Source organism: Esox lucius, chromosome 10 (genome assembly GCF_011004845.1).
Source record: "Esox lucius isolate fEsoLuc1 chromosome 10, fEsoLuc1.pri, whole genome shotgun sequence".
Lineage (NCBI taxonomy): Eukaryota > Metazoa > Chordata > Actinopteri > Esociformes > Esocidae > Esox > Esox lucius.
In genome coordinates, this window is record NC_047578.1 from 7,792,206 (window position 1) to 7,936,384 (window position 144,179).

At 43.2% G+C, this 144,179-nt stretch overlaps 1 protein-coding gene and 1 long non-coding RNA gene across 9 annotated transcripts; both read right to left on the reverse strand.

Moving 5' to 3' along the window:
• Window positions 1-11,382: 11,382 nt before the first annotated feature.
• phf14 (PHD finger protein 14) lies at window positions 11,383-106,398 on the reverse strand. Of its 6 annotated transcripts, XM_029122682.2 has the most exons (21): window positions 106,321-106,398; window positions 105,341-105,457; window positions 100,053-100,394; window positions 99,531-99,955; window positions 98,595-98,742; window positions 81,122-81,281; window positions 78,919-79,030; window positions 77,541-77,678; window positions 75,716-75,862; window positions 75,017-75,192; window positions 74,693-74,799; window positions 74,144-74,250; window positions 70,396-70,491; window positions 65,549-65,655; window positions 65,176-65,307; window positions 62,208-62,370; window positions 56,795-56,857; window positions 56,486-56,610; window positions 30,544-30,661; window positions 15,215-15,313; window positions 11,383-13,065 (listed from the first exon to the last, which is right to left on the reverse strand). In XM_029122682.2, coding segments are annotated over exons 1-21 (2,991 nt in total). In that variant the 5' UTR covers window positions 106,322-106,398; the 3' UTR covers window positions 11,383-12,957. The 6 variants fall into 6 exon arrangements, with proteins under 6 accessions (XP_028978515.1, XP_010871483.3, XP_028978514.2 ...); XM_010873181.5 differs by lacking the exon at window positions 15,215-15,313; XM_029122681.2 differs by lacking the exon at window positions 11,383-13,065 and having other exon boundaries at window positions 14,373-15,313; window positions 75,017-75,180.
• Window positions 106,399-113,989: 7,591 nt separating this feature from the next.
• Window positions 113,990-117,894, reverse strand: LOC109616191. 3 transcript variants are annotated; one of them, XR_002197291.1, is made up of 3 exons: window positions 117,743-117,894; window positions 116,427-116,558; window positions 113,990-114,130 (listed from the first exon to the last, which is right to left on the reverse strand). It is a non-coding gene; the product is annotated as an uncharacterized LOC109616191 (long non-coding RNA). The 3 variants fall into 3 exon arrangements; XR_002197290.1 differs by having other exon boundaries at window positions 117,735-117,894; XR_002197289.2 differs by lacking the exon at window positions 117,743-117,894 and adding an exon at window positions 116,746-117,439.
• Window positions 117,895-144,179: the final 26,285 nt, after the last annotated feature.

Genomic DNA, 144,179 nt, shown 5'->3' on the forward strand with positions numbered 1-144,179 from the left:
AATACAAAACTCTAGCACTTAGTGGCCAGATAGTGGCGCTATAACAAGCCATTACAAATGGAATGATAAATTGGGATTAGGAAAGGATAAATTGGGATTATCTTTCACTCTCATCACCTACACTGAAGCTCTACTACCCAAATATTTCTGTTCAAATATATATATATTTTTATAGTTTCAGTAACTGACACCTAATTTCTAGGAGGTTATAAGGTAGGTTCAATATTTTCGAAAATTGCAAGAATGTACAGGGCCATAGAAAAGGCAACCGTAAACAGAAAAATGGACAAGTTTACATGAGAGATGATGGACCAGCCTGATTAAAGGTACTTCCTGCATCTCTAAAATCTCTACACCTCCAAAGTATTCTTGGGGGAAAAGAAAAGCTGTAGACTTCTTTCAGGTACTATAATCATAAAGATATAATGTTCAGAGGTATTCTGAACTGGTATTCAGAGGTATTCAGGACTGTGTTGTCCTAGATTCAAGGTGAGGCTAGTTCCACCATTAGAGTACATGGATGGAGAGAGGTTTTGACCGGGTTTAGTTACAGCTTTCCTTTATGTAGTGGGACAACCAAGAGAACCGAAGGAGCCTCTTGAAAGAAAAGCTTGGGTAGGTTTGTCATAAAAAAAATGATTTATTCATGAATTCTACAAACATATAGGGGAGTTGAGAATTACTTGTTTAGTATTGGGCTGATTAGAAAGGTATCGGACCGGTTTATAGACAAGTAGGTAGAATGCAAGATGTGTTAATGGTGTCATAATTAGGAGAGGGGGCAAGACACGGGTGGACAGTTGAAGTCAAGAGGTATTGGTAAAATGCAGGTTGGGCGAAACCGAGGGGGGGAGTGAAACTGATACGAGGAATAAGACTAACTAATTTACATCAGACAAACATGTACTGATGAAATGTCAGTTATTTTGTGAGATCTCGTCACATATTCTTACCTATACAAAAAGTAGGTTTTCTGAACTGTACCTCAGACAGACTTTCACTGATCTTGCGTCAGTATCTCTCTGTCCCTATTTGCAAATATAATAATATAACTGTTATTGTGCTTAAGAGCATTTCTATCTGTCTTACCTGCCTTAGAATGAGTTCTAAGGAATGAGTCCTCACAGGAATGAGTCCCTGCTTTAATGCTTGCGGAGAACGACAGTGCATTGCCCTCTGGGAAGGGGACACTGTAGCGTAGATGGATGAAACACGAAGAGGGAGGGAGGAGAGAGGGGGGACCTCAGGACTCCACCTTCCCCAAAAGTACTTTGTAGAATTCAGCTGCGGAAAAAAATAAAAGACCACAGCACCTTTTTTCTTTCCTTTCCAAAAAAGTCGAAAAGGAAGGTTTTGAGTGAGGAACAGAAGGGTTAAAATAAAGAGAACGCTGCAAATTGAACACTTCTGTTCCTCTGTCAAAACGTCCCTTTTCAACTTTTTTGGAAAGGAAAGAAAAAGGTGCAGTGGTCTCTTAACTTGTTCTGGAGCTGTATATCCCCAGAATTAAGTCCAATCACAGCACTGGGTTGTGCACATCCCTGCTTCGAAATGTACCAAAAAAACGATCCTTTGAAGTCCATAAAGAAATCCCAGCTTCAGCAACAGTACATCGATGCAGAAAGAGATAACATCCCGGCTGTGTTTCAGCTCACATTTGGGAACCATCACACTACTTCAACCCTAAAAGAGAGTTAGACTCTCCCGGACATCCCATTTCTACAGGCTTTGATGAGAGGATCAAATGAGGCCTGATTCAAGGAATCAACTGAATTGTATTATCTCAGATCAGATCAGATACTCACTTCAGCAAAAAGCACAATGGGGTTTATCAATGCTAAAATAAATGTGGTAGAAATGTAATGTTTGTGTAGTCTGTTTGTCTGATACTGTGTCATTTTGAGATCCAATCGAAAATCTGGTCTGTTAAACGATTGGTTGATCTGAGCTTTAACCAAAAACTTTCCTTGATTTGCATAAGGACTGTTTGTATCTCATCAAATTAAATTCTGCTTAGATGAACACTTTTTATTAATCGTATGTGTGCATCCAAAGCCTTCCCCACAAACAGATTGGAGTGCATATAAAAGAGCTGAGAAAGTGCACTCTACAAACACTTCTGGCGCTGCTCCCATGACTGTTTAAATGAACAGTCAATGTAATTGATAAGGAACATTTCTAACGCGACGTTAAGATCGACGAGACAAGTGACACTGACGCCGTGGGACTCAGAAGAGGACATGTAGACAGGTGAGTGAGGGGTTAGACAGAAAACACCCGCTTTGGAACAATGGGTCGGCCCTACGCCTCCTCCAGATTATCTCAGACTGGAAGAAAACACAGTCAGATTGGGGAAGGTACAGCGGGAGTCAAGGGCATTTCCCAACCCAGCTGGAGACAACAGCCCAAATGGGTTGTGCAAGCAAAGGACACAAGATTAGACCGACTGCAGCCCCGGGTGAGAGTTCGTAGAAACTACAAGGAGATTTGTGAAAAAGGGGACTCAAACGACAGTTGACAAAGCTAGAAAATTGCTAAATTAGATCAGGATTAAAAAATGTTAAACAAAATTCAACAGTAAGCAAAGGTAAGATACTCAAGTTTTTACGTCCTCGAAAATCTCAGCAGAAACATCTCGGTTTTCAAGACAAGTGTTCATTTTCAAACATTTTATAATTCGGTTAGTCGCAGCTCTTAGAGGAGCAATTATGTTTGCCCAAGCGCACTGCGAAAGACTATTCGGGAATTCAAAGTCCTCCTACAGTCTTGATAGCACGTATAATGGTTCCGCCAGCCAGCTCCCACCATAGACGCTGGCATGGCGTGATAACAGTGCCTAACTCTAGCAAGAGTTAGCTACCCAGGTAAGGGATGACATGACAGTCTTCGCTAATCAGTTAATATGGTACTAGTTTGTGATTCCAGTCCTACCTGGATCACTGATTGTCAGCCCTGCAGCAGGGCTTTGCGGCGGGCTGTCACGCTCCCACTAATTCAGTGATGAATCGGAGCAATTGTGTATTTTACGACCAATGGAATGAGCTCTGGTGGCGCAGCCGGGAGCGGAGCGAGGTGGCAGGAACGCTACAGCAGCGGAATAGGGACCTGCCGGGAGCAGCGCCGGGGAACAAACGACTCATAAACAAGCCCTTCTTGACAGATCAGCCAATTCATGGAAATGTAGGAACGACCATTACCTTCACTTGTAAAACCAGATATAACCTTTAAATATGTGCAGAGAGCCGAGTTGGAGTGGAGATATGGGCTCTGGCTAGAAGGAGATTATTATAAATTCCTTCAGCTTTTTTTCAAGGGAACTAGCTGTTATCTGCATTACAACACCGTGGTTGAAAAGTTCTTCTGCACTTTGGAGGGCACCGATGTATCCATCTTTTCAGGACTTGTCCAAAATGCGGGCCTAGGGTAAACGTAGGGACAAACATTTGAGATGAGCACGACTTAAACTCTCCATACACATCAAATCACAACCAAGCTGGGTTTTTTTTCCCTTTAAGAGTAATTAAAAAAAAAAAAAAATCACAACCAAACTTTTTTTTATTTTAAAGTTGAATAATTTCTCTCTAAATAAAATGAATATGGCAAGTCTTGGCAACAGGTTCTGCTCCCTCGCTGCCATAGCAAGGCTCTAACAAAGATGTCAGTTGCTGTGTATGGTTTCCCTTGTATACATGCCTCACTTAATTTACAGCACAAGTCAAGTCGTAGCTGTGGTGGTGGCTTAGTGTGTACCTGTGTGACAGCTGACCTCTCTCTGGTCCTTGTGGATCCTCCGATGTCTTAAAGAGGATTTATCTTGGCCACCAGCTGGCTCTATCTGTCTGGAGTTTGGGCCTGGGGACAGGGTTAATAGACCCTCTACCACAAAGTTTAAACATTGTCTCTAATTAGTCTGGGAATACATGCCTTAGGGACTGGCTAAATAACACCTCAATGCACTCTACTCATACCTTATACTGCAGCCAACCTCTTGAACCTTGAAAAGCACTGCTTGTCCACTTCTCGGTCCAACCCCTCACTTTAGCACCTAAATAATGAAAGCCACACCTTACCAGTTACAGCATGATGAAGCACTACTGTAAATCTGCCAGGAGCCAATTATGTAGAAATATGGAATCTGCTCAGTGTATCTGTCTGAACAGTGTTCATTTCATCAAGAGAAATTGTGACCAACTAAAACATTTGTCAATGGCCAATGTTTCAATGTCAATGGAAAAACACAATTATGAACTAAAACCAGAATTATTTTTCATATTAATTGAAATAAAATTAAATGAGGTTGAGAAATATTTGTGGCAAAAGGCTGACAATGTGTCCGATATGAGAGACATTCTGAATGAGAAAGTTGTCACCCCCCCCCCCCCCCCGTCTTATACACACACACACACACACACCATCTTGATTAGATCTGCACCAAAATGAGTCTAATGACTAGTGTTTGGGCAGGGAAGAAGGTGGAGACGTCCATGCGCCACAAAGCCTGAGTGATTGAATTATGTACGAGCGTTGTAGGGCCGAGGTATGATGTGGACCGCCTCTCCCAGAGTCAATCAGACGGACGATTTTTAGACCACGTGAGCAGGCGCTGCGTTACACCATGGCAGATGGTATTTGAGTGTGTGTGTGTGTGTGTGGGGTGGGGGCAATTTACTGTAAACAGATCCCTTATCCCAGACAGGTCATGTGGAGAAGGTAGAATGCCACGTCGCCTTGGCGATATAACAACAGCGTGCTCAGGCAAACGCCTGGCAGGAGAAGAATAACTGACTTGGCCCTTAGTCTGTGGTGATGAGGCTCTGCGGTCGTCACAGACACACTGGCTAGTACAACTGCAATACGGCAACCACAGACCTTCACAGTCCTTCAGATCAGCCACTGACTAGTCACCGATTTGGACAGATTGGGAAACAATAAGACAGTGTTTGTGCAAGACGCACAAACACAAGAATCGCACCCTGCAAAACAGACTCTCAAACAGGTTTTATGTGGGAAAAAAACGGTGAATTTGGCTAGTTTGTGATGAAACAGGCAAAGAGCTGCGTAACCTGGGAATTGAAATGTGTTTTTGCCCGGGGAGGAACAAATGTCTGTAATTGCAATCTATCTTTGTGTGAAATGGCTTTTATCACGCTAAAGTGACTGAGAGAGTTCTAATGCACTATGCATCTACATCTGCACTGCAACTGCAAAATATGATTTCTATCAGTGGATTGATACTCTAGTCTCTCCGCTCTTCTTATCATTCTCTACATTTCATGCTCTCTGTTTTCCCCCTGACTCTCCTCAATATTTATTCGCCATATCCTCTCAATAACCAGCGACATCCTTCATAGGCCACAATTTATAGTTCGTCAGAACCAACAATCAGTCTGCTTCAAAAACATTAGCTCAACCTGTATCTAAATTTACAACCAATTTGTTTCTGGTTTCACTATATCCCAAACCCCACCACTTACTTCAGCCAATTGGAATTAATGCTTAAAATGTTACAGTCAAAACTCTGTTTGGCCATAAAATGTAAGATTCAAAAGGACACTGTGATATCTTAACAACTCTAATGCTTTTTCTGAGTACAATTTTACAATACACAAACAATCAGGTATTCACATGCAAATGACATCGTGAAAATGACCCTCAGACAGTAAAAATAGGGCAGGGTCTGTTTTCAGGGATCCATTGCTGCTTTCTTGCTGAGGGAAGCTAAAGCTTTCGGCCAGAGGAGAAGACAGGGGAGTAATGACCTGTAATGATGCCGTCCTTGGTGGAGAGAGAAGGATGGAGGCTGGTGGTTTGGTGTGCCGTTCCAGCTCCTTTCTGAGGTGGCAGGACAACCGCACACTCGTGGCAGCCAGCTTTTATCAGTCAGCTTCCTGAAGGCCATCTGCTTATTTTGTTTTGGTGTGTGTGTGTGTGTGTGAATGTACGTATGTGTGTAAATATAGACTTAGATCACAGAAATAAACACACACATTTTCTGTTTTTGTTTTAGCAGGTCAGAAGCTGCTTCACTTCACTTCTTTTCATTCTTTCCTCCATTAAACACATCTCTCATTACCTTCTTCATCTGGATTTAGAGGCCACCACCAGGCAGCGCAGCGACATAGCCTTCACATACACACAGAGACGCACACATGAGTGCGCATGTGCACACGGAACACAGAGACACACACGGAGAGAGAGATACATGCACCCGTACGTGCGTGTAGCCTGGTTGTGAATTACACCAGCCATAAAGCTCTAATAGGAAGACTATCAGCAGTGGATACGTGGACGGCCTTCTCCCTCACTGTGTTTACCTTTTTATGCGGGGCGTAAATTTGACAGGTGGAACCAAGGACAAATCCTGTTTCCTGGTGTCGCTCTTTTAGTGCCTTAACCCTGGGCTGCGTCGTGGAAAATAATATTATATAAAAATCAGAGCATCTATTTTATGGCACAACCAATCTTTTGTGAGTATCAGGCACAACTCTAAACACAGAGAACATAACTAAAATAGATAAAATTGTACAGTTTGCTTTTTATTTTACAGGAAATAAATGTTAAACTGATGTTCCTCTCAGAAACTGGATCTTACTATTACACAACCTACGAACCGCTTTCCTATCTTTGATGTGGATTCTAATAACTTCTTTATCTCTGTCTTGATCCAACAGACTCATGGTTTGAGTTGTTACAAGCAGCAGTCAATGACAGACTCATGGTTTGAGTTGTTACAAGCACCAGTCAAGGACAGACTCACGGTTTGAGTTGTTACAAGCACCAGTCAAGGACAGACTCATGGTTTGAGTTGTTACAAGCACCAGTCAAGGACAGACTCATGGTTTGAGCTGTTACAAGCAGCAGTCAATGACAGACTCATGGTTTGAGTTGTTACAAGCACCAGTCAAGGACAGACTCATGTTTTGAGCTGTTACAAGCACCAGTCAATGACAGACTCATGGTTTGAGTTGTTACAAGCACCAGTCAAGGACAGACTCATGGTTTGAGTTGTTACAAGCACCAGTCAAGGACAGACTGAGCCAGTGTGTTCCTGTAGACCAGCTGTGTCGCCGTAAAACAGTCCTCCCAAACACAGTAACCTGTGGCAAATCATGAAAAGTAAGAACATGTTGTTGGTCCTCACTATTAAAAATTGGAGTTTGGGCTTGGGATAAGGTTGTGGTTTGGTTTAGGATTAAAAATTTGTTTTTTAATGGGAATATGTTTTGGTCCCTAAAAGTCTCCCACAAATATATTTCCAATGTTTTTGTGGGCATCTGTGTGTTGTGGTGATATTTATAGGTGTTGAGAGAAAGTTCAGCTCCACTTCAGTCTTCAGCGCAACAGAGGTGGGTCCCTGACATTTCCAACCAACTGTAGACTGTCACTTTCATTTCAATGTATACTGACTTAGGTGTGTGTGTGTGTGTGTGTTTGTGAGTCATTAATGTGGCCGTGTGAAGAGGGAGGCAATCGTGTCAGGAACTTTTCAGGAGCTACAGTTGCAATGAGTGTCTTCATTCTGGGGCTTTGAGGCGAGAGGAAGAGATTAGATCCCCAAAGAAGATGTACAAACACACACAAACACACACAGCAATAAAGAGGGAGAAAGACTGTCATAACATAGTAAGCCTGGAAAAGGTCATCCAGGCATCTCCTTCCATTCTGCCATGTTATCTTAGGAATTATCCTCAGCAATTAAAACGGAGAGAGAGAAAGAGGAGGGACGGAGATGGGTGAGGGAAATCTTCAAATCTCTTCGTAAATGTCGCAAAGCCACTTTAATAATTCTTTACTGTTACCGTATATCTCCAGAGCAAACACTCTGAGTATTAAACCTACTGCTGTGGTGGGATGTGTGTGTGTCTGTGTGTGTGGCTCAAGAGGTCAATGCTGTCAGAACAGAGATCCGCCCGATTAAGGTCTGATGCGTCATAAATCTGAAAATGTACTTGACCAAGCGGTGTTAGTGAAGAGAACTGTTGAATTGCCCAAGTTCCTCCATGTTGCCTCAAAGCTAAGAAACCCAGTGGTTTCTACGAGACGTGTGCAAACCTATAAGAACAGGATAAATACAGTATATAAAATGAAACACTACTATCAACACTAACATCTATCCAGAATGGAGGGATATGGGAAGAAATGCCAATTATAAATGTCCCTGTGTATCACAGCAGACATCCTTGCATACAGAGGACATACAGTACAGTACATAAAAATAACACACATTCCCCCAGTACAGAGGACAAACTGAGATATACAAACATCGAAAACATGAATCTTTCTATTGTTCTGCTCTGTATAGCTGGTTGCTGAGTACATCTCCATCTGTCTATGTTTAGGTACCATTAAGACCTGTTTAATATGCTGCGCTGTAGATAGGAGTGTTGAGATAGGCCCAGGTACACAAACACGCTCACACACACACACACACACATTTTGACACACTCTGACACACACACACAGACTGACAGAGATTGGCGGGGCATGGGGCGACGGAGCGAGCCACTCTGTTGTTAACGCGCCCGTCGCTGTTATTACAGGCCTAATGACATCCCTCTCAGACGGCATGCCGGGAAAATGACGACGGGAGGCCCAGCTCTGTCGTTTGCGGGCAACAGTCGTCAGCACCCCCTCCCATCAATGACCATAAATTCTAAAAACGTGTCTGTTTCTTTTCCTGAACAAGGGACACAGACGCGCGCCGCCGCCCCCCCCGCCCCACAAAAGAGCGCCACACAGGCCCTCCAGATAATGTCTTTCACGGTTCAATGGTGGTACAGGGGTTCCCTCCTGCCTCTGTCGGCCTTGAAATGGGCAAATTAATAGTTCCTCTTTGAAACAAATTGGAATTACACCCCTGGATGCATTAATGTGTGGATGCTGCTGCTGTCTTGACGTGGGGGAGGAGACGAAGGAGGGGACCGGGGGGTTTGTGAGGCGATGAAATATAAAGATCTATCTGACAGCGTTTCATTTTTCAGCCCTGCTGTATATGAATGTATGTGAGAGCGAGAGAGAACGAAAGGAAGATAAAAGGGGGAGAAAAGAGAGGGAGGAGTGTGGGAGGAAGTGTGTGTGTGTGTGTGTGTGTGATGGGTATGAATGTGAGACAGACAAAACAAGATAAAGAGGTTGAGTAGTCTGTGTGTGTGTGTGTGTGTGTGTGTGGAGGATTGTGAAGATACGCACAAGTGTGTGTTGGTCCAGCCTCCCTACTAGCTATGGGCGTTGCCCATGACTGCAGTTTAAATGGGGCTTTGAGTCCTTTGTGTGGATGAATAGCAAAGAGCACAGAAAAGGATACACCATGATGTCTGTGTTGCAACTCAACACTCCACTTCTATAGATTCAGGGCACCATGTTGTCTGTGACCAAAACCAACCTCACACGCCTGTTCGTATAAGCCTAGGACACGTATGCAAAGGGTGTTTGTGCTGACGATGGTAGAGATTTTAAAACAGCAAGGCGACATACTAACTGCACATGGCATTGTACTGTAGGCTGGCCTATGTCCAAGAGCATTATGAGGCGCATCCGTGTAATGATCACGCCGTATAATCGGTTTCTTGACACGCCAAACCTGTCAGGCACAGGATAAATGTTTACTAACAGCGATATTAACACGTTTGTGAAAACCATCTGAAAGAAATACACACTTGTGCGCATGGAAAACATGGCACTACTACTTCACAATTAGTTTATATATTGTTGTTCACCAGAGAGGACTGCTCACTTGTTCTAGTGATCGTGGTTTTATCACACAGAATCCCACAGATATCTGATGTTTTCAGGGACTCTGCAATGGGCATGTTGACAGCAGGAATATCCACCAGAGCTGTTGGCAGATAATTGAATGTTAATTTCTCTACCATAAGCTGCCACCAACATAGTTTTACAGAATTTGTCAGTCCTTTTAACTGCAGAGCTTGTGTGAACGCACCAGCCCATAGACTCCACATCTAGTTCCTTCACCATGTGGGATAGTCTGAGACAAGCCACCCGGACAGCTTTTGAAACTACGGCTTTTCAGAGTCAAAGGAAGTCCGCGCAAACCTTGTCGTCTTCCAAGTGTCTTGACCTGGCTGCCGTATGTAATTGTAGCCAACCCTTGTTGCGCGGGACGTGTGCTCTTCATGAACGAATCCCGACTTCCTCATTGTGGGAAAGCAATATGCTGATGTTAGCGTTGGTATCAGAGTGACACATGGTGGCTGTGTTGATGAGGTATGGGCAGGCGCAAGACACTGACAACAAGCATCAATTGCATTTCATTGATGGCAATTTGAACGCAGTAATACTGTGATGAGATACTTGGGACCACTTAGGTGCCATTCACTGGGCACCATCCCATCACGTTTCGTCAGGAAAATGCACAGCCCCCGTGTCGCAAAGATCTGTACACAACTCCTGGAAGCAGAAAACGGCCCAGTTGTTTCACGGCCAGCATACTCACCAGAAGTGTCCAGACATGAGCATGTTTGGGATGTTCCGGATCAATGCGTACGACAGCGTGTTCCAGATTTCCTGCAAACATCCAAACGTTGCACAACCGTTGAAGAGCAGTGGGACAACATTCCACCGGTGCTCGATCAACAGACGCCAAGGAGGTGTTGCGTATTGCTTGACGCAGAGGGCTCAAACCAGATGGATATTGGGTGAAACTGATCATTTAAAGGGGCAACGCTGACAACACAAACTGTCAAATATTAGACGTCCGGTGTTGAACCAGCCCACCCGGAATTAAAAGTGCTAAATGGTGTGGCCCTCACTGCTTTTGAAGCTGGGTCTCCCACATGAGTGGCTGTGTCTTTAACCATCATACCAGGTTTGAATATTTCTCTAGACACCATTAGGCATTGTGTTAAACTGACTAACTTTTCTTATTAAGTTTACCTCCACCACAAATAGCATCTATGAAATGTATGGTTTTGCCACTGGCCGTTTTAACAGCTTATTATCCAGTAAGTTGTATTAGCGTTTGATCTAGCCTATATTACCCCCAAAATAATGAACGGATGCATACTTCGAAAATCCACCAGAAACAGTTTTATTTTAGGCTTACTATAACGTAGCTACTGAAGGTTGTAGCCAGCAAAGTTGTTGTCTATCCTGACCCAAAAAGCATGCATGGATGCACACTTGGAAAATCCACTAGAAATTGTCGCAATATAACCGTGAACAGTTTTATTTTAGGCTTACTATAACGCAGCTACTGAAGGTTGTAGCCAGCAAAGTCAGACACTCCCTCAGTGAGTAAGAGACATTCGCTCTTTTTGTCTGGCTCCGCTTACACGGTCTGGCAGAAATCATGAGACTCCAAAAAGTCAATAACATTCAGTGAACATAGGGGCAAGAGCTATAATATTATCTTTTTTTGTATGTATGTTTATTGGCACTTTAACATTTACAAAGTATCTAAATTATATACTTTTAGTAAATGCACATACCCCCAAAACAATGGTAATAGAAGGCTTTCGCTGTAATGTCATATCTAACATAAAATAACACATTGGATGTCAACAGTGAAATGGAAGATAATATGTTGACTTGGACTGTAGTTTCTGAACACCCTGTGTTAAAAGAAAACGTTTGAGATGACCGAATAAACAAAATAATGTTGTTGTTTGGTTTGCCAAAGATAATAGCTCACTTGTGATGGAGGTGCAATGGAACACACCCATTAACTCACATGAATGTATAGTTGACATGTAGAGTTGTGCTTTTAACAGAACACGTCTCCCAACTTATATGTACAACATCACATGACAATGTGAACATAAATTGGAAAAAAAAGAAGATTGTAAACATGGAAGTGGTGATGAACGCCAAAAGAGTGAGAAGACCTTGTAGAAAAATCAGTTTTTAAAAATGTGTGACAAGAGCCGTGTCCCCTTGCTGTACAGAAAATAGTGTTCATATTATTTATCTACGAAATACTTGACCACACTGAAATACGTAACACACATTATCGTGTCTGCAAACAGGGCATTAGAGATATAGCTTGGTTCCGGACTGCTTTGGTCACTGTGAAAGCACAAAGAGATGTGACACCAGGCTGATGAGGACACTGTTTGTCACCTTAGTGCTGATTAGTGTATGAAAATAGATCTGAGGGAAACTGTTTAGCTGGCCAGGTTCACAAATACATTAAGCAGGTACATAGATTTTAACAGTCTGACTGTTCTGGTCCAACCAGACACTTTCCCTGGGTTTTAATTCATTTGATTTAATCTCTGTTGCAAAAAAGAATGCCACTGACCAGTGACATTAACGTACAAATCTAACATGGGGCTCTTCAGAATGAAAAATCTCGCAACCAGAAAAAACAGATGTGCAATTTCATGAAGATGTTTTACCATAGAAATACTAATCTAGAATGTATAATAGATACTAGACTATATTTTTATGATATAAATGACATCTCATTGACATCAGCTCAAGTTAATTACTATAGCGAGCATAAGGTCTTCAGCCTTTTCCCTTTTGAAAATACATACTATGACTTGAATTCCCTCTAAAAGGTACCACTGTACATTCTTTAACAAATACATTCTCTTTTCTAAAATATACTGTTCCTCTGGCTACAAAACTAATGTGAGAGAGTTCGGTCCAATATTTGACTGAGGGGAAATAAATAGCTAGCCTGGTTCTAGGTCCGTTTGTGCTGTATTGCTTTTTTGTATTCTTAACTTGCAAGTCAGTCCAAACATCTGGGACAGGAATAGAGATTAGCTAGCCTAGGTATTTAGTCTCTTAAGCTTTTATTCCACTCTCTGCACTTCATGTCATGTGCCTAAGACTGGAGCTTTAGCCACACACACACAGGTAACCAGGCCGGAGATGAGCAGTGATGTCTGTAAAACTGAGATGCTACAGACTGCAGTTATCTACAGACCTTTGAAGTGGAACTGATAGCACTGTGAGTGACCACTGACAACTAACATCTGATCATTGTTCTCAAGATAAGGTCACATCAATAGTTTTTTCTTCAGTTGGGATTTCATGCTCCGTTGTTTCCTCTTTCACAGAACCATCCTCTTCCTCATCCAACTCCTGCTCCTCCTCCTGAAACACAAAAAAAAGTATGGTGAGCGCAGAATATTTTGACAAATAGTTTAAGGGAAAAACCTTTAGTCCACAGTTGGACAAAAAACTAAATATCTCACAAACACAAATAAAGCAATCCAAACAGGAATGACTAGTTAGTGTGGATAAGTTAGTGTTGAGATGCTGCTGCTGTTAGCCCTGACTTCAGGGCCTGCTAACAGCAATGGTCAGCAGCCATTTCCTCTTAGAACAAAGAGCTGCGGGCAGAATTGGCTCGGAAAGGCAGGTCTTAACAGCCAGCTGATTCAGCAGGGGAGGCGAAGTGAAGGAAACAGTGGTGACAGGAGATACGGTGACTAAACGACTCTGACAGATGCAATTATCTCCTCCTCTAGTGGTTAATATACACATCTACCCACAAGGTAAAACCGCATCTACACACAGTTATAACCACATCTACACACAGTTAGAACCACGTCTACACACAGTTAGAACCACGTCTACACACAGTTAGAACCACATCTACACATTGTTATAACCACATCTACACATTGTTATAACCACATCTACACATTGTTATAACCACATCTACACATTGTTATAACCACGTCTACACAGAGTTAGAACCACATCTACACAGAGTTATAACCACGTCTACACAGAGTTATAACCACGTCTACACAGAGTTATAACCACGTCTACACACAGTTAGAACCACGTCTACACACAGTTAGAACCACATCTACACACAGTTAGAACCACATCTACACATTGTTATAACCACATCTACACATTGTTATAACCACATCTACACATTGTTATAACCACGTCTACACAGAGTTAGAACCACATCTACACAGAGTTATAACCACGTCTACACAGAGTTATAACCACGTCTACACAGAGTTATAACCACGTCTACACACAGTTAGAACCACGTCTACACACAGTTAGAACCACATCTACACACAGTTAGAACCACATCTACACACAGTTAGAACCACATCTACACACAGTTAGAACCACATCTACACATTGTTATAACCACATCTACACACAGTTATAACCACATCTACACACAGTTAGAACCACATCTACACACAGTTAGAACCACATCTACACAGAGTTATAACCACATCTACACACAGTTAGAACCACATCTACACACAGTTAGAACCACATCTACACAGGATTTAAAACCAGACAATCTGAGGCCCTATGGGTTGTGGGTATAGATTGTGCACTTTGTATGCATTGGGGAACAGGCAGACATTTTGGACAAGCCTAACTTTATAGCAGAGTGGATCTCCCAGGCTTGTTAACTGTTAGACGGTAGTTATAGCAGAGTGGATCTCCCAGGCTTGTTAACTGTTAGACAGTAGTTATAGCAGAGTGGATCTCCCAGGCTTGTTAACTGTTAGACAGTAGTTATAGCAGAGTGGATCTCCCAGGCTTGTTAACTGTTAGACAGTAGTTATAGCAGAGTGGATCTCCCAGGCTTGTTAACTGTTAGACAGTAGTTATAGCAGAGTGGATCTCCCAGGCTTGTTAACTGTTAGACAGTAGTTATAGCAGAGTGGCTCTCCCAGGCTTGTTAACTGCCAGAGAGTAGCTGTAGCTGTGTCATAAACCAACCAGAGGCGTATTAGTTCTGGGTCATATATCACCCTGTAAATCACACAAGCCTTGCCTCTGTCTCCTCCTCTCTGGAAGCACTTTTGATATGCAGCCTCCACTGGAGAAAAATGCCATACTTTTTCCTGAACTCCTGGATGTTTCTACCCCTCCCCTCCACCGTCTCCCGCCAGCCCCCGTGGGCCGATATGAATTTATTGTTACCAGGGACGACATGTCGGGCACCCCAGCTGCCGTACTATCGGCCCGTGCCATCCACCAAATCTCTTTGACAAGCCTGCCAATTTTCCAATTACCTGTGGCGCCATCCGTTATCACAGCCCCCGGGCAGGCAGATCTTAAATGGGGAAACAAGAGGAGGGGAGGGGCCAGGGCTGAGCCAAGCCGGCCGAGCATCGCATGCTAACAATCTCAAACAGCCAGGGTTGGGGTTAAGCAAAGCGGCCAGTCTCCCTCTCTTTCTCCTTCCTTGATTAAGTGTCAGCCCCCAGAGAGAGGGGTGAGGAGAGACGGGTAAAGAGAGGGGTGATACCACTACTCCCGGCCTCTTGGTGACTGATTCGCGGGGCCCTGGTGGAGATCTCGTCATCTCGTCATCCCCATCTCGCTCCATCCCCCTCAGTGCTTCTGCCTGAGGAAAAAGGAGACGATTCATCTCTCTCTGCCTACTCCTTAAGGACTCACACTACACACTGGCTGACTGCTTTTACAGTGGACTACTAGATTACTGGCAGGCTGCATTCAATGGCTGACTGTTTTTACGGTGGACTACTAGATTACTGGCAGGCTGCATTCACTGACTGACAGTTTTTATGGTGGACTACAAGATTACTGGCAGGCTGCATTCACTGGCTGACTCTTTTTACAGTGGACTACTAGATTACAGGCAGGCTGCATTCACTGGCTGACTGTTTTTACGGTGGACTACTAGATTACAGGCAGGCTGCATTCACTGGCTGACAGTTTTAATGGTGGACTACAAGATTACTGGCAAGCTGCATTCACTGGCTGACTCTTTTTACAGTGGACTACTAGATTACAGGCAGGCTGCATTCACTGGCTGACTGTTTTTACGGTGGACTACAAGATTACTAACCGGCTGGATTCACTGGCTGACTGTTTTTATGGTGGACTACTAGATTACTGGCAGGCTGCATTCACTGGGTGACTGTTTTTATGGTGGACTACTAGATTACTGGCAGGCTGCATTCAATGGCTTCTCCATGTTTCCAGTTAGAACCTCCAGCAAATATTTAAAGACCCCACTTTTTCAGTAAAAAAAGGGTGAGGACATTGGAGGATATGAACAATGACAAATAACTGACCACAACTCTGGTGCTTTTCACACTGACCATACTAGGAGTGATGTGGCACCAGGTTAGGGGAAACGCTGAGCTGGTTTGAACAGAGACAGAAGTGAGCTAGTGATGTAGTGGGGCCAGCCTGGATCTGGGATCCTTGGGTGATATTGTGCCCTGCGAGGAGAGGAATGGAGAGGCAGAGAGCAACAGAAAGATCTCTCTCCTCTCAGGGCCTGGAGAAAAAAAACCACAAGGGGCGGATGAAGAGGGAATGAGAGGTAGGGAGGCAAACTGCCTAACCGCATTCTGGGATATCTCAATCACTCCCCCTTGGGGGTGGAGGTAGGGGAAGAGGGAGACGGAGGGGAAGAGAGAGAAACAGAAGGGGACAGACAGCTCCAGCCACTCTTCTTCTCCGTCTCTCCATGGGTCTTCAGCCCTCTGGCCCCGGCAGCAGATACACGCATGGTAATGAAATGCCACATATTTTATTCTAATTGAATTGGGTGTTCTTAAAGGGCATGCAGCGCCCGCCGTCTCCTGCTCTCCTGCCTTCCCATACTGATGTTGCCGCCGCTCTCAACATGTGACGCTGGAAGGACAGGAGGAGGAGGCGGAAGGAGGAGCGAACGGAGAGAAAGAGAAGGGGAAGAGGAGAGATAAAGACGACTTCCATTACACAGGGGTGTGGGTGTGTGTGTGGCGGGGTTTGGGGAGGTGGTGGCGGTGGAGTGAACCCTAGGTGGCAACCAAGGCCCGTCAAGCCGCTAATGTGTTTGAGGCTAAGACCCCGAGTGCCTGGTGGAAAGAACGCAATCGCTCCCAAAGACGAGTGAAACAGCCCCCTCCGTCCTCCGTCTTCCGCCGCCCACACACACCCCATGCCGGCAACTTCGTAAAGCGGGATTAAAAAGAAGGCTGTAAAAAGAACATTTAAATGTACAACGCTGCATGTCTCGTTCTTTAATGAGCTTTAGCATCCTTCCTTTATCGAGCCGGCACAGTCCTCAAAAGAATTAGCAGCTAATTAGTATGACTTATTTTCCTTATCGTGTTTTCTGCTTTTGTTGTCTTTACTTGTGTGTGTGTGTGTGTGTGTATGTGTCTGCCGTGCCCTGTGAGCAGTGGAGGACGCTGGGTTATTGTGTCAGCTGCTTTGATAGGTGCTGCTGGGGGGGTTCAGATGGCTTTGATGCAACTTCTAGACCTTCTAGACTCCCACCCCCCAACACACACACACACACACAAAACCCGAACAGTACAGCACACAGATGATTAAAACTAAATAACCTGAAATGTACACATGATTTAGGAATAATAAAAATGCAAAGAAAATGACCCAAACCAATACTGGTGCAAGCAAACACCAACGCTGGCTCTGAGGTGGCCCTGTGTGTATCCACACTGTCATGAAACACAATAGCAGAGTTCTGTTGCAAAGCACAGATGATTAAGAAAATGAAGAATCTACACTGGTGTTTGAGAAAGAATGCACGTACGTGAGCGGGTGTGTGTGCGCCAGTGTGTTAGCACGTACGTGTGCATGAGTTTGGGAGTTTGAGCTTGAATGTGTGTGTGTGTGTGTGTGCACTGGTCTGATTTAAAGTCTCTGTTGCCATTAAGGAGAGGCCACAGTAGCGTCTGTTGGGTCATAAACAGCCGCTTCATTAAGCCCCTTCTGACTGAGCGTTACACGTTACATTTAACCACCTCTCACCCATACACACACACTGACTCCTCCTCCTCCTCACCCTCCCCTCTTCCTCCTCCACCTTTCTTCTTCCTCATCCACCTCTCCTCTTCCTCCTCCACCTCTCCTCTTCCTCCTCCACCTCGCCCTTCACCATCTCCTCTTCGCCCTTCTTCTCTCCTCCTCCATCTCACTCTTCACCTCCCCTCTATCTCCTCAACCTCACCCGTCACCTCTCCTCTTCCTCCTCCACCTCACACATCACCTCTACTCCTCGTCCTCCACCTCGCCCTTTTCCTCCCCTTATCCTCCCCCACCTCGCCCTTCTCCTCTCCTTTTTCCTCTTCCAACTCGCCCTTCTCCTCTCCTTTTTCCTCCTCCACATCGCTCCTTTCTCCTCCACCTCCTCTACCATCTTCCTTCCCACTCCTGTTCCTCTCCTCTCTTTCCCTTCAGTCCTCTCGCCCTCGTCTGGTCCCCCTCACCGTCCACACCCCACCTCCTAGCCAAAAGCAGTCACCAGAAAGTAGCACAATTAAATTTCATGACTGGGCATATTTGCGATTCCCATTTAGTTTATTACAAAGGGCATTCATTAATCTCCCTTCTTTTCCGAGCAGCGGATTTCCATTTTAGTGAGGCGTGACAGATACTGAGGTGAGCCTACCAGGCCAGGCCTAATTTAATCAGAGGTAAAATGCACAAGCGGGAGGTTTTTATCCTCTGTGTGATAAGAACTGATGCTCATAGGGAAAATATATGGTGGTGGAGGCTGTGTGTGTATGTGTGAGTGAATGAGTGTGATGGAGTGTGAGGGGAAGACGAGTACTTTCTCTCCGTGTTCAATTTGAACCATTGAGAATGTGGCACTAAATCCTAAATAAAGGCTAGTTGGACTATGTGGGCTAAAGTGGCCCAAGTGCCCCCTTCATTATCTGTGACTAGAGGAAAGGAGACAAACAAATCAGGAGCAAATAAAACCAGCAGAAACTAGTAGCTCATAATACACTGACATATACATAGAGTTCTTCTTTATTTACTTACATGTTAGTTCGTCGTTATTGTTTTTTGCATATAAATGTTTTAAATATTTACTTGTACAGCACCTTAAAATGCATTTTAATTTGATAGGAGGGACCAGGGGACTCAGTGGGAAGCCAGGCTGGTTAACTGATTGCTTAATGTGACTGTGGGGAGCTGGAAGAACTGAGCTGCATCCCAATAATATGTTCTTTCTCCCTAACTCTGCACTTGTTCATTTTCCCCCATGGATTTGACAGGAAGGACATGCATAAGAGTGCAAAACAGATTATTGGGACATGCCAATAATGTCATAGAGATAGGTGAATATACTGCAGGAGACCAGACTAACCTGAAGCACTGGTGACTGGTCATCTAACATGGTGGAAGACGGGTGCTCGTCCTAAATGGTTCCCCTCATGGTGGAAAAAGGGTTCACATCCTAAATGGTTCCCCTCATGGTGAGAGACAGGTGCTCATCGTCAACAATTCCTCTCATGGTGAAAGACAGGTTTCTCATCCTAAATAGGTCCCCTCAAGGTGGAAGACGGGTGGTCATCCTAAATGGTTCCCCTTATGGTGGAAGACGAGTGCTTATCCTAAATGGTTCCCCTCAGGGTGGAGGACGGGTGCTCATCCTAAATGGTTCCCCTCATGGTGGAAGGCAGGTGCTTATCCTAAATGGTTCCCCTCAGGGTGGAAGACGGGTGCTCATCCTAAATCGTTCCCCTTATGGTGGAAGACGGGTTTTCATCAAGGTTTCAGAAGAATGGAGACCTCTGGAAGTCACAGACAGTCTCAGTGAAGCCTCTACACTGAAGACTCTGATCCTTAAAGCCCTTTTGCACAATTAACATTCATACACTCCATCACAAACAACAACCCTGAAAGGTAACCTTTGAGGAGACTTTGGTCGCTATACGTACACCTAGAACTGGACAACCGTCAGCGGACGCACACACACGTGCACGCACACACACACACACACACACACACAAACTTCCTTGCATTCAGTCAGATACAGAGTTTAGCTGCTCCAGCAACAACATATTATTACAATATTACAAAATATTACAATTACATTATATTACTATCAGAAAGGAGCTGTCTCTCTCATTAAGACCAGAAAGGAGAGGTCTCTCATTCTGACCAGAAAGGAGCGGTCTCTCATTAAGACCAGAAAGGAGCGGTCTCTCATTAAGACCAGAAAGGAGCGGTCTCTCATTAAGACCAGAAAGGAGAGGTCTCTCATTAAGACCAGAAATGAGAGGTCTCTCATTAAGACCAGAAATGAGAGGTCTCTCATTAAGACCAGAAAGGAGAGGTCTCTCATTATGACCAGAAACGAGAGGTCTCTCATTATGACCAGAAAGGAGAGGTCTCTATCATTATAAAAACTATAATATGCATAGCAAGTTACTCTCTCTCTCTCTCTCTCTCTCTATGAAGACCATACTAACATAGTAGAGTGGTTCTACGTCTTTGAAGACTATAATATAAACATGAGGCTACAGGAGGCCCCCTCTCTCCCCTGATCCCCATTAGTGTGATTTATGGCATCGATGAGACACACATCTCCACCCAAGCCTTTGTTAAATGTGTTGTGTGGATGCTGGCACTAGCTGCCACTGCAGTGCTTCCTCCAGTGCATATAAAAGGTACTTCACCTCCCAGTCTTCTCAGCCAATCGTCACCATACTGGACAAACAGACCCAATAAAAGTCATTTTAAGGCAGAAAATGGAATACACAAGAGGCCAAAGGATCTTAACACCAATATCTCAATTAGCTGGTGTACTGTGTTTGTGTGTACACAGAGAACCCCGCCCCCCCCCACCATTCTCAATGTCACCTTTAAGTTGTTCTCCATTAATGATGCATTCTGTCTGGGAGGGAGGGGGAAGGTGGAGACCGGGAGAAATAGCGCAGGAGGGAGATGCTGCAAACGGGACCGTAGAGAAGGGAGAGACCCTAGATCTCCCCCTGTAAGTCTCCCTGTCACCTGGGGGAGGGGTTGACGTAACTTTTATTCCAAACCAATTTCGCCACACTCTGCCTTTGAAATGTATTACAGTATGTTAGCCTCACAAGTAGGTCGTGAACACTGCGAGCCTCCGTTTGCACGGTCGGTTTGCGTCCTGCACTGACCGAGGCAACTGTTCAAGCGGATGAGTTGTGTTACATTCTTTCACTTGCCGTCGCTAACACGTACAATTCATTTTTAAAAAGGAAATGAAATGATTAGCTTGTTACACGAGTAAGTAAACGAGACCCGTGAGACCAGTACTTCACTCTCACTACAATGAACCGATGCTTGAGTGAAATGAATGAAACAAAACACCACACCAGAAGAAACACGTCAGACAGGATGAATTGCGGGTTTCTGTAAATGCTGTATCAGCAGCTTTTTGACAGCGGCCTCCGGAGTCATATCTTTACACAGTTTGGCCAATACACTTCCTGTCTGTTGCTGAATGATAATTAAAGGTTATTTCTGATACTTCCGAAAAACTAAAGATTAGGTGAAATTGGTGGAAACACAGTACAGACTTGAATACACATGTACCGAATGGTAAAGAGTCTGTTTGGTTGTAATTTCTTTTAACTGCCATGTGTTTCCCCTCCCCATTTTTGGTAGGGTATATCCAAATATGCCCACAATGTCAGCTAGTGGCAGAGTCAAGGAGTGTGGTGCCAAAAACTGTGGTGGACAGCTTGGCGCTATGAAAGAGGGAAACCGCAGAGCCTCCCGTTTTGTCCAATTCTCTTGTTCAAAGCAGACACTCCCAGGGCAAACTGTTGTCCACCGACGTTTCTAACAAGGCGCGAGCATGGCGTGTGAAGCTAGCAACGTTTGAGTAAACAACTATAATAATAATAATACATGACATTTATATAGCGCTTTTCAAAGACCCAAAGACAATTTACAATACATACAGTCAAATAGAAAAAATTAGGACACCCTATGTTTTTTAACATATTTAGACATATGGATATTTAATATCAATTTTAACAATACTGAGGGATTCAAGTAATATAACTAAAGAAGTAAAACTGAAGAAAAAACTTTCTGTAAAATGTAATAAAATAAACATGCAATTTCTGGTGAGGAATAAATTAGGACACCCCCACATTTTGTCACACTTAAAATGGCTGAAATCACACACAGGTGTATCACATCAGGTGCACATGATTAGAACATTGTTACTCAGCATTTTGAAGGAGGCTTGCCCTATTTAAACCTCAGACATTCAGTTTGGGGTGCTCCTGACTGTTGACGTGAGAGTGAACACCATGGTGAGATCGAAAGACCTGAGGCCTTCAGAAAGAAGATTGTTGTGGCTTATGAGTCTGGTAAGAGATTAAAAAATATCTCAAAAGACTTTGAAATCAGCCATTCCACTGTCCGGAAAATAGTGTACAAGTGGAGGACATTCAAAACAACTGCCAACATGCCCAGGTCTGGCCGTCCAAGCAAGTTCACCCCGAGAGCAGACCGCAAGATGCTAAAAGAAGTCTCCAAAACCCCTAAAATGTCATCACGGGACCTACAGCAGGCTCTGGCGACTGTTGATGTGAAAGTGCATGCCTCTACAATCAGAAAGAGACTGCACAAGTTTCATCTTCACGGGAGGTCTGCATGGAGGAAACCTTTACTCTCCAAGAGAAACACTAAGGCCAGACTGAAGTTTGCCAGAGAGAACATAGACAAAGAACAGGACTTCTGGAATAATGTTCTTTGGACAGATGTCTAAAAGTCTAAAATTGAATTATTTGGACACCAGAACAGAGGACATGTTTGGCGCACACCAAATACAGTGTTCCAGGAAAATAACCTCATACCAAATGTGAAGCATGGAGGTGGAAGTCTCATGGTTTGGGGATGCTTTGCTGCAGCAGGACCTGGCCAGCTCACCATCATAGAATCCATTATGAATTATACAGTGTATCAGAGGGTGCTTGAGCAACATGTGAGACCATCTGTAAGAAAATTAAAGCTAAAGCGGAACTGGACCCTGCAACATGACAATAACCCTAAACATACCAGTAAATCCACCAAGGGCTGGCTGAAAACTAAGAAATGGAGAGTCCTGGCATGGCCCAGTCAAAGCCCAGATCTTAATCCCATTGAGATGCTGTGGGGAGACTTGAAACGAGCTGTACATGCAAACTTTCCTCAGACCGATGTCAGACTGGTAGAGGGTTACAAGAAGCTTCTCACTGAAGTTATTTCAGCCAAAGGGGGTAACACTAGGTATTAGGGGGTAGAGTGTCCTAACTTTTTCTTCAGTTAGAATATGCATTTATGTTTGTCTTTTGTTTAATGAGTAAAACAATGTTATTTTTTGCTGTTTACCTGCAATTAGATCACTTTCTTTTCCAGAGATGAATAAAACAAGACTAGACATCGTTGTGTGAACATTTCTTAATGAATAACTGAATATTTAATGGGGGTCCTGATTTTTTCACATGACAGATAGAGCACGGCTGATTTGTGGAAGTGCATTCCAAAGTCTTGGAGCAGCCCGTGCAAAAACCCTGTCTCCAAAGTTCTGCAGCTTGAGGGCACCAACCATCAGCAGAGACAAGAAGGTCATTAACAGCTTTGAGAAGGGCAGTTTCAGTACGGTGAAGTGGTCAGAAGCCAGATTGAAAAGGCTCAAACAGACAGTTATTGAGGAGGTGACATTAAAGTTGGGTGGCAACAGTCCTTGCCAGGGTTTTCGCAAGGAAGGAGGTTGGAGATGGGGCAGAAGTTATTGAAATTGGTAGTGTCCAGGCCAGGTCTCTTAAGGATGGGTGTGACAACAGCATGTTTAAAGCTGGTGGGGACGATGCCATGGTAGAGAGAAAGATTAGGCCAATATCAGCTTACCCTGGAGAGTGCGGGTTAGCCCGGTTTCCACTGATTGTCACGGACACGGCACGGTCTCTTCCTTTACGGCCATGGAGCGGGTACTCCACCGTAACGGGTCCCGCTATTCAAGTGGTGAAGGGCCGGCACGTAACAGGGTTATTAAAAAGGACTTGGCTCCTGAGTGATGGTCTTCTACCGGAGGTCACTGGGGACCCTGGCAGAACAGCAATCACAGATCACACAACGCTCTTTACTCTCTGCAAATTGGCCCCGGAGAGGGGGCGGCCGGAGGGGCCCGTGGGGGCTGTGGCCGACCTAGTTAAAGTGATGGAAGTGCCTTCTGCTCATTGATTTTCCCTCTGTCTTCGGTTTAGCCTCTATCCCCGGCCTGCCTGGCCAACACTGGGCCGTAGACCGCCAATGTGGTCCCAGCGGTCGAGTTTAGCGGCTCCTTCTCGTCTTTAAATCACATTAAACTGTGGTTAAACTTAGGCCCTCAGTGATATACGACCCCCATTTATGACTTCATCATGCTTTCACCACTTGGCTGGATTGAAAATTAGGTGCATGTTAAGGAGCCGATTGATCCCAGTCATTCTTTATGACATACAGGCACGAGAATTGAAGGAACAGGGAGGGAATATAGATTAGAAGTGGAGTCGGGATCATTCACTGGAGGCTACCTGTCTTCACCTGCGCTGGACCAAACTGAGAGGATTACCAGTTCTAAGATCAATACAATACTAAACAGTTTGATTTGATATTTTTCTCAGATAAAAACATAACTCAGGTTGGTGAGGAATTGTCAACTGTTCCCCACAACCCCCCCCCCCCATCTCTGAGACCAGACGTGTGCGATATGTCATTCCATCCAGATGAGTAATGATCCCTATTTTTCCTTCAATTTCCTTTCCTCCTAGTAAAGCCGACAGAGTGTGACACGTCATTAAGTTAATTAGGCTAACTTAATTAGCTACTTTCACAGGTCAAGCCGTGAAGCCTCCTGATTGATGGCGCTGCGTGTAAAAGGTAATGGTCCTCTGAAAGTGGTAAAACATCAAAACAACATCCAAATACCGTCAACTGCAACCAGGTAAACAAAACAAATACATGAGCCTGGGTCCCAAATAGCTCCCCATTCAATATGCAGTAGGACGCAGCTTCAGACCGGACTCTGCATCGCGCTTTGGGCAAAAGTAGGGTGCCATCTTGAGAACACGGTGCCAATTTGAACGTATGCCTATACTCCGTCTGACCGATGAACAGAATCAAAACATACATCAAGCGAAAACCCTGAGAATGACGGAAACCCTTGTCCAGGCTCCGACTCGTTCCACCGCTCACATCATCGACAACACAGTAACACGCGCGCCCACCAACTCAGGCAGTGGAAAACCTCAGGGCCACACTAGGGGCCTCACACATTAGGCCAATTTGCACAAGGCCTTGAAGGAACAGAGATGGGGGGAAAAACATCACCCTTTCCAGGACGGTAATTCCAAAAGTTAGACGTCTTTTGATGACCAGGGGAGTACAAAGTGAATCCAAAGGAGCTCTGCCCACACGCAAACCCCCCGTCCAACCGCTGCGGAGCATTTTAAAGCCCCCAACCTCCTCGCCACGCCGCGTCTCCGGGCCCTATACATGACGGAGGAGTCTAGCGAGAGAACTGGAGGGGAAAGAGCGGCAGCCAAGAAACGGGGGTGTAAATAAAGCTTTAAACAAGCCCCGCTTCTGCACCGCGGTCGCTGATTAACGCGCTCCGGAATTAAAGGCCATGGTTTTATTATGGCTTGACTGTCACTTTATTAGTGGGAGCCACGGGGCCAGGGCCCAGGGTGACAGGGGAGGGCAGGGAAGGAGGAATGGAGGTGGCCTTGGTCAGGCCACTGGTTTATCTACGCCAGGCAGGCAGGGAGAATCAGAGCTTCCTAAGTGAACTCCCGGCTATGTAATAAAGACTTTCATTACCCCGGCATAGCCACTTACACACACGCACACGCACACAGTTACTTACAACAACGAGTGATCCAACTGAGACCCCCCCCGTCCCCCCCACTCCTCCCTCCACTCATAATTTCAAGATGCAGGGAGAGAGTTAATATAAACCATTTAATATTACAGACCAATAATTCCGGGAGAGACATCTGAGTATTAATCAAGAGCTCCCAGGCAGAGCCGCCTTCACTGAGACCTTTGAATGGACAGGAGATTGGATAAAGGTTGGAGAGGATGTTGACTATGTGCCGGATCATGTTATTATAGACAAAAATCATCCATGGAAATCTGGCTACTACTTCTAGCCTATGTTTTGGATGTAGTCTAACAGTTCACAGATGACTGTGAAGACAAATGGAGAGTTATCTTGGTGCTTCACTGAAAATCCAGTGAAGACATGAGCCAGGACATCAGGGATGTAGAAGCTGAACAATCCACTGGGGTATAGCGATTAGACAAAAAGCAGACACAGAGGAAAACATTTTCAGACTACTGATGGATGGCATTTACATGCAGCTTAAAGGAAGGCCTTATTACATTTAAATAAATAAAATGTACCTCAGGTCACCCCCGCAAAAAAAGTGACATAAATGTTCCTCTATTTTAGGTCCCACATAGAATATGTTACCTCAACTTATCAATTTACATCAAAATTACTTTGACTCAATGGCTAGCTCGTTTATCCCTACTCCCAGCTAAAGCTGCCGTTTCTCCGCCAGATCCATTTGTTCCTTCCTAAACTTCCTTCCACTCAGCTAACAGTCAGTCAGGCCTTGGGGGGATAACAAATCACCTGCCACTTCAGCAGGACTTCCCCATTGTCTAGCTAGAGCTGATTCTTCTCCTCTCACTGTCAGACAGACAGGCTGACAGAGGTCTCAGGGCCAGACCGACCCAGACACCCCTAACCAGGTCCTTTCCTCTGCTCTCCTGGTGCAGGTAAATCACAGTCCAAACGTTTGGTCAGGTAGGATTCAGCAGCACTTAAAGTTGGCATTTAAAGCAACATTCCTTGCCCACAGGCACAAGCAGTTCGCAGCACGGCAGCAATGGCTTGGCATTTACAAGCTGAAGATTATAGAAGAACTTTCCTTAAATACTGCTCTCATCTCCCAGAGTGCAGAGTCAAGGCAATTATCTCCAACACTTACTTCCACCCATTACCAACTTAATACCTTAACCCTATCAATCCCAAAGAGGCGCTAGCACATCAAAACCTATTTAACACACTGTGAGCTTCCGCTACAGTCTTCTGAATGTACCATTGGACGTGTATAATTCTCTCTCCGTTGTAGATGATTGGCTCGATAAACGGGTCTGAGTTAGAGGGGCTTTTGTGAAACAAGGGCATATCCTCCTGGCTCTATAGACAAAAGATATCTCCGGGGTCTGAACGGTTCGAGCTGAAGACCTGTTTAGCTCTGTGATCCTTACAAACCACAAAGCTTCTAGCTGCAAAAGATTATAGGAAATCCCAGGACATAAAGTTTTTATAATACTGTAACAAGCAACATAGTTGCTGTCACAAATTCCAAACCATGAAGCTGTCACTGGTTAGTCTAATATTAATTTCAGACTGTGCAAACTGGGTTGTCCCGACAAGAAAATAGTGAAACACTTCAAGGTGAGGCAAAATATGTGGACAAAGAAAGACAACAATTGAAAGTGTAAAACAGTGAATTTTTGGGGAACACAGGGGCTGTAATTGGCAGGGTAAAAACAAAAAAGTGTTCCACAGCCTGGGAAGAGCAAATCAAGAAGAGCATATTGTGGCATTCATACAACAAGCTGATGCTTTGACAAACACTTCATACACGCACGGTGTCTTTGACTTGGATTCTCATTCATGAAAAGGGGAAACATGATAAAGACACACACAGTGTTGCGTGCTACAGAAGTAGTGGCGGTCTGTTTTCGTAACATGAATCCACCACATCAGACTCTACAGCAATCAACATTGCTAGGATAAAACGGTAGTTCCCCTTTGTTATCTCAGGAGAGCTGAGCCGACAGAGGTCCTTCACATCACTAGGAGAAGAATGGAGTTAGTCAAGTAAATCCCTGTGAGCCAGTTCAGCAGCTGGACCCAGAGAAACCCAGACACCTGCTGACAGCTGCAAGCGCTACAGAGACAGACTCCGCTGAAGAGAGGCGAAGTCCCCTCCAATAACTACCCCAGACCTCAACCCAGTCGACACACTCTCCCGACGGCACGGGCCGCCGTCTGCTCTGGGGCCCAGGGAGGGAGGCGCGCGGCTTCGGCTCACACAGGGATAGGGGGAGGTGGCAGGGAGGAGGTGAGCGTCTACACAGGAAACCTTTTTTGAAAAGCGCATGCCGAGTTACACACCCTTATTCGTTCCAAACAGTCAGTGTGTTTTTTTGGAGTTTCGGTGTGTTTACATTTGTCCGTGTGCGCGGTGTGCGTGTTGCACGGGGGTGATTAAAGAGGATTGGGACTGTTTCGGGGGGGGGGGGGGGGGGGCGAGACTCTCTGTCAGCAGGATGCCAGAAGCAGCACATTTAAAAAGCAAAGACTTTGTTAATCCCTATGCCCCCTTCATTTACCAGTAGATCCGCTTCTTTTTCCCCTTCAAACACTGAAAGCTACGTTCCTGTGTATGAGTGTGTGTTTCTCCCAGTGCATGTGTGTTTTTGTGCCCTCCTACAACAATCTACCCATTCAGTAACAGCAGGATGGTGTTCAGAGCCTTTCTTAATAACAGCCCTATTTACACAGAGGGGGATTACAGGTTTATTATGGTCTGTAAAGGTCTCAATGTGTCTCTTCATAATCAGGGCTCAGATCCATGTATGGAAGGCTCCTTCATATTTAGCCCTGCTTCGGTTCGAAGGCTTGGTTAAAACCATGCGGCCACATTCATGTGTAGTTTGGCTTTGAGAAACAGCATGGCTGAACTAAACCCGCTCTGAGGAGAATAGAAATGTGCAAAACAAAGGACTCTAACACCAGGTAGACAAAACAACAGCAGACAACAGATATGGTCCAACGTTCAAAGACCCGGAGTTGCACAAATCCTAGTTGTTGAATATTCACACCGAAGCACGTTCCCAAAGGGCTATAGAAGCACAACCTTACAATGACTACAAATCCCCAGCCCACTTTCTTACATTTTAACCCTCCACGGGCAAGTTACCAATTTAACTGAGCTTTAAACTTCACAATTTTGCCTGCAATTCCTGTCATGTAGCATTTTCGGCGTGGCATAGGCTTTTTGTTTCTCTTCCTCTTCTCTAACATCAATTAACCCCCATTTTCTACGCAGATAGAGTCTATTGGACAGGCTGCCCTTTCCTGGAGAAATGGAAATGCGCTTTACATTTATCAACTTAATTAAGTTCTCAAGCTGCTGCGCGCTCCCCTTGATTACACTGTAATTCAATAAGAAAAACATTATTTCAAATGCTAACGAAGAAAAAGGTAGAAAAAATAAAAATTTAAAATAAAGTGCTTCTGGTGGGAATTGCCATTTTCAGTTAGACATTTCAAATGGGAAATAAATGAAAATAGAGCGCTGCCTCTTCAAGAGGTAAGAGAGGAGCTAGGGAGGGCGGCCATGTTGGCTCATTGCCAGGCCTCTTGATTTCAAGTTAAAAATACACAGGGAACGCATGCTAGTTGTGCTGCTGCTTAAAACCGTCATGTAATACTACACCCGGCCGTCACAGATATACCCCAGTCCCACTCTGAAATCCAACGGTACCAGAAGCAGCTTGGGGAAATCTCATATGCGCGAGTGTATGTATGTGGGAGAGAGAAAACTAACAGAAATATCCGTCTGTTTGGTTGAGTTAGTTCAGAGATGCTGGAAGGGGAGGGTTAGTAAGAACTGAGTGATTTAACATGCCTGTCTGCGTGTGTGTGTGTTTGTGTGTGTGGTTCTTTGTGTGCGTGAGTGTGTGGGCGGCCCGGCTGTGTGTGTTGGCTACCAGACATACCTGTGCCAAACCTAAACACGGATGACGTGATGGTTAAGGAGCCGGGCCAGAGCCTCCCTTTACCTGGAGCTGAGAAAGAGAAAGCTCCCACTCGCCGCGGACACCGAGGACAACTACCAGGGCATCTGGCGGAAGGCTGCTGGACAATGATGCCACAGACCGGTCAGACCTCAATGGAAGCCGACTGAGTGAAGCCCGGATGCGGACAGACTGGGCCAGTGGCTGCCTTGTGGCAGATCCCTGGATATCCGTCAAGGCCTTTGTCACCCATGATGTCACATCGGGTCCTATCATCTGGTCCAGTCATCTGGTCCAGTCATCTGGTCCAATCACCTGGTCCTATCATCTGCCATTGGTGAGGACCGACCCATCTGGGACAGGTTCTACCACAGCACGATCTATTACTCTGGCACCCCACAAAACCGTGACCCGCTCGGCGTTTCACAACCCCAGTTAAACGTAACAGAGACCCCCGTCCAGCTTGTTAATTAAGGGTTGCCATTTCTATAAGGGCTCGGACATTGCTGGACCCATCTGCCTTAGACCTGGCACAGTATCAAGTGAGGTAAGAAGCCAACAGCACACATTTACAAACAACTTGCTTTCAGGGGAGCCCCGGTCTGATGATAGTGGGTTTTTTGGTGTACCAGACGAGGCAGACAGGCTTGTTATGGGGCAGGCCAGGGAGGAGGTGTTCTTTTAACCACTACATGGAGCAGATCTCAACTTACATTGTCCTAAATACAGCCCCACACACTGTCCCACCAGGACAGCCTTGGGTTTTGCTGTAGACTGACAATTCACATGGCTTGTTGTGAGCCTGGGTGACAATGTGTGGCTTCCAGATCGTAAACCAAGGAACTGCTCCGGATCGGAGGATGGAGGACGGACTTCCGGTACCCATGTCTGTCTAGATATTTATTACCTTCAAATAATAATGGATTTCCGGGTAAGACTGACTGTATGCTTACGAACAGTCCATGGACACCACACACACACACAGAGACAAACACGGAGAAAGATGGAGTGACTCACCTTGGAGGAGGAGGTGTCACACTCCTGGCAGATCCAGCCGTATCCTGTCTGCTTTGGGGACTTCTTCAGGGGAGGGTCCAGACAGCCAAAGTGGTAGCAAAGACAGCACTCATCACATCTGTAGGACGGAGAAAGGGTGCGACAAGTGTTAACAATGCAGATAGTACAGAGAAATGAACACACGAACGAACACACACGCACGCACGCACACGCACTCACCCCATTTTTTTCCCTTAGCATTCTTCATTTAACGATGCAGGAGATGTGCGCACGCACGCACGCACGCACACACACGCACACGCACACGCACACGCACACGCACACACGCACACACACACACACACACACACACACACACACACACACGCACACGCACACACACACGCACACACACTTAGCATGATAGATGAGGACAGGGCAGTAAATAAGTGCCAGGGAGCAGAAGGTTATAGATCAAAGCCCACCATATCTAGTCCATATCCTGACTCCACACAGGTGTCAAACTAGGATCATATATATAGTGTATAGTATGGCCGTTGTATATACTATGGGTGTCAGATAACAGGAATATGCCTTGATGCAAGCATCAGTATGGCCTTTAGGTCATAAGAGCACAGAGAATCACACGTCGACCTGTGGCGATGCATTCATGCAGGAATGCATAGGTTCCCGAGAGCGTCTTTCCAGGTTCCAAACAGAACGAGCCTACTAGAACTCCATTAATCATTCGTGAGACGCCATTGGCTGACGCTGAATGTCCTTCAGGTTTAGCCCTTCATCCATCCCTCATCGGCGCTCCCCCTGCTCTCCCTCGGCCCCTCCCTCCCTCTCTCCTCTCCTACTAGTCCATGATTAACTTATTATGTCCTAATCAATGTGGAAGACTCAAGATTTTTCTATGGAAATGTGCTCAACCAGATAACAGCCCAGGCAGGTCATCTGTTCTCTTGCTCTACCGGTATCTACTACAGGAGGGAGAAGACAGAGGGTGATGGAAGGGGACTTTGGGAAGGAGAACCACATATTCTCTTATTCCAGCCCAATAAACACAATCATAATATAAAATGTTCATTTTTAATACTTTGTTGAGAACCCTTTGCAGGCAATGACTGCTTGAAGTCTGGAACGCATGGACATCACCAAACGCTGGGTTTCCTTGGCTGGATGTTATGAAGGGGGTTTTCTTTACCATGGAAAGGATCCTACGATCATTCGTCACTGCTGTCTTCCGTGAACATCCAGGACGTTTATGTGTTGCAGGGCCCACCAGTGCATTATTGTTTTCTCAGAATGTACCAAACTGTTGTTTTGGCCACTCCTAATGTTCTTGTTATCTCTCTAATGTATGTTTTTTTTTTTGCAGCCAAAGAATGGCCTGTTTAACTTGCATGAACTTTAACCTCATGTTGTGGGTTACCCTCAAATTAAAGCTGAGAGACTTCACTTACCATAGTCACTATTTAACTTTAACTTGAATATATTTTGGTAAACGGCCAAAACAACAAAATATGGGTCAGTGTCCAATTATTTCTGGACCTAGCTGTATGTTTTGTACATTTTAGGGTGACAAAAGTATTTGGACAGATTAACATTATGTATAATAAACTAGTTATGTTTCTATTTGGTTGAATACTATTCATATAAAATTACTGCCTGAATCAGACACTTCTTTGATCCTCATGTTGACAGACAACGGCAACAGACTCCAAATGCAAGAGCAAAGCAGACTACACACTGACAGCACTCCTGCACTTACGCTGCAAATGCACATAAGTGCACATCTAATAATAAACAGCTGTGAAGTCAGTTGTCCAAATACTTTTGCAACCCATAATTTGCGGGAATATGTACAAAACCTGCGTTCATTTATAATGCAATATGAATGAAAAAATACCCTAAAAATTTAAGTTGATAATTTTAACTTTTACCACATGGCCATTGTATCATTTCATTCAGGTGCTGGAATACAGGGCCAAAACAACAAAAACCTTTACTGCACATAGTCAGAATGATGTGTACAAGTCCAGAGAAGCTATAATGAAGACTGTTGAAGTTACAAGTTGAACCCTGCACCTCCTGTCAGAGGAGCCCTTTTTACCGACAATACTACCAGGAACCAGAGATCCTAATTATATTGTAGTGGCGGGTTTTGGAAGGTAAGGGCAGAGACAGCGGCCCTGGCCTATGCCAAACTGGTGAGATTATTTCATCTCAGTGAGACTGCTCACAAAACCTTTTACACAGAGAGCGGACTGGACATCTTCATGGAATCTGCGATCCCTTATAGTGTTCAGGCAGAATAAACTGGTAGCAATTTAATAAATGTATTTTATGTTTTTTAGCGGCGTATTTGCTTTTGATGAGCTGTGACATTTGGTATGTGTAATTGTAATTTGTGTTAGAGATTTATGTTCACAGGAATAATTTGATATTCTGTTTGCTGGTTGGCAGACAGACCGAGACAGATGTGAACTATCGTTTAAATACTGCAGCGATGTGCTGATAACATTTCGGAATGTTCGTTATGTTTTACGACTACTGCTGTTCTTTCATTGGGCAAAATTCAAAGAAATGCTGCCCTTTGGTTTATAGTGCCTTCTACGTGCAAATTGACTCTTTGCTTAAAATAGAAAAACATAGTGATGTATTTTATAGCCTATACTTTACTCAAGGGATTTTTTTTAAATAGTCTCTTTCAGTAAGATGAAAAAATAGCCTTCTCTTTTAGATTTCTTATTGTGAAGTATCCACGTCACCTGCTATGTGTACGTTAATCATTAAGCCTTCTCTTTGGTTTATATAGTAATATTGTTAAATCATACACTGTAAAGTACAAATAGCATATTATTTTCTGTTCCAACTGCAGGTCTAGAGCTGAGATTGACCATAAATTGCTGCAACATAAATCACTGCAATAGCTAATCGGTCTCTGAAACTTCTTGACAATTAAACGAGGAATCCAACGTTGTGTGTAGTTATGTTTATTCCACGGGAAATATACTGTGAACGTCTTTGAACGACTGCATCCATGCATGCCAGGAGCTCTGATCCAAGGTCTATTAAAACAACCGATTATTGAAAAGCCTTAGTCCGCATCACGAACTCCGAGGTCGTTTCCCCATCATTTGGAGCATAGCCTATCGATCTTGTTCCACGAGAACGCATTGACCGTAAGACCACGTTTCACCACAGCGAAGCCACTGTGTTTTTAGGACACTTCTGCACGTGCAATAGCCGGTGGCTGCGCCAGACAGACCAGGCTTTGTTACCCATTCCTAAGGGATCAACCACCACCAGGGATCATCATAAACTAAGCCTCCCCAGCCTTATCCATCCGTTCCACATCCATGTCAATACACCGTGCGGGGTTAATGGTGAAATCTAAAGGTTATCACTTACCACTCCAACAAAATGAAATATTCCTTAACTACTCACAAAAGAACAGATAAGGATATCTTGCTATATTTGCAAGAATATCCCCAACATTAACACACATTTAGTAGTAAAAGCCTTTACATCCCTTTGTGTTGTAACACATTTTTATTTTTTACTTTTTTGAACATGGAGTCAGGCTGTCAAACACACTCCTTAAACTCAGCCCCTCCACATGGTTGGTAGTCACACACAGGGTTGGGTAGGTTACTTTTTAAATGTAATCGGTTACAGTTACAAGTTACCTGTCCACATTTGTAATCAGTAATGTAACCTTTTGTTTACTCAAACACAGTAACATAATCTGATTACTTTGAATTACTTTCATATTAAGAGGCATTGGAAAATAAATAGGAATAGCCTATAACCAACTGAACACCTTTAGTTTACATAGGTGGCCAAAAACGGAATTCACATTTTACCTTATGGGTTGTGTAAGCTACAGTGCCTTTGGAAATGGGTTTCAAAAAATTGCTTTTTACTTCAATATGATTGGGCTACATCTCTACATTACAGGCTAAAGGTCTGTCAGATATTCAGTCATTCCAATTAATCCAATAAACCTTGATCTTCCAGAATCTGACTTTATCTGAACATAACCCAAAATCTAATGATGCTCAAACCTGTTCTGTTATTTGTGTTTTATTCATGTTTTTAATTACTTCAAAACACTGTTGAAAAATAAATGGCAATTACTTGAAAAGGGTATTGACATTATTGTATATAAAAATTCAGATATCCGTAGCTTTTCACGCATAAACTAAATCTGCAGTAGTCTGATGATTTGCTCCACAACCAACATTGTCAAAATGTTGCAGAAACCCCCGGCACGTGAATGCACGTTTGCAATCCTGAACACCCGCATAGAAATAAGATTTACCCGCGCAAACGTAACCTGCGATTATTATGGCCACCAGTGATGGATTTTCAAAACGCAAATGAAAGAAATAAACTGTGATTATAAACCTGCACTCTTAGCTTCATGTAAATGACGTCAGCAGCCGATGATAACCATTGAACACAACTTTCAGAGATGCAAAGCAAGCAGAATCACATGATCTACCTGTATGGACGGAGTTGATGTGGCCGCGTAATAAACATCCTTTGGCAGAGTGCTTCCCAGCACACCTTTTCTCCTCAAATGACATGGTAAATTCCATATGTTTCATCTTGAAGGCGCCATGTTACAGCTATCTAACAAAAAGTTGCCTAATCTATTAAACAATTCCTGTAAAAGTTTTTCGGTGCAACTCGTCCTGGCTCTACATGTGACAAATACACCTTGAAACTTTAAAATGATATAACACCAGGTAGGCCTATTGCCTATCATTGTTCTGAGAATTAGGTGTCGAGTAAATAACTGAATAGCATTTTATATGACCCTGCTAATATTATGGAAGATATACTCTGTTTTTAACAGCCATCCAACCAACCAAAACCGGAGAAATTTAAACAAGCGCTTCCCTCGGTCACTAAACTGGTTATGCCCGTCCACCTTTGCGCGCATGATGATCACACACACAACATATTTTGGTACAAGTAACTAGGTTTTTATAACATTAAATAATAAACTCAAACATACAATGTGTCAATTATTTCGCACACCTATTCTTTTCACTTCAGGCAAAAGTAATAACATTTTAATTTTAATCCAAAATAATAAAAAAATTTCAAAAGTATCTGTAATCCGTTTTTTTGTAATCTGTTACTCCCCAACTCTGGTAACACAAAAATGTGGTTGGCTGTCACAGTTTCTGCCATTCGTCATTCTGTATATAATCAAACCAGATTAAATTGACCATCATTTCTATTGACTACTGCTACAACATTCGCTTTAACATTGTAGCTGGTTTACCACTAAAAGTGGTATGTCAACGCTTTCCCTTTTATAACAGGAAATGCTCAAACCCTATACTCCTACACAACCCTGGGCCAAAACCCCTCGCCGTCCAGGAATCTCAATGGTGGGGTGCTAGGACTGTAGTGACCCAGCACATTTTCAGAAAACTCACTCCCATTTTCAAATCTAAAATAACCACAGAAATAGATGTGTGTGTGTGTGTGTGTGTGTGTGTTGAGATCTAAAGGTAGAAGCACAAAGGTCATCATTGATTGTATGATGGCAATATAACTGTTTCCATCTCAATAAAACCCATTAGTGAGTTATGCATGCAGGAAATGCTGCCAATTCCCAGTCGGGGCAGCGGCCTCACAGAATTTTCTAGAACTTAATGATTGTAACACTGAATTTCAATCAGATATACGCCAGGACTGAACAACAACAACTTCCATCTGAACTCCCCATCCCTTTTATCTTTACTGTGTAGCCATAACATGATGCTGGACTGTACACATATACACGGTATGACAATTACAAAAGTGCCTTGTGTTTGAAGTCAGTCGTCTGAGACACTGGTAGGGTCCGTACCGTGACACCCGCGGGCAGAACACCGAATGGTAATTCCCCGTGCCTTCCTCGATACAGCCAATAAATACAAAAAAACCAGTCGAGGATAAAATGGAAAATGTCCGAATCAAACACTGCAACCACAGAAAACGTAGCCAAAGGATGTCTGTAATGTCACTCACCTTATGTACAATACGTTATTTATCTCTCGTAACCCTGGAGGTATTTAGACATTAAACCACCACGTCCATATGTCAAATTGATTGCCAATTCATTTCACGGCAGGCGCATTTTATTTTTTAATACTAGTTGTGTCTCTTTACTTGTACTGCCTCTGTATCGCGGCCCCCCCCCCCCCCCCCCGCTCCCCACTATCTGCTCCATGCATTCACTGTGACAGGCCAGCGGAGAAACGCAATGCCGTCGGCAGCAGCTGAATGTCAGCTCAGAACAGCCTCCATTATTTGGTCTGAAGTCAAAGGGGGAAAACATCAGAGGAAACCCGCAACCGCTGTTTTGCTCACATCCTATTAAAGCTCAACACAGCAAGACATGGATCTCTACCGCACTGCGAGTTTGTTAGCGCATTTATTTATTTTTTTCGATTACCAAAGTGTAAATAAACCAACTTAGGGTCTTAAATTTAGTCTCATACACTCCAGCACACTTTATATTAAGGCGCTGGAACTACAAGCAGAGGAGCCTTTACTCAGTTCCTGTGAGCTCTGGCCAATCACAAGTCATTCACTGCCATACATGCCAGACACATGATAGTAGTAGCCCACTGTAAGCAGTTACCTTTGCAATTTAACTACCAGCAACATGGGTGAACCATTTCTGATTTATCTTGCATGCTAGAAAGCGGGTTTCCATCTTGAATGGTGCCAGCAGATGTGGGTCAACTACAGTCATGCCCTGGTCAGGTGAAACGCCTGATTGGCCAGAAAACCCCTGGGCAAATTACTTTAAAAAGAGATTTTCATCAGATGATAACTTTACACCAGAGCAGGTGAGACTGTTGGCGCATCAAACGCCGGCTTGTTGCACGTTTTAGTCCAGGACTTGCCCTAAACCTGTTAAATTGACCAAATCAAAGACACAGTGTTTTGAAGGCAAAACAGTTCTTTGGTGGATAATTGGAATCTTACTAAGTTGTTGAAACAGAAATGAACATCTGCTTCACATTAACAGGGAACCTGCAGGTGGTACATACACACACACACACACACACACACAGCATACTGTCGCCCAAACACACAGTTACACCGGCTGAGCAGTCATATCTGACTAGGAAACTATGGGAATTTAAAATACCCTCCGGCCACCTCAGTGAAAAGAAGACAAATAGCCACAAGTGTGTCTGCGCTGCTAATGAGCTGGCCTCCTATTGTTGCACAGAACCACCAATTGATTTACCATGAATCTCCCTCTACAGGGCCAAAAGAGGAGAGGTGGACTTCCCTGGCCGTTTCCCTGTGTGACACACACACACAGACACACACTCTCACGAGCGCACATTACGAGACAAACAACACAACCAAATCACTCCCCTGCACACAGGAGGCTTCTTTTGTTTCATTAGGTGAGTGTGTACAACACTTTACTTGTTTTAATTAGTTTACCTTAATGAACCTATTGTACTGTTTGTTTTGTATCTCTGTAAGCATCTTTGAATTGAAACACTGCTCACTGATGCAGACCAAATTGGCTGGATGGTGAGGAGGTTATTATTAGCTAAGCCATACATTTTAATTACATTTACTTTTAATGTACATATAAATGTACAGTATCTCACAAAAGTGAGTACACCCCTCACATTTCTGCAAATAGTTGATTATATCTTTTCATGTGACAACACTGAAGAAATGACACTTTGCTACAAAGTAAAGTAGTGAGTGTACAGCTTGTATAACAGGGTAAATTTGCTGTCCCCTCAAAATATCCCAACACACAGCCATTAATGTCTAATCCGCTGGCATGTGACTCGTTAGTGTTATAAAGGTCTCAGGTGTGAATGGGGAGCAGGTGTGTTGAATTTGGTGTTATCCCTCTCACACTCCCTCATACTGGTCACTGGAAGTTCAACATGGCACATCATGGCAAAGAATTCTCTGAGGATCTGAAAAAATGAATTGTTGCTGGCATAGGCTATAAGAAGATTGCCAAAACCCTGAAGCTGAGCTGCAGCACGGTGGCCAAGACCATACAGTAGTTTAACAGGACAGAATCCACAACAGGCCTCGCCATGGTCGACCAAAGAAGTTGAGTGCACGTGCTCAGCGTCATATCCAGAGGTTGTCTTTGGGAAACAGACGTATGAGTTCTGCCAGCATTGCTGCAGAGGTTGAAGGGGTGGGGCGGGGGGGGGGTCGGTCAGCCTGTCAGTGCTCAGACCATACGCCGGACACTGCATCAAATTGGTCTGCATGGCTGTCGTCCCAGAAGGAAGCCTCTTCTAAAGACGATGCACAAGAAAGCCCACAAACAGTTTGCTGAAGACAAGCAGACTAAGGACATGGATTACTGGAACCATGTCCTGTGGTCTGATGAGACCAAGATACACTTATTTGGTTCCGATGGTGTAAAGCGTGTGTGGCGGCAACCAGGTGAGGAGTACAAAGACTAGTGTGTCTTGCCTACAGTCAAGCATGGTGGTGGGAGTGTCATGGTCTGGGACTGCATGAGTGCTGCTGGCACTGGGGAGCTACAGTTCATTGAGGGAACCATGAATGCCTACATGTACTGTGATATACTGAAGCAGAGCATGATCCCCTCCCTTCAGAGACTGGGACGCAGGGCAATATTCCAACATGATAACGACCCCAAACACACCTCCAAGATGACCACTGCCTTGCTAAAGAAGCTGAGGGTAAAGGTGACAGACTGGCCAAGCATGTCTCCAGACCTAAACCCTTTTGAACATACGTGGGGCATCCTCAAACGGAAGATGGAGGAGCGCAAGGTCACAAACTTCCACCAGCTCCGTGATGTCGTCATGGAGAAGTGGAAGAGGACTCCAGTAGCAACCTGTGAAGTTCTGGTGAACTCCATGCCCAAGAGGGTTAAGGCAGTGCTTTAAAATAATGGTGGCCACACAAAATATTGACGCTTCGGGCCCAATTTGGACATTTTCACCTAGGGGTGTACTCACTTTTGTTGCCAGCGGTTTAGACATGAATGGCTGTGTGTTGTGTTATTTTGAGGGGACAGCAAATTTACACTGTTATACAAGCTGTACACTCACTACTTTACATTGTAGAAAAGTGTCATTTCTTCAGTGTTGTCACATGAAAAGATATAATCAACTATTTGTAAAAATGTAAGGGTGTACATTTGTGAGATACTGAATATTTCAAAAAAGTTGTTCCCCTTGTAGAACCTCCTAAATAGCCTTCATGCAACTCCTGCCAACCTCCATAAGACATGTTAGCCTTTAGGTATGGCAGCAAGGGAGGGGCAGGCAATAGAAGCGGGGTTGCTGGTGTGAGAGGCACACAAGGTGCCAAGAGTTAACCCACTTATGAGGAACCTATATAGCGAGGAAGATGACAGCGTAATGGTTTTGAAATGACAGCCATGAGGACCAGTCCCACTCAGGGTACCCATCTAATCTACTATACTCCTGTCGGGTGTTAGACAGCAGCATTCATTTAAAACATGGCCCAGCTGACTTTTATTTACGGTGCATCGTTTAAGAGGCATATCTCCACCCTTTTATAAACGATGTGCGAATAAAGAACTCTCCTCATCAAAGTCTATGTTCACATTGAATTTAACATATTTTATCCCTGTGGTCAAAATATTTTTAAAACAGCTAAAGCAAGCACCTATGCTTGCTTTAGGAAATTAACCTATCAACTGCGCACATACAGTAGCTAGCAAGTGACTTGTTAGGCAAGCAGTGTTTCAGTCACGTTTCTTCACTGTAAGAAATGGAATAGCACACTAAATTAACATGGAATAACACACTAAATTAACATGGAATAGCACGCTAAATTAACATGGAATAGCACGCTAAATTAACATGTAATAGCACGCTAAAATAACATCCACTGACAATCAAAATGTAATTCTAACACATATCTTGCAGTCAACATTTGCGGAAAAGTGTAATTAGGCCATTAAATAACTGGGACGAAAATATTTCCTGTTCAGGAAATGTTCCTCAACATACACGATGCAACTTGATAATACACACTTTCGTTGCCCGTTTGCCTTAGCTATCTAATGAACACAGACTTGAACTGAATCTTTACAATTTGAACATAGGTTATTATTAACAACTAAATTAATGCCATAGTTTAACAATCTAACAACTATCTACTTCACATGCTGATAATAACTTTGAATAGCTAGCCAATGAGAGAAAATATCTACCTAACCTTCTTTCTCATATGAACTATAAAATACATGTATTTAGTATTTATTTTAAAATGTACAACAGAAAATAATACGTTATTTTACAGTTCATACATTATAATGCATCTCAGCAATGCTAACAGGTCCAAAATAGTTTCATCTATGGTGTTGGCCGATGATCAGTTTTGGTCCCAATTGCATACATGCGAACACCTCACAGAGCTTGTATAGAGCAGGTTATCGGGGCTACAGAACAGTGCTAAGCTAGCTGGTTTTCACAGAGTGTGTCCGTCATACCTGGTGGCTCAACCTCTATCTGCACTGAACACTGGCCTTATAGACCCAGCCCCAGCAAGGTCCTTGATGTTATCAAACCAATTTGTCTCTGCTTTAATCATTGGGAAAATTGAGCTGCTCGTCTGTCCCCCCAGATCCCTCCCACTTCGCCTCTCCTCTTGAAGCAGACAAAATCCAATCACTCATAAGAGTGGTTATTGATTGATGTAATCTTATTGGGCGTGAGGCGGCCAATTGATTGGTTTTGTCTGCTACACATGTTGCTCTCGGCTGGCGACTTGTATCCCCTTTCATCTGCTGTTTAATCTTAGGGGCCCCTTCTCTTCGCTACCTCCTTTCCGTAACCCTCTAACCCTCCAACTTTCCCCGCACAAACCTTGCCCGCACAGGGCCTACACCCACTCTATACCACGCTCTCGTTTCGTCCCTTTCTCTGCCTGTCTTCTCTTTCCCAGTGTAGTGACAAGCATGTGGCTCGGTGGTGGTTTGATCTGCTCTCATCACAGCTCTCACAACTTCATGTTACATTTCCCCACTTCAAAAGGTTGTTCTCTGGAGCGTGTGGCCCCGCAGGGATCCTCCTAGCCATGTTCCATCGTTCCTCCTCACCCACAGAGACAGACAGGCGATCAGGGCAAAACGCTCTAATGCGCACACACACAACATTAGTCAATGAAATCAAAGTGCATTTTGCCAAGATTATATGACACAGTGGAAAAAGGATTCACAGGATTTAAAGTTAAAAGGATGTGTTTAAACTTTAAGCAAAAAGTCAGTTCAGTGCAGGGGCTTGTGAGAAGATACAGGCTAGATCAATGTTCATTTAATGTAATAGTCTCAGTCCTCCACCACAGAGACAGATGGACGGGAGTCAGATCCCATTGATTTCAGAGGTACTTCCAGAGGCCAAGTGAGTAATAATTGGATATTAAAAGGAATCGGAGCAATTAGAGCGGTTTAATCATGATGCAATCAGCATGAAACTGAAGGTGACTCTTCATGTAGTGGGTAAGCATCTGCAAACCTTAACTCACCTGAGGTAATATCAAAGGGCTCCATGACTAGGCTGGAGCTGGGATGCAAAATGTAAGTAAGCCAAATCTTAAGTCTGAAATGTATATGCAGTCGTCTGATGAGGAAAAAATTATGCACCCTAGGAGATGTGATATTCTACTCTGGAGTGATGTGAGAGTCTCCTATGGAGTGATTTGAGAGTCTACTCTGGAGTGATGTGAGAGTCTCCTATGGAGTGATGTGAGAGTCTCCTATGGAGTGATGTGATAGTCTACTCTGGAGTGATGTGATAGTCTACTCTGGAGTGATGTGATAGTCTACTCTGGAGTGATGTGATAGTCTACTCTGGAGTGATGTGATAGTCTACTCTGGAGTGATGTGAGAGTCTCCTATGGAGCGATGTGATAGTCTACTCTGGGGAAATTTGATATTCTACTCTGGAGTGATGTGATAGTCTCCGATGGAGTGATTTGAGAGTCTACTCTGGAGTGATGTGAGAGTCTCCTATGGAGTGATGTGATAGTCTACTCTGGAGTGATGTGATAGTCTACTCTGGAGTGATGTGATAGTCTACTCTGGAGTGATGTGATAGTCTACTCTGGGGAAATTTGATATTCTACTCTGGAGTGATGTGATAGTCTCCGATGGAGTGATTTGAGAGTCTACTCTGGAGTGATGTGAGAGTCTCCTATGGAGTGATGTGATAGTCTACTCTGGAGTGATGTGATAGTCTACTCTGGAGTGATGTGATAGTCTACTCTGCAGTGATGTGATATTCTACTCTGGGGAAATTTGATATTCTACTCTGGAGCGATGTGAGAGTCTCCTATGGAGCGATGTGAGAGTCTCCTATGGAGCGATGTGAGAGTCTCCTATGGAGCGATGTGAGAGTCTCCTATGGAGCGATGTGAGAGTCTCCTATGGAGCGATGTGAGAGTCTCCTATGGAGCGATGTGAGAGTCTCCTATGGAGCGATGTGAGAGTCTCCTATGGAGCGATGTGAGAGTCTCCTATGGAGCGATGTGAGAGTCTCCTATGGAGCGATGTGAGAGTCTCCTATGGAGCGATGTGAGAGTCTCCTATGGAGCGATGTGAGAGTCTCCTATGGAGCGATGTGAGAGTCTCCTATGGAGCGATGTGAGAGTCTCCTATGGAGCGATGTGATAGTCTACTATGGGGAAATTTGATACTCTACTCTGGAGTGATGTGATATTCTACTCTGGAATGGTGTGAGAGTCTCCTCTGGAGTGGACGTGATATTCTACTCTGGAATGGTGTGAGAGTCTCCTCTGGAGTGGAAGTGATATTCTACTCTGGGGAGACGTGTTAGCCTACTCAAGGTAATTACCCCTATACAAGTGGTCGTGATACACAGCCCTTTTTCAACTAAACCATTGCAGGAGTCTAAATCAGATTTAAAAAATATATACTTCAGTGAGAAAAGTCAAATTTGCCAAAGTTTGTAAATGGTAATTAAATGTTGTTTACTTGTGAGGAGAATAATTGGCATTCAGTATTGTGATTAGCTGATTTGCGATTTAATTAAAAACATTGGGAGAAAAAAAAAACTTGAATAACAGGCTTCAAGTTGAAATGCATCATCGTCACAATCAACGGACATCTTTGCTTTACCACATGCAAAGAGACGAGCTGTCCATACATGGAACAGTTAAGGCATGTGGCCTCGGACCTCCCAGATTCCTTTCTACACCGCGTGAGGCTCGTGGCCTTAGAATGTCCTAGTTGTACGACATCCACAGAGAAAGACCTCTCCATGTACGGAGGACTTCAGGCTTGTGTGTGATCCCAACTCACCTCCCAGGTCCTGCTGTGCCGCACCAAAGCCCCCAGAGTGGCCAAAACAACACTGGTGAATTTATCACACAAGGGCAGTGCAATTACCCGCGGAGTGTTCACGCGACGGGAGATCAATACACCACAAAGCGCTTAGCCATCGACTCCTGTGTCCCAACCCGTGACAAAGTAGTTCTGCGAATCCTCTCTATAGAAAGGAAGTGGATTATGGGCCTTCTCCTATAGAATACCACTTTTTGATTTAGTGTCAGGGCGGCGACGGGGCGATGCCTGGACATTTTTAAAGAGGCATTGTTTCAGAAGGAGGTACGAGGAGGTAATGAATGGGTCGAGAAAGAGAAAGGGAGTCCATGGCAAGGCATTTACTGGCTCGTTAGGGCGCAACCCGCTCACCGCAGGGAGACCAAAGCCAAAGGGGGAAACAACTAGCTGACCACCCCAGAAAAAGACTGAAATACCGTTCCTGGAGCAATGAAACCAACAGAATAGGGGCTGGTATCTCCTTAGTGGCCATGGAGCTGCAGTTACCCCAGTCAGCCAGCAGGGGGACTCAGTGGGCCAGGTACAGACAGACGGGGAGCTGGGCAATGTGTGGGTGTGTTGACCGGAGCGCCAGTACCAGCCAGTCCATGGTCCCTGCCTTTCAGGTAGAGCCTCAACTCTTGAGGACAGGACTGACCTAACCAGGACCCCAGTCTGCTCCCTGAAGGCTGTAACCCTGTGAGCACTGGCCTTCTGTGGTGCTACAGGGAGAAATGATGCCGCCCAGGACACAAACACACAGGTAGCTGATCCTGGTTTGGCTCCGCCCACACAAGCATGTAAGCTAGCAAAATCCAGGGCTTTGAGCCAACCAGGGTGATCGCAGGCCAGTCAAAGGTCATCCAATAGTATACTCTTCTCTGCACGTCTCCAGAATATAAATCTTTAATATGGTTCAGTAATAGTCATAAGACAACAGAACACGTCATGTCACGATTTTCAATGAAGCCTTTATATATTGTTCTTCTACTTTTTCTCGCATGCTATATTCGGCTTGTATCTCCCACCCTACACTTGTCTTTGAATCATTCAGAGGGTAAAATCAATCAGCGGCTGCTCAACCTGAATGGTTTAGAGCAAGGCCGCCCTTTGAGGGCCAAAACACATGTATCTTTTGTTTCTACTTGGCAGTTAATAGCACTCACCTGCTGTCCCAGATCTGCAACAGTCCCTGATTAAAAGGAGAGGATGAAAACCACAAGTGTTTCGTCCCTCCAGGAATGAGAGTTGGCAGTCCTGGTTTGAGTAATTTCATGGGCAAAATGTAATTTTATATAATTTTTTTTACAGAAGAAAATAGAAGAAAGATTATGGATATAAACAGGCAAGTCATGTGTTTGCTAACATATGTCATTGTTTATTACTGCAATGAGAATAAATACGGGTGAAAACCACTTCATTGCACATTTTTTGTTAGCGAAAAGGCAAATAATCTCATGAGCTCTGCGAGTCCACTGGCACTCTGTAGATTCAAACATAGATAAATGATAGAATGCCATGCAGTCGTCATCGTGAGCTTATTCTCAACTAACAGTATGGCTCACGCTAGTGAACAAGATAATAATAAATTAAAGCTGCAAGCAGCATTTAGCGGATTTCAGCATTGAAGCTACTACTAGCCAGAGGGCAATTTTTTTATATCCATAGTTGCAAGCAATACAACATCTATGTTAATTCCTTTCCTATAGAGCCCCCATGTGGCCAAATTGAAACATCATTCACACAAAGTAATGACAACCCTGATCATGTGTACCAAATGTAATCTCACTGAGTGACAAAGAACAATAGATGTGTTATGGCTATTAGGCCGCCACTGTTTGGCCAAACTGAAACATTTAACTCAAATGGTATTATAATACATCAGATTAAAATGGATACTTCAAATGTTTGACCCTGTCAGAGCAGTATAACACCTCAAGCACCAAACAATGTAACTAGGTAGTTGCTTGACATTTTCAGAATGTAATAAATGTAGCTTAATTGTTTGGTAAATATAATTAATTGTATGGTAAATATAACTAAATGGAGTGTCCCCCAGTGCAGAGCATATCAATGAATTCACCCTTTGCTTGTTGTATGATAATGATGGGGTCAGAAGAGACAATCATTATAAGTTTCAAAGGTATGTTTCCTGAAGTATGTGCATTAACATCAATGATTGAGCAAACTATTTATTTTAGAATTGTTTAATTTTCATGAACAAAAGACTCTTACAGGTGGCAACAATAAAACCAATACCTTTTCAGATTTTGATTTATTTGGAAAATGCCCTCCCTATTCTTACTGTAAAAATATGTTGACTTTGGTAGGGCATGGGCATATAGCTTATGTACCCATGTGTTATTGTTAAATTTCTAATCAGATTTAATTTTAATTTAATGGCCATGTCTACAATTTAAAGGTGCAATTGATAAGTTTAGCTCTCAGAAGTGGAGCTGTAAAAACCAATGAAAACAGAGAAATTAACTAATGACGATGGATTATCTACTGAGGCTTGAACACATAACACACTCCCTACCAAAGGCACATTTTTAATAGCTTAATCACTGGTTATAATGTTCATGCCACCAGAATGATTTAAGGTGAACTAATGCTATCACTGAGATTATTCTAGCATACATTTTTGCATGTAATAATCATGGCAACATTGCATTCCACTAAACATGTGCTTATATTAGCAAGTCCTTGTACAAATAAAAACAAAGAATTAGCTTAGCTACATGAGCATAGATTAGCTACAAAGGCTTGAAAGCATGACACCATCTCTAAATGGTCAAATTATTATAAGCTAAACCATATGTTATATTGTTCATGTCACCAGAATGATTTTACATGGACTAACGTTAAATAAAACTGAGATTAGTTAAATATATTTCCATTAGCAAACATTACTAGCTAGCTAACGTCGATAGCTAACGTTAGCCATTTTTTGACTATGCTAGGTAGTTTTTTTTATAAATTAAATAATCATGGCAACGTTGCATTCCACTAAATATTTGCATATAGTAGAAAGTAAATTTTAGATGGAGTAACTAGCCAAAAAAAGCCACTAGCTGCTAACTAATGAGGCAATATGAATTCCATGTACAGTATAGTGTGTGGCATTGGGGGTTAAAGAGGAACAATAATATATTATTTTGCTGGATGTTGCACAGTGCCCCATGATTTCACATTATATTTGTAATTTTAAAAATTCATCTTTATGACATCGACTTTATGACATCGATTGATCAAGATCCCCACCCTGTCGGTATTTGCTTGAACAACTTGCTTGAACAAAGTTAAAATCAATCTTAGATGTTCCTACATTATGTCCTAACTAGTTCTACCTCCTTTAGATAGCTGACTCTCCGATCACACCACCTGAAAAATGCACACGTAGGCAACTAGTCAAGCTAGAAAGCTGCAACGTGCCAAAGAACAGACTTGTTATGGCAAACTCGAAATCGGATTGGTTGAAGAATATGACGATCAACAACCTCCTCCCCATTTGCTTCAACAGAAGATGGTATTCACTCTAATTCTATAGGCCTCAGGATAGATTTTCACCCGGAGACAGCACACATGGAAAATCTGATTGGATAAAAGCTCTGATTTATCTGAGCTGCACTGGAAACAGCACAACCGAGGGACAGAAAAGCAATGAAACTATGTCAACAAACTGAAGAGAACAAACTTTGTAAAATACATCTAGCATTTAGCAAATATTAAATTATAAAAATGACATCACTAGGCCAGCAAAAAAGGCCTCTGGTCAGCAGCAGTTTTGAAAAATATCTTCTATACCAAATAATAACTTTATCAAGTCGTCAATGTTTTGTAATTATTAGCATATAATGTTAAATAGCGTGTCATTAATTACCATTTCTGTTATTTCCGACTTAGTTAAAAAAATAAAAACGTTCCCATTTATCGTCTACCTTACAATTTTGTTCAAAAGCATTATAATTTGTTTTTATTGATGTTGCAAATGAGAGCTTTACCTACCGGACTTGCCTTCCGGTAAAGAAAAAAAGACTGATCAACTTAACATTAGATGATGTCTGGTCTGTAGCACATGTGGTATTTCACGATTTGCAACTTGTCTGCTAAAGATTGTTTATCAAACAAACTCGGATACAGGTGATAAGATGAGTGACTCAGAGACAGGAAGTTAATCAAGATTTGAACTTTCGGTCAAATTGGTGAATCGTCTTGTTCAACCATCTTTGATTGCAGAGACATTTGGTCACAGAATTCAGTAGAATTAAAACAAAAATGGCTGCGCACATAAAAAGTAATTAGCCAAACAAGCTCAACATAACCTTCATAAAGGTGTTTTTCACTGACAATATTTGTCCATTATTAAATATGCAAGAATCAGAATTCATTATTTTTCACCATCTTTAGTGAAATAGTGAATGATCACATAAATAAAGGCATTATGAACACAAACCTTTGTCTGCTGGTTAGCATATGTTTTATTAATACAAGTTGAGTGATCATCAGGAAAATAATCTTGAAGGTTGCTCAATAAATATTCAGTATACTCTAACAGTACTACTGCCCTAAATAGTTTCAAAATGTAATTTTAACCAGTTGAAATCAGAATACTGCTCCATATCTAATTAGCAACATTGTGTTCATAGGCTGCTGTGGTGACAATTTTTTATGTCATAATATACAATTCTGGAATTGTCAGTGCATACTGAAATAATATATATTAAGAAATCACGCAGTACTTGTGAAAAGGTTTAAATGTACTTGTAAAAAGGTTTGAAGCATTTTTCAACCATTATCCTTGTAGGAGATGGGTCTATATATGTGCAAAACCACACCCCTGCACATGTTCATCTGTCAATGTCGGCTATGTTTTTTAAGATACTGGCCTGATTGATATAACGTTTGAAGACCATTGTCCATAGATGCCAAATATGCATGTAAATGAGAGATCGGTCCTTAGGTGCCAGAGGAGATGATTTTAAAGCGTTTTTCACAAATTCAAAATGGCCGCCAAACCCTTAAAGCAAACTTAATGAGTCTCTATGGCAAATATGTTCCTTATGAGGAGGTTGACTTATCGACCTCTTTTCAAGGTAGTATCTCAAACGGGGTGAGTATGATGACCTTCCAAATGTGGGGAAACTCAATAGCGCCACCGTGTGGTTGATTAAAACAAATCCTAGCAGTAATTGTTTTCCTATGGTCCTTGTCAACATAGGTACCACGTAGAATTATTATACCATTATCCTTGTGGGAGATGTGTCTATATATGTGCAAAACCATGCCCCCTCACATGTTCATTGGTCAATGGCATCCATGCCTTTTGACATACTGGCCTGGCTGATATAACTTTTGAAAACCCTGGTCCCTAGATGCCAAATATCAATTTACGTGAAGATCGGACATTTGGAACCAGAGGAGTAAATTCTTTAGTATTTTTCCAAAAATCCAAAATGGTAAAAAGAACATCAGAGCGGACTTTATGGGTCCCAATGGCAAACATTTTAATCATGGGGATCTACACCTATGTACCAATTTTCAAGACTCTAGGTCCCAATGGGTGGGCGTGGTGAGCTTGCAAAAAGTGTGACTTTGGAGGCTTGTGACAGCGCCACCAAGAGGGCAACATGCATGCTACTGCCCCAGAAGTTGGGGCCCTTGGACCTTTACTACCATAAAAATGTGGGCACCTTCAAGCCATTTTATCTCACAGAAAAGAGAACTGCTGAAACCCTAATAATAATGACCCGGAACAAACACAATAGCGTTTCACCAGTGAACTGCTGAAACCCTAAATAATATTCGGAGTAATGCCACAACATTAACACTGTGTGGAAAACGAGGTCTAACATGCAAAAAAGATCCACAAAACATCCCTTTAAGGTACTGTATAAGGAACCTCAGGGGTTAGGTGATTCATCTTAGAGTGTGTAGTCACTGAGACAAAGGGGGGCCGCTGGCAGGGAGGGGGGACAACTGCACTGCAGAGCGGAGGAAAAAGAAGGAATAAGATAGGAGTGAGAAGGAAGAGGAAGTAGGTGCAACCAGGAAGTAAACGAAGCAGGACACACACACACACACACACACCGCAGTGGCAGAATCAGTGGGATAAGACAGGCAGGGGGAAGCAAGAAGCTAGCTGGCTGGGATGTGATAGATTCGAGCTGCTTGGCCAGTCTACCCACACAGAGCCGAGCGCTAGCCTAGCATGTCTTTTCTCTTTTCCTTTAATGGTAAAAAAGGAAAGGGAAAAAAAAAAAAAAAGAGCAGTCAGCAAAAACAAAATGCTGCCATTAAATCATCTCGGCGGATCCTGTGTCAGGACAGTAATGGGAAACGCACTCATCATCCCAAAGGTTACTGCTCTTCCAGAAGCTCCCTCTCCTTCCATCCCCATCCTCCGGACCCAAGTCCCTGTCTCAAACGCACTCTTCCCCATGGTCAGGACTGCAGCTCCCCTCCCATCCCGCTCCCCCACTCCATCCCTCCCCGTGGATCCTGGGCAGTTACGGTTGTCTCCTCCTGTGCCGATTCCATCTCCCTGAGAGCCAACTTGGCTTTCTTATGGTCTTAACCGTGAATATTTGTCCACCGGTCCCGGGTTCAAATACTCCAGAGATGGATTTAGCCTGCCTGAAGTGCTACATGGGCAGGTTTCACTAAAGTATTTCAAATCATTTCAAATAGTATTTGAATCCCGGTCTGGGTCCCGGCTTCCATCTCAGGCTGTATTTTCGGAAGTTGCAGCCTAGCCATCTGGTGCTAGACACATTGGAGGCTTTTGTTATGCTGTTAACCAGATATTCAACGAAAGCCTCTATGTGCTTCATCTCCCTCTGTCTATTTCTCTCTCCCTGTCTCACACACACACACACACACACACACACACACACACACACACCGTCTCTCTGTGTCTGGCACTGTGTGAGAGAGTAAAGGAGAAAGAGAAAGGAGAGAGAGAGCGGGGTGAATCAGTACAGGGGGAGGTGAGGCCACAGAATCCGGGCTTAGCAGAAATAAACAGATCAGTTTTGTTGCGGAGAGACAAACAGGGCCACACAGCCCTCTACTTTCTGCTCACCAGCTCTAGGCCAGTTAACAGTCAGTGGGCGTCTGCAGAAGAAGGGTCGCTTCCCCCGTGATAAATCAGAGATGACAGAGGGCGTTACACGCACAAACGGACCTCTGACCGCAGTCTTTACGGCCACCCTCACACCTTTATGCAATTAATTAGCTGTCTGACTCTCATTCATCACTACGGGTATAAGGTGAAAAAGTCAAGAGTTTATTAAAGCTCTGCTGTAATGCTGAGAGCTATAGTGGCCGGCAGGCCGGGAAACATCACATACACACACATCACAAGAGCAGCAACATTCTTACAGTATGTATATCAGTCACTGTGTATAATGAACTTATACACAATATCCTCGTACAAAAAACATGTTAGAAATAATCACACACCGAAATGTACATAAACAAATAATAGTCTGGTAGGCATGTCTGTAAACAAATTATGGCATAATGCATGTACTGTTAACAAATATGTCAACAATTAATACATTTAGCGGAGGCATTTGATTCCTACTCAAAAGTCAGCTTAACTAAATATCTCCACAACACAGTAATAGCAAAAGGCTTTTATGACAGACAAAATCCAGTAATGAAGGCACAAATAAAAAAAATTAAAAAAAGACAAGAAAAACTTGGCCTTACCAATAAATACTGTACACACCGATAACAGAACACATCTATGAGGTGATCATTACACACTCTAACCTGTTGGAACACCGCATATTCTTAAACTAAATGGAATATATTGGCTACATTAGCCCTAATGGTTCAGTCACATACAAAGTTTGACACAGCCTAGCCCTAAGCCTAATGGTTAGATACAGAGCCATGCACAGTTAGCTTTAGTAGGGTTAGTTGCAGTAGGATTAGTCGCAGTAGGGTTAGCCATTGTATGAATAATTGTTGCAGGGTTAGCAATAGTTGGGTTAGCTATTGTAAGGTTAATTGTTGTACTGTAAGGTTAGTTATAGTACAGTTATTTGTAGTTAGGTTAGCTGTAGTAAGGCTAGTTGTAGTCAGATTACTTGCACTTAGGTTAGTTGTAGTAAAGTCTGTTGTAGTAAAGTCTGTTGTAGTAAAGTCTGTTGTAGCTTAGAAGGTTAGCTGTAGTAGTCCTTCCAAGAAAAGATTGCAGTTAGAGTGCAGTATAGCTGCAGCATGTTGCAATTACTGTAAGCAAAATCCAATGTTGACTACAATTTTAGAACTTTCTCTCACTGCAGTTTTAGCAATTTTACTGCAGTCTCAAAACCGAAATTGTTTTGTAAGGGAGGGTCAGCTGCAGTCCTTCAAATGTGACGTGTAGGAGGATCATGAGGAAGAGGATTAGGGCTCATGGAAGTGACATGATGTGCCACCGGGCACAGGGAAGTGTCTAACCTCCACAGAAAACACCACCTTTATTTCCTTATTCTCCACTGGACCAAAGCATTGGGTGTGGTTTGGCCACTCCCACAGACAAAATGGGTCCTTGGACAGATGAGGGGTGGGATGTGAAGAAGTGATATAGAGGGTCCTGGGATGTGGGAATGAGTGGGGGAGAGACATGCAGTGACACGTTAGGGCAAACTGTGACAGTTCTGTCAAGACCCAGACAGACAGACGGGACCACAAGGCAGCTACTCAGTTGACAGCACTCCCTGTGGAGCTCTGGGGATCCACATATGAGCACATCCGCGCACGCACGCGCAAACACACACACACACACACACACACACACACACACACACACACACACACACGAGGCAAAAGAGCTGGGCTGCTTTTAAAGAAGTGTCAGTTAAACTGTCACTGCAAAAATATGAGAGACAAAGGAAGACTTTAAAATGCCTCAACACCAAAAAGCAACCTCACACACTCACATAAGAAGCTACCATTATAATACATGCTGTTATTACTGATAAGTTAGACCTCATCTGCTTTTGGTCTTCATACACAGTTACTTGTTTCTAGTACACCAGAATAGGGCAACTGTGATTAAACCTTTTTGTAAGTCTACTTTCCACTACTGTAGCCTGGACAACAACACAACACTAGAAGATGATTATGAGGGCCAAAGTTCAAGTGCATCTCGAATTAAAGATCTTTACTGAGTATAACACCAGCTGACTGGACCATCAATGACTTGAGTCAATCCCAACGATTGGATGTGGTGATCAGATGCTCAGGGAGGTCAAAGGAGTTAAGTGCCATCATAGAACGAGGGGGGGGGGGGGGGGGGGGGGGGGGGGTTAAGAACAAGTAAGAGTGAAAAGGTAATAGGGAAAGAAACAACTAACATACTAGGACACCAATGATACGCTTCTTGTAACAAGGGGATCAGGAGAACTAAGGGAATATTAGATTTCAGAGTCACTCCTTAGTCCAGTTAGGACATAGTCCTTAATGAATGACACGGACCATCACAAAAGGTCTGTCCAGTAGCACCAACATGTACAAGAATGACGGAAGTTTGAGGGGTTCAATAACACCCAACATCCCAAAACCTTTGCTTATTTCAACAGGCATTTCTGAAGTTCTGCCTCTCCCCCAATTACGCTGGGACGTCCAATTTGGGTCGCGAAGAGGAATGTGGCTGGGGAAAAAGGCGACCGTCTTTTGACTCCCGGCCTGACGCCAACGCCACTTCCGCCTCCGTAAATCTTCTGTGTAAATAAGTCCCTCTCTGTCTCTAAGCCAAAGGTCTGCTTGCCTCTCATCTGTCCAGCTGTATGTAGGTGTGGGAAGATGAGGAGTGGTGTCTGCCCCGGCTCTCACAACCTGTGCAATGCAAAGATAGAAAGAGTCAGGGCAGCCAGCAGACCTCACACCCCACGACCTCCTCAACCTACGAAAATACTGACAGAACCACACATTATTAGCTTAGCCTCAATAGCCACAACGACAACAAATACGCCTTAAACAAAGATCCCGTTGTTACTTGGCTGAATGAAGTCAATTATGGGGAAAAAAGGACGACTGAACTAGCAAACAATAGCACACAGTTTCAGTTAGAATGAGCCAATTACTGGCGCCGTGAATGCCATTATGATGAGGGAATATAGTGGTCTGCCTTAAAATCAATGCACTCGTGGAAAATGTGTCACATTGCAGTGTGTTAATACTGACTGTTCTAATTCACACGCAGACACACACACACACACACAGGCAGGAACACACACACATTAATACACAATCTCAGGACTGTATTGAAGATCTCGATCCAATTATACATCCCCTTGTTAAACCGGACAGACAATGGACAAAGCTTACCCATTATGCTTTACAATGATTTACATCAATAGGTAAATATTTTTGCCACAGTATGACATATTTGGACACCTCTTATTAAAGTAGGTAAATCATTTTTTGAGATGGGATTTATTTTAGGGCTGGGTTTTATTGGGAATGTTGGGCACTGTGTATAAATGAAACAGCTTTTTGTTTTAGCGTATTAGCCATCCCTGCAATGGAGCAGGGGAGCAGGGGGGGGGGGCAAAAGTTTTTGCATCTCCACTTGAACTAATACATGATCACAGTTTATTGGCAAATTTCTGCATTTACACTTAGTATTATTATTTTATTTGTCTTCTCTTGAGTTTCTTGATGGCTTTTTCACAATTATGGCCTGACCCTGGCAGTAACCTGAGACCACTATTCAAACTCCTAACAATGGAGCAGGTTTATTGCAAGGCGGTAACTTAGAATAATACTCCACTCAGGGACCCCAGTTAAACTTATTAAATAATTACAAAAAAATATGTTTTATAAACGGTAAACAGCTCCCCTGTCGCCCCAGGACAAAGGGTTTTGTCCACTAATTTAACAAAAAAGATTTGCTGTGTTGCACCGGACAAGCAAGGTTTTCTTTTCTGTCATTCCACTGGTCCATAAAAAGACACCACTCGATGTGGGTGATATTTAACAGCAGATAATGTGCCATTAAAAATGGATAATGTGTTGATATAACTAGCTAGCTATGGTGAAATTATAACAGAAAGAAAGAAGAATAGGCTTATTTCATAGGTTAATGTGCATGTCCGTGTGCATGTCCAAATATTATTGACGCACGGATTCCGGCAGTTACACAGTACTGTATTATAATTAGTGACCTGGGACCGTTGTCCAAAGTGGAACTGAAACCACAATTCATGGTACAGGATGGAATAACATTAAGGATGGAACAGCCCACTGGTAGAGGACAGAGAATGGGGAGATCTCTGAGGAGAGACCAGAGAATAGGGAGATCTCTGAGGAGAGACCAGAGAATATGGAGACCTCTGATGAGAGACCGGAGTAGGGGAGATCTCTGATGAGAGACCGGAGTAGGGGAGACCTCTGATGAGAGACCGGAGTAGGGGAGATCTCTGATGAGAGACCGGAGTAGGGGAGATCTCTGATGAGAGACCACAGGAGATCAGGCTGTTCATCATTTCTTGATGAAGTGTGTAGGTGACAGTCTGGTACAGGTGTTTTATGGAGCTCCTGTCCTCAGCCCCCCTTCCCAGCCCCCATCGCCAGGCAGCTGACGCTTAATGAAGACTGAACCATAATCATCAGGATATGGCTCCTCACACACACACACACAAACTCAAGTATGGTCATACAGACACAGTGTCACGCGCGCACGCACACACACACATTGGAAAAAAACAACTCTTACTGACATTTAGTTTAATAGCTGTTGTTGATCTGAACTACGCGCAGCAAGGGCAGCAACAATATTATGCGCACTGTCCTGCAGCCTGTTGGAGAGATGGCTTGAAAGATTCATTTCCAGGGCAAGATCCTTTTGTCATGAAAAATCTGTGTTTACATATCTTTCACATGCTTAGGGTTTTCCAATGTTAGTTTGACTATGAACTGCAACTGCTAGTGGATACGTCTAATTACTAACAGTAGCCGGAGTCAAGCTAGCAAAGTGGCAGCGGAAGAAATTCTCCCACAGATGGAAGTGTTGTTCTCTGTTACCACGGTAACCTACTTCCAGGAGCAGCTGATCGGTGATATTTTGGATACACAGTTTTGGGAAAACTGAGCAGCAACACATAGCACTCGACACAATACTTCTATTCAGAAAAGATTACACATCAAACGCATTTGATTTGTGTTTTATGGTGGAACACTATTTTAATGGGAACGTTAGTTTCAAAAATTTTATTTTGCCATTTGTTCAATATACTAATTAATAATTGACTGCAACGGAGTGTGATTTCTAAGTTGCCCAAGGGACACCTTGAGAAGACAATATTCATCCTAATGTTCAGTTGCGCGAGCAGTTGATTTTTGCAATGCATGTCCGTATTTTTATGATTATGAATGAGAAAACTGGATTATAAATAACAAAAGGGAATGAATTGTATTAGCTATATCTCAATATCAAATAACAATACTGAGTCTAAAGTGAAACATAAAGAACAGCAATATTGTCCTAACGTCACCCAAGTAACGAGATATCGTATTGTGAGGTCCAGGCAAACATTACCTCTAACACACGCACCACCCTCCGTTAGGTCCTAAACACAATCTCCCACACCGACCCACCTGACCAGGTTGTCATTGTCCCCAGGGCCTTTGCAGGAGGTACAGTCGGTTCTGGTGTCATCTGCTTTAGGGAATTTCTTCTGCATCACAGACTGACGCTGCCGCCGTTCCCGTGGAGCTGGTTCCTATGGAAACACACAGGCGAATTAGAGGTGACAGGCAGTGTGTGTGTGTGTGTGTGTGTGTGTGTGTGAGAGACACATGAGGCAGGAAAATACAGTAAAAGGGGTAGTCGGTAAAACAAAGGATGTGTTAGCAGTGTGATTTAGCTGTAGGAGTGATCAGTAACCAGGTGAATCTGTGACATGCCTGAACATCGAACTTCTCATCTTCACAGATTGACACCCTTTTCCTCTTCTGCCCTCGGGTTCTCTGTGGAAAATAAAATATGGATGCGATTACATATATTTTTTGCCTCCCATAACCACAGTCAGTTTTAACAAAGCTAGATTTTTGTGGTCATTTAGCTGCTAACTGACTGATCTGGGTTGACAGAGATACTTGGTTTGAGCTTTGGTCAGACTCATACCAAATGTGCAAGTCATGCAAACACACCGTAATATGGGGAAACATTGCTTTATTTATCTACTTTCAGTTTTCAGATGAAGCTTTAGTTCTTAGTATTGGTTGGTGAGGATCTACACCAAAATACAATCAGACTTCATTATGGAAAAATCTGACTTTCTTGTTGAATTACATAAGATGCAAAAAAAATTCAAAATACATGTTAAAGTAGGTTTGTTCTGAATGTAGTCCTCTACTGCCTGGTGAGGCAGTTTTCTTTCTGTTTTTTTACCTCTGGCCATACAAGATGCATTCATAGAGTAACTGCCTTTCAACAGCACAGGAGACAGAGATGGAGGAGACGAGAGAAAGAGAGGCAGAGAGAGAGAGCTCTATAGACATGGCCCCTCCCTCTGTCCTTCCCTCCCTCTTTCTCTCCATGGATCCCACTTATCTACAGCCACCATACCCTGATCCTCCTCTGATATACCACCTCAGCCCCCCCCACCACCCCCCCAGTCCCAGCTCCCTGAAGGAGGGAACGCAACAGATAGTCATCTGAGAGAGGATGGAGGGAAATGCTCACCAATCCTCTTTCATTTTGTCTTTTTTTCCCCCTTGTCTTTTGTTTTTGGACTCTGTCAATAACCTACCCCCTCCGCACCTGAGTGGAAGGAAGGAGGAACTCACATCACCCTCTGTGGCCTCTCACTGCCTAGCCGAGTCAGTCAGAGAATTGAATAGCTTAGTGTCTGGCTGGCTGTCGCCCCTTTCAGATAACACAAAAACAACCTGTTCTTCCTTTTCAAACAGTAAAAAAAAAAAAAAAAAAAGACTTCTCCATCTGAAGGTTTGCTCTCTTTGTATATTCTGCCAGAAAGGGATGAAGAGAGGGGTGGAGAGAGAGACGAAGAAAGGGGTGGAGATGGTGGGGACTGGGAGGAGGTGGGGTGAGAGAATGGAGCAGCGGCAGAGTCGTCGGTGGTTTGGTGTCGGGTGGCCGTGGGTCTGGGTTAATGTGTTTTTCTGTTAGCTTGTATAAAGTGCCGTGCCCAGAACTACGCTAGGCTGAGTACCCTGCTGCTGGAAGTACTCAGGGATTAAGCCGTCTTTTTCTGATTTCCTCTCGCCGCTCCTCGCGTCTGCTCCAGTAGAGGCGCTTCAATGCCGTATTTATCTTCAAATGCAAGGAGTGCGATGGCAGCCGCTGAAAGGGCCCTGCTTTGCATTTTTAATGCTTTTACCAGGGCACCCTGGTGCTGGCACCGCTCTAAAGCCCTGTTTCAATTTATCAGGGCTGGCTAATCGACATCCCGCTGGCTCCTTGATGGGGGCGGGCGTCGGGGTGTCTGAGCGCGCGAGCGTGAGCTGAGCCACAGGGGCAAGATGGCCCATTGACACTGCAGTGTAGCTCAACCTCCTCAAGGCCTGCTGAGCACTCTGCGTACAGGAAGGCAGAGTCCTTTTAACTCAAAATGTTCACGGGCGCTTGGCTTTTAGTGGCTTCTTTTAGAGTCGTCTGTGTGTGACAGTAGGCGCCAGCGCAGATGGACGGGCATTTTAATTCATGGCCAGTGTTTTGACGGTCAGACAAATCACCTCAGAAAGCAGGCTACATGCCTGAAATGACTGGCGCCTCTACTGCTCCTCTCATCTACACTACTCTGTCAGTCATCTGTGACCTGGCAACATGTAAGTGACAAATCAAAGTCGCGTTTTGGATCGTCTTCCCCGTTTTCAAGCCATTGCTTCATGCAGCTGATAGGTGGTCATGAAGATAGCTTATAGCTGACCTTCCATGTTTGTTTCAATTATTGGGACCAGGTTTTGTTGGTAACGCCCAAGTCGACAATACCATCATATGTTGACACTATTTCTTTAATGTCTGATTCAACTATTCTTCTGCTTGTTATTTTGGACATTTGGTCAAAGTTCTTGGTTGTCACCTGTCCATAAGAAGACACATGAGGCATTCAAAACGTGTTGCACTAAAAGACTAAAAGAGGTTGAGCTCAAGAGATGGTCCAAATGTGGTTGAGCTCAAGAGATGGTCCAAATGAAGTTGAGCTCAAGAGATGGTCCAAATGAGGTTGAGCTCAAGAGATGGTCCAAATGAGGTTGAGCTCAAGAGATGGTCCAAATGAGGTTGAGCTCAAAAGATGATTAAAAACAATTGCCTGAATGCATGGATCAATCATTTCGTAGACATCTGTACATTTCTCTCTCTTTATGTTTGTGTAGGAAGGCAGCAGAAATAAATGCAACAGCCTTAATCCACCAATGTTCTCTTTGAAAAATGTCTGACCAGTTTAACTGAAAATAATCCAACATGAATCTGATTGTTTTTAGTAAGTCTTGGATGTGTAGTCGAAATAGCCTACTGTCACCTTTGATGTCAGTGACAAAGAGCATGTTTGCACGGTCCCTAATCATGCATTTGTATTCTTTGAACACGAATACATAATATTTATTCATCTTCAAATAACATTTGTCCCCCCAAGACGAAGTCAAAATTGGGTGTAGGTCTAGAACGGTGCCGCAATAAATAATGAATTCTGCAAAGTTAATATTATATTACCCAAAAGCAATACCGTATCTCCCCATATGACAGGTGGTTACTGTTAATTGTAGGCTAAAACATCAGAGTCCAATGAAACACTTTTAGTTCAAGGGAATGGCAGCAGGGGGTGCTGATGCGTACACCCCAGCCTCACGCCAGCCATCGCGGGTGTAATGGGCTGCTGATTAAACGTGGCCCAGCAGAAACACCCCTCCATGATTACACAGGAACATCCTGTATGAACATATGCCATTAGTCTGGTGAGAATTATGATGAGAATTAAGTTACTACATCTAGTTACTGCTGGTTCCTCCGCTCCGTTAACTTCTCTAATCCTGCCTGGTGATGCAAAATGATTAATGGGTGTTAAAGATGCAATGATGTACTTAATTAAAAGATTGATTCTGCTCAGTCGCACCAACTGCCCCCAGTTTTAATTTCCTCACCTGAGCAGAGACCCTGATTAGGTGCGCTTTGTGTTTACGGGGGCGCGGGTTTAGCGTGCACACACTTGACATTATTATATCTTATTTATTTTTAATGTTAGTCTGCATTGAATTTATGTTGATCTCACCCCGGCCTTTCATGGATCACCTTAATTGAGTCAACCGCTATAGAGAACCAATAATTAAATGAACTCTGACCGGGCCCCTTTATCTGGTGGCGCCGCCCAGATCACCCTCACAGGGATGACAAGTGGCTTCATGGGGTGGGGTGGGGCGGGAGGGGAAGATGAGGGGATGGAGTGAAGGAGCCAACTGGCTGTGGCTCTAGCATCTAGCGGTTAGCATTTATAATGATAAGTGGTCCATCTGCTGAGCAGTGGCAGAGGACCCAAAGGCGACAGATGGAATTGTTTTCACAATCTGTTTAAATATGTTGTCGATTTTTCTTCCCTCTTTATAAAACACACAACCTGGCTCCGTCTCACACACACACACACACGCTTGCTAGTGCCAACAAATAAAAAGAGATGTTTGATTTGATTAAAAAAAATTGCCCCCCCCTTTGTTAATATTGCAACGTCCTTGTACATTAATCACCCCCCACCATGCTCTGTAGATTTAGTTCAGTCGGGTTCGATCAGTATTAATGACGATCCTGAAACAAACACCACCAGGAGAGATGTATGGCAGAATACCAGAGGAATTGTTCCATGCTCTCTAGTTTCCTGGCATGTCCACTAGCAAACATGTCTGTCTGGTTTATCTGCAGTCTGTCTGGTTTATCTGTTGGACTTGGTGAGTCTGGTCTAGTTAATTTTTTGGGCTCAGTTAGACAGGTCTGGTTTATCTGTTGGGCTTGGTGAGTCTGGTCTAGTTTATCTGTTGGGCTTGGTGATTCTGGTCTAGTTTATTTGTTGGGCTCAGTTCATCAAGTCTGGTCGGTTTGTAGTGTCAGAACAAATTAAAAACCTAAGACAGAGATCTCTGGGGTTGGACTATGCAGGTCACTGGGGCTGGAATATGGAGGTCACTGGGACTGGACTACACAGGTCACTGGGGCTGGAATATGGAGGTCACTGGGGCTGGAATATGGAGGTCACTGGGACTGGACTACACAGGTCACTGGGGCTGGAATATGGAGGTCACTGGGGCTGGAATATGGAGGTCACTGGGACTGGACTACACAGGTCACTGGGGATGGACTACGGAGGTCACTGGGGATGGACTACGGAGGTTACTGGGGATGGACTACGGAGGTCACTGGGGATGGACTACGGAGGTCACTGGGGATGGACTACGGAGGTCACTGAGGCTGGACTATGGAGGTCACTGAGGCTGGAATACGGAGGTCACTGGGGCTGACCTACGGAGGTCACTGGCAATGGACTACAGAGGTCACTGGCAATGGACTACAGAGGTCACTGGCAATGGACTACAGAGGTCACTGGCAATGGACTACAGAGGTCACTGGCAATGGACTACAGAGGTCACTGGGGCTGGACTACAGAGGTCACTGGGGCTGGACTACAGAGGTCACTGGGGCTGGACTACAGAGGTCACTGGGGCTGGACTACAGAGGTCACTGGGGCTGGACTACAGAGGTCACTGGGGCTGGACTACAGAGGTCACTGGGGCTGGACTACAGAGGTCACTGGGGCTGGACTACAGAGGTCACTGGGGCTGGACTACAGAGGTCACTGGGGCTGGACTACAGAGGTTCAGGAATTTCAGTATGTAGCTCAGATGGAGGCTTTAGTTTGGAAGTTTCATCAAGAAGTTTCAAACCCAGTCGGTCATATATCAGATCTCTACGAGGCTTTGGTTGAATTAATCAGTGCGGTCAGGCCAGGGCTATCGGCTGGGTTCAGAAACAAGAAAAGAGAGCTCTGCTCTGGGAAAGAGGACAAAAGGGGTGAACAATGGACGTCACTCAGGCTGGATGGCGTCCTTTTAACACATGTATAGGTTGATGGGATACTGGCTGGTTCTCCAGACCTGGGAGATACATTCTGGGTTATGTTGGCTAGCAATACCAATGGCTACTCTGAAGTAATCAACCCAACTGACCCCAAAACAACCACAACTACTATATAAAACCATGAGAGTTAGAAGCCTACCCAACTTTTAGCCTGCTTGTGAAGATGAACTAATCAAACCCTAATCAATGACAGCAGTAATGAGTAATTAGAATAAAGAGTGTGCCGATACACACCGTGCCCCTCACATCTCGTTTCCTGGGCTCTGGGGACATCTCCTGGGGAATGAACTTGATTGGTCCTTTTATCTGCCTGCGAGACCTCTTGGTGCCGTTGGGAAGAGTCTGCATCGCCATGTCTGCTTCATCACTACTGGCCTGGTCACACTCTGAACACTGCCTGGAGGGAGAGATTATATATACATGTATATATAAAGATCAGATGTCTTCACAGTGTGTAATTCATTGAGAACACAACGACTTAACAACGGTCAATGGAAACCAAAATCACCAACCGATTGAGGACTGGATTCAAAATCACACCGAAAATCTAAATAAACAATTGAAATCACAGCTGCTCCAACTTGCGTGAATTTCATCATGGCAACTCATAATGTGACTCAGTAGTGTGTATGGCCCCCACATGCCTGTATGCACTCCCGACAACATCTGGGCATGCTACTGGTGGGACGGCGGATGGTGTCCTGGGGGATCTCCTCCCAGACCTGGATCAAGGCATCAGGACAGTCTATGGCACTACTTGGAGATATCGAATGCACCGATATATATCATCCCAGAGGTTCTCAATTGGATTCAGGTCTGGGAAACGTGAGGGACAGTCAATGGCACCAATGCCTTCGTTATCAAGCCTAGAAGCCTACACACTCTGGCCACCTGAGGCTGGGCATTGTCCTGCACCAGGAGGAACCCAGGGCCCACTGCACCAGCGTAAGGTCTGACAATGGGTCTGTTAGGGTACCATTGGCTATCAATCAATCGATCAAATTTATGTATAAAGCCCTTTTTACACTAGCAGAAAGTGCTTTTACAAAACACCCAGCCTGAAACCCTAAGGAGCAAGCAACAACAATGTTAAAGGACAGTGGCTAGGAACAACTCCCTAAGAGGGGCCGAAATTTAGGAAGAAACCTAGAGAGGAACCTGGCTCAGTGGAGTGAGTACCAGATGGAGATTTTAAGAGTACATGTTGCAATAGCCAGCATATGGAGGTCTGTGCAACCTTCCAAGGATATGCCTCCACAGATCATCCCTGACCCACCACCAAACCGGTCATGCTAGAAGATGTTGCAGGCAGCATAATGTTCACCACAGTGTCTCCAAACTCTTTTACGTCTGTCTACGTGCTCAGTGCGAATCTGCTCTCATATGTGAAGAGAACAGTGGTGGACTTGCCAATTCTGGTGTTCTCTGGCAAATTTGAGCTGCACGGTGATGGGCTGTGAGCACAAGTCCCACTAGAGGATGTCAGGCCCTCATGCCACCCTCATGGAGTCTGTTTCTGACAGTTAGGTCAAAAAAAATGCACACCAGTAGACCGCTGGAGGTCATTTTGTAGGGCTCTGGCAGTGCTCCTCCTGTTCCTCCTTGCACAAAGGAGCAGATACCGGTCCTGCTGCTGGGTTGATCCACATTGTAGAATAATAGTGAAGACATAAAAACCATGAAATGACACACATGGATTCATGCAGCAACCAAAAAAAGTGTTAAACAAATCAAATACTGTTACTGAATTATATATGTATGTGTGACATAAAGAGAGAGACAGTGTTACACGGTCCACACACTATTCTCTGCTCTATGCAGGGGTATTGATTTTACTATCTTGGAACATCTAAAGCATTAAAAAGAGGCTTCTGAAGCCTTTCCTATCAATGTCACAACAACAAGATCTAGATGCTGCTGATTATGGTTGAGAAAAAAAAAAAAAGAAACACAACAGAAAACATTAAAACGAAGCCTTTAGTATGTAATGTCTGTCTCAAAATCTATTGACAAGAAAAGCTGAGCCTGAGGACTGGATTTCATGTTACAGGTCTGATGCTGACCAAGACAACACTTAAGACTAGGACATCAGTCTTATAAGTAACAAAGTGATTTTGACCATAGAAATCCTGTTTTATTATTAGAGGTGTAATCTCTTAATCGCTCAAAGTTCCAGATTGGGGAGAAATGGCAGCCACTCTGCTCAAGAAGAAACCCAAACCAATTGTTTTGGAATGAGAGGCAATTGTAGCAGTAGTATGCATTTCATGATTTTACTTAATAGGTAAATAAAATGGAATTAAAACACCTGAAGTGTTTTATTATGAATACAGTTTAAATAATTCTGTTTAAATACCCTGTGTAAACAAAACATTTATTGGGGTTGACTTCTATACAGGCATCATTGTCAGACAACTACCTCAACAGAGAAACAACAGAGCAAACGTTGTCTAATTCTGATGGGGGAGATGAGGATTACAGGTACATTTCCTCCACGTTGTCATGGCATTACCATTGTTTCATTGGAGTTCTATTGACCTCTTTGCCTCATCTATAAGAAGGTTCAAGTCCATTGTACTGTTCTAATTGTTAATTCTATGATTCTGACTCAGAAGCCCCCTGCGCCTTCCTTCCGGTGAATTTCCTGGCGTGCAGATCCTGGTAATTAGGTATGACTTGGCATCAGCTTTTACACAATTTTATCTCTCCAAAAGCTTTCTAATTTTCACGCGCCGAAGCAGAACACCACCATGCTTTTCTTTAAATGAATTACTCTCAATCACAGGCAGGAGGAATGCAGGTTGGGCTACCACCGACTAAAACACAGATGAAGAAGTAAACACACACTTCTAAAAATAACAACATTATGCACAAGGATACGCGCACGCACACACACACACACACACACACACACACACACACGTTACCATGCCCCATCATGGGTAATAGGAAGTAAAAAGGTCAGAATGGCTTCTCTCCTGTGTAGGTAGCTCATGAATAACTGTCATGGAATCGGCCACATTTCAAGTCAATAAAAAACAGTGTTACAGCACTTGTTCAGGACTGCGTCGTGGCATTGGGTTGTATGATGTGAGTGTCTGAGCTCTATGAACAGCACTTGGTCCAACATCCACCAATCAGCCCACCCCCCAGACCACAAAGCCTGCCCCCCTTTGCCGTTCCCCATCCTACACCCGCTCACCAGTAGCTGTTCTTGGTCTTCTTGGGCATGCGTGTGAGTGGAGGTTCCAGACAGCCCAGGTGGTAGTAGAGCTTGCAGGTGTCACACAGCAGCAGGAGATGTTGGTCCTGGTTCTTCTTACAGATCCCACAGCTGGGAACAGCACACACACACACATACACACACACACACACACACACGATTCTTTCACGTAATTCAATAATTTCCTCATGAAACAGGTAAATACAGAGTAAAAATGAAGAAACCTAACTGCAAAGGTTATGACAAAACATGTTCTTATAAGGAGCTGTGTGACATTCAGGGGCTTTTTCAAATAGTAAGCCTAGTCTAGGACAAACATTTTTCAAATGTGTGGGGTACTTTGCGTGCCCACCTGTAGAGGACAGCTGGTAGATTGGAGGACTTGCCAGGAGATCCCCCCTCCTTCTTGCTGGGTTTTCTTTCTTTAGGGGCTTTTAGGACCGACGGGAAGTTCAGTTTCTGTCACAAACAGAGACACGTCTTGCCCAATCAACTCATAGAATACTCGTAGACATGGAGGGAGAGAGAGAGACATCAGAGGCAGAGAGAGACATCAGAGGCAGAGAGAGACATCAGAGGCAGAGAGAGACATGACAGAGGTATTGAGTGAGATTTGCAGTTGAGGTAGAGAGAGACACAGGGAGTAGAGGTAGAAATAGAGGAGGCTGAGGTAGTGAGACAGAGGGGGTTGAGGTAGAGGGAGAGATAGAGGGGACAGAGGGAGCAATTCAAGGGGTAGAGACAGAGGGAGACAAAGACGCATTAGAGGAAGAGGCAGAACCTGTTGTTGGTCAGTAGCTGGGAAGCAGACAAAAAGAGTCTTATTTCTCCCCAGGATCTCGATGGCTGCATGGTAGCTGCACACAGGTTAATTAGAAAGCTTATGTGCTAGCGAGCGACTGGGGAGCGACTGGGGAGTGACTGGGGAGTCGGTGGGCAACTGAACAGACATGCTTCTCCCTGCGGCAGCTCTAATCTAAGCCTGCTGAGCACACCGCCCCCCCCATGGTGCCCAGGGACCCACTCTTTGAGGGCGGGGGGGGCTCAGGAGAAAGGACAGGGCTACAATACCCCAGGGTGTGTGCATGTTCTCGTCTGGGGAGTGGAATCTGCTAATTGCGGACCACAGTCTCCAGCTGTATTAGCTCCGTGAGGCAAAAGTCTCTCCACTACGGACAGAGAGCCGTCCCCTGTCAGTTAGAGCTAATATCAGAAAGGTGCGCGTGTGTGTGGTTTGTGTGTGTGTCTCATGTGAAGTTATCTGCGAAAATAAGAAGCAGACAGGCAGGCAAGGAACAGCCCAGCTTCAGGCCATCTGGCTGGTTCATACTGGGAGCCAGACAGGCTCTGAGGCTGACATATAGTCTCTCTGTCTCTCTCAGCATTCTGTAAAGGGACAGTATGTGTACAGAATAACATGCATTACGTCACTGAGCACTGACACATGCTGTTGATGAAGCGTGTCACAGGAAATGGAAAAAAAAAGATGCCCTTTTAAGTTCTTACTGTGATTGGTTGGAGTACCTCTCTCCTCCTCTCCCTGAGGCGTCCACCTGAACGACAACACTGTGTGTGTGGGATGAGCGATGGGGCTGCGGTTAGGGACATTAATAATGTCTGCTAATGTACGGGATGGGCAGAGGGATGACAAATAGGAAATGAAAAGGTATCAGATAGGTGACACAAAGCAGCGTGGGAAAGTGACTGATGTAGCTCCTTCCACCTGCTCTACGTTTCTAATTAAGTGATTTATGGAGGACGACGCAGATTCACGCCGTTTATTAAATCGTTCTTGCAGTCCAGTTTTTCTTTCCTCCCGTCCTCCCCGAGCTATGAGCACGGACCTACGAGTAAGAATTTGGTACCGTGGTTGGCTTTGTGCATCCTGTGCGAGTGACAAACAGCAAGTGAAACTGCGTCACTCTGTCCATACCGCCAGCCACACGTAACGCGTCTTAGCCGCTTATGCAGAAAGGTTATAAAATGGCTGACTAAATGTCATGAAGTCCCAGACGCCACAGGCTGCAGTAATGGGCTCTACGCTCACCTTTCTTCTACAAGGCATATGTGCGGGCCTCAACTGAAGCATCAAGAGTTTGAGGATGTACAACATTCTGTTACCCGAGATCCGATCCAGTACCCCAGCTGGGACGGATATGACATTACCTAGCCAACCTCAGGGTCCTGGGTCAGATCATGAACGGTGAACAAAGATCTTTGCCCTGTGTGATTTTTTTTGTTGAAAAACCCACCAAATCCAAAAAGGTATTTAAAGAAAATACAAACACAAATGCTGTATGAATCCCATTTGATACGCATTGCTGTAGTTTCCAGAGAGGTCCTTTTAGCATTCATCTTTCTTCACTGCCTGCCTCTTTCTTTGTCTAGTTTGAGCTCTCGTTATAGGCTATAGTGTACCTTCATAGGCCTATTGCAATATTGTTTCATCTGGCTGTTTTCCGCACCAGTGACCTCGGGACAGCTATTTGCACGAGGGAGAAATATTCAGGTAGCCTATTTATGACGTTTCCACCAGAGATATGGGATCAGTCAATGTTATTTTTTTCCACACCTAGGCCTTAGTGGTTAGGCTTACAGAGAAAGAGCATTGGAAAGAAATTGGAAAGATTTTTCCCATACTGTATATCTGAACTATTCCAATGGATGTAAAACAGTACTGAACTAAAAATGCATTCAGGGACTTCTTCGAATAACAAACATTTTTGGATGTGTAATATGTTGTTTATATGTGCATAATCTATGGGAAGAATCACCATGATACCACATTTGAAAGCGAATGACAACATGGGGTACATATTGGCACATATATGACTTGACAGCACCACACCTATAACCAGTGGTCAAGAAAAATCACAGAATGTATCCTTTAGGCTCTGTAGCTCTAGAGGTTAAGGTTAGGGTTCGTTAAGACAATCACTACCCTACTATCAGACATTCCTGTATGTGCATTTACAGGCCTGTGTTTGTGCACGAGCCAGGTATGTTACTTCTGTGTGATCAAGCAAAACGCTACGTAAAATATTAAATGTGCACAAAGCAGAAGACAAGAAGTGTGTTCGGGAGAGAGACACGTGGTACATGTTCACGACACACTCCCACACATAACCTTTCCATCTTGTCTGAACCCTTTTAAATGAGGGATGTCACCATTATGAAAATACTAAGCTGTAGACTGTAAATCATAAGTATTAGATAGTCCAGGCTACAAGAGAAAATTAATGTGGAACATTAATGTTCACTTCCAGACAAAGTCAAAACAATTTGGCGGACTTACAAGGCAATAAAGCAGGCATCTTTTATCTTTCAGATCAATGTGTTTAATACATATCCAACCCAATTAAGACCCAATTCTCCCTCATTTCTGACATATTTCGGTTCAGACCTGGTGGAAGCCGGATCAAGTATTGATTTTCAAAAAAATATATACCAGGTCCTGTTGTGTCTGATGGGAATTTCACGGATACAATTTGGCACGGATATCAACCCGGGGATGTGAGGAGACCCACAGAGCACAGAGAGAAATGGAACAGCACAACGAACCGTGTTACACCCATTAAAGCAAAAATACTTAAACGTTCGAGCTGCAGTGGAGTCGACACGCCCAAATAAAAATTCCGGTTACACGGCAAAATAATATTTCGGTGACGTGTCTATGTGTGAGAGTCAAAAAGAAGCTGTGCGTGTTACGGAAAGATGCTTCAGCTCTTCGGCCTGATGTATAAAAGGGAGTCAGGGCCTCGATGAGGGACTTGGAAATCCCAGAAGCACTCCTTACTGTACCATAGGTCAGTTCTACAGGTGAACAGGGGTTTTATCCATTTCCCAGGATCATCCGCTGATGTGTCCTGTGATAAGGAACGCTTTTTGTGGTCCTTGTGCACAGCGTCCTGACCTCCCCTGACCATTGATGAATTAGGGGCACTGATTAGTTAGGCACTTTCCTCACCTGGCTGCCCAGATCTTAATTGGACACAAATTGAAAGGAGATATCAAAAACCAACTGACACTTGGCCCTCCGCGGAATGATTTTGTCACCCCTGTGCTGTAGCGCCCGCTGAAAGCTCCCACACGCCACGGGACTCAACGCTTTAGTTCTCAACACAGCATGACCCACCAACACACGCATGCACCTCGTCTATCCTCACCTACACAGCCTGATGTGAGAGTGTCACTGTGACACAGTCTAGGGACGTCAGTTTCAGAGTGCTATGCTAGCTTCCTCCCCAGCATAGAGCGCATCCAGTTAATGTAACGGAGAGATCAAAGATGACAGGAGCTCAGGTTTACACACTTCAAGAATACTGTGTCCAGTTGATTCTCTCTATATTTAAATCATGACGATTGACTTCAAAATTGCCATCTAACATGGTTCACTTCAATTTTTATCATCTTCAAAGCCTTAGACACCCGTTCTTCTTTTTTTTTTTTTTAAATGGCACTTCGAGACAGAACGTCTCACAGAGCAATTTCTGCAAAGACAAATTTCGCACTCATTAAACAACCCGTCACCCGTGGCGACGCACCTTGGCGATTCAGTTGCCATGGCAAGAGAGCGGTAGGAAGCAGTTTCCACCTTCATTTAGAGTAATGCAAAACTAGGACTGGTCTACCTCTATGGAAAATGACAGGTCAATCAGTTTAACACAAATTAACGTTTTCCAGAACAGGGTAACCTTTTATGGGCTGTAGAGTTACCCCATGGTAGCATTAGCCTGTGGGTCGCTAAAGCAGTTGCCATGGCCAATCTAGTCTCGTCTCAGCGGCACAATCCCCGATTGCAGGGCATGTAGTGTGAAGACTCGTTGGGTTTTCATCCACAGACATTCTAAGGAACGCTTTTTGTTTCGTTTTGTTATGTCCTGCATTTGGGTTTTTAAAAGAAAAGGGGTGCTGAAGTTTGGTTCATTGGCACAGCTGGCTACTCGGGGTTAAGCATTAAACATGGAAGATACAAAGGACAGTTATAATCGGATGACTAGGAAGTGAACAGAGAATAGGAAATCAGGACAACATAGGGGTGGGGAGGAGGAGTTAAGGATGAGATAGGGGTGAGGAGGAGGAGTTAAGGATGAGATAGGGGTGAGGAGGACGAGCTGAGGATGAGAAAGGGATGAGTAGGAGGAGTTGAGGAAGAGTAAGGAAGACTGTGTGTGTGTGTGTGTGTGTGAGGTCACTTACTTGTCCCAGGATTCCTCCCAGTATGGTCCATATGGCCTGGCCCTCATTCCTCAACACCTTGTTGGCATTCTGCAGGTCTTCCAGAGACTCACACAGCTACAGGGAGGGACAGCCAGACACACAGGTCATGTAGGAGGCTACAGAAGCAGGCCAGATTACGGTGAGGCAAGAACACACTTGAACACACACACACACACACACGTTCAGTCACTCACACATAGGTCGAACGACGACACATTCTTATATTTGGAACGCATACATTACATACATTTTAAAAGCATGAAAAGCATGTCACAAAATATTGTTATTCTTGGGGCTTATGTTGACATTTGCTTTTCCAGGTCCAATGTGTTTCTACACTGAAAAATAACCACCTAAATGAGGATTTAACCCCGCATGCCACCCTCGAAATGGCCACTAAAATCAAAACAAAATTGCTACAAGAAACATGTTCCCTGCTACAATATCGAAAAGCACTCACTGCCTGATTGAGGAGAATAAAAGAAATTCAACACTTGGCAAAGCTAATTAAAAATCAACATTCCTCGAGTGATGTTGGCCTTCACTTCAGCAGTGACGGAAATAGTATGATCTTTAGAGAACTTATTACAGTCTCCTCCCCAAATTTGCATATTCTCCAAAACTCTGTGTTACTGAGACTGCACAGAACTGCCAGCACCTAAGATTAACAGAGAAACTCAAATTTATTTATCCTGTATCCCTTGACACATTCGCCAGTAATTGTCTCTAAACCTCCCAGCTGTCTACTGAACACTATTCAAACTAAAGCAGTGAAAGATGTGCTTGGCCATTCTATGTTTTACACAATAAAAGTCTCCCCATCTTCTGGATATGTGCCAAGCCCACTAAAAGAGGCAGTAATAAAGCCTTACCTAAAATATGACCTACTGTTTGGACCCATTTCTATTTGCGCTAAATTGAGAGACTCTAGTGACACAGAAAGCTTAGAAACGTGTTGTGGTTGTTCTTAACCATGTGGCTGCATAGTAACACTGTGCCAAGTTCAAAAAACATATCCAAGGCTCAAAAGAAGACATTGATGGTCAGTCTGGGTGGAGTTATAAATGCCATTTCTAATCAATTTGATGTTTCCACTGTCTGAGAGATCAGGTAATTAATCCACCCAATTTCAGGCCAAGCAAACATCACAGAATTTCAATACAAAGTGGAGAGTTATGGAACAGGCGAGTCAACGTCCAGATGTCAATCCTATCGGAATGCTGGGGGGGCTTGAAGTGGGGCGTGGATGCACTTTTTCACATGACTGCATATAAAATCTACCATTTCTCTCAACCATTCTAGAAAACCTTGTTTACCAGCCAAGCATGGCCTTCCTGAAGAGAACTAATTCATAAGAAACAGCCCATGTGCTTTTAGACCACATTACCCTACTTAGAAACTGGTCTACATGGTTCTGAGAAATTGATCTACAACTTGCCTGGTTCATCACTGCGAATGGTCTTTCCTCAAAAAAATCCAAGACACATTTTACCTAACGATCTGTTTCAGGACCTTTTTCTCACGTTATGCTGACTCTCTGTGACTCTTCAGAAACACAAGGTAAATGTTCACTGTTGAGGATGGCATTCAGGTGAAGAATGGCAAAGCTTCAAAACGGTCTACCCTGGAAGCCAGCCTTTCAGACATTAGGAAGTGGCTGCCATGAATGCATCATTTTCAGTTTTACTACTGACAGCAGAGACGCTAGATATAAAGTGCCGGGGGACTAATCTTCACCTCAGTCTGAGGTCCGGGTTTTTTTCAGGGGTCTCTACGCTTTTTGCTCTGTTCAGTCACTAACGCGGAAAGTCACTTTCATTTAGGCCGATTAGTTTGATTTTGGTCTCATCAGACCAAATGATATTTTGTCATGCTCTAAGAATCCTCTGAATTTGCCACATGAACCAATCAAGTTCCAGAGACATCTCCGTGCCGGTTGAAGGAAACAGACAATGACACTGGTTGTACAAAGATAACACTAGTACGACAACTGTGAAGGACGGGAATATAACTCCTCCAAGAGACAACCTATTACCTACCAATAACATGACGTATTTAGCTAATGTTTTTATGACCACACTCCAGACTACACGTCAAATGCATTCCCTTTACCTATAGCACATGTTAGCCAACTATATTGTGAGCTATCGCTGAAATTAGAATCAATCATCGTTGCATGTTTGGTTGCACAGTAGAGGAAACATAGTTGCGGATACCGAAATATTGTATAGACATAGAGAGTACTTTTCTTTCATTCAATAGTTTCTCTATTTCTTGATCACACTTTTGACATTATTTTAAAAGAAGACTCAGGCTTGGGTGTGTTGGTGGACATCTGTAATATAAAATGAGTATGCAGGCAGAGTTTAACTCTCAGCAGCTTGTTAAGCCAGGTCTGTAAATTACTTTTCCAGACGCAGAACATTTATGTTATGTTTGTGAAGTAATATTGGCAAATGTGAAATGTCAACCGAAAATGATATATCAGTTGATTACATTCTGATGTTAAATGAATAGCATATTTTTCACTTTCTTTGGCTACATGAACAAATGTTCCCTAACCCAATAAGACCGGTAAATAGAATTTGAACCCCAGTGCCCCTCCCACAGTCGTTGGGTTGTCACCATCCAGACATTCGGAGGCAAGCAGAGCAACCTGGAGGAGAATCTCAACTTGGGTATGTCATCTACCTCATCTGTCTCTGGGCTTTACCTTATCAGCCCTGCCAGGAGGAGGTGAAAGAGAAACCGACACTTCCACTTCATATAATCTTCCAGAGATGACAGAGTCTACACACACACACACACACACACACACACACACGTACGCCCACATCCCTGCACACCTACACGCCCCCCCCCGACACACACAGTGTGTCCACACACACCTTGTCATGGGGATTTATAACTGTATCAGTAGCAAGACTCCTCTTAACGATCCTTCTCTCCCTCTCTTCCTCTCAATCTCTCCAAGGGCGGCCTGCTTTTCCCTCTCTATCTCCTCGAGTAAGAGCAAGTCGAGCTGCGCAATTAGCAACACACACTCCATTAATAACGCTTAATATGCGCGGCAGAAAGACAGAATGCAACATTAACTCTTCTGACTTCATTCCCTTCTTCATCGCGCCTGATAAAGCGAAGCTGCCCGGTGCCTCCCCGCGCACAGGCCACATGGGGGAGGACGGATGGAGTGACAGTGTGTCTGTGGGGATGTAAAGATCCAAACACCAAGAGGGATGTACAAAGACACGAGTCAGGAGCACAAGGAGAGATGAGGGAGAGATCCAGAAAGAGACAGAGAGAAAGATCAACAGAGAGAAAGAAAAAGAGCGATAGCGCTCGCCAGAGAAGGAACAAGGCTATAAAAGCGGCCTTCCTCCCTGTACCTAGTAAAGCTGTGGGTAAGTAACAAGTCGTTGGAGTGCAGGGCCGCGCGGCATATGAATGAAGCCCTGTGTGTTTATAGAGACTGGAAGACAAGCAGCAGCACAGGCTGGCAGCTTCAGCGGGGGCAAACAGAGCAGCAGATCAGCGGTCAACCTGGAAAATCAGTGGCCAACCTCTAGTGACTGCAGACTGGACTAACATTTACTTTGCTGACTGCAGTTGAGCCGACCTTTCCCCGGTGTCGTTATGGCGGGTACAACTACAAACCCCAACCTTTCAGGTTCTTCTAACAGCGTGTGCGTGCGTGCGTGCGTGCGTGCGCGTTTACAACGCGGCTAACCTTGTTGTAGTCGACGTGCAGTTTCTCCTGCTCACTCTCCAGCTTGTCTTTCAGGTTCTTCTGTTCCGAGATGTTGTCCTGGATCTGAATCATCCTCATGTTCCTCTCTGCATAGCAACAAGGACACTAATCAATAAAGCCCCGTCCCACTTCTATACGCAGGAACCCACCGGACCGACCCAGCACAATCTACCACCATCTATATATACAGAGGAAACAGCGCCAGACAAAGGGTGTGTTGATCTGACAGGAGATACCTGAAGGGGGGGTGGGTCGTTCAAGGTTACTGGCCTGCTGGGTCATCAGCCTGGCTACCAAAACAAATACACTAATCTGGCAACGGCGGCATCATCATCGTCATCGCTCTTTCACGAGAGAACGTTTATGTATCCAAAGGTCACACGCTGAGAGCCACTCAAAGCCAGACGCGGACTCTCGAAGAGGCCTTTCCCGAGAATCGTCAGACTTATTTTATTGGGGCTATTTGGCATAACGTCAACGCATTAGGCGGTGTCGGGTGGCCATCGGTGGGACTGCTTCGGCACTCACCCAGGTAATAGTTGACGAAGTCGGCAGTGAGGGCGGGCTGCTTGTGTTTCCTGCGTCCGTCCACACTGGCGCTAATGTCTGATGTGTCTACGGGGAAGATGTCCGTGCTGAAGGAGAAAACTATGTCAGAAACAGGATTCAAACCGCCAACCTTGCTGGTCCACCTCTCTTATCTCAAAACCATGGGGGGGGGGGGGGGGGTTTACGCCCCTGCGCATCCAGTTCAAAGTCACTGCTATGCGGAACTGACAACCCCAGGTTGAAGTTAGACATTTCAGCTACACCTTAGCCCTTGGCGAGTTTCAGCATTTCCTTTCCACAGACCTGATGCCCATTAGCTCGGCCTTCCTCATGAGTTTCCTGATGGCGGAGGCGCTGGAGGTCAGAGGTCGGGGCAGCTTCTCCCGGGGGACCCAGGCCTGGGGCCGAGTGTTACGGGACAGCTCCGCCTTGGCCCGGTACTGTTGCAGACGGGTGGTGATACGGGCCTGCCAGGGGTTCAACACAACACAAAACAACAAACACTTCATTACCTTGTCTGGGCCCTTCATCACCATGTCCGGGCCCTTCATCATCATGCCCGGGCCCTTCATCATCATGCCCGGGCCCTTCATCATCATTCCCGGGCCCTTCATCATCATTCCCGGGCCTTTCATCATCATGTCCGGGCCCTTCATCATCATGCCCGGGCCCTTCATCATCATGCCCGGGCTCTTCATCATCATGCCCGGGCTCTTCATCATCATTCCCGGGCCCTTCATTACCATGTCTGGGCCCTTCATCATTATTCCCGGGCCCTTCATTACCATGTCTGGGCCCTTCATCATTATTCCCGGGCCCTTCATTACCATGTCTGGGCCCTTCATCATCATTCCCGGGCCCTTCATTACCATGTCTGGGCCCTTCATCATTATTCCCGGGCCCTTCATTACCATGTCTGGGCCCTTCATCATTATTCCCGGGCCCTTCATTACCATGTCTGGGCCCTTCATCATCATTCCCGGGCCAGTCTTGACCTCTCACCTGTGCTTCAGGGGCCAGCTGCTTCTCTTTGTCCTGTAGCGACACCTTGCAGTAGGACTGGAGGGCCAGGTAGTTCTTTCTCTTCCACTTCCTGTCGTAGCGGTCCGCATGCTGTTTACAGTATGCAAAGAAAGGATCGGCTATGTCCTGGGGAAACACACATACACAGTCTTAAAACAAGAAGGAACATAAAAGCAGTGCAGTAACTGTACACTCTGATTTAAGTCTATATTACTGTGAACTCACGTATGTCATGTAAATGGTTACAGGACCACTTTTTAAAGATACAAATCAAATCCATTTCATGCTCCTGTTGAGAGCTAAACTGTGGAGTAAGTGTTTTAAAGTCTAATTCGTAGATCAAAGCATGGATATGACCTTTTCCTCAGAAACAGACCTTCCGAAATCCGGGTAAGAAGTTATACTGCAAATCCACAACAGTTCACCTACAATATCCTAAAGCATTCATTCCACTCTCTCACTGTTTTTTTCCTCTTCCTTCTCAGTCAGTGAGTATTTTTCTTTTTTTTTAACAGCCATTTCCCATGCAGGCAGGCAGGTAGCCCCTGGCTCCACTAGAATCGTTTAGGCTTAAGGTGTTTCGGTGGATGCTATCAGCGGCCTCACCTGTTGATAGGGGCCCTTTTGCCACAGCTCACTGGATTAAGTGGATAGCCGTGAGTAGGCACTTTCTGGGCTGGGTTTATCAGAGCACACGGGCCGCGGTGCCTGCCGGCCACCTTTATACCACAGAAATAACTGACGCGAGATGCATACCTGAGCTGCACTGCAGAAAGGTCCTGAATACCTAGAATCAAATCCACATAGCCTCCATATTACCTGACCTAATATGGCCTCTTCCAATGTCAGTATTGAGGCCCTGTCGGTAACCGGATGCTAGTTAGAGAAGCCAGCGCAGGGTTCAGAGGAATATTGTTAAAGGAATATTATTTGAGACCAGATGATTTTATGTTAAAACGTAGTTGTGGTATTATCTTAATATAGCAGGAAACTACATTTCCCATATGGGCTTCACTAACACAAACCATACTGAATGGGGGTTCTCTTAAGCACTGTTCAACCAATCCCTCTTCAGAATTGTTCAACCAATCCCACTTTAGCACTGACCCGCTAACACTCTTCAGCACTGTTCAACCAATCTCTTTTCGGCACTGTTGAACCAATCCCTCTTTAGCAGCTTTCAACCAATCCCTCTTCAGGACTGTTCAACCAATCCCTCTTCAGCACTGTTCAACCAATCCTTCTTCAGCACTGTTCAACCAATCCCTCTTCAGCACTGTTCAACCAATCCCTCTTCAGCACTGTTCCACCAATCTCTTTGTTTGACTAATCTGCCCATGAAAAAACTAATTGAGTCTTGACAATCATCCACCTGCTTATTTGCAAGACTGAATCAAGTTCTCTTATGACATAGTTCCCTGAATCAATGTCCAGAGACGAGCCCAATGGAAACACTAAGGCAAGAACAGAGACTAACAATTCAGGGTAGAAACCCCACAAATATGACTGAGTTAAACTGTTCTGCATGGAGGAAGGGGCCTGAATTCCCCCCCAGTGAAGTGAAAGACTGATTACCAATTACAGGAAGCATTTGGTCACATTCATTGCAGCTAAACAGCACATCAACAAGTCATTAATGGTTCAATTTTCTTTATTTTATAAATAAAATCTGCATAATTTAGTTTTTCGGTCCACTCGGTTTCTACAAGGTTTTTGTTGAAGATCTTATTCAGTGTGAAACATGAAAAGAAAAACTTGAACCATTCCCAACAGGATATCACAGCGTCGTATCTTTGTTTCTCACCTCCTCGGCTGCCGCCTCAGAAAGAAGCCCCTCCCTCTGAGCACAGGTCACATGGAAGTAGGATCGGCACATGCCGGCATCACAGCTGATACACACGCCTGTCCGGGCAAACCGGGCGTCCTCGCAGAAACTGCACTCCTGGACAAAAAGAAAGCAAAAACCTAGGTCAAAAACCCCACTTATAAACAAAGGCTTAAGAAATGAATGGGGAGCTCAGAAACTTGCACTTCTGGACAAAAGAAAACACAGGAGTTCAAAAGTTCAGCTCTGCCAAAGGAAGGAGGTAACCACTTAGAGAAACTTGCAAATACCTTAATTATTCTTCGCAAATTTAAAATAATGCCCATTTTACATCTGCAATTTCTTTTCACAGCATGAATAGGCACTCGAATCACAGCAAAAAGCCTTTTCAAGTGCTTCTATAAGTAATTTTCCTCAACAAAAAGGAATCTTCTTTTGAGGTTTTCGCTAAAATAAATTTCAGAGTGACTTCACACTGATGGATCACTTTGTTTAATTGGATGTAAAGTGATGGACAGTAACCAGTCAGACTTGAGTCACTACATCACGGTCTTTATGTTCTGTCATAAACGGCACTAAATCATCAGAAGACTACGTATCGTCTGTTATGACCAAAACATGGAGTCCAAAACTTAAAAACACATTCCTCAGTCTACCACTGATAAAGCAGGTCTGAAGTCAAATGGAAGTAATTAGTAATTATACTATGATATCGTCACATGATTTCAGTGGCTTCAAGTCATTCTAAAGTATTAGGAACAGCAGTAATTTTCAGTAACTCACAGAAAAATTCAATGGCTGTGAAGTCTGTTCTTACACGTCCTACGTTAGCTGCTTTTTAAGGCAGCATTTGAATTGAAAGCATTATTGGCATTCTTACATTGACTACGCAAGAAATAATTAACTCAGGGCCCTGGTCCCATTGATTTATTCATAGGTGCTCTCTGAGGGAAAGAAATGCCGCTCTGTGGAGTGTTAGTGTCACATCCAAGTCAGATTATTTTCCAGAGAAAGCAGAGCCCTCGTTGACTATCTGATTACTTACTGATTTAGTTTCACACTGTTTACACTGTCCTGTGGTAATGCTCCCGGCTCCGTGGACATGTCAGGCTGCTGACAAGGATTCAATGTCCCTAACCTGCACCATTATGTCTCCTCTTCACATGTCTCCCTATGATTCCATCTTTCACTAAAAGCCTTAAAAAATACGTATTATAAATGTTTACTGAGAGCGAGTGTCCTTAAAAAAACGTATTATAAATGTTTACTGAGAGCGAGTGTCCTTAAAAAAAAATTAAGAAAAAGGAAACAGAAAATAAACATTGTAATGTTGTCATTTGATCTGATTAGCACTTGCCTTGGCTCCGTATTTGGAGTAGTTCATCTCTGTGAGAGTCACCGGACGTAGTTTATCAATGTCCCCAAACGCCACTCCCGGGACATACAGGGCACAGACCACATGGACCCACCTACACATCAGAAGAAACTTCAAGACATCAGCAAATGGCCCATTTGAAAGATGTCCCCAAATTACCAACGAAAGCAGAGATCATATCTTTGAAATTGATGTTAGCAAATTACACCCAGGCGTACAAGTATAGGTGTGCCAAAAAGCACAATTATATTAGCTACTTTGAAATCAGAAAAAACTAGATTTTAAAACTTCACTCGGATAATTAACAGAACGATTCCCCTTAAACACTTAAACTGCTTTTAAATCTTCAGTAGTTGATTTTGGCAGTGCAAGCCCCGGTCTCTGACTGGGCTGTGGTTAGGTGAGACACCATTTCAAATGCCGACTTTGGGGAGGAGAATTCGAAGTCCAATATAAAGATATTCATCTCCAGCAAGCAAGCGAGCGCTCCACAGTTTAATTTGCTGTGTTTTTCATGCTCTAGTGAAGTAGTAAATTCGGGAGCAGGCTGGCTGAGGAGCACTATCAGCGATAACGTGGCTGGAGTCTCCACGCTTCACATAGCACACTCTTTCTCTCTCGCTCTCTCTCTTCTCCATTTCTTCCCATATCTTTCTCTCCTTCTTTCATCTCCCTATTCCCTACACTTCTGTCCTCAGTTCTCCCCTGCATTTCTCTCTGTCACTCTTTCTCTCCCTTTCTCAGAATTCTCTTTTTTTCCCCTCTAACCACCGTCTGTACGTCCTCGCATGCTAAATGCACAAACTAAATGGGGTCTTTAGGTTGCCTATCCTAAATGGTGATTATTTAATTTTAACAACATATTTTCCCTTCCATAATCATCATACAGAATTGTATTTACAGCCCTCTTGAAACAGCTGGTGATTTGGGAGAGTAACCCTTCCTCAAAGGCAAAGGGATCTGCACCAAGCTATTCTGCTTCTTTTCCAGTTTTTTTACACTGCTCTTCCAATTGAGAAGTGGGTCAACACATGTGATGGTGTGCTCACTCACCTGACAACAGGTCAAGCAACCATAAGAATAAAGCTGAAAACCCTTTTTCCAATAGTGTCTAGGTCTTTACAGGTCCAAAAACTTGCATCCATTCCAAAATGAACCCACATCCTTGCCACCTGCATAACTAAAAACAGGAGGCCCATTTTGAACAGACCGGATATCAAACACATTAATTAAAAAATTCTGCACTGAAAAAGATGAACACTCAACATGTTGCATCCAGAGCCATAGACCTATTAGCAAAAGTGGTTAAATGATCAGCATTGTTGGCTACATGTAAGTTATATGTCCTTAAAAATGATCTAAACAGAGCTTGCTAGACAAAGTAATATATCAGCAAGTCCTGTTACAGACACATGATCATCACAGTCTTTGCTAGATCTTGTTGACATTCGCAGCAATATTTTGTCAATTTCCATCCACAATAAGGAGACATTTGAACTGAAACAGGGCCTTCTCCAAAAAAGGCTAGAGTCTTTGAATCAACACATGACTTAGTAGATAGCAAGATGTCAAGTGGACCGGCATTTAGTTGTCATCTGGATTGGGACCAGGTTGGGACAGAAACTTGATTTGGCAGTCAAGCTGCAGAGCAGGGAAATCTATGTTGACAACCAGCTGAAAAACTCTGAATGGGTTCCACTAACGCCTCTCATTAGATATGAGCTCATCTCGCTCTGGCTAGTAGATTCTCTTTGGTTCAAGTTGACCTCTACTGGGGAAGAGGGATAGCCTACCTGTTCATTGTTGTCCTCACAAAAATGCTGCTCCACTTTTTGATAACCAGATTCCAGTTCTCATTACCTCAGAAATGTAATTAACGAAGGACCGGTCCATTTGGGTCTAGTCATTGAATACAATAAAACTCAGCATACCTGAGACCGTCATAATTACGTCAGATCTAAACCATAAAGAAAAGTACAAATCTCAGACCCGGACGGATCCTGGTAAAATCTTGTAATTTCGGGTCTGGTGGACACTTGAAAACCTCTACTATATTTAGGGAATTCCTGTAACACGTAATCACGAATAGTAGTGTGTTCGAGTCAAATCAAAGTGTTCATAATTAATCAAATAAAATGCTTACAAACACCAACATGTAATACTGGTGGAAAAAGTCAAAACCCACCTCCCTGCATCTGTCTCTTTGAAGATCCCGTCCTGATTGGGGCAGAGCTCACAGCTGGGCATGACTCCATTCTTGCAGGCGTCGCAGAACCACGGTTCAGTGGAGTTCTCAGAGGCGGAGCTCATGATCGAGTCACTCTCCCCATCCACTCCGTAGCAACCTAGAAGACACACAGGAAGTAATTTGAATTGTCAAAGCAGAGTTTAACAGTTCAGAAGGCTAGCAATTGGCTAATGTCTACCAATCGCTTTGACCTTAGCTGCTAGCATTCACTGACGTTGGAACGGATGATGAAGGGCAGGCGTGTAAGTAACATATTGTACACACACTGTGGTCTACCGATGGAGAGATGAAAACGCCATAGAGAATGTATACTTGGCTATTCACATTGCGTTGTTCACTTGCTTGGTCGTACCTCATGTGAGTTGCGATTTAAACAGGGTTAGGGTTGGCAATAGCTAGCGACGACAATTACGACTCTGGAGTCAAGAATTAAGCAATAAGTAGAAGAGGAAGACATTCTCCTACAGACACAAATCTTATTGGCTTTGTTACCTTGGCAACATCATGCCCTAAAGGGGCATCTGAAAATATTTCTCATCTGTGATATTCTGGTTAAAAGTCTGTGGAGCAATAACACATTGTAGAGCAAAAAACTCGTTGTTTTTTAATAACCATTACAGAGCATAATCATTTTAAAAGTATAGTATGGTATTTTGGCAACCAAGCTTTATTTTTTCATCAGATGTTAGCTGTTCCCATAAACATTGCACTAGTTAGCCATTGCACTAAGAGTAACTTCATTCAACCTTCCTGATGTAACACACAAAACCCTTTCAACAAGTTCACCTTACTCTGGGGAAGACAAAAGGCCTCATTACCCAAAATCCTTAAGAATCAGTGTGAAGATGGCCCACCATTGAGAATGCTACAGACAGTGCGCTGACAAGCATATAACACTGTGTAACTTAAAGTACAGTTTACTTGTTTTCACATTTCCAGAAAGCTCTCTGTCAATATTTTGTTCCAGCATTCTAATGGGGAACATTCAATCAAATTATTGCCTAAGACTAGACAAGAGCGAGGAGCCATATGCCACAAGCAAAGCATGTTAATGTTGTCTTCCTAATTTTCCAGGTTTGCCAAAACAATTACATTTGATGATGTGGTTTCTATGACTGCTATTACACTGGCCAAACGTGCTCTGTGCTACCAATGAGGGCAGCAATCAGTCTCCCTGCCTTTCATTGGAGAGATAACACACTCATTCCTAATTCAGTCAAGCAGCCTCCAGGCTCACTGAGCTACGGGAAATGTCTCGCAAATGAAACGCTCAATGTTCTAAATGCTTGTCATTCTGGACTACACGGAGGAGTCAGTTGACCCACCAATGGAAAACATTCAACATCTTTAACCAGGCAGCAATGTTTATGTCTGTATGCACTTCTCTCTCACATAGCCAGTCCACCATTAAACCATCATGGTGAATAATTAGAATCGACTGTATTGGCTTAAAACATGTACACATGCCCAGAGTTTTACCTTGTATGCTGGTAGAGCTGGGAGTGGACAACATACAGGAAGATGACCTAAGCAGGTCATATTGGAAAGAAAAGAAGAAAAACGTCAAGGTACCAATCAAAGAACAAAATATTAGAAATTACACTGCCTGTGGAAATTCAGCCTATTTCAGCTAGAGAGCACTGAACGCCATGTTCATCAGCGTCAATCATTAAGGGGGTGATTTAACCGTATCCTGCCAGTTTATTGATGACCAGATCTTTTGCTTCAATTTGAGAGGGAGTTTGAATTGCATCAATCAGCTCAGGACTGCATCAATTAAAGCAGCAATATGTGGAACACACATGTGGAAGCAAGGCAAACTGCAGCAACACCAGTTTTGATCGGAGGCAATGATCACGTTTCCTAGTAGAGGACAGCAAAGTGGCAGTATTTGACTAAAATGTATTCGACAATTCAGGATATGCTTTTATTATGCACTCCAAAAACGTTGTGCTGAAGAAATGTTTAGAAACACGATCATTCCACTTCTACTGCAAATATATTATGGACATGTTCTTATATTTCAATACAAACATTTTACATACGACTTTCAGCAGCGATTATTTCAATAGGGCACTTAGGACACAGCCACAGCTTTATTCTGAACCCCAAGCAAAAATAACTGTCTTATATTCAACCTCAACTTCCGTCTCCATTCTCCCTCCATGTTGTGTGTTCAAGGCCATGAGGCTCAGTCCCCAGGTGCTCCGTTCAAGGTTATTTTCCTTTTACCAAAAGGAATTAGTGGAAATTCTGCTGGCAACAGTCAGGCTCTTAATAGCGATTGGTGCTTTGAACCACGGAAACAGGGAGCTGTGAACGATCACCACGCTGGTTTTACCAACTTATGGCTGAACAGTCGCCGCAAATCTCCGATGTTCCTTTTGAACCTAGATACAAAGCTGGAAGCGCTAAGCCACAGGGTGCTGGCTAATGTGAGCTAAGCTGACCAAAAGTGATGACTATGGGATAGCTTCATAATCCTCCATGTGAAGATTATCCTTGTCAGAAATGACGAGCTTGGCAGTTAAAGACGGTAGTGGGGGGCTAGGGTATACTAAATCAAGTAGAAGAAGAACAAGAAGAGAAAAGAAGAGCACAAACACGAACAAATGCTCAATAAATAACTTTCACTGTAACTGTATTAAACTGGTCCTCAGCAGCTGAAACAATAAGGAAGCATACATCATGCCTATGTTTCTGTAAAAAAAAAAAAAAAAGATATCCATGATTTTTGAGAACAACTTGTTTGAACCCATTTTTGGAGGCACTGGTGTTTGTTTAGTTTTGTTTACATACGCATATAAACAACATGTTATATGGGATTCTGATTGGGTGCATACAATAAACCAAGCTCATGAGGCATTTATAGGTCATATTCTTCAACAATCAAAGCATAAATATCATGAAAGGTGCTTTTTTCTTGCTTAAAGAACGAGTAGTGAAGGAGAGGCCTGCCTTGGTACATGGTCCTACTGAGAGGAGAGGCGGCATTGTTAACACATGAGGTGTTAACATACTACAGAAGCGTTGAGTGCATGTGTACGAGAGAGCACGTGCGCATGTTTCCGTGTCATCACGTTCTAATATGAAGCTGAAGTGGGAGAACGTGTTGAAGAGCTTCTCTCCATTCCGGCATCAAAGGAAAAGCAATGGGCACACCTCTTACAGGTGAGAAAACCATCAGTTTTCTTGATAGCACACGGATATGTTCCCGTTTCCATGTAGGCAGCCCTGTCATACTAATCATCACTAACGTGGTGTCCATCGCTCCCCACCTCACCCGCAAGACCTGCTGTCTGATCCTCGAACCTCAGTTCGCGCCACACTATGAACCTAAAAGAATACTATATATATATGTATTTTTTTAAATGGCGAAAATATACACTAAGCATATAGCCCATAGGCAATGCATGAGCCACGTTTTACAGTTCACCAATAAATCTGAGGTGAAAAAAGCAGGCTATTTCAAATAGTAACCGTAACAGTGTCATCTTAACCATAGAATTCCAGCACACGGGCATTAGTATAAGGAGACGCAGTGGGGTTGATAAGTCAGAATGAGAGGATTCACACCACCAGAGCATGAAAGAAACAAAAAGAAACAACAACTTCGTCTCCGCTGTCTTCCAGTAGCCCACTGCATCCAATTCAGACCAGGTCAAAGAGATTACTAGTGCAATAGCTACAGTAAATTTAGCCAGCATGTGTCCAGGCAGGTTAGAAGGTCAAGTATTGGTGGGCATCTCTGGTAGGATAGGGGTAGTTTTCATTAGAAGAACAGTGCCCAAGGAGTGCCCAGGGAAGTATGAAATGATTATTTAGTGCTACAGCCCGCCCCTCAAATCAAAATCAAACACGTTTTCCACGTTTTGTCCAGCTTATCGTGGCCGTCTGCCTGGCAGCAGGGGAGCATGCGGCTGTGACAGGAAATACAAAACAAACACTGACCTCCATGTTGGAATTTGATTAGGGCGTGATTGCATCAGACAATGGAATGTAACACCTACTTGGTGGCTGCTCAACGATCCAAAGAAGGCCCGTTTCATCACAACCGTCGACCAATTAACGACGGTGCTGCTGAACAAGTGAAGCCACACATCGTGGTACATAACCGTCGCGGCACAGAGCTATTGCTAGCTAATATGATTAGACTGTCATTCTATTAGACTTCAACTAATGAAAAGGTTTAATTATTTGGCTAAGTCCTCTTTCAATGAGATCGGGTGAATCTGAATACAGTTACAGCCTCCATTACAAAGGGTAGAGAGACTAATCATTTAAATGTATCTTAACATTTTCTTTTACATAAATATTACTGGTTACATTATATATGTCTTGATTTCAGCCTTTAAAAATCAACAAAAGCTACATGTTTTGGGCAGTGTGATTAAACACAACACTAAAGCAGGCAGTGTCAGAGTTTAAGCCTAGGCCTCTGTATTGTCTGATCCTTGTTAACATATTTACATTGCCTGTAAATATTAAACTTTTATCTTGTTGTTTTGAGAAATTGTGCTTACAATTGTAAGAAAATAAAAAGCATAGTATTTCTGATTAAGCTCTCATAAGGAATGATCTAACTTTTAATCTATTCCTAGGTTACACATAACCTCATTGAACCAAGACAACAAATCAGCAATACTTACTGAACCATGGGGGTACTAAACAGCTCCGCCCTTAAATGAAAATGTAACTCAATTATTTTTTATCTGTGCTGCTTCAGAGTGACCTGTTCTATGACTACTCCACATTTATATTTCAAATAGATCTCACAAATCAATATTCAATTTTTTTGGGCCATTTGGACTCAACCTAGTTAAATAAAGAAATAAAATACAAAAATAAGTCTACATAAAAAATAAATGTATGAGAACAGGGATTTCTACATGCAGTTCAATAACTACTTGTATGTGTACACACACACACACACACACACACACACACACACACACACACACACACACACACACACACACACAGTATATAAAACAACTCAAAATGAATGTTTTCATCATACTCTGTGGTTGTCTGTCAAAAGATTTATCTTCTCCAACCAAAAACAGAAAGCCAATAGTAACCAGTCGTCACGATGCATGCTATTTACGCTTTTAGCTAAGTTTAATTACATTTCTCTATGAACGTTAAAACTTTTCATTCCAAGATTATGTGGACCTATTCAAAAGCACCCATATGAACAGAGGCAGCATGCAAAACAGGGCATCAAAGAGATAACATGGAGATAAACCGACACAGGTGTTCTCAGATGGATGAGAAGTAAACACAACTGATGGCTTTCTTCCTTAAAGTCAGCAGCACTGCAGTAAAACCCCAAAAGACAGAGTGTGGTCTCTCAAAAACGCTAAACGTTTCTATTCCTTTTTAAAAAACAATGCAATCATTCCCATGGCCAACAAACCATAGAATGAATCATTTTCTAGTTATGAGGGAAGAAAAAGCACAATACTTTTTTTCACGCTTAATAGCGTTTTGTATTTCAATTAGATTTTCTAAACCTGTTTTGAAAGGAAGATGGAGAGAGAGAGAGAGAGAGAGAGAGGACTAATTTAAAAATAAAATATAATTCAATGTTGTCACCTGAGAAAGGCCTGATAATGAATTACAACATAATTTAAAAAACAAACTGTCAATAAGCACCTTCACAATGCCTCGTGTTCTCCTATGTGTTCCATTCATTCACTGACCTGCACTTCTCATCCTCAGATACACAGGATATAACACAAAGTACCAGCTTAGGACTTTATGCACTTGTTAAAGGCCCACTGCGATATTTACTATTCATTTGGAAGTGAACAGGCCACATCAGTACTGGTCCACAATTCTGCGGAATCATATGTACAATCCTCAAGCCTCTTACCTTGGGGCTCGAACAAACCGAGTGGCAAAGCATTTTAGATCTTTTTCAATTAAGGGGTGGATTTAAGCACCATTCAGTGGCTTTGGGAGGTGCCCTTGGAGCATTACAGTCCTTTCAGTGGCTTCGGGAGGTGCCCTTGGAGCATTACAGTCCTTTCAGTGGCTTCGGGAGGTGCCCTTGGAGCATTAAGGCTCTTGCGGTCACTTGAAACAGCAGGAGGCGAAACACATTTTTTAACCTTGAGCTGAGCTAGGCTCTTGACCCATATTAATGAGAGAACACCCCTGGTGCAGAACAGGAGAGATAATATGGAGAACCTACAGAAGGCTGCATGCCCTGGTACCACACAGCCATGGATGAGGGCGCGGGTCCGCTAAGCACTTAGCACCTTATGCGCCATGGAGCCCCTGGTGGAGCGGTAACGTCCCGGCCCTGCAGCTGGCAGCGTACCGCGACACCAGGATTCCTGCTTGTGAATTAGCCCAGGGGGCCCCACGGACGGCGGTAGAATAGGCCAGCAGTAAATCGAGTATTGCCGTCTTGCCTCATTGTGCCCGGTGACCCCTTGTGGCGGCTTGGGAGCTTGGAGGGCTGGAGAGTACGTCCTTTCCGGCACGTGTGGATCCAGATACAGACTAGCCGGTCGAACAAGCAGCATGTGTTTTTCCGAAGACCCATACCTTGGTATCGACTGTTCTATGTCCACGGACAGTGGCCGCAGGGAAGCTGGGTCTTAGAAAAACAGGATAAACGTGGCAGATGAATTACAAGAGCGGGTACAGACTAATAAAAATGCTCCATCTCAGATAGTACAAATGATGAGCTCCTCACAGTTCTGCAACGGACGTGGCTAATTAATCAATAACCAGTGGAAGTTAAGGCATCGTACCACCTTTCATAGACAGGCATACACTGTGACGCCCATGTACAGAGAAGGGGGATGGTTGGAAGGAAAGCTAAGATGTGATCTGTGCCTGCGTTAATTCTGTAGCTGACATACAGCACGCCAAGGCCACTGCCAGTGTCAAAGAGACAGGCCAGCAGCAGCTGCAGTATGACACACCAGACCAGTTAGAGGAACAAGACCAGTTAGAGGAACAAATGGACATCTAACATGGACCTCAGTCTATAACTGTATAGAATTCTATTATTTTGATAAAGCTGTGATTTCTAGGCTCAAACTCAGTCCTCTACTAACCAGGCCAAGGAAGTTCAACACACTTTTTAATTAATTTGAATGGCCAAACGTGATGTCCATTGCAACAACAACAACAAATCTCCAAAATGTATTTTTTCTACTGAATATGCATTTAAACAAATAAGCCCAAACTGCAGAGTCTAAATTAATTGAGTACATTTGGGAAAATAATTAACTTTACGTTCCAGAACTCGTTAGTGCCTGAGTGAAATCAATAGCAAAAGGAATTAATTGGTGGTAGAATAAGCCCACGTCCCCAATGGCAACCTATTTCCAATATAGTGTATGTCTGCTATGTAGGAAATAGGGGGCCATTAGTGATGCAGCCTAGGCCTATTAATGAAAATGTGATGTTCTTTATTAAGGGAGAACATTTTAACAACCACGCTGCTTTAAAATGACACTGGATACCATTATAGTGCTGAGACCAAAAAGTGCAGACATAAAAAAGTGATAGAAAAACAACAGCCAATTCCATGTCTTCTCTACTAAAAAGCTATAATTAGTACTAAGGAAGTCCAGAAGACATAAAGCAGATTGAGAAAAAGAGAGAGAGTGCATCAGAGTCTCTGTAATGGCGCTGCAGTTAATGATGTCAGTCATAATTCAATACACACATCTGAGCACTCTCTCAACCCACAAATAACACTACATCAATAAAGGGATTCAAATACCGCAGAGACGCTTAAGGGCAACAAAAAGAACCTTCTCATGCACAGGCTGGTCATAACAGCAGACACGGAGCAGTACCTAACCAGCTGTCTTGATCTGGTCTTAAGTAGGTCTGCAATCTGAAAATCACCTACAGGAAGTTTTCTTCTTTTTTTGTGTCTGGTACCTCTGTTCCATGAAACTAAATAACGACTAATTTCTACTTCCCTCCATACAATACTCCATCACTTCTAAGTAGATTTATATTAGGTGTTATTTTAAAATGTTAAAAGAATAATTGGATAGTTCTCCACCCCCTTTAGCAAGTGCAGATGTAACTAATCAACTTTTAAACCACATACCAAGATAAATGGCCACCACCTGTGTTAAATTGTAATGATTCATATGATTTCAGGATAAATTTAACAGTTTCTGTAAGTTTCTTCTGTTGGAAGGTGAATTGCAAAGCAAACTCTCAACCATGGGAACCAAGGAGAATTTCAATTGTTAATAACTAAGAAGTGCCCAAGACCCTGCCCTGATAAGGGTCTAACTCCAAACTAGATGAATAAGAAAGTAGTTGACTAATCAGAGAGGCTACCAAAAAACCAGTGACAACAGAGCTACATGCTTCTATAAACAACACTGGTCAGGTGCATCGGAAAACAATATTCTAAATACTACAAATCGGATTTGTTTGGTAAGGTGGTAAGAAGGAAGTCATTATGCAAGAATCCAGAAGAAAACAAAGGAGGTTCTGTAGGTTTTCCCACTTACAAAGCATCTAGAAGTCAAATTTGTATCATAGGTACTCTTCAACTGTGAGTGACGGAATCTAAAACAAAAATCCAGAAAATCACATTGTATGATTTTTAAGTAATTCATTTGCATTTTATTGCATGAAATAAGTATTTGATACATCATTAAAGCAGAACTTAATATTTGGTACAGAAACCTTTGCTTGTAATTACAGAGTTCATACGTTTCCTGTAGTTCTTGACCAGGTTTGCACAAACTGCAGCAGGGATTTTGGATCACTCCTCCATACAGACCTTCTCCAGATCCTTCAGGTTTTGGGGCTGTCGCTGGGCAACACGGCCTTTCAGCTCCCTCCAAAGATTTTCTATTGGGTTCAGGTCTGGAGACTGGCTAGCCCACTCCAGGACCTTGAGATGCTTCTTACGGAGCCACTCCTTAGTTGCCCTGGCTGTGTGTCTCAGGTTGTTGTCATGCTGGAAGACCCAGCCACGACCCATCTTCAATGCTCTTACTGAGGGAAGGAGGTTGTTGGCCAAGATCTCACGATACATGGCCCTATCCATCCTCCCCTCAACACAGTGCAGTCGTCCTGTCACCTTTGCAGAAAAGCATCCCCAAAGAATGATGTTTCCACCTCCATGCTTCACGGTTGGGATGATGTTCTTGGGGTTGTACTCATCTTCTTCTTCCTCCAAACACGGGGAGTGGAGTTTAGACCAAAAAGCCCTATTTTTGTCTCATCAGACCACATGACCTTCACCCATTTCTCCTCTGGATCATGCAGATGGTCATTGGCAAACTTCAGACGGGCTTGGACATGCACTGGCTTGAGCAGGGGGACCTTGCGTGTGCTGCAGGATTTTAATCCATGACGGCGTAGTATATTACTAATGGTTTTCTTTGAGACTGTGGTCCCAGCTCTCTTCAGGTCATTGACCAGGTCCTGCCGTGTAGTTCTGGGCAGATCCCTAACCTTCCTCATGATCATTGATGCCCCACAAGGTGAGATCTTGTATGGAGCCTGAGACCGAGGGAGATTGACCGTCATCTTGAACTTCTTCCATTTTCTAATAATTGTGCCAACAGTTGTTGCCTTCTCACCAAGCTGCTTGCCTATTGTCCTGTAGCCCATCCCTGCCTCGTGCAGGTCTACAATTTTATCCCTGATGTCCTTTCACAGCTATCTGGTCTTGGCCAGTGGAGAGGTTGGAGTCTGTTTGATTGAGTGTGTGGACAGGTGTCTTTTATACAGGTAACAAGTTCAAACAGGTGCAGTTAATACAGGCAATGAGTGGAGAACAGGTGGGCTTCTTAAAGAAAAAGTCTGTGAGAGCTGGAATTCTTACTGGTTGGTAGGTGATCAAATACTTTTGTCAATCAATAAAATGCTAATTAATTATTTAGAAATCATACAATGTGATTTTCTGGATTTCTGTCTCTCACAGTTGAAATGTACCTATGATAAAAATTACAGACCTCTACATGCTTTGTAAATAGGAAAACCTGCAAAATCTGCAGTGTATCAAATAATTGTTCTCCCCACTGTATGTGGCAAAACATTAAATGTTCTGTCAAAAATAAGTGTTACATCTGGCACAAAACCAAAAGAGCACATCATCCAAAGAACACAAGCCCCACTTAAGCATTGTGGCGGCAGCCACGTGTTATGGGGATCCTTCTCTACATTAAGGACTGGGGCACTTCATTTAGTTAAATAGTATTTAACTAAATGAAGCAATGTACACAAAGTCAGTGAGGAAAAACCACTGCCCTCCGCTAGAAAGCTGGAACTGGGACAGAAGTTACCTTTCATCTAGAGAACAACAAAAACCACAAAGCTACAATGTAGTGGCCAAGGGATTAAAAGGTAAATGTCCTGCAGTGGCTCAGTTAGAACCCTGACATAAATCCAACTGGAAATGTGTTGCATGACAGGAATACTTATCTATTGGTGCTCCCCAAGAAACCTAATAGTTTCGTAAAGATGAAAAATTAAATATTGTTGAATCTAGGTGTGCAAAGTTGACAGAGACCTATCCAAACAAACACACAGCTGTAATTACTGCCAAAAGGTGCTACCACAAAGTAATAATTCAGGGGTGAAGCCTTCTGAAGCCTTACAAAATAACATAGCCTGCTTCCCTGTCACATTCATAGAAATTCCAAAATTATACCAAATACTATAAGTATTTTGTAAATATAAACATTCTAAATAATGTCTAGAGTTAGCTATCCCTGAGCCTGGGTCTGCAGCCCGTGCATCTATATGTTAACAGGTAATTCATATTTGGAGGATGTTTCTGCAACAGGGCATTAAAGACAAAAAGAACACAATGCATTGCTCTACGGCACTCCAACTTTCTGATAAAATATACAATGAGGAGTACTAAACCTGTCACCGATAATAAACGTTAAGCACTATGAAGCACTGCATCTACAGGTATCAACACAACGGCAGCAAAATACATTTAGATGGTGTCTCCATAATATATCACTGGAAGAACTCTTGATTCAACAATGCGTTTTCTGTTATTTAACGACAAACACTACCCTGTTCCAAGATATAATTCACACGTTAAAGTAAATGACATTATTGCATGTATTTTGAAAGAATGTCAATCCAAATGCCCAAAGACGTCCAAACAGAAAGTGCACTATATGTGGACAAGACTGCCAAATATTATGGCCACCAATTCACATCTGTGTGCCAGGCTGTCAAGGCATGGTCCAAGGGGCCGGAATTTAAGGAGCTTACCTGCAAAATCCTGCTCCATGTAACCATTACAGGGACAGCACATGTCAAAATCCAGACCTCCCTCTGGCCTCCGCACACAACAAACGATATCCAGCTTATTTGGCATTCCAGAAACACATTATCGGAACCACATTACTCTCATTTCATTAGATACCAGGTGGTCTAGGTGATAATGTATACTGGAGGGGTTCTTGATTTGTAGGGAAGACACCTTTTGCAATATATTTCTTTAATTCCCAATAAGGTAAAAACAAAACTCCAGAATTATTGGCAGGCTAGGTTATATGAACCAAAAATGCTGTGAAAATATTGTTATTTATCAAATAATTAATAAATATTTATAGTATTCAAAAGCATGCATGCTACAATTACTGGCACCCATAGAAAATGTTATGAACAAAATATAATTGACAATAGTTAAGTTCTGATACTTTGGAAACCCATGTTATATCAGAAGTGAAGCCTCCACAACTGAATTCCTGTCCCAGTCCACACATCAGTCTGTGTCCCTAAGGGCTCATTGAGGTCTGGAGAGTTTTGACCAGACTCCAATGCTTGTGGGACAACTGACACATACATCCACTAATGAAAAGCAGCTAGTCTGCAGGGTCCCAGCAGTGATAGATACAGGATCTGCCTGTACGGACAGCCGGCTCTCTGGGCCTCTGCTCAGTGCTCACCAAGGCTTTTGATCTTTAGCTCTCTCTCTCTGCACTGGACTTCCTGTATCTTCTGCTTTCATCTTTCATCCCATCTTTCTTCTGGTCTAGTTGGAGGAGGAGAGAAGGAGTGTGTCTGTCTGAACGGGGGGGAATGTGCAGAGCTCCGTAGAGAAGAACAAAGAGCGATGGAGTCGAGCAGCGAGACGAGACAGTCAGCGACTCGCACCGGCATCAGACATAGATGACAGCTCATCTCTCATCTCTTCCTCAGGACCCTTTCGTTCTCTCTCTAAGTCTTCACTCTCTCTCTTTTCTCCTCAGCGGGTTGTCAGTGACATCATAAAGAGAACTGCGCACCTACAGCTCAGAGAAAGGATCACAGAGAATAAACCAGCAGCCATGGGTTTAGGATCAAGCATCCTCTCTTGAGGCTGCAAAACACCAGGTCACTTTCCTCTTCTAAGGGTGAGCAGGGCCTGGCTGTTCCCGTTTCCCCCTGTCATGCCAACCCCAGTCTTGTGTGCACAAGAGGTGCTGCATTGTTGCGTGTTTCAAAGTTTCCAATTCAACGTTTCAAACGTTCGCAGATGTTGACACTTGTTAATCTAAAATCTCACGCCGTGGCTCATAAACAATGTAGTAGGTTAAAATAAAACACTGAGTAGTGCCGGGAGACTGAAACGGGGAGTGCGCCTGGTTCTCCCTCCCGGGCAGCCGCGCTTGGCGGGTTAGTAGTTGTGACGGCGAGGCAGCCGTGTGAGCCAGCCCTCTCTCCCTCAGGAGCCCTGGCAACGTGGCGCAGCTGGCACGAGAGGGTGGCGGTCGGCCGACGAGGCATGGCTATGGCCTCGCGTGTGTGCAGGAAGCGTCTCACAAGGGAGGGGCCACATTCAGAAAAGAACAGCTGTCTACGGGGTGGGCAGCCACACAACTCCTACCTGTCAGCTCCTCTTCACCACGGGAGGACAGTTCCTACTTGTCAGCATCTTGCTCTTCTACAGTCCTCTGACGTCTTCAACTGTCTGCCAACTATTTCCGCCCCACTTCGGCTGGTTCACTCCCTGCGTCTCTCGAACCCACTCCCTGCTCCCATGCATTAATCAACGTCCTCTCCCATGGTTTATTCTCTCTCATGAAAGCCAGTCCCATTCAATTAATTTCCTAATAGCCAGAGAAAGTCCTGGTAACTGTAATTCGTTTTTATTACCCAGCTGTAGTTGAGCAAGACAGCAGAAATAACCCAAAACATTACATGTTAGTCAGGTTATTTTTTTGCATCTTCTGACTAAATCAGAGGGCTGACTTGAAACACTACACATCAAAAACTGTGTGTGTGTGTGTGTGTGTGTATGGTAATGGTTAAAATGGATGTCAGTGTGCCCCTGCCCATATGTGGTCATCAAAACCAGTATCAGATAATCGGCGTAAAATATCTTTGACATCAGTGGTCTAAACTACAGGTGCTGGTCATAAAATTAGAATATCATAAAAAAGTTGATTTATTTCAGTAATTCCATTCAAAAAGTGAAACTTGGTCACTCACCTAAAGGATTATTAGGAACACCTGTTCAATTTCTCATTAATGCAATTATCTAATCAACCAATCACATGGCAGTTGCTTCAATGCATTTAGGGGTGTGGTCCTGGTCAAGACAATCTCCTGAACTCCAAACTGAATGTCAGAATGGGAAAGAAAGGTGATTTAAGCAATTTTGAGCGTGGCATGGTTGTTGGTGCCAGACGGGCCGGACTGAGTATTTCACAATCTGCTCAGTTACTGGAATTTTCCCGCACAACCAATTTCTAGGGTTTAAAAAGAATGGTGTGAAAAGGGAAAAACATCCAGTATGCGGCAGTCCTGTGGGCGAAAATGCTTTGTTGATGCTAGAGGTCAGAGGAGAATGGGCCGACTCATTCAAGCTGATAGAAGAGCAACTTTGACTGAAATAACCACTCGTTACAACCGAGGTATGCAGAAAAGCATTTGTGAAGCCACAACACGCATAACCTTGAGGCGGATGGGCTACAACAGCAGAAGACCCCATCGGGTACCACTCATCTCCACTACAAATAGGAAAAAGAGGCTACAATTTGCACGAGCTCACCAAAATTAGACAGTTGAAGACTGGAAGAATGTTGCCTGGTCTGATGAGTCTCGATTTCTGTTTAGACATTCAGATGGTAGAGTGAGAATTTGGCGTAAACAGAATGAGAACATGGATCCAACATGCCTTGTTACCACTGTGCAGGCTGGTGGTGGTGGTGTAATGGTGTGGGGGATGTTTTCTTGGCACACTTTAGGCCCCTTAGTGCCAATTGGGCATCGTTTAAATGCCACGGCCTACCTTCCAGCAGGATAATGCACCATGTCACAAAGCTCGAATAATTTCAAATTGCTTTCTTGAACAGGACAATGAGTTCACTGTACTGAAATGGCCCCCACAGTCACCAGATCTCAACTCAATAGAGCATCTTTGGGATGTGGTGGAACGGGAGCTTCGTGCCCTGGATGTGCATCCCACAAATCTCCATCAACTGCAAGATGCTATCCTATCAATATGGGCCAACATTTCTAAAGAATGCTCCTCAGCACCTAGTTGAATCAATGCCACATAGAATTAAGGCAGTTCTGAAGGCGAAAGGGGGTCAAACACAGTATTAGTATGGTGTTCCTAATAATCCTTTAGGTGAGTGTATAATGTATACATTAATTCCACACAGACTGATATATTTCAAGTGTTTATTTCTTTTAATTTTGATGATTATAACTGACAACTAATGAAAACCCCAAATTCAATATCTCCCAAAACACGTTAAATGGTCTCTCAGTCTAGTTCTGTAGGCAACACAATCATGGGGAAGACTGCTGACTTGACAGCTGTCCAAAAGACGACCATTGACATCTTGCACAAGGAGGGCAAGACACAAAAGGTCATAGCTAAAGAGGCTGGCTGTTCACAGAGCTCTGTGTCCAAGCACATTAATAGAGAGGCGAAGGGAAGGAAAAGATGTGGTAGAAAAAAAGTGTACAAGCAATAGGGATAACCGCACCCTGGAGAGGATTGTGAAACAAAACCCATTAAAAAATGTGGGGGAGATTGCAGCTGGAGTCAGTGCTTCAAGAACCACCACGCACAGACGTATGCAGACATGGGTTTCAGCTGTCGCATTCCTTGTGTCAAGCCACTTGAACAAGACAGCGTCAGAAGCGTCTTGCCTGGGCTAAAGACAAAAAGGACTGGACTGCTGCTGAGTGGTCCAAAGTTATGTTCTCTGATGAAAGTAAAATTTGCATTTCCTTTGGAAATCAAGGTCCCAGAGTCTGGAGGAAGAGAGGAGACGCACATAATCCACGTTGCTTGAAGTCCAGTGTAAAGTTTCCACAGTCAGTGATGGTTTGGGGTGCCATGTCATCTGCTGGTGTTGGTCCACTGTGTTTTCTGAGGTCCAAGGTCAACGCAGCCATCTACCAGGAAGTTTGAGAGCACATCTTGCTTCCTGCTGCTGACCAACTTTATGGAGATGCAGATTTCATTTTCCAACAGGACTTGGCACCTGCACACAGTGCCAAAGCTACCAGTACCTGGTTTAAGGACCATGGTATCCCTGTTCTTAATTGGCCAGCAAACTCGCCTGACCTTAACCCTATAGAAAATCTATGGGGTATTGTGAAGAGGAAGATGCGATACGCCAGACCCAACAATGCAGAACAGCTGAAGGCCACTATCAGAGCAACTTGGGCTCTCATAACAACTGAGCAGTGCCACAGACTGATTGACTCCATGCCACGCCGCATTGCTGCAGTAATTCAGGCAAAAGGAGACCCAACTAAGTATTGAGTGCTGTACATGCTCATACTTTTCATGTTCATACTTTTCAGTTGGCCAACATTTCTAAAAATCTTTTTTTGTATTGGTCTTAAGTAATATTCTGAATTTGGGATTTTCATTAGTTGTCAGTTATAATCATCACAATTAAAATAAATAAAAATTTGAAATATATCAGTCTGTGTGTAATGAATGAATATAATACACAAGTTTCACTTTTTGATGATATTCAAATATTATGACCAGCACATGTATAGTCTGTCAGATCCATGCCTGTAAATCATTGTCTGGATGAACCACCCATTTGTAGGTGTTTTAAGTCAGTAAAACATACTTAAATAGTGGTTGTACCTTCACACAGATCTAGTGCTGTACATGGGTGGTATGACACGATATGAGAAACCGTAGATTATCTTTCCAACGAGTCATACAGAGATACTATGAGCATAATGCTAAATGATGAGGAGGTAGTGTCAGGCTGATAATGCTAAATGAGGAGGTAGGGTGAGGCTGATAATGCTAAATGATGAGGAGGTAAGGTTATGCTGATAATGCTAGACAATGCAGGGGTAGGGTTAGGTTGATAATGCTAAATGATGAGGAGGTAGGGTTAGGCTGATAATGCTAAATGATGAGGAAGTAGGGTTAAGTTGATAATGCTAAATAATGAAGGGGTAGGTTTAGGCTGATAATGCTAGAAAATAAAGGGGTAGGGTTAGGCTTTGGCCAGAGCCACAGAGAGTAGATACCAAATTAGAACTGATAAAGATTAGTCATCAGGCAATTCTTACTAAAAAAGCATTCAAAATCATAGGAGAAATCAACAGGGCAGCATGGTCCTCAGTGACCACTCGAACCACGGCTGTGTTGGACAGGAAGAATGTACTAATGCTTTGGTTGTTTCCATGCTTATGTAAGGTGAAGGCTGGACAGTGAGTTGGTGATTATTTACCGTTTGGAAGGTGCCACCAAAACTCATAAATGGGAAACAAAACACTGCCCCTTCTTAAAATCTCAACCTTGATAGAAAAATATATATGTAATCCGACAAAAATCGGAACAGCTACCAACCAGTGTAGTTGAAACTAGTTCTGAAGTTTTCCGACATGGTCTTATCGTATAATTAGAATAGAAAGGCATTAAACTTATAACCCATAATGAACTAAAATGGAAACCCAACACGCACCAATGTCTATGTTCTTACTGAGTGGCTTCCCGGTCCAGGTGGAAACGGGATTTATCTGTGAAGAACACACTTCTCCAGCGTGCCCGTGGTGAGTGTTTACCCACTAAATCTGTTAGGAAGCCAAACTGCAAGACAGGCCAAGGACCTGGTGAGACAATGGGCGAGCTTATCTGTCACAGTCTCTGTCAGTTTGTGTATAATTTCTTGGGCGGTGCAAAGCCTCATTTCATCAGCTGTTCGGTCGGCTAGTCTCAGACGATCCCAAGGCGAAGAAGCCAGATGTCGAGCCCCCACTATTGCCTTAAGCACAAAATGCGTCCGTGTAATGCTCAAGCTGTACAATCAGTTTCTCGATATATCACACCCGTCAGATGGACGGATTATATCTTGGCAAAAGGAGAAACGCTCACGAACAGGACTTCCTGTGTGTACACCCCCCCCCCCCCAACACAGACACTTGCTGTGTTTTCTTTCCACATCTCGGCGGTGCTTACCTTCGTGGACAGTCACGCCACAGTTGTCACACTGGATGATCTCGTCGGCATCCTCACTGTTGTCGCCCAGACACACACAGCAGATCAGGATGTGTTCCATCCTCTGGGCCGAGGCACTCCACGTCTGGGCACGCTCCAGCAGGGCATCCTGGGTAGAGAGGCAGAAAAGCACAGTGAATGTTTAAAATCGACCCTACTCGTAGATGCAAGCTTACGCACAACTGGGCCTCATTCAGCAATATCTTCTGTTTTTTTCTAAAATTTGAAATGATACAATAACTTGGGTTGTAAAGTGCACACTCTTCATTGTAAGGTATTTTCATTCATTTTGGAAAACCATTTTGAAATTACAGCATTGTCGAGCCCCAAAACATATTGATACCTGTAGGTGTACATTTTTTGGAGGTGACTGTAAATGTACTGGTGCGATGTCAATTTTATGTATCAGTATAACTGACCTGACACAACAAATACTGTAGAGAAAACAAAGTCCAAAGCCTCTCACAATATCCACTCTCTTCAGACCACAGATCCCCCTTATTGACAGATAGCAGTATTCTAAATCCCATTCACGGTGATAGACTCCAAGCTAAGTAGATTAACATAGAGCTGCTCTGTAAAAAGTCTCTGTGGTTTTTTCATTGATACCATCAAATCTCCTCGTTGGATTATAGTGGCACATAGTAACATAGAGCTGGGCTGGGTAATAGAATGGATCCAAAAGAGATCAGAGAATTACTCAAACTTCTCTAAAACTTTCAGCACATGAAACGCCTAAAGCCATTTTAACCCTAACCCTAAGCCATTTTGGACTCCCTCGCAGGCCAGATCTGGCCCCTGATCCACACCCCTGGCCTAAATGCTGACAGCTTAATGCGGTTTGCTAGCTACAATGTGTGATAGTAAGAACAAGGACATAGAGGTCGCTGTGTTTACCTCGTTGCCCTTCCCTTGAGACATGCTGTCGTTGGTGAGCTCCTCATCAAATGCACTGCTGCTTTTCGCTTTCTTCCGGGGTTTCTTCGCCTCTTTGTCGCTGTCACTGCTGCTCCCCTCTCCATTATCATCATCTTCGTCGTCGTCGTCGCAGTCTTCATCCTCCTGGTTATCGTCGTCGCTGCAGCTTCCTCCCTCATCGTCTTCTCCCTCGCTCCCCCCTTTCTGGGCGGTGGCCATCTTGCCTTTCTTCTTGCCGGCCGCGGGCCTCCAGTCGTTGTCGTCTTCACTGTCGTAGTCGTCCATCTCGTTGAGCTCCTCCATGGTGGTGAAGTCCAGCAGGGGGCGGTTCCGACGCAAGTTCCACTTCTTGGGCTCCTGCGCGGCAGCGTTGGGTAGTCCGGCGTCATCCGGATTACCACAGCCTGGACGGACAGGTTGAAGGGATTTCATTGAAAGGGGAATGTGTATTCAGGCGTTGAAAACATGATGAGAGAATGAATGTCCGCAAGCCAAGCTTACCTGTGCTGCCTCCACTCCCTCCACTCCCTCCACTCCCTCCACTGCCGGCTTCCGTGTCCTTTTCATCCCTTCTCCTTCGGCTCCTGGACCCCCCTGACGGAGAAGGGTTTTTCGTGGTGTTGGTTGTGGTGTCGGAGGCGGTTGGCTGTTCCTTAGTCTTCTCCTGGTCCTCCGTCCGGGTGTCGTCGGCCTTCAGCTCCTTGGCCTCCTCTTCATCTATGCCCTCATCCGCGGAGCCGATGTTGTCCGAGTCACTGTCGTTGTCAGAGCCCTCTGCAGCGCTCTGAGCCTTGGATCCCTCTTCCTCCTCCTCATCACTCCCAATGGCACTGCCCTCTGATCCTAGAAACATGGTAGGAAAGAGAGCAGTATGAATAATAACGTTCTGTTGATTGCTGTTGTGACAGTAATGCATACAACTGCATTAACACAAACACGTAGCCAGTAAAAAGAACTTAACGTCACTCTCAGGCATCTAGCTTCTCAACCCTAGAGTAGAACACTTCAGTTTTAGAAATGACAATTCACAATAACAAACATCAACCGCAATACAAAAATATAGTTGATACAGAAAGAATATAAATGCAGAACATTTGAGGATAGAATGTAAAATGCACATTGGAAATAATCCACAGTCAAATGGATTACATTATTATAGGAATTGTGTGTGCTCTAGTGTATTTACATCTGTAGTTCTGGATACAGCCCAGCCATTAGCTGATAGCAGCCAATGCAATAGTTTTTGAAAGGTAGTTACTTTTTTACATCTGTATTCAAATAGCACAAATAATTTAGTTCTAAGATCTGCAATCAAACTGACTTGAAGAAATAATTTCAACAAGAAAGTTTTAAACTACAGGCCTATCTAACAATGGTCTGATTCCAAAGTATCATTATACAATCCGTGTGTGTTGTAAGACACGTGTGTATGTTTTTGGTGTGCGTGCGTGTGCCTGTGTGTGCCTGTGTGTGTGTGTATGTGTGCCTTGTGTTTCACACAAGGCGGACGAAGACCTCAGGGATGACAGAACGATAAGTCCACACCAGCCAGACAAGTGACAGGGTAGGACCGCCTCAGTGACCAAAGCCAGTCTCTAGATCATGCAGAGAGTTAATGCCATACAGCAGCGCTCGGCAAGATTGCTACCAGACACAGTGATGAAGACCTAATCCACACCTCGGAATACCTGCATGGAAGAGTGAAGATGTGTGGGGGGTGGGCACTGGCAGACACACCAGACAGAGTGTCTTAGTTGAGATACTTACGACGAAGGCTGTCTTAACATGGACATTATCACAGCTAGATAAGAATATCTCAGGGCTGCACATCACCGTGTCATTTAAAATTCACGGCAAAATAGAGCCTTCATGAGAAGGAGGGGCCAAAGAATCCACGAAAATTTTCATCCTGACTGGATAAGAGTTGTTACGCCAAAGCAGGTGACTTTTTAAGAAAACGTTTTTCTTTTGTACAAGCACATAGAAATATTTTCATTTTGAATATTTTTGATAGATTGCCAATTAAATCTATCGGTACAATCAAACTGCCTTGTCAAACAAGTGTTTCAAAGAAATAAAATCATGCGCCAGTAAATAAATGTCTTTAAACGTTAAACGTTCATGGCAAACCCATTCATTAGGCTTGTTCTGGCATGTGAAAAACTATTTACCAAATAACTGACTAACCAATTGCCGCTAAATTTAAACGGACAGTATTAAAACAAACCTACCTATGTTAAAACAGTTTTCTCACTGCCTTTACTATCATTGTTATATCATGTCAAGCATTGTCAATTTATTTCTGCAATTAACTTACACAGAAAAAGTGCTCCCCTACAATGGCAAAAATATGTGAAACATTAGCACTAAAACATTTGAAAATCATTAGAGTAACTTGGGAGGGTCCAGCCTTACGCCAATCTGAGACCTATCCGAGGACATCTGAAGATGATTATGCCCATGAGTTTTGGACGGGTTACAAAGCCATTTCCAAACAATTTGAAGTACATCTGCCCAACGGCTCATCTACAAATGCAGAAATTACCAGACCACTGGCAATTTACATAGATCTCCCACCAAATTCAGCCCAAGACCTGATTGAAAGATGCTCATAGAGGTCTCTAGGAACCAGAGCGTAACATCAAAGGACCTACAGGCCACTCTTGCCACAATCCATATTGAAGTGATTGTGTCAACTGTCAGAAAGAGACTGCACAAACTTGGCCTATATGGGAGGTCAGGAACAAAGCCTCTGCTTGAAAACAATAATATCAAGAAACCACCTACATTTGCCTGGCAACACCTGGGTGAAGATAAAATCTACTGGAACAGTGTGCTCTGGACAGATGTGTCAAAAGTGGGGTTGTTTGGTTGCAATGCTAGACTCTGCTTGCCCAAAATGAAACACTGCCTGTTCACAGAAGAACCTCATTCCAACCATAAAGCATGGAAACAGATGTATTAATGTTTGGGATAGCTTTGCTGCCTCAGGGCCTGGCCAACTGGTCAATAATGAATTCCATATTGAACATATTGTTATTGAAGAGAATGTGGGGCCATCGATCAAAAAGCTGAAACAAACATGGATCTTGCAACAGGAAAACGATCCAAAACACACAAGCAAAGCAACAATGATGGCGGGTTATGAAATGGCCAACAAAAAGCCCATATTTCAATCCTACAAAAATGTTGTGGGGTGACTTGAAGATTATATATTCATATGTCCAAACATGTCAACTAAAAGACAACTTTCCAGGGGATGTACTTATATGTTCACATGATTGTATTGTAGTGTTGTCAAAAATATCGATATTTTGATAAATATCGATACTGAAATTTCTGAACGGTACCAATACTCATTTCCCGAAGTATCGATACTAGCCGCGCTTTCACTTTCACTTGTCTCCAAAGGCGCGTTGACAACCACCACACGCGCACGCGCACTCGCACTCCCACTCGTCTCATTCGCTCTGGTTAGCAAAGGTGAAGTGAATGGAAAGATGGCGAGTGCAGCGCCCGTGCGACCGGCTTTGGTTGATAAGGAACACAGCAGGAGTGCTATCTGGAAATATTTTGCATATGAGGCAAATGAACATGGAAAGTCGAAGGACACAAGCAAGCCAATATGCAAGAGATGCTACAGAACAGCGCTAACAAAAGGCGCTAACACCACTAATATAGCAAAGCACTTGAGAGACCGACACCCGGATCTGTATAAAGAATTTCTCAAGGTTGGTATTATTATTATACATTACTGACACTCTATCCTCCAATTTGATACTGTTAAGAGCTTTGACACAATCTGTATTGTTAAAAGCACTATATAAATAAAGGTGACTTGACGACTTCATGTCGATCCAGTGAGCACAGTTTTCGCGTGTGATGCACGCACGTTTGCGTTTAAATCTGTTCATCAAATTAATGTATTAACCAGCTTTTATGACCGATGAGCAATGCATTTGTTACAGTATATTTTAATCTTTGATAACAGTAGGTATTAGGTAATAAAAATATAACGGATCATGTTAGCTCTGGTCCAATGAAAAAATATTAACAAATAGAACTTTGGATTTTAATCAGTACATGTATTAGTGAATGTTAGTTTAAATCAACTTTTAACTTTGATTAAAAAATGTTTTGTAAGTATTTTTCATTGCTTATTCATGTTAACAAATATCTATTACCATTAACCTAAGTTTTTAGATTAGTTCATTCAGTTCATTTTAAAAGTGTGGTCTAAAAAAAAAAAATGTTTATTAAAGTTTGGCATTCTCTTGTAGCACCAGAAAGAAGATGAGACTCGACCTGCAACAAAAACAACACAATCACAACCTACACTACCAGCTGTATTTGAACAGCAAAGTAAGTATGAAGCAAACTCAAATGAAGCCAAGAAGTTGAACAGGGCTGTAGCAGTGTACATCTGCATGGATCAGGTTCCTGTGTATACTGTTGAGAAACCTGGCTTCAAACAACTTCTAGAACATTTGAACAACAGGTATGCCCTTCCTTCACGCAACTTTTTCATGCACACTGAAATCCCAGCCCTATATAACGAAACAAAAGAAATAGTAATGAACCATCTTGGAAGGAAAACCTTTTTTTCATGCACCACTGATCTGTGGACAAGCAGAGCCACTTCCACGTTCATGGCAGTAACTCTGCAATTTGTCCCTGAAACCTGGGACATGCAGAGCTGGTGTTTGGGCTGTGTTGGGCTCAACACTGAGCACACTTCTTGGCATACTTTATTGGTTTTTGAATGTAATGCAATCTGAGAGGCTTTTGAACAAGTGCACTACCTCAGGACATTTTTGTTAATGTAAAATATATGTTCTAGACTTGTTATATTTAGCTTTAAATAAAAAAATAACCCCTTAATATTGTGGCAGTTTTTTTCTCTGTGGTATCGAAAATGGTATCGAATATCGATATTGTTCAAGGTATCGTATCGAAGTTAGAAATTCTAGTATCGTGACAACACTATTGTATTGTATATGTGTGTGTATCCACAGGAAATTATTTTGATATTCAATACATTTGTCTATTACTACTTAATCACATTAAAAAAATACATGTCTGATTCTTGCCAGTCTCTGGTTGTCAGGCACATGTGTTTCATTCTGAAAACTCAGGTGCATGTCAGACCTTTGGACAATGACATTGTCAAGTTGCAGAACCACACATGCAGAGAGCATCCATTCACCCACTCCGCATCACACAAACACAGTAAATAGAACCAAATTCCTCAAATTATTCTTGGCCGGAGTCTCTTCTTATTGGTGTCCTGTAGTGGTTTCTTTGCAGCAATTCCACCATAAAGGCCTGATTATTCATTCAGTCTCCTCGCAACAGTTGTTGTTGAGATGCATCCATTATTATTTTGGCTGCAATCGGAGGGGCAGTTAATCGTGGATTTCTGAGGCTGGTAACTCTAATGAACTTACCTTCTGCGGCATAGGTAACTCTGGGTCCCCATGAGAGTCAGTTTCATCATAGCCATTGATGCTTTTTTGCGACTGCACAAAGTTCTTGAAAGTTTACGGGTTAACTGTGCGTCTTAAAGTAATGATAGACTGTCTTTTCTCTTTGCTTATTTGAGCTGTTCTGGCCATAACATGGACTATTACAGTACAGACATAATGATGGTCTTCTGTAATACCCAACCTACCTTGTCACCATGTGCTCAGGGACTGGATCCGACAACCTTTTGGTTATTGGTCAGATGCCCTAATTGCTACAAAGGGTGCAATATACATGGGAAATAACCCCTACTACTGCTTCGTTACCTGAGGCATCCGCATCTCCAACTTCGAAATCGCTGTCATCTGAGCTGTCATAATCTAAGGCGTCCAGCAGAGAAGCAGCCAGAGGCTTCACCTGCCTGCGCTTAGACCCACGGTCCACTAGAGAAGGAGAGAAGCAGAGGAGATTCAGTGCCATGGAGTAGAAGAACCACCATCATCATCATACAAGGACTGTCACCATGTGTTGTACTGGACGTTGCATATATTAATGTAAACCACAACAATTATTACATTCTGCAGAAAAACATCTGATGCCTCGGTTTTCAAATTTTGACTGATGAAACTAATTATTTGGGATCAGATATTAAAAGAGCCTATGCATGCATCTGTATTGCAGGGTTTGATAATGCTGTAGCGCAGCATAGCTTCTCTCGCAACTAGCGAAGATGTTATTATACTCAGTCAGTGATTCGTTGCCGACAAAGCTAGCCACGGTGCGATGCATATAGCTATGTGGTCTGTGGTGCTTAAAACAATAGTGCACGTTGCTTTAAGGGCATGAACAACACCGCTTAAACGCCCTACAAAGATATAGCTAGCTAAGCTTTCTCCGTTCACATATTATGGTGGCAACGCGAAATAGCTACACGTAGCTAACTGGATAATTTGAAACTAGCCTGTAAGCTAGCTAGATATTAAGTCAAGGCAGCTAAGTGAGCATGGTCTAAAACAGAATACAAATACATAGCTACAAAAGTAACTATTACGAATTCCTCCTACAAATGTACGTTAAATAACGCTATTGTTTTGAAATAATGACGGTTACAGTGGCTAAACGGCAGTCAACTGTGAAGCTACGGTATGGAAATCGGCTAACATTAGTTAGCTAAATAGATAGCACTGACTCGAATCACTAACGTTATACCCATTGCGAAAACAATGTTGTTTGTTGCAACGCTGCATTAACACATGGTCATTTCTTATGTCAAAAATGCAAAAGCTATATTGAAAATAACACTCACTTTATTTGTTTTCTCGGTTTACTTGAATGAACAATGCCACAAAGAACGCCTTCTCAAAACATGTTATGCGTTTCACGTTTACCCCAAAAAGTGGTGACGTTCTGCACAAGGTGATGTTGTAACCATAGTAACCGTCGAACGGGTTCTCTGACGATGAACAATCTTACATTTCCAGTACGATGAAATAATACACAAGTAATCGTTTTTAATAGCAATTGACACATAATAGCATCTGATACTTAAAAACGTTCGTGTTGGTAGTATTCTGTTTGATAGGATAGAATACACCCAGAATTCTAGTGATTGTTTTCAGCCTTAAGTCTGCATAGTTCGCCCTTATATTATCATGCCAGGGTTGTGGTTTCGAGTCCCAAAGGCGGCCTGTTTGACTATATATACACTTAGTTGTTTATGTCATTGTGAATAAGATGTTTAAGTCTGCCAAATGACTTAAATGCACACATAAAAGCCAAACTGAAATGAGTCATGTCTAGCTCAGGCATATGTCATTATTTGGTTAAAACCAGATCAAATAGAACAAAAATAACAGCACCTTTATCTACATTTGGCAGAATGTTGAGAATAAAAATACTACAACTTTTATGTCCTTTTTTTATGTCCATTTTAATAATCCTGATGAACTGACATTGAAATTTACCTCACATTTATTATTCCTGTGAAGAAGGTGAGTAGGTTGAGAAACACTTCTCTGGCTAAGAGTCCAGATGCTCTTGTTTTTTCATTTCTTTATCTACAGCACTATATGCTGCTGTCTGTGAGATGGATGAGATAGTCTGTCCTACTTCTGCACAAAAGCACCCGGGCCACGGTCAGTAGAAGGGGTGGATCTACCGATGAGCTACAGTTGTGCTCATATGTTTACATACCCTGGCAGATATTGTGAAAGGATGGCATCGATTTTGAAAATATGACTGATCATTAAAAAAAAAACGTAATTTATTGAAGAATAGCAATAATATGAAGCCATTTATTATGTCTCCTTTTTAAATCATAATGATTACAGAAATCACCCAAATGGCCCTGAGCAAAAGTTTACATACCCTTGAATGTTTGTCCTTGTTACAGACACACAAGGTGACACACAATGTCCCACACTTGTGGCTTTTAAATTGCAATTAGTGCCTGTGTATAAATAGCCAATTAGTTTGTTAGCTGTCACATGGATGCACTGAACAGGCTAGATAATGAGCCATGGGGAGCAGAAAAGAACTGTCAAAAGGCCTGCGTAACAAGGTAATGGAACTTTCTAAAGATGGAAAAGGATATAAAAAGATATCAAAAGCCTTGCAAAAGCCAGTCAGTACTGTTCAATCACATATTAAGAAGTGGAGATTTCAGGGATCTCTTGATATCAAGCCAAGGTCAGGTAGACCAAGAAAGATTTCGGCCAAACTGCCAGAAGAATTGTTCGGAATACAAAGAAAAAGCCACAGGTAACCTCGGGAGAAATACAGGCTGCTCTGGAAAAAGACGGTGTGGTTGTTTCAAGGAGTACAATACGACAACAGAAGCCTTTACTGTGCCAATGCCACAAAAAAGTGACAATATGCCCAACAACACCTTGACACTGTAATTTGGATTCAGTTATTAGAAAATGGAAGAAGTTCAAGATGGCGGTCAATCGCCCTCGGTCTGGGGCTCCATGCCAGATCTCACCTCGTGGGGCATCAATGATCATGAGGAAGGTGAGGGATCAGCCCACAACTACACGGCAGGACCTGGTCAATGACCTGAAGAGAGCTGGGACCACAGTCTCAAAGAAAACCATTAGTAACACCCTACACCATCATGGATTAAAATCCTAGAGTGCACGCAAGGTCCCCCTGCTCAAGCCAGCGCATGTCCAGGCCTGTCTGAAGTTTGCCAATGACCATCTGGATGATCCAGAGGAGGAATGGGTGAAGGTCATGTGGTCTGATGAGACAAAAATAGAGCTTTCTGGTCTAAACCTCACTCCCCGTGTTTGGAGGAAGAAGAAGGATGAGTACAACCCCAAGAACATCATCCCAACCGTGAAGCATGGAGGTGGAAACATCATTCTTTGGGGATGCTTTTCTCCAAAAGGGACAGGACGACTGCACTGTATTGAGGGGAGGATGGATAGAGCCATGTATCGTGAGATCTTGGCCAACAACCTCCTTCCCTCAGTAAGAGCATTGAAGATGGGTCGTGGCTGGGTCTTCCAGCATGACAACAACCTGAAACACATAGCCAGGGCAACTAAGGAGTGGCTCTGTAAGAAGCATCTCAAGGTCCTGGAGTGGCCTAGCCAGTCTCCAGACCTGAACCCAATAGAAAATCTTTGGAGGGAGCTGAAAGGCTGTATTGCCCAGCGACAGCCCCGAAAACTGAAGGATCTGGAGAAGGTCTGTATGGAGGAGTGGGCCAAAATCCCTGCTGCAGTGTGTCAAGAACTACAGGAAACGTATGATCTCTGTAATTGCAAACAAAGATTTCTGTACCAAAAATTAAGTTCTGCTTTTCTGATGTATCTAATACTTATGCCATGCAATAAAATGCTAATTAATAACTTAAAAATCATACAATGTGATTTTCAGGATTTTTGTTTTAGATTCCGTCACTCACAGTTGAAGAGTACGTATGATAAAAATTACAGACCTCTACATGCTTTGTAAGTGGGAAAACCTGCAAAATCATCAGTGTATCAAATACTTGTTCTCCCCACTCTACCTAGCTATTCCCATAGATTTTAAGTAAGTCGCTGTTCTGTTTTGGTTTCTGGGAAAAGGTATATTGTTTGCGTTCTGCTCCAGTGTGAGTGCAGTGTGCACTGTTTGCATTCTGTTCCAGTGTGAGTGCAGTGTGCACTGTTGGCGTTCTGTTCCAGTGTGAGTGCAGTGTTTCTGTTTGATACCAGAATTATTTTGGTCTGGAGCAACATGATCCGGTAGCCCACAGTGATTTGTCTGACAGTCAGATGAGAACATTATGACATTTATAATGTAGCCTAAGTCTAATGAAATATAATGTTATTATGCATGTTGATTTGAGTGACTAATATCGGATATACATTTTTTAAAAACGCCTGCAGGTGGTGAGCTGTTTAATAATAAAAAAGCCCACAACATTGGTTCTTATCCTTTCTATTTAGACATTACCTTATTATTATTTTTTTTTACAAGTTATCACAATCTCACAAACTGTAATAGCAGCAGTACATTCATTTAAAAATCCCAAATAATTTAACTCTGTCTATGTCAAAAATGCCAGTAGCAACAACATTATATCGGTTTATGTCCTATTTCAACCTGAGCATTATTCTCCACAAAAAGAGTTGTCATCTGAATAGCAAACACAGGCAAATAAATGTGGTTGGTTTCTATTGTCCTCGTTTGACTTTGACAGTTTAGCAAACAGGAGATTATTAAAATAAATGAGCCTAGATTAATCCAAATATACATCGAAGGGAAGACTGATGGGGGAAGCGCACAAAAGGATGATTACAACTGTCCTTGTCTGCCAGTGACAAATGGTACTGTATTGTGTCTCAAAAGCTCACTTGTTTGTGGTTATCTATCACCTGTCATCCAAACCTTTCTAGGATATCATCATAACCATCAGCGCCATAATCATCATCATCACTGACATCAACACTGTCACCTCTCTCTTTATTTTTTTACCCGTTTATTTTTTTACTCATACATCAGATGTGAATTTGCTGACTGGGAGATAAGTGAAAAGTATTCACTTAAAGGTAACCATGGTATGATAAAAATACAGACCCAGAATCAAACATTTTCTGTCCCGCTGATTGTCTGGGTGCTTGGTAACACCATTATTTTCAGATTGGTAACAAGATTATCTTCAGATTGGTCACAACATTATCTTCAGATTGATTTTGTCCACCTGCAGTCTCCTTTTGTTCAACAATTGAGCCTCAAAACAATAATTATCCTCAGAATCGTTTTGGTGTTTTGACATGACTATAATAGCTTGATACGTTATTATACAGCCGAAACCTTTTATGTAAAATAACGGTTTTCCCTTCGACCTCAAATGTTTTTTTGCCTTAGGCTTTGCTAACCACCGAACTAAAAGGGAAAAGCTTACTAAGGGCCGTTTTCAAATAAAATGCAGATGAAGGTAAATACAACAAATATAGAAAGAGTAACATAAAGAATTGGTACTGTATGGAGTAAAAATGATAAGAATAACAAAGGGAATACATGCTTATAGGCACATACGTGGATAGGGGTAAAAGCAAAATAGATAATAAGGAGTTGCAGTAGCAACAAATACAAGGCTGAAGTGTATGTGTCAGTGTGCATGTGAGTCCAGTGTACCGTGTGATCATATACTGTAGTCAGTACTGAAGGTATGGTTCAAAATGGGACAAAAATGTCAGCAACTTGGTAACCATTTGATACTTGGCAATTACTTTGTTTTTCCAGTCTGGCTTTGGGGCTAGAAGCTTTATGGGTTCCTCTCAGTTTTCGGCTTGAGATACTGATATTGCGTACCACGCCCTCCATGACCCGAGGGTTCTGGTTATGCCACCAGCACTCTGTCTGCTTTGCCACGCCAAGTTGAGGTAGGGCTGTCTGACGGCAGCTGGACTGTGGACGTTATCGCTGGATATGTGACAGCAGGGGGCGTAGCATGTTGCTCATTCACTTCACCTGGGATGTATATACCTGGCGGTATATTGGACACTGTGTAAAGGGTATTTGTGCCTCAGTGTGCTGGGCATCACCTCACGCACGTGAGGATTTATTGCTTCAGTGTCTTGGCTCCCAGCCTAGCACACAGCGTGCTGTCAGCTGGGAGAGGAGAGGGTGAATAGGTAGCCTGCGTTTTCCAAGTTGCTCTATTGGACTGCATACCTTTGTGCAAGTCGGTTCCCCTTGAATAGGCTGCCATGGGTCAGCTGGTTCAGTGTCCAACAGGCCGGCTTGGGGCCTGGTTGGATGTGTGTCCAAACAAGTGACTGACTGAAAGGGACCATGGAGGATATCTGTACTCGTGCTTCCCTGAAGAAGGGAGTGTCTTGACGGCCTGAGGAATAAAGGAAGTGTGGAAAGGCTCAACTCCTTGGAACTGGGTGAGGATGTAACTGTATCGTGAGGAATAGATTTGGCTGTAATCATATAAATCGTTGACGTTCTTGAAACTTTATTTCAATTGAATCGGGTCGGGGGGGTTATGTCTGTCTAAAGAAGGAAATACAAAGGCCAGAGTCATTTAAGTAGATGGCCGTATGGTTAATGTCAATATATGGCTCAGAAAAAGGCCAGCATGTCATAATTTAACCTATATTTATGGTGATAGAAAGCAGTTGTAAAGCATATGTCTTGCTGAACCCTGACCGTGACCCCATGATGCAAGACTTTCCTTGTGCCTCATAAGTCAGTCAAACTATGATGAAAGACTACGACAAATTCTCACCAAGTCAGCACTCTGTAGGCTACATCTCTCTCACTCTCTATCTCTCTCTGTCTCTCTCTTAGAAAATACAAACTGTATAAACATCACATAGATAGATGAACCTATTCGCCCCATCAGGAAGCAGAAATGGTGGAGGCCAGAGGTTGTTGATGTTGATAAACCAGGTTAGAAGATGAGCTGTAAGGCAGAGTGGAGGGGGTGATTTAGGAGTCGAGAAGGAGGCGGAGGCCTTGAGGAGAAAACACACACACACACGCACACGTGCACACGCACCCGCACGCGCACACACTTGAGCAGGGCAGAGTACATTCCTGCTGGAATCTTGAGAAAGTGGCCCGCCGCAGATATCCGTCAGCGCGATGAGCCAGAGGACAGAACCAATTACATTAAGAACAAGAATAACACAGGGTTTAGGTAATAAAAACATTACTATAAAGACGCCTCATGCCACAGAAGGTTTAAAACCACATTTGAAGAGGAATAATTACAGTGGGATGTTATTTATGAATCCTCCGGTAGCATGTAACTGAACGGTAGCCGATGATCTACAACCCCCAAACTTCCACCTCAACGTTTTGCATTTAAATTGAAATATTTATCCATTCATACTGTGTAAATCATGTGACAACATGGTGTGGACCATTTATCTTTCCCTCCCTGAGATTCTCTTTGCCGTTTTGCAAAGAAATGTGGGCGAATTTGATTACCAACACAGGGACTCGCTGAGAGGCGACAAGCGATGTTATCAAAACGTTATCTTAATGTTCCTCTCCTCACCGCGGTCTGAGCTAAAGTAATTGTCATTTCAAGTAATAGAGGTTATTTTCACCTTGGGCAGGAGCAAATCTTAACTTCAAATGAAATTGACGCACACTGGCTCAATTTAGTTTGTTGTCATTGTAGCTGTTGCAATTACTGTACATTAATAAGTAAATAGGAAAGTGTGATGACAATGGTGACTTGGGTCTCACAGCTGACTCGATCCCATTAACATTCATGGTATAACTTACAACGTCCCATCCAGTGACACACTTTACCCTAAGGGCTTCAGGGCAGTGGCCTGTGGTAACCCGGTCTGTGACCGGCTGAGACGCCAGGGATGTTAGCACATGCAGAAAAAACATGAATGCACGTGTGTAATAACACGCTATGGTTGTGTGAAGTAGGACACATGTAAAACCATTCCAATATTTGAAGGTAATATTTATTTCTTAGTTATGCAGAATTTGCAGAGAAGGAATAGAATTACTAGAACATCCTGGTACTACTGGGTCATAGTTGGTTTTTCGCTATATTTTTTATAACATTTAAATATCAACATGAAAATAATATTAATAAAAAAATAAACTGTAACTGGAAATGAATTCTTATTATGAGACACTGAATATTCATACCGTACTAGTTTGTTCTACGAAGGACTTTCTCTCTGCAGAAGGTTCCTCTGTGTTTTCTGGTTCCTCTACATGAAAGATAAAAGGGAGGGTGGAAAGAGAGCCTGCTGATCCGTTTACATTACAGTGTATCTCAGCTCTCTGGTTATACACATATCCTCTCCTCTTGCCTCTCCTCTGCTCTGCTTTTTACTCCTCCTTTCTACTACAGCCCACTTCAGATAGAGCCACAGTGTTTCCAGTACCCACACCCTGTCTCAGTCCTTAGTTTATGGGTAGTGCTGGGAGAACCGTCCTCTAGCCCAACATCCCTAGGTTTTACGCAGCTTTAGTTTATGTGCCGATGGACTTGGGTCAGTCTCTAATTTTCTCATGTTTCATGTTGACGTCCAAGCCTTAAGGTCACCTGGCCGGACAAAGTCTAGCTGATCCTGTCCAAAGTAGCCACCATTGTCCTAATCCTACCTGGTCCTTGTTCACCTGGTCATGCGGCTGACCTGGATTCTACCTATAGAGTCTGGCCACAGCCCATCTGTGTTTACTGACCTGCTGGTCATCTGAATGTGCAAAAATACTGATGTGGGCCAAAAAATTCACATACTCTAATAATTACCCTCTGTACAGCCGAAGAGGACTTGGCACACCTCAAAGCTCAGCTCCTCTTTCGGTTTCTTCCTTGGTCTGAACCCTACTGGGGAGTTCTTCTTTGCCACCATGCATCAATTCCTTGTTTTTGCTTGCTCTATGAGCCTTCTAGACTGGATACGTAATAAGCACTTGTTAGACAACTGCTGAAGTAAAAAAGAATAAAGCGGAGTGCGGAACAAAGTGGCATGACGCGGAGTTGCCTGGTTGCCTGTGGGCGTTTATTTGAACTCAGAACATATATGAACGAAAAAAACCACCCAGGAATTTTACAAACAGAATGGTCACGCAGAACTGGACTTCTGTCTTCAAAGGTTGTCGGGTTTACTCTGTGTCGCCTTCACTTTCTGGAATGCAAACAAACGCACAAACAGCACAGTCAGCCCTTCCACATTGCCCTCCCCTCACCTGTCCGTGGGTCTTCCGGTGTGGCTCGTTAAGGCTGTTGACTTGGGCCCCGTTCAGCACCCCGACTCCTCTCCTCTAGGGTGCCTTCCGAGAACCTTGGCACAGCACTGACACCGGGCCAGGCATGCCCGCGCCACACGGGCTTTAGAATATACATTAGATTGATTGGTTCTACTGTCTTCCACCGTCCCCTCTTCTCTCTTTTCATCTTTTGCTTCTTCTGTAATCTCTTCGGTTCTCCTCCCCTTCTCCTCTCTTTTCTTTTCTTCTCTCATCTCCACTATTCTCTTCTCCTGTTCAAGCTTCTCTTGTCCCCTCTTCTCCTCTCCTAGCATGCAGGCTTCTCCTTATAAAGTCTACCCCACCGCACTTTCAATGTTTAATCAACCACTCCGACCGACACCAACCTCTGAATTAGACACAGTGCACTGCCTCTTTGAAGTTCAACATTGGGAGCTCTTCCAGAATTAACCTTCATTGACCATTGGTTTTCAGTTACCTGAAGGCAAGATTGAATTCGGAGTCCCTGCTGAAAGTATCACTGGTAAGTACATATAGGCTGATGAATCACAGAATGCAGCTGTAATTGTGACACACACACACACACACACACATAGGTACCATAGCGACACACACTCATATTTATACGCATGCAGACTCGCACAAGCGGATCCCCCTCACACACAAACCGTAGTCCTTCACTGTAATTCTAAAAAGATGAAGTTCTGAAAAAGGAGATAACTCCATTTTACTCTGGTGGCATTTGGTCCTTGACACGGTGACATACGGCCATGAATACACTCATCTTCTCAGCTATGAGGAAATTCAGCACCGTACAGGTTAGCCTTTCAACCCCCCTGCTACTTTGTATTCTGTGATGTTTCAATCATGTTCCTCCGAGCCTAGGAGAGATCCTCCAAAAAAAAAAAGGGGGCAAAGCGGATGGCGTATGTCTGACAACTTCCAATTTCCTTAAAAAATGCGCAACTATTTATAAAACTTAGGGGCCGCTCTCTCCTTGGAGCTGGAGACAGAGGCTTGGTTTCCCCCCCTGATGGATTGGCTGTCATCTCCCCACGGAGAGGTGCTTCTTTTCCTTTATAGACCAACGTCTCTTCTGCGGAGCCTGGCGCCCCACCGTCGTTTTTCTCCTCTTATCGTCACACTGCTATTTTCCTCCCCCATCTGCCAGACACAAACACAAACATGCGGCATCTAGACGAGAGGATTTTTTTCTCTCAACCCCCCCCCCCCCCCCCGTCTTCTTTTTACTTTGGTTGGGATGTGGTTCGCGTACCACGTAGAATAATTGTCATTACTCAGGCCTTAAAAGGACGTTTCATTATATGGGGTGTGTAGGTGTGTTCAGACCCAGCAGTTGGTGGTGGAAATGTGTACGTTGTTCCACTGTTGGGTAAAAGCCCTGTGTGTTTTTATTTTGTGCTGGATGTTTATTTGTGTAGAGTGCTACGCGATGCCTCTGCGTGGCGTGTGCATGTGTCTGAACAATTTGTGTGTGTGTGTGTGTGTGATTGTGCTCAAACTTGCCTATGTGTGTGTCTGACCTAGTGGACATTGTCTTCCTGGAAAATCTGGTCCCTCCAGCGGGCCTGCTTGTGAGTAGCGGCTTATCAGCTCCGACCAGAGTCCCCCTCTTTCCCAACCACCTCCATCGCCTCAGACGACAATAAATTGCACCGATGCAGTTAATACGAATACAAAATATTGAGTCAAGCCTGCGCTCTCACGCAACCATTAAAAAGTACCGCATTGAAACGACTGCAGGGAAAAGTTTGGTATTGCAGAAACTCCGTCTTCCTGGCCGCGGCACTTTACGGGAGGAGGCGTCACATCTCAACAAGACACACAAGCGAGACAGTCCGGTGTTCAGCTTGCGTTTCAATGGTTGACGTGTCTCATGCAAAACAATTGTGGCTTGTTCCCTCCATCCTCCTTTAACCCCCCCCCCCCCCAACACACATTAGCAAAACAAACATTTGTTTCCATGGCATTATACTAGGAAGTGTCATGGGTGCGTATTGAATTCTCTACAACAGTGTGAATGGCTGCTGTGTGTGGAGAAAACCAATGTAATTACATATTGAATGTTCTTTTTGTTCAGTCAGCTTCTGGTGGGGAAAATCCATCTGTTGCGCACACTGCAGAGATTCTATAGAGCATGTGTGTGTGTGTGCGTGTGTGTGTGTTTGTGCTTGTGTGAATAAAACACGTTACCTCCAGCCGCTCAAACACACACAACACCTGCCATTTGCGTCCGTATATCAAAACAGATATATCTTCTGCTGGATTTCTGTGCCACAGTTCAACTAGGTCTCTGGGACTCACCACACGTCTGTTCCACATGTTCTGTGAAATAGGAAAGCAGGCTTGATATGATGCAAGTACATCTGCAGTTTTAGATTTTGTGAAAACACAGGTGGCAATTGCCAATCTGTAAGAGAGCAGGAAGTTTAACTTGCTGAGATTAATCCTGGCACCCAGAATCGAAATCTCAAGCGAGTTCTAGACAAATATCGTTATGTTCAAAGCCTACCTTGTAGCATGTCTCGAATTCAGGCTCTGTAGTTGTTTAGCACAACCTTTCACCTTGACCTGTTTCGTTCCACTAAGAGCCTCTCTGTCTTTCTCACAAAACAGAGACATTTGACATTTGTGTTGCAGTTGCTCTGTTGTTCCTCGTTGATTTTACCCCAACTCCCTTAAGACAATTTGTCTATTAGTGGCTCCCGTTCTCCTTGTTCTTCCTCTACTCCTCATGGCTTTAGTCCTCCCCATGAACCACCTCTCCCTGTCCCCCCTCACCCCCCCTCGACTCTCTGCACCCAAAATCTATGTCTGCTGTGGCAGGGCCTCTGTCAGATTTCGGAAGTAAGAGCCATTGTTCTCAGATTGTAAGATCCCCAGCTTCAGCTTGTGGGATTAGGGCTGGTAATGCGTTGGCTTGGCAGGGCTCTAGCAGGGCTCTGGCAGGGCTCTAACTGTATGTGGACTAGCCTAGCTAACCAGCTACGCTACTCAGATTGACAGGGGGTTTCAGCCGTGGTCTAGCCTACCGCGCTAAGCTAAGCGGCTGTTCGGTGCTCTTTTCCACCCACCACAGAGCCATGCCCATACGGGAGATAAGGCACGAGAAAAACTTACGAACATTGAAAAGAGAAAAAAAAATAGCCAAACAATATTTTTAAATGTAAAGTGTTACGCGTTTCATAAAGCATTATCGGGCTATTTTTGATTCTTCACCTCCCTCCATGAATACAACACATCTGACAAATCTACATGCGTTTTAATTTTTTATATAAGTACATTTTATGTGGCCAGAGACTGGGGATGAGGGCTTCTGGAGAAGAACAGGGGACATGCCAAGTGCCAATGTGGGACATGCCACCACTGGCACGCAAGCCTGAACCCTCTCAGCACCTCCGCCATCACTCCTCTCGCTGTAGCTCTGGTGAATGACCACTGCACAGGTCGAGACAGAAGAGCAAAAAGGCGCCGTACAGTAAAAGAAAGTGTCTTATTTACATCACCACCTGTGGTGCCATCAGACCAGCAGCTCTCATCCACAGCAGTCAGAGTTGCACTGCGAAACATTTCGCGTTCCTAATATTCATATTCATTTCCTTCTCATGAAGTCTTCCCCATGTCAATGATTACACTAAGACAGACAGCGCACTGCGACCGCTTGCCACAGAATACGCCATCAACAATTTACACGTCATTAGCTTTGTTTTGATCATATTTGTTTGAGAAAATGTCTCCCCGTGTCGTGGAGAGAGCGGAGCGACCGGGTTATTTACCACATTTAGAGGAACGGGAAATGGCAAATGAGGGTGTGTTGGTTTGATTAATTTGACATGTCTGGAATGAGGGAGAGAGAGCTGAAGTTGGGAGTGTGTGCGTGTGCGGGTGTGTGTGTGCATGCGTGTGTGTGGTCAGGTGGGTCGGTTGAGTTCAGTGTGCGTTGATTGGTTTATTAATCTCTACCAGGTTGTCAACTGATAGGGTGCTAATGCAGGTGATTTAATTTGTGTGTTTGAGTTGCTGTCCACTCATCCAAACACCCTGTAGAGGACACGACTCTGCCAGATAGATGGGTAAGAATGTGTGTGTGTGTGTGTGTGTGTGTGTGTGTGTGTGTGTGTGTCTGTCTGTGACGTGTGGGTGTGCTCGCTCCTGTGTGTGTGCCTGTGTTAGTTTGGGTGTGCGTTGGTCTTGAGGTACGTGGAGCACAGCACCACTGAGGTGCTGTTCTCTCTGCTATCCTGCAGAGGGCAGTGATGAGATGACAACAACAGCAGTAGTTCTCGTCTGTGTGCCTCAGCCAACAGTAAGGACAGGCGGTCTGAAAGAAACATACATTCTATGTCACTCTCACTCTTCTCAGTTCTGTGATAAAACAGTTAAGTGCGTTCATTTGAAACTTTCAACTTTCAAAACCATTTCAACATCTCTCAACATGCACATAGTTTTTCTTCAACTCTTGGAACTGCAAAAAAAAAAAAAAAAAAATACCCTCTCAATGAATATCTACAAGAAGCTCATTTTAGTAGTTAACATTTATTATCCAGGCTAATGGTTATCATTTTAACTGTATTAGATGTTCTCTGATCAGAAGCACTCACTGTGTGTTCTGGCTCTGCTCTGGCCAGTTCCGTCCGGCTTCAGTTCAGTTAATTGCTAGTGCTCATTAACAACATGGACAGACCGTTGTTTTTAAATTTCTTGTTTTTGTTTTTTTATTTGTTCTTTTTGCTTGATCTGTTTTTCTTTGCTCTTGACTGAGAGGCCCAGCTGTTCTGTTCCCATGCTCGCTGGCTGGCTGTGTGTGATTCTTCAGACGGCCATAAAGTCAGGCCTGCATGAAAGACTCGGGAGCCCAGCTCTGCTCCCAACAGCATTGCTCAACCTAACTGCTGATTCCCTAAGGTGATGAACACTCAACGGCATACAGTACATATATGCTTACACACATATACAGTACGGTTACCTTCACAATGATTGGCACACTTGATAGAGTTTAAAATAAATGAACTTGGACTCTGAGCTGATGGGCATTTAAAATTCTGTTGTAGCGGAAAAACACTGAGAGAAATAGATAACAAGTCATTCTATTTGTTTCAGAAATATAGGTGTGAAAATGATTGTCACATCTTTTTTCAATGCTCTAACAAGCTCCTGTCTGAGAATAACAACACTAAGCCTCATCACTGAGATTAAACAACACATTCAACACTTTTTAGTTGTTTATTTGCTTCTTCCATGCTTACAGACTGCAGTCTTCAGTTCAATTATGGAGACAACTGCTAATTTTGTTGTAAATTTGGGATTGCTGGAAAATACACTTATGGACAAGTTTAAGTCACCCACATATTTACTCCCACAACAAATATAATATTTTTTACAATTTACTAATAAAGAGTTATGTTTCATTTGTAATAATAGTCCACCAACTTTGAACACATTTACGGCCAAAAAATGTGTAGCCAATTTTTCAAGAACTATTTTTTCTATGAAATATTTTGGTTAAGGACCTTTATAAACCTTTGGCAGCAACTACAAGCAAACCCGAGACCGTCAATGTCGAGATCCTGTCTTCTAAATCCTGTCTTCAAAGCACATGCAATGCCGTTTTTCTTCTTATGACGACGCTCGCTCGTTCATAAAAGCTAGACCGAATCCTGACTGAATGCACTCCGGCCTCCTAGCCCAACTGAGCTCACAGGTGCCCAGGCCGCCGCAAGACGTCGCTGGGATGCCAAGGCGAGTCCAATACCAAGATTTCAACCCTGGTTTTTCAAGGGAAAATGACACGCCTGTTAGTGTCGACATTCTGCCGTGTCTCTGGCATTAATATTTCCCGCAACTGTCCAACATCTTTACATGAGATTCTGCCCCTTTGATATCTCTTGATCCTAGCAATCGCCTCCTTTATCGGTAAGAAGCATGGCCATAACATAAAGCTCCCGCTGCGTTGCTTGAAAAACCAAAACGACACATTGACGCCGCGCCACTGGCGCGTACGAGTGAGCTGGGTGTTCTTTGAACGAATCAAATACGAGATGAATAATTATGTGGCTCTCCATCAACGACTCCCTTAACAAAGTCGCCTAGCTTTAAAATGTCTGGACAAAAACGAAGAGACATCTGTTGCCCTTGGAGTAAAAGAAACAACTTAGGTCAACTTCAGGTGGAGGTATCAAGAAGTACACTGCTTTCTAAGGCAACAAAATGCCAAGAGTGTGTGAGAGGAGTGTTAAGGTCTACTGGCCACCGTGTCAGTTTGTTTCCCGGTGATGCCTCGTCTCAGAAAGGATTTAGAAGTGAGGGAAATATCTGTGTGGCTTTTAACTGTTTTGCTACACAGGGAAAAAGAAAGGCGTCCCTCCTCCTCCCTCCTCATGCACCACAGACAGACGTATTACCTGCGTGTTTAGCAGCCCCTCTACCCGGCTTAGCTCTTATCTCAGATGACATAGCTAGCTCTTCTGCCCCTGTCGGTGAGGTATGATCCTGCTGGAAACCCCGCTGCCTATCTGGGGGATATCAGCTATTACTCAAGCCGGATCCGGGGAGGGCGTGCGAGGCTTGGATGGCCTCGGGTCTTAGCTCTGGTGGCCCGATTTAGAAGATCAGCGAACATGGTATGCCCCAGAGTAAATTACCTAGCCAGGCTGGAGAGGATGTGACCCCAAGCGGCTAAGTTGTCGACTGGCGGGAGAGGGGGGGCGGAAAGGATACAGTGGGCCTACATATCCGGGGATGGGAGCGGAGAGGGCAGAGATGGAGCGGGAGGGTGGCGGAGTGAGAGAGGGGGACAAGGAGAGGGAGAGATTGAACGTGAGGGCGAGAGAATCCTTGGAGGCCATTTCAACACATTCTTCCAATTTATCTCCCAACCCGGCCCTCTCCCTCACCCACACTGCCTCTCTCCCTCACCCACCCTGCCTCTCTCGTATGCCTGCAGGTGGGGAAAAGACTTTCACTGAGCAGTTTTGATTTGAATAATTTCTTCCTCTAGAAAGTTAAAGGGGGGTGGGGGGGGGGATCATAGAAATCAGCAGAGATCAGAGAAAAGGGATTATGGCAAAGTGGTGGCTAGGGTAATCAGAGTTTCTCGGCATGCTGCTGTTTCTCCCTGTGGGTTGTGGCCGCCAGCTGAAGGGAATCAGTCAGTGCCATGCTGTGTGTGTGTGTGTGTGTGTGTGTGATTGTGTATGCTGTGTGGTGGGAAAGAACACTTCTCCCCATGGGGCTGCATAGGCTCAAATGGCTTCTGTAGGGAAGTGACCCCAGAGGAGGAGAGCCGGACCCAACTTGGCCTGGTTCAGGCGTCAGCAGTCACCTTGACGGGGACGCTCTGCCGTCATTTTGTGTCTTCTGGTTAGTATGTATCCCCAACGGTTTGAACCAATGTTGGCTGTAGACGAGCCTCATAGTGTGTGTTTTATTACATTAATTACATGACTAGAGTTAGGCTATTAATAAGTCACTACATTACTAGAGTTGTCCTTTAATAAATCCATCCTGGCATGCCACGTGCTTCTTTTCTTTTGTAACACACGCGGATGAATATTTTCAGCACTTGGTTTAATGAGTTGCTGTTGAACTGTCATGACCAGCAGTCCAGACGGGCTGTGTGTGAGCCAGCCAGAACTGCACTAGTGCTTGTTCTGGATCGTAAGGGCCCACATTTATCTGGGAGGGTCAGATTGATCTGTTAGGAGCCCTGGGTCGACATCACATTCACCATGCTGGCCTGTGCTTATGCTGCTAATCACACACACATGCACGCACACACACACACACACACAAACATACACACACACAATTATACACCAGGTCCTGTGCTTATGCTGCTAAACACACACACATGCACGCACACACACACACACACACACACACACACAATTATACACCAGGTCCTGTGCTTATGCTGCTAAATTCTCTCCACAAGGCTTTCTGCTCCTTTGGAAGGAAGCACCATTGCCGCATGGCACCCGGATCATCCATAACTGGGGTCGCCGTGTTGGACCACAGCCAGAGCTTCCCGGTGTGCCGGTAGAAAAGAAGAGCTGCCACTTCTAGTAAATACATTGTTTTACTGAAGAACCATTCTGTGATTCATTCCATCACTGTCCATGTCAAAGCAGTTATAATTTTCCAACCTGCCATTCGTTGGCTTTGATTTGGAAAACTGGCCTTTGATTTGATTGCATGATGGAATGGCACCCTTCGCAATTACTGTACCGTCCTTTTCCACATTCCGCGATTAATCCATTTTGATTCGCTGGGTATTTCCAAGGCCTCCTACCTCGTTAGTAGTGATTAATTAGTGGAGTTTTTGTGTCTTGGGGGGTTCAGCTTCATTTTGGAATTAGCATGTTCACGAACACACTCAGTGATGCATGCACACACTCACATAGATTCTACACAGTGTTGGATGCGGACTCAAAATTCTAATCATTGTCTATTGTCTGTTATGGCCTTAAAGAGCAGAATAACAAAATCGCTAATGTCATCACATTGTTTATCAGAATCAAATGGTTTTCTGTTGTTTTGGGAGGTGAGGATTTTGTCTGTTATCACGTTGTAAGTTGTTTTGTGAGGTAAGAGTGTTGTCAGTTGTCATGTCTTAGTTGTTTTGTGAGGTAAGAGTGTTGTCAGCTGTCATGTCTTTAGTTGTTTTGTGAGGTAGGGATGTTGTCAGCTGTCATGTCTTTAGTTGTTTTGTGAGGTAGGGATGTTGTCAGTTGTCATGTTGTCAGTGGTTTTGTGAGGTAGGGATGTTGTCAGCTGTCATGTTTTTAGTTGTTTTGTGAGGTAGGGATGTTGTCAGCTGTCATGTCTTTAGTTGTTTTGTGAGGTAGGGATGTTGTCAGTTGTCATGTCTTTAGTTGTTTTGTGAGGTAGGGATGTTGTCAGCTGTCATGTCTTAGTTGTTTTGTGAGGTAGGTATGTTGTCAGCTGTCATGTCTTTAGTTGTTTTGTGAGGTAGGGATGTTGTCAGCTGTCATGTCTTTAGTTGTTTTGTGAGGTAGGGATGTTGTCAGTTGTCATGTCTTTAGTTGTTTTGTGAGGTAGGGATGTTGTCAGTTGTCATGTTGTCAGTGGTTTTGTGAGGTAGGGATGTTGATAGCTGTCATGTCGTTATTTGTTTTGTGAGGTAGGGATGTGGTCAGTTGTCATGTTGTCAGTGGTTTTGTGAGGTAGGGATGTTGATAGCTGTCATGTCTTTAGTTGTTTTGTGAGGTAGGTATGTTGTCAGTTGTCATGTTGTCAGTGGTTATGTGAGGTAGGGGAGTTGTCAGCTGTCATGTTGTCAGTAGTTTTGTGAGGTAGGGAGGTTGTCAGTTGTCATGTCGTTCATTGTTTTGTTAGGTAGGGATGGTTGTCAGTTGTCATTTTGTCAGTTATTTAGGGGAGGTGGGGTTAATGTCAGTTGTTTTGGGAGGTAGGGATGTGTGACATTTTGAAATTAACTTGTGGTTGTGGGATCATGAGTCGTGCAGTAGTAAATATTGAGGATCAGTACTTTTCTCACTTCAAAGTTCACTCATATTGACATTTGATAAGCTCGATTTAATTGAATATACTGACAAATTCCTCAGGTGTGTCAATGGACATGATCAATTGTACTTTAGATTTTTCTGTAACCGAAAAAGTATTTTTAAACTTTGTTGTCTCGCAAAATAGAAGACATGGAGGCAGGAGAAGAGGAGGTCACTAAATTACCAAAACTAGGGTACAGCACTCTTTCAGTTTGCCGCACATAACCAACTTTTTTTAATCTGACACATACGGCTTTCTGCCTGGAAAAACCCTGCAGAGCTCTGTGAGGAACAGCTTCCCAGATGACAGCACACCATAGCAGACGCATGGAGGGAGCGAGACAGACAGAAATGAGAGAAGGTGGGGCTGGAGAAGAAAAGAGAGAGGCAGACAGAAGAGAGAGAGCGTTTTATTTGTTCTTTGGAGCAAACATGCACACGGTGGCTTTATGAAGGGAGTTAAATCGTTGGAGGTTAATTGAAAAACGAGATAAACAAAAGCTTGCGAGCGAACGGCGGGCGAAGGAAGGAAGAGATGGAGGGAGTGAAAGATTATGCATGGCAGTGCAGGCGTTCTACCTCCTCCAGACTGCACCAGGCCTGATAAAACACACCAGTTAATTGTCTTACAGTTCCCTTCTGCTTCATTTCAGTCCAATTAGAGGAGAAGAGCAAGGAACTGTTGTGTACCTCTTCGTCTCGCCGCCATGTCAGTTGTATGAACGCACCTCTAAAGAACAAAAAAAGATATGTGGGATGGTTTGTGGAGCTGGCTTTTATGTGTCACTAGACAATTTGTCATAATGCCTGAGACAGAAGTTCTTTTTTTGTCTGTTTTCTTTATTCAATTATCTTATCTGCCTCACCATTATATACTGTAGGTAGCTGAATGTATTTGAAAATGCTGTATGGTCTATTTTCTTGTCAGATTGTCGCAAATACAAACTGCTGTATTTCCATTTTAGTAATTTAGCAGACTTTGTTATCCAGTGTGATTTACCATACAGCAGTGAGTGCAGTCATCTTCTTACTGATTTATACGTATCCCCTGGGAGAATCAAACCCACAACCCTGCCGCTCTGATCGTAACGCTTTAAAACCGACTGAGTCACACCTGGAAACCTAATTGTTAAAGATGCAGTCGGGAACTTTTGTGAATACCACTTTGATTAAATATCCCACTTTGGATGTGTAATTTGTTGTTTATTTGTTTGTAATCTATAAGTAGGACCTCTACCATTTAGCCATGAAACTCCAAATTGATAGGGACCCTTTTTTACTCAACAGCACCACTTTTACCACCAGTGGCCAGAAACGTCAGACGGCATCTGTAAGTCTGTTGCACTTCTGGGCATGAGATTCAGTAGCTTTGTATCGTTTACATGAACTACAGCTCATTATGTGGATAATAATAGGCCTGAGGATAATGTCTTTCGTTGATGTTCACTGACTTCATGAGAGGAATCATTTAATGGTCTCTGCTCCAGTGGGTTTGGATGGTATTTCTATGTAACATTATAGGGTTTTTGGGTGGTATTTCTATGTAATAGTGTAGAGGTTGTTGGGTGGTATTTCCATGTAATAGTGTAGGGGTTGTTGGGTGGTATTCATATGTAATAGTGTAGGGGTTGTTGGGTGGTATTTCCATGTAATAGTGTAGGGGTTGTTGTGTGGTATTTCTATGTAATAGTGTAGGGGTTGTTGGGTGTTATTTATATGTAATAGTGTATGGGTTGTTGGGTGTTATTTCTATGTAATAGTGTAGGGGTTGTTGGGTGGTATTTCTATGTAATAGTGTAGGGGTTGTTGGGTGGTATTTCTATGTAATAGTGTAGAGGTTGTTGGGTGGTATTTCCATGTAATAGTGTAGGGGTTGTTGGGTGGTATTTCCATGTAATAGTGTAGGGGTTGTTGGGTGGTATTTCTATGTAATAGTGTAGGGGTTGTTGGGTGGTATTTCTATGTAATAGTGTAGGGGTTGTTGGGTGTTATTTCTATGTAATAGTGTAGGGGTTGTTGGGTGGTATTTCTATGTAATAGTGTAGGGGTTGTTGGGTGGTATTTCTATGTAATAGTGTAGAGGTTGTTGGGTGGTATTTCCATGTAATAGTGTAGGGGTTGTTGGGTGGTATTTCCATGTAATAGTGTAGGGGTTGTTGGGTGGTATTTCTATGTAATAGTGTAGGGGTTGTTGGGTGGTATTTCTATGTAATAGTGTAGGGGTTGTTGTGTGGTATTTCTATGTAATAGTGTAGGGGTTGTTGGGTGCTATTTATATGTAATAGTGTAGGGGTTGTTGGGTGGTATTTATATGTAATAGTGTAGGGGTTGTTGGGTGTTATTTATATGTAATAGTGTAGGGGTTGTTGGGTGTTATTTCCATGTAATAGTGTATGGGTTGTTGGGTGGTATTTCTATGTAATAGTGTAGAGGTTGTTGGGTGGTATTTCCATGTAATAGTGTAGGGGTTGTTGGGTGGTATTTCTATGTAATAGTGTAGGGGTTGTTGTGTGGTATTTCCATGTAATAGTGTAGGGGTTGTTGGGTGTTATTTCCATGTAATAGTGTATGGGTTGTTGGGTGTTATTTATATGTAATAGTGTAGGGGTTGTTGGGTGGTATTTCCATGTAATAGTGTAGGGGTTGTTGGGTGGTATTTCCATGTAATAGTGTAGGGGTTGTTGGGTGGTATTTCCATGTAATAGTGTAGGGGTTGTTGGGTGGTATTTATATGTAATAGTGTAGGGGTTGTTGGGTGTTATTTATATGTAATAGTGTAGGGGTTGTTGGGTGGTATTTCTATGTAATAGTGTATGGGTTGTTGGGTGTTATTTCTATGTAATAGTGTAGGGGTTGTTGGGTGTTAATTATATGTAATAGTGTAGAGGTTGTTGGGTGGTATTTCCATGTAATAGTGTAGGGGTTGTTGGGTGGTATTTATGTGTAATAGTGTAGGGGTTGTTGGGTGGTATTTATATGTAATAGTGTAGGGGTTGTTGGGTGTTATTTCTATGTAATAGTGTAGGGGTTGTTGGGTGGTATTTCCATGTAATAGTGTATGGGTTGTTGGGTGTTATTTATATGTAATAGTGTAGGCGTTGTTGGGTGGTATTTATATGTAATAGTGTAGGGGTTGTTGGGTGTTATTTATATGTAATAGTGTAGGGGTTGTTGGGTGTTATTTCTATGTAATAGTGTATGGGTTGTTGGGTGGTATTTCTATGTAATAGTGTAGAGGTTGTTGGGTGGTATTTCCATGTAATAGTGTAGGGGTTGTTGTGTGGTATTTCTATGTAATAGTGTAGGGGTTGTTGGGTGGTATTTCTATGTAATAGTGTATGGGTTGTTGGGTGGTATTTCCATGTAATAGTGTAGGGGTTGTTGGGTGTTATTTCCATGTAATAGTGTATGGGTTGTTGGGTGGTATTTCCATGTAATAGTGTAGGGGTTGTTGTGTGGTATTTCTATGTAATAGTGTAGGGGTTGTTGGGTGGTATTTTTATGTAATAGTGTAGGGGTTGTTGGGTGTTATTTATATGTAATAGTGTAGGGGTTGTTGGGTGTTATTTATATGTAATAGTGTAGGGTTTGTTGGGTGGTATTTCTATGTAATAGTGTATGGGTTGTTGGGTGTTATTTCTATGTAATAGTGTATGGGTTGTTGGGTGGTATTTCTATGTAATAGTGTAGAGGTTGTTGGGTGGTATTTCTATGTAATAGTGTATGGGTTGTTGGGTGGTATTTCTATGTAATAGTGTAGGGGTTGTTGGGTGGTATTTCTATGTAATAGTGTAAGGGTTGTTGGGTGGTATTTCTATGTAATAGTGTAGGGGTTGTTGGGTGGTATTTCCATGTAATAGTGTAGGGGTTGTTGGGTGGTATTTCTATGTAATAGTGTAAGGGTTGTTGGGTGGTATTTCTATGTAATAGTGTAGGGGTTGTTGGGTGGTATTTCCATGTAATAGTGTAGGGGTTGTTGGGTGGTATTTCCATGTAATAGTGTAGGGGTTGTTGGGTGGTATTTATATGTAATAGTGTAGGGGTTGTTGGGTGGTATTTCTATGTAATAGTGTAGGGGTTGCTGGGTGGTATTTCTATGTAATAGTGTAGGGGTTGTTAGATGGTATTTCTGTACGCTAGTATATATGTTAGGTTGTATTTTTCTGTAATAGAATAGGGGTTGTTGTAGGGTTTTTTATAAATTAACTTTGATCTTTCAGGCATTAGTTGAAGGATCATTCAGAAGACTGCTCTGTAGAGAGGTGAGTTGAGGAAACTTTTAAATGTCACCACGACTTATAATACAGGTGTCCAGTACCTCCAATCAGTGCCTCCATTTTCCTGCTACAGCCACATAAGCATTAAGTCATGTGGCTGTGTTGGGCCAGTCGCGTCATATCAAACAAGACATACGTTTTTTCTGTGCACAGTGTACCCATGTCACATGTCTGGTTTAGAATAGTTTCTATAGGCAACACGCACGTTAGGCAATAAGATGGTATTAACAGTCAGGTTGCAGGGACACGTCATCTTTCCACCCATACACACTCAAAGGACACACATATACACACACAAACACACATCTATGACTTCAGAGGAAAGTTTAGCTTTTAGAACATGAGCCGCTTTAGCAGCTCCAAAGCCACAATCCCTCCCCGTAAAATAAAAAGAAGAAAAATAACATGTTCGTTTTAGATCGGGGAGGGGGCTAGCAAGAAACTACTTTGAACATCCGTGCCTCACGGATTGGGAAATGATTAGCATATGCTTCCCGCCGTCCTCAATTCATCGGAGAGGGTTATACATATACTGTACAGACATTATAGAAGAGCCCCCATTAGCGGCCCGCTAGAAAGGCCTGATTAATGGCTGCCATCCCATCACCTGACAGGAACATTAGAGTTACAGATGGGGACAGGTGAGATTGTCACGGTGATCACTCTCCGGGTGACGACAGCGATGCAGAGTTGCTGGGTGATATCAGAGGCGGTGTAGAGGTGTATGTGTGTGTATGTGTGTGTGTGGTGTCCATGCGTGATGATGGAACTGAGAGGTCGGGGTTAGAAATGAGCTTCTGTTGCTCGGTGACTTGTTACTTGCCCCCAGATCATCTGGAGTAGTGTGCTCTTGTTCAGTGTCAGAGGGGACATCCAGGCATAGTGACATGATTAACCATGACAGTCAATCATTGTTTTTTAAACTGCACATGAATGACAAAAGAGCAGGCAATGTACAGTATTTCATTTCATAATTTAACTCTAGCAGGCATTGGTATATTATCCAGTTTTGTTACAATTAATGTTCATATAGTTCATATAGTAATCACAATACTGTATATAAATATCAGTAGAGGTCCAATATTAAACAGAGACCGTTCTGTTGTTTGGAATCTGTATTTTGGATAATACAAGATACAATGAGTTTAAAGTGTCAAATGTCGGCTTAAACTTCATGGTTTATCATAGCAATTGTATTTACACAATTTAGAAATTACATAAATGAATTAGAACCTTTTAGTGGGCCAAAAATTATAGTTATTTGTTCCCATTTTCTTAGGACTTAACAACTATAGCTTGTACTATAAAATCTTGTTGGATAAATTTCCTGATTGTTTTGGCTGCTTTTTATATTATTTTCCACCAAATTTACAAGTTACAAGTCAGGATTATTAAAAAAGTGACACACACAAGTTTCTTTTTGACTACTACTACATGTTTGACCTCTGTAACTCATATACAGCATGAGTGATAATGTCCAGAGACTTCTGGTCTCAATTTAGGTGCTGTGTATAAAAAGCTTTGTGACATAAAAATAGATATATAAAAAAAGAATTCTACATACTTTTTGGACATCGATGTATGTCATAGTTTGCCTACTCCTGTCCTATTTTAAAGTGTAAAGAGGGGAAAATCTGGATTGTTGCACAATGCATTCCTGAGCTTACACGTTAAACTTTACTGACATATACCTCACGTAGCATCCAAAACATAGTTGGGAACTACAAACATCTCACATTGGCACCGAACCAATTCTACTGTCACCAGTAACAGCTCTGGTTGAATGGAGAGCGCTATGTTAGTTACTGGATAAAAGCACCGTCAGTGAGTTTATACACCCTCCAGGTCAGTGGTCTGGCTAAAGCCAGCCAAGTGACAGTTTGGTAATGTGGTACATTTTATGTCAATGTTTTTTTACATTTTGTACAACTATTGTATTGTAATGATGACCTAAGACAACGTTCAACTAGCGTTGGCCATTTTCTGGTGTTTCAAGCCTGAACCGGGTGGGGCGTCGCTAGAGAGGGATCCACACACTTTAGGTTTAGCAGAGAGAGGAGGGATGCAGTTCTTGAGAGTTTATGCTGGTTAGAGAGAACGTTCTACTGCTGAAATCCCTGATCTTCATCAGTTCAAGATGAATCCTGGGGTTTTGCAGAATTTTGCCGAGTAGTTGCAAAAGTGGTGCTCGTTAGTCCAAATTAGTTCTTGTTTTTGTGTATTGTCCTCTGTCCTACGAAACCATTTTTATGCTGGTTCAATCTGTAAAATGACCAATATCAGCATCTTCCAGATAGTTAAGAAGTCAGCTAGGAGACAGTTTTGCTCAGTATTTCAATACTATCTACTTTCATCAAGAGCCTTCAACATTTTCCCCATGTGAATTCTGAAAATGGACCCCAAAGTGGTCCTTTAATTGGTCCATCTAGGCAAGCATGTTCTGTCTGTCCCTGCAAGCATAAAGCTAAACAGTGTGAATTGGCTCTGTCTTAATCATTCTTAAGATTAGTGTTGTCTTCAGCACAGGAAAACAACGAGACACCACACAGACAGTAGGCAGATTAACCCGGGCGAGCAGCAAGACAATCAGCCCGCTCCCCCGTCGAACCGTTTCATTGCGGCGTTGCCAAGAAGAAACAGGACTAGCAAAGAGACGTGGAGAGAGACATGTTTTGTCCTTTACTTGCTGGGACCAACAGAAGAGAGGGGTTCTGCTGAAGGACACACACTCACAGCAGAAGAGTTAGACGCAAGCAACACACATACACACACACAGACACACACACACACACATACACACACAAACACGGACATGTTTAGAGAAGAGCTGGGCTTTTGCTTGTTTATAGTCAAACATTGCAGTGATAAACTCTCAACAGCGTTGTGTAATACACAGAACCTCCGAGTGAGAGAAAAGGAGAGAGAGCGGTTGAAGGGAAGGATTGATAGAGTGACAGAGGAGCAGGGTGTCGTGTAGAGAGTGAAAGAGTGATGAGGGAAACGGAGGGATTGAGAGAGCGAGCAAGCAAGAGAGACAGAGAAAGAAAGAGAGAGAATTGAGAAAGAGAAAAAAGAGAAAAAGAGATTGAGCATGTGCAAGAGAGAGAGAGAGAGAGACAGAAAGAGAGGGAATGGAGGGGGGGGGAGAGAGAGAGAGAGAGAGAGCAGTCGACATGGGAGAATCAAACGCTGGCTGAATTGGGCCCAAATATCCAAGGTTAATTTTGTGAGAAAGCTGCAGTGCTTAGATAAGCCCATCCCTGCAAATGAGTTCTGCCAGCCTGGATTACAGCTAAATTTATGCAGCTTTCCTTATCCTTTCACAAGCTTCCTCTGAAGTGGCATAATTAACTTGCGCACATAAAATGTGCACATTTTCTGCATGGTGGTAACCGTTCCTCATTTTAGACTTTGATTTTTTTGACCCTATTGAAAAAAATGTACTTTTTTTATTTTTTCGCTTTTAACTCAAGTTTACTGTAAAGATATGGCATTGAAATGACAGGATGAGAAGTCAAATACTTAAGTATTTTTTTTTATGACTTTAAGTCTGTCGTCACAAATGCCTGCGTGACGTTGATAAATGAACACAGCCCATCTAAATATGCATACAACGTGATTTTTCTTTCCTCTCCAGGTGTAACCAGGAGAGGGAAAATGTGTTTCCTGGAATTGTTCATTATTTTATGGTTTCTAAAGTAAAATAATTAGAAACCTTTGACGATTGACTCAGTAGTGGGCATACATGTTTGCATGAACATCCATGAACGGACGCACATTAACCCCGACGATGCTGGCAGGCACACACACACACACACTATGATGAACAATATCAGGATATACTGGTTAATAATCTCCCAGTGCTTTAAGAGAGGAGACAACATGTCCAGGGCAGGCACTGTAAAGGAGAGGAGAGAGATGAACCTCTGAATCTTCAAAGAGAATGCGACTGAGATGCAAATACGGTAAGCCCCACTTGAGGACAGGAGGAGATGTTCTGCTATAACAAAGCCACACTCTCTCTCTCTCTCTCTCTCTCTCTTTCTCCACTACTACCCAGCATGCCCTGGGCTCGGTTTATCTGGGCTAGCTCCAAAACGGCCAGGGGAACACTATCAGCAGGATGCCACTCTCTCTGCTCTCTTCTCTCTCCACTGTATCTTTCCCCTCACTTTTTTGTATCTTTTTTATTGTGTCTGTCTCTCTGTCTTTCTGGCTTCTAAACCTCTTACCTCTCTCCCACTCTTACCATCCCGCTCTATCCCACTCTACCTACAATACATGTCCCTCCTTCTGTCCTCTCTCTCCCCTCTCTGTTATGGTGGTCACGTCGAGGTTTGACCTTTCCTCTCGACCTTTGCCCTGTGAGTTTCAAAGATCCCCTGAATGTAATCAGCGTTGGTTACTTAGTGTTCCATGTGCTCAGTTAAACATTTCCTACATGAGCTTCCTCTGGCATGGACAGGCAGTGGTGTGGATCAGTTCTGAAGAGCTGCTCTCCAGCAGCTGTCTGAAGTATTGTTATGAAGAGTCACTATTTGTCCCTAGTGACTGAAACAGGAAGGGAAATCTGCTCTGTCAGAACTCGGCCTGTCTCTGACAGATACAGTACAGACACAGTGCTGTTTATCATGATGACAAACCTTAACACCAATCTTAATTTAATACCCAAAAATTAATTAGGTGATTTAGAAAAGAGAATGATAATCCTTTTCAAAGCGCCGGGTACAGATAAATTAGTTCCGCTTTATGAAAAGTCCCTTTTGATTTTTCAAAAAGCATTTTAGGCGAAAAGCGCTTTGGAACATACAAAGGGGAAAAACTTGCCAGGCACTCTGCGTTGGTTCTGCAGAGTGTTTCCTGTTTTCGCATGTCTGTTATCTTGGACCTCCTTCTGCCAGAGCCTCTCTGCGTTGAAGACATCACCTCGGAGAGAGAGATGAACTGATGCCAGCTAGCCAAGCGCCCCACCACACAGGGGCTGTGTTCCAATCTGCGTCCTGTTCCTTATATTTTGCACTACTGCCCGTAAGGGTAAAATCTACTGTGCTATTTAGGGCATAGGGTGCCATTTGGTATGCACATCGAGTCTCTGCATGGCTGCGGGAAGATCAGAATGAACATTATAAAAGAATGGAGAAAGAAAGAAAGCAAAATAATACATTCACTGGTAGAAGAAATGAAGAAATAAAGAAGCATTGGTCTTAGTATTGTTGGCTGCTATGTTGATGCCAGCTTGCTGTTATCCTGACAACTTGAGCCGTGCTGTTATGACAGTAACAGTTTGTGCTGTCTTGGGGATGGCAAGGTGGATGGGTGTTTAGGTCATCTGACTAGTGGTTCAAATCCCCCTGCAGCCAAGGTAAAAGCTAAGCTGTTCTGTCCCTGTGCAAGACAGTGAACCTTAATTACTTCTCCTCCAATAGTGTTCCCCAACAACATGCTGTAAATAAAAATGTGTTCTTAATTGTAGCACCAAAACCAATTGTCTAATACTTATGTACAACAGATTCATTGGTGTCCGCATTACATACTAAGTTCTGCCACAGTCAATTTGAACCAATCATTGCCTACCCAATAAAGACCAAGGGACAAATAAAAAAAAATCTAGCTGGGCAATGCAACGTCTAAACTGAATGCACATTTGTTTGTAGGTATACCAAAAAAAAATCGACGCACAAAACTGGAGTACCATGGAGTCAACCACTCCAATTTCCACAAAAAAAGGGAACTAACCCTCCATTGATTTGACATGAAGCAGAAAATATGTACATGCATATGTTGTTGTCAGAGATATTCAGTGCCTAATTTGTGCCCAATCCAAACAGATCCGGATCTGGGACTTCCGAATCCAGATCTGGGACTTGGTGACTCTTTGCCAGTACCTATTGGGACATGCACATAATTTGACATGTAAGGTTATCTGTCTGAATAAGTATAAAACCTGAGAGTCTTGTCTGTCGTTGGTGGTTGACTTCCAGTAAGTAGTTCAAACAAAGGAATGTTAGACATGTTTTTACTTCTACCACTCAACACAACAAAACACATTTCTAACCCTCACCAGCCTTCATTTTCGCTGCATTGAATTCCTGGTCACCCTTTATGTTAGCTAGCAGTTAGGTGATGTTTGCTAGCAAGCTACAGCAACATCTACCAGTGTTTGCAGCTGTTTGAATTCGAGTCAATGAGAGAAGTTTGCAATGTAATGTATGTAGTGTTCTTTGCTAACACGCGCTGACAAATGCTTGTGTCTATCGTGTGAAAGTCACTCAGTGCACGTAGCTAACGTGAGGCTAATCCAGTCAGTCTGTGGTATGTTGGTAGGGTTACACAGATACAATAGCTGAATTTGCAGAGCTACAGTGGCAAGCAAACCGATAGTGCAAACTAAAACAGTATTACAGCACTACTTTTGGTGTCCCCCTTAAGAATGGCTCTTGGGAAAATTTCATGTAATTGTCCCCTCCAAAAGTTGACATCAGATTATCCCCCCTGAAGGTAAGGATAGGAATTTTCGAGAAACTGTGCAGGAGTGTTAATGTCTATGATCCAATAATGTTGAAGTTATGGTGTAGTTAGCTGGGCCTATCTATGGATTGGGTGCAATGCTTGGATTATAATAATTGATGAGTTTGGTTCTGTAATTGAATAAGGTGGGAACAGACCAGGTTATCTGTCTGAATAAGTATAAAACCTAAGAGTCTTGTCTAGCTGGGAAATGCAATGATGCAGAGATATGGATGTCTTAAGACATTGTGTTCATTAAGATTATGTTTTGTACTCATCAGCATGTGCACGTGTGTGAGGATTTTTCTCAGTTATTTCAGCACCGCGCTCCTCTTATAGCTCGTTCAATCTGGCACCTCATTCCTTCCAGAGATTTACAGGGTCCGTATTCATTTTGTAATCCGGGACAACAAAATTTACCAAATAAGCACAGATGTTGCAGATATTGTCCAAAGCCTCCCAAACACGCTCAGTGGTTGACATCTGGTGATGGAGGAAGCTGGATGTAGAGGCCCTGGGCTGGTGTGGTTGCCTAAGGCCTTTGTTGTGAGGATGGTTGGACATACTGCCAAATTCTCTGAAACAATGTTTGAGGCGACGTATGGATTTTCTTTTTACATTTAATTGTATTTGAACTAGTCTGGTGGCCATTCCTACGGTCATAGTGTCAGCTGCCTGCATCATCCGCAGCATCGCTTAATGTGACCAAACAGATGTTTTAAAGCGTCTCTACTGTTCCCGTCACGAAGTAGACTGATCTATTCCTCATGAAATAAACGATTCCTCCCTCAAGAAATGTATACATGTTACGCTAGATTTGAGGCAGGCAACACTAAGCCAACCAAGAAAGCTCTGACTGCTCTGGACGATCAGGTGCTCTCACTCTACAAGGCCAATGTGAGGTGCCCTCTCAGTGAAAGGAATACTCACAGAGCCACAGGCCCCGATGGAGTCCTCAACCCGGGTGTGTCCCAGGGTTCAGGGAGACCGCCATTGTCCCAGTGACCAACAAAATCCATGTCTAACTCACCCATGTCATCTTGAAGGGCTTCGGGAGGCTTTTAGTGGCTGCTTGCCATGATCATTGGACACGTTCCAATTGATAACAGACTGAAATAATAGATCCATGGACATTACCATTTCCCACTGCTTTTCTCAGGACCGTACTGCACCCATGAGTTGCACTGAAGTGAAATCATTCTTATTGATTACATTTTATTTCTTAAAGGCTACATTTGCACAGGCAGCCTAATTCTGATCCAGATTATGTGTTTATTGAATAATCCGATCAGTCACTGCATATTGCCAGTAACTCAGATAAAGATTGGTACTCTGGGCGCATAGGAGCTCTCTTGTTCCGAGAGAATCAAAGTCGCGCTCTGCAAATGGCTGTGATTTTCTTCAATACGCAGGAAACACTCGTCAAACAGCAGTTGTCATTACTGTGGTTCTGTCATAGAACACGACAAGAAATAAAAGCCTAGGAAAACGATACGCCACAGAGAGCCCAGTGGAACAAGGTGGTAAGGGGTCAATCTGTATTGTGGTGAATGACAAAGAGTGGAATTACAACGCTAAAGGTGTAGTGTGCAGTTACGATTAACTGCACATTTTATTATTACCCTCACAATCGCTGTATACTTTATATGGTAGGTACAATACAACATACCTGCCTTACTTGTCAGAGTTTTAATCTTGTCCAATGTGATGATTACTTCTGTAATCCACAGATTTCTATGATCCGGATTAATGTATCATCTCTGTTTTGATAAATAGGCACAGAAAAAGTCAAATCTATTTTTCCCCATCCAGGGTAGAAATAATCAAGAGTTACCCTGTAATACTAGTCCCATATTGAGTATGAAATCATTCTCTGGCTTGGGCTCAGACTTGTTCAATCAGATTTCTATCATTGTGTCCGGCAGCTAAATCTAACTAAAGCAACTCTTGGTCTATTGTGCATTTGCTTTTAGCGGTGGTTGGCTATTCTTCTGGTAAACCAAACAAAAAAATCTTCTTCTGCTTCTTTAATCTCCCTAAAAAGTTAAGTATTCCATGAATGAGAATGTCATTTGTTTTTTAATGTTAAAAACATCCCAGCGCCATCTCCTCTTCCTGCATGGCTTCCGCAGCTTTCCAGAATCACTGTGTTGATTTGATTGCAGGAACAATGGACATGTTTGATTGAGATGTAATTCAGACACTTCATTAATTTAACCTCAAAGGGACAATCAGCCAGAAGCAGAAGGACATGATGGTGAAATCACACAGTAGGTAAAGGACTGTGTTTTACATGGCTGTGACCTTTTAAAATCAGAGACATCAAGTACCTGGTTCCAAAGTCTGTTATAGGTTGACAGAACTTGATTCAACAACGTTGTTAAGTTCATTTCGGTTTGTTGTTTTGGTTTGGAATTAATCTGCCGCATATGTGGTTTCCTAGATGTGAGCAAATTGTATAGATACTATCATTATCAATACATTTTAATATATGACATGAATAGACGATAATCTATGAAAAAGTATATATACTTTTGATTTAGTTACTGAGTTTGCTAGGGGCGAAACAGAAACTACCTGTCTCCATCCACAGCTAGACTATCTCCCGTCTCCATCCACAGCTAGATCTCAACCCAGATACATGATTTAGAAAATATTCAAATTGGCCTTGAATCAAGGAGCACTTAGTGTTTCCTAATCAGCCCAGTGTGTCTGTAACCTCCACAAATTACCCGACTAATTATCATCTGAAAGCTTTAATTTGTTTCCCAACAATTCCAGGGCCCTGTGCATGCAACAAGAAAGAGGTTCACTTGAGACCACCATCTCATTCACAACTTCCATTGCTATCTCTCTGTGTCTCATTGTGTCTGTACATTTGGCTTCCTGTTGCTGTTTCTGTCGCAGTCTAACTGACTCTCTCTCTTTCCAGCTCTGTCTCTCTCTCTCTCTCTGTCTCTTTTTCTCTCTCAGCCTCTCTCCTATTCTCAGACTCTTTCTCCTTCTCGCCTTGTGGTGAGTAGAGATTCTCTATGGACCTCTTTATATCACTACCTACCTACAAGCACTCTCCTCTTCCTTCTCTCCCACCAGCCACAAAATTCAGCAACAGCTTGTAGGTAATTGATCAGACAAGTGAACTGTAAAATATTCATTTTCTACTTCAACAGCCAGATAAATCTCAGGGGAGGTTTTGGAGGAGGACACTGGTGGAAACATTGCTTATGCACTACCCATCGTAGCTAGGCTAGGAGAGGTTCGATTGAGAACCAGGCAGATAAGAGGCGGGCTATGGTTGTCTGGCTGCCAGACAGCCAGTGATGGCCAGCCATGCAACTCCCTGCCTGGCTTCGTGGAGCCGGAGCCCAAATCTCTCTATCCCCTCTCGAGCTGGTTCTGGGTCTGCAGACAGTGAACGACAGAGGGGCAGGTTTGCCGCTTCCTTCATGACTGGCGGGGTAAGACGGGATACATGCCTTCGTCTTCGTGCTCGGTTAAACACAGGAACATGCCTGCAGGCCCCTCCCGACGACGACCGCAACCAGTCAACTGTGAGGGGAGTCCCTTTACCAAACATGTCCCTTGACCCGATCAATTTTATGTGACCATTGCCTAACATGTAAATACTCCAGCCTGGGTTTAATTAAATTGGGGCCACCTCCCTTGACAACAATTCAAGTGATTGGATAATGAATCAATGTGGCAACGAATGGAACATTTGTAATTGATCACATCAGATGGTCCAAGAAGCTGTGCAAAGCACGAAAGGCTTAAATGTGAGAGGTCAAAGGTTATTGTTTATGGCATATATCATTTGTGAAAGATATTGCTCACTTTGCAGTGGCCTTATTGATTTGATTATTTAATCAGAAATCAGAAAAGGGCACGAAAGAGAACAGCATCATTGTTGTATTGTGTTTATACATTATATAAAGCTGATAATGCTGGTAGAGGGAACACCAAGAGTGGCCAAAACTGTCATCAGGACAAAGGACGGCTACTTTGAATAATCTAAACAACAAGCGGATGGATTTTTTATTTGTTGACGCGTTCTTTTGGTTACTCTGTGATTCCATGTCGTATTTTATAGTTTTGTCTTAGTAGCTGTAGGTGTGTCCAAACTTTGACTGGTACTGTGTGTATGTATATATATTTTAGGGGTGTAACGGTACACATATCCATACCGTAGAGTTCGGAACGGGACATTCGGTTTGGTACGCGTCGTGTTCCCGAATAAATATAGTTTAACATTCTAAACTCATGAGTCTTCCCCAGAGACGGAACTTAGCGGAAGTAGCCTAGCACATGAATGAAGTTTGCGTACTGTAAGAAAATATAACGTCAGCTAGAGGATGACAGAATGACAAACAGCCAATTCCTCCCTCGTCTACTACTGCAGACTACTATAGGTTTCAATAGCTTGCAACCAGGAACCCTAAGAAAACATTAGCAAGGCTAACAATTACATTGAACTCTGAGTTAGTGCTTGTTTAAGAAAATGTAATTCTAATTTTCATATTATTATTTGGAAATTAATTCTCTATCTATTTCTCACCGGTGAGTATTTGTAAAATGCTGTAATCGTTTTTTTTTACTGAAATAATCCTACCTAGTGCAGCTTTAACTACAGTGGCAATGGGCAAAATGTATAACTTCTTAATAAATTAAAAGACATTTTATGTTTTGCATATCTTTTTCCACTGTACCAAAACCGTACCGAACCATGACTTAACATTTCCAGTACGTACCGAACCTTGACATAACATTTCCAGTACGTACCGAACCTTGACATAACATTTCCAGTACATACCGAACTATGACTTAACATTTCCAGTACGTACCGAACCTTGACATAACATTTCCAGTACGTACCGAACCGTGACTTAACATTTCCGGTATGTACCGAACCGTGACTTAACATTTCCGGTACGTACCGAACCGTGACTTAACATTTCCGGTACGTACCGAACCGTGACTTAACATTTCCGGTACGTAACAAACCATGACTTAACATTTCCGGTACGTACCAAACCATGACTTAACATTTCCGGTACACACCGAACCGTGACTTTAGCGTACCGTTACGTACCGAACCGTGACTTTGGTGTACCGTTAGACCCCTAATATATATACAGTATATGGAGAGAGAGAGAGAGAGAGAGAAGTTTCACGTCCCTGCTCTTACCCCAGCAGCCTTGGTTCTGTCCCTCACCTCCTCCCTGAACACATTCTTCACGGATGACCTTTGTTTCGAGTCTCACATGGACACTTCCTCTCCATCTGCAAACTCTATAGGATTAATTTCATATGCTGTGTTGGATTCACTGTGTGTCATGTGTGACAGGGCACCGACACAGCATATTCTCCATATATCAATTATACAATACTCACATTGGCATCTCAACAGTTATGTACGTAACATAAATCTACAGAGCGAATATGTGAAGAGACAGAGAGAGAGAGAGAGCGCGAGAGAGAGACAGAGTGGGACAGAAACGAGACAGAGAGAGAGAGAAAGTGAGAAAGAGTGGGACACTGTTAAAAAAAGAGGGGATCTGGACAGACCAAAAGACAAAGAGAGACAGTGAAGGAGAAATAGAAGGAGACATCTATACAGCATTTGTTCTGCCAGACCTAAAGTGTTACAGTCATCAATGAAGAGCTTTGGCAAACACTTCACAGGCTAGCAGCAGAGGTGATACGAAAATACTTTACCTCAGAACAACATTAGATCAACGTATATGTAATTAAGTAGTTATGAATCAAAGCAGTGTGTGGGAATGATTCATATTTAATGGCATGGACTTTTTTACTGTTTGGTTAATTGAATACCTTATCTTTATTATGCAGATGCTTCATAAATATGAAATATTACATATTACAGATAACTGCTCTTGAAAACCTCACTGAAGCATTGAGAAATATAATTAAGTTTATGGAGAGAAAAAACGAATGCCCTGTTTTTTTTTTTACTTCGTTGTTTTTTATTTTTCTATCTAAAATTAATTTACGTCAACAAAATAACAAATAGCTACATAGTCAGAGGAGTGGAAATTAATTTAAACATCCCTCATCCTTCTGCCAACAGATTTTTAAGAAATGTTTGACGGTATGGTTTTAGTAAACATATATTGTATTCTTTTTAATATAAAGATCAATGTAAGCTCCCAGAAAGGGTTGATTAAATCTTGGGATTACCTCTCTGTTCATCTGTTATATTATTACAATATTGCAATAATATCAAATGTAATCTTCTTATTGTTTATCTGGAATAACCATACTAGATTACATTTGAATAGTCCAACAGTTTCAATCTACAGTCGACTAATGTAATGTACTGTTTCACTGTCTGCAGTAGATGACCTAGCCCTCTTAAAGATAAGGCAGACTTGGCCATCTCATCTTCCCTGCATATAGAACATCCGTCGTAAACTACCACGCAAATAAAATAGCCTACAGCATGGAACACGCTTATAGAACATCGACCACCTAAAGATAATTATGAGAGTTCACAGATAACAGATAACTTCTGTCTTAAACCACCATACAAATCTCATTTGCCATGGCCACTAGAGACCCAACACACACACACACACACTCAGCTAGTGGAGACTGGAGTGGTGGGTGAGGCGCCCCCTAGAGGTCGGTTAAGGAGGTTCATGTCCAGCCATTGCAGGGTTCTCCCTTTGCCTGCCTAAGACAGGCCTGTGGGGGGTCCGACCGCCATGTTGATGCCACCGACCCTGGTTCTGTTCATAGAGGCTGGTACTTCACTGCACTTCACCATGACAGATAACTACTACGCTGCATGGAGGATCAAAGACTACAACACTGGAGGGCTCCATTATCTATGACGGAGTGATAAAACTCATCCCTCTCTACTTTTCTCTCTCTCTCTCTTTTTTTCTCTGTTTGTCATTTTGTTGTGGAGAGACTGTTGAGGAGGATGCCATAGGAAATAACAGCCCAATGTAGATATGGTTAACACTTCTTTGAGTTGCCCCTACTCACCAGCTAACAGGACATGGGATTGTCAAGGTAATATGGTTGTTGTTTTAACATAATTCATTTTTACACAAATGGAACAAGGAAAGTGTAATTGCACCTTCAAATGAAACAAGGGATCTGTAACTGTGCCTTCAAATGGAACAAGGGAAGTGAAGTATAACTGCACTTTCTGTTACGGAGGAACTACTGATGTTGTTACATTCAGTGTCACTGAATAGTGAAGAAAACATTTAAAGCCACATTTCATTTATTCATTGAATGTTTTATAATGTTCACACATACTTGTTAGTGTGCATGTGACATCAATATCCCAAGAACTACACAAATTTGTCCTGTGTATGGTAGGATGGCAAGAAGAAGGCAATTACCCATGAAAGCCGGCCTTGAATGCTGTTTGAAGTATGCTAAAGGTTGTGTCAAAACATTGGCAAACTTGTTTTGTGGTCTGACAGATCTAAAATGTTGGGGACTAGATTCAATGGGTTTGGCGCAGACCCGTTACATGACCTGAAGAACAATATCCCTACTGTGAAAAATAGTGCTGGCAGCATCGTGTTATGGGGATGTTTTTCATTGTCAAGATAGAAAGGGAAATTATTGAAGCGATGTACAGAAAAGTCATTGAGAAAAACCTGCTGCCCTCTGCAAAAAAGCTGTCGACCTTTCAGCATTACAATGACCCGAAGCACACAGTCAATGCAACAGTGGATTGGATATGGACTAAAAAGATAAATGTCCTTTAGTGTCCCATCAGAAATCCAACACAGCAATCAAAACTGTGTCGTATACTGTGAAGAATTCTGTCCAAGGAACTTGACAGAGTTTAACATCTTTACAAAAAAGAATGTAAAAAAAAAAGACCATATGTAATTGACCAAACATTTTAATTATTTCTTATGGTTATCCCGTTGTGTGCAAATGTTGTTGCATTGCAACTAGAAATGTATTAAAAATTACTTCAATATGTTAAGTTGCTTATTCCAGGGTCAGTAAATTGTAAGTACATTTATGTCCACTGTAAAAAGATGTATACGTTGTAAAGCCATGCATCCACTGTAAAACAATTCTCTATAGTAAAATCATTTAAAATTCTATGTATCCATACGATACTGTTATTATATGGTATGGTTCCATTTATGTGTGGTGTTTTTTAAGCACAGTTAATTCAGTATAAAATATGAATTAACCAATTTAAAACTGGTTGTGAAATAAGTGCGTGCCTTGTTCCAGTGTTGGCAACAGTTCCTAGTCCATTTATAAACTGTGGTGGTACATTTAGATCAGACAGCAATGACACCTTGTAGTTACATGAAACAGTGTCACATTTTGGTACGAGTTGTTAACATGGTAATTATCAAGGGGACTATCAAACATGCAATCACAAAACATTAGTTTCATAGTGGAACAAGAGAACAACATTCATAGTCACAAAGTGGAATAACAGTAGGACATCCTTTGTCCCAAAAGTAACTGATTATTCAGTATCCTGTAGTTACTTAGTAATAGCTAAGTAACTTATATGTTGTAACTAGAGTTATCTAGATGAATTTAAAGACCCTAAATAATAAAATATATATTTCTTACAGACAAAACACTTCACAACTAACATAGCGTAAACAGGCATAGGAGAGGCCAGCTGTTGTTGAAGTAGAGTATTCAGGGTCATGGCAATAAAACAGTAAGTTTCCCTGCAGTGTCCGACTGACCCAAAATATTTCATGAAGAAACAGGAGAGAAAGATGGGAATGTAATTAACAGTACATGGGGAGATTTAATTACAAGCTTAACAATCCATGGGAGAGCACAAAAAATTATTACAATTTCCAGTCCCAAATCGATTCACACTCACACAGACGCAAACATACACAAAGAGACACACACACAAACACACACACACACACACACACACACACACACACACACACACACACATGCAAAGGAATAGATTCATCTGTGCATTGTCTTCAACAATATTTGCTTGACAAAAAGACACAACCCCCCCCCCCACACACACACACATAATACACACAAACGTAATCCACGCGCACACACACACACACACACACACCCCTCAGGGCCACGGCGCGCGGTGGAATGGTGGGGAGATGTCACAGGTCGTCAAGCAGAAAGCCCGGGCCCTGTCTGCATTTTAAACCAAACTTCCAATTTTCTCCCTCTATCTTTCTTCATTCTCACTGAAGCTGGAAATTGAGCACGGCACACTTATGTGGAGAGGCTAGGGAGGGAAAGGATGAAAAGTAAGATGCGTTTCATGAGTTTCATGAGCTATTTGATTTAAATTACCTGCCTGGATAAGGGAGGAAGGCAGGCTGATGTAGTTTGTGTTTGTTCATTTAAGGAGAAATTTCACCAGAGTGATTGTCAGTCCGTACAGTAGGGGCTGATCATTTGCTGTTCGTTCCCGTGCGGATATACGGCACCAGCTGGTGAGCGACCGAAGTCCACCATTTTCACCAATTTAGACACGTACATTTCATTTTTAGAATTACGGCGGTCACTCTTCAGAGATGCTAAGTAATATCGGATAATGCTAAGTAACCAAGTCCTAAGTCTGTCCATGTCTTTAGATGAGACAAGCCCTGAAAGTCCTAAGTCACTCCATGTCT

Bases quoted from the DNA above. Each gene is read 5' to 3' on its own strand.
- phf14 (XM_029122679.2), bottom strand. The intron at 79,031-81,121 runs GTGGGTTTTGAC...TCTGATGTGTAG, and splicing joins AAAGAGACAGATGCAGGGAG to GTGGGTCCATGTGGTCTGTG. The intron at 30,662-56,485 runs GTGGGTCGGTGT...TCCGTCCTACAG, and splicing joins GACAATGACAACCTGGTCAG to ATGTGATGAGTGCTGTCTTT.